Raw genomic sequence first — 144,179 nt, 5'->3', positions numbered from 1 at the left:
CAGTCTGGTACGGAGGGGCTACTGCATTCTGACAGGCTGCATCACTGTCTGGTACGGAGGGGCTACTGCATTCTGACAGGCTGCATCACTGTCTGGTACGGAGGGGCTACTGCGTTCTGACAGGCTGTATCACTGTCTGGTACGGAGGGGCTACTGCATTCTGACAGGCTGAATCACTGTCTGGTACGGAGGGGCTACTGCATTCTGACCGGCTGTATCACTGTCTGGTACGGAGGGGCTACTGCATTCTGACAGGCTGCGTAACTGTCTGGTACGGAGGGGCTACTGCATTCTGACAGGCTACGTCACTGTCTGGTACGGAGGGGCTACTGCATTCTGACAGGCTGCATCACTGTCTGGTACGGAGGGGCTACTGCATTCTGACAGGCTGCGTCACTGTCTGGTACGGAGAGGCTACTGCATTCTGACAGGCTGTATCACTGTCTGGTACGGAGGGCCTGCTGCATTCTGACAGGCTGCATCACTGTCTGGAACGGAGGGGCTACTGCATTCTGACCGGCTGTATCACTGTCTGGTACGGAGGGGCTACTGCATTCTGACAGGCTGTATCACTGTCTGGTACGGAGGGGCTACTGCATTCTGACAGGCTGCGTCACTGTCTGGTACGGAGGGGCTACTGCATTCTGACAGGCTGTATCACTGTCTGGTACGGAGGGGCTACTGCATTCTGACAGGCTGCATCACTGTCTGGTACGGAGGGGCTACAGCATTCTGACAGGGTGTATCACTGTCTGGTACGGAGGGGCTACTGCATTCTGACCGGCTGCGTCACTGTCTGGTACGGAGGGGCTACTGCATTCCGACAGGCTGCGTCACTGTCTGGTACGGAGGGGCTACTGCATTCCGACAGGCTGCGTCTCAGTCTGGTACGGAGGTGCTACTGCATTCTGACAGGCTGCATCACTGTCTGGTACGGAGGGGCTACCGCATTCTGACAGGCTGAGTCACTGTCTGGTACGGAGGGGCTACTGCATTCTGACAGGCTGCGTCACTGTCTGGTACGGAGGGGCTATTGCATTCTGACAGGCTGCTTCACTGTCTGGCACGGAGGGGCTACTGCATTCTGACTGGCTGCGTCACTGTCTGGTACTGAGGGGCTACTGCATTCTGACAGGCTGCTTCACAGTCTGGTACGGAGGGGCTACTGCATTCTGACAGGTTGCGTCACTGTCTGGTACGGAGGGGCTACTGCGTTCTGACAGGCTGTATCACTGTCAGGTACGGAGGGGCTACTGCATTCTGACAGGCTGTATCACTGTCTGGTACGGAGGGGCTACTGCATTCTGACCAGCTGTATCACTGTCTGGTACGGAGGGGCTACTGCATTCTGAGAGGCTGCGTCACTGTCTGGTACGGAGGGGCTACCGCATTCTGACAGGCTGCGTCACTGTCTGGTACGGAGGGGCTACTTCATTCTGACAGGCTGCATCACTGTCTGGTACGGAGGGGCTACTGCATTCTGACAGGCTGCGTCACTGTCTGGTACGGAGGGGCTACCGCATTCTGACAGGCTGCGTCACTGTCTGATACGGAGGGGCTACTGCATTCTGACAGGCTGCGTCACTGTCTGGTACGGAGGTGCTACTGCATTCTGACAGGCTGCGTCACTGTCTGGTACGGAGGGGCTACTGCATTCTGACAGGCTGCGTCACTGTCTGGTACGGAGGGGCTACTACATTCTGACAGGCTGCGTCACTGTCTGGTACGGAGGGGCTACTGCATTCTGAGAGGCTGCGTCACTGTCTGGTACGGAGGGGCTACTGCATTCTGACAGGCTGCCTCACTGTCTGGTACGGAGGGGCTGCTGCATTCTGACAGGCTGCGTTACTGTCTGGTACGGAGGGGCTACTGCATTCTGACAGGCTGCGTCACTGTCTGGTACGGAGGGGCTACTGCATTCTGACAGGCTGCATCACTGTCTGGTACGGAGGGGCTACTGCATTCTGACAGGCTGAGTCACTGTCTGGTACGGAGGGGCTACTGCATTCTGACAGGCTGCATCACTGTCTGGTACGGAGGGGCTACTGCATTCTGACAGGCTGCGTCACTGTCTGGTATGGAGGTGCTACTGCATTCTGACAGGCTGCGTCACTGTCTGGTACGGAGGGCTACTGCGTTCTGACAGGCTGTATCACTGTCTGGTACGGAGGGGCTACTGCATTCTGACAGGCTGAATCACTGTCTGGTACGGAGGGGCTACTGCATACTCACCGGCTGTATCACTGTCGGGTACTGAGGGGCTACTGCATTCTGACAGGCTGCGTCACTGTCTGGTACGGAGGGGCTACTGCATTCGGACAGGCTACATCACTGACTGGTACGGAGGGGCTACTGCATTCTGACAGGTTCCGTCACTGTCTGGTACGGAGGTGCTACTGCATTCTGACAGGCTGCATCACTGTCTGGTACTGAGGGGCTACTGCATTCTGACAGGCTGCGTCACTGTCTGGTACGGAGGGGCTACTACATTCTGACAGGCTGCGTCACTGTCTGGTACGGAGGGGCTACTGCATTCTGAGAGGCTGCGTCACTGTCTGGTACGGAGGGGCTACTGCATTCTGACAGGCTGCATCACTGTCTGGTACTGAGGGGCTACTGCATTCTGACAGGCTGCTTCACAGTCTGGTACGGAGGGGCTACTGCATTCTGACAGGTTGCGTCACTGTCTGGTACGGAGGGGCTACTGCGTTCTGACAGGCTGTATCACTGTCAGGTACGGAGGGGCTACTGCATTCTGACAGGCTGTATCACTGTCTGGTACGGAGGGGCTACTGCATTCTGACCAGCTGTATCACTGTCTGGTACGGAGGGGCTACTGCATTCTGAGAGGCTGTGTCACTGTCTGGTACGGAGGGGCTACTGCATTCTGACAGGCTGTATCACTGTCTGGTACGGAGGGGCTACTGCATTCTGACAGGCTGTATCACTGTCTGGTACGGAGGGGCTACTGCATTCTGACCAGCTGTATCACTGTCTGGTACGGAGGGGCTACTACATTCTGACAGGCTGCATCACTGTCTGGTACGGAGGGGCTACTGCATTCTGACAGGCTGCGTCACTGTCTGGTACGGAGGGGCTACCGCATTCTGACAGGCTGCGTCACTGTCTGGTACGGAGGGGCTACTGCATTCTGACAGGCTGCGTCACTGTCTGGTACGGAGGGGCTACTGCATTCTGACAGGCTGCGTCACTGTCTGGTACGGAGGGGCTACCGCATTCTGACAGGCTGCGTCACTGTCTGGTACGGAGGGGCTACCGCATTCTGACAGGCTGCGTCACTGTCTGGTACGGAGGGGCTACTGCATTCTGACAGGCTGCGTCACTATCTGGTACGGAGGGGCTACTGCATTCTGACAGGCTGCGTCACTGTCTGGTACGGAGGGGCTACTGCATTCTGACAGGCTGCGTCACTGTCTGGTACGGAGGGGCTACTGCATTCTGACAGGCTGCGTCACTGTCTGGTACGGAGGGGCTACTGCATTCTGACAGGCTGCGTCACTGTCTGGTACGGAGGGGCTACCGCATTCTGACAGGCTGCGTCACTGTCTGGTACGGAGGGGATACTGCATTCTGACAGGCTGCGTCACTGTCTGGTACGGAGGGGCTACCGCATTCTGACAGGCTGCGTCACTGTCTGGTACGGAGGGGCTACCGCATTCTGACAGGCTGCGTCACTGTCTGGTACGGAGGGGATACTACATTCTGACAGGCTGCGTCACTGTCTGGTACGGAGGTGCTACTGCATTCTGACAGGCTGTATCAGTGTCTGGTACGGAGGTGCTACTGCATTCTGACAGGCTGTATCAGTGTCTGGTACGGAGGGGCTACTGCCTTCTGACAGGCTGCGTCACTGTCTGGTACGAGGGGCTACTGCATTCTGACAGGCTGCGTCACTGTCTGGTACGGAGGTGCTACTGCATTCTGACAGGCTGTATCACTGTCTGGTACGGAGGGGCTACTGCATTCTGACCGGCTGCGTCACTGTCTGGTACGAGGGGCTACTGCATTCTGACAGGCTGCGTCACTGTCTGGTACGGAGGGGCTACTGCATTCTGACCGGCTGCATCACTGTCTGGTACGGAGGGGCTACTGCATTCTGACAGGCTGCATCACTGTCTGGTACGGAGGGGCTACTGCATTCTGACAGGCTGCGTCACTGTCTGGTACGGAGGGGCTACTGCATTGTGACAGGCTGCGTCACTGTCTGGTACGGAGGGGCTACTGCATTGTGACAGGGTGTATCACTGTCTGGTACGGAGGGGCAACTGCATTCTGACAGGCTGCGTCACTGTCTGGTACGGAGGGGCTACTGCATTCTGACAGGCTGCGTCACTGTCTGGTACGGAGGGGCTACTGCATTCTGACAGGCTGCGTCACTGTCTGGTACGGAGGGGCTACTGCATTCTGACAGACTGCGTCACTGTCTGGTACGGAGGGGCTACTGCATTCTGACAGGCTGCGTCACTGTCTGGTACGGAGGGGCTACTGCATTCTGACAGGCTGCGTCACTGTCTGGTACGGAGGGGCTACTGCATTCTGACAGGCTGCGTTACTGTCTGGTACGGAGGGGCTACTGCATTCTGACAGGCTGCATCACTGTCTGGTACGGAGGGGCTACTGCATTCTGACAGGCTGCGTCACTGTCTGGTACGGAGGGGCTACTGCATTCTGACAGGCTGCGTCACTGTCTGGTACGGAGGGGCTACCGCATTCTGACAGGCTGCGTTACTGTCTGGTACGGAGGGGCTACCGCATTCTGACAGGCTGCGTTACTGTCTGGTACGGAGGGGCTACTGCATTCTGACAGGCTGCGTCACTGTCTGGTACGGAAGGGCTACTGCATTCTGACAGGCTGCATCACTGTCTGGTACTGAGGGGCTACTGCATTCTGACAGGCTGCGTCACTGTCTGGTACGGAGGGGCTACTGCGTTCTGACAGGCTGTATCACTGTCTGGTACGGAGGGGCTACTGCATTCTGACAGGCTGAATCACTGTCTGGAATGGAGGGGCTACTGCACACTGACCGGCTGTATCACTGTCTGGTACGGAGGGGCTACTGCATTCTGACAGGCTGCGTTACTGTCTGGTACGGAGGGGCTACTGTATTCTGACAGGCTGCGTCACTGTCTGGTACGGAGGGGCTACTGCATTCTGACAGGCTGCATCACTGTCTGGTACGGAGGGGCTACTGCATTCTGACAGGCTGCATCACAGTCTGGTACGGAGGGGCTACTGCATTCTGACAGGCTGCATCACTGTCTGGTGCGGAGGGGCAACTGCATTCAGCCAGGCTGCATCACTGTGTGGTACGGAGGGGCTACTGCATTCTTACTGGCTGCGTCACTGTCTAGTACGGAGGGGCTACTGCATTCTGACAGGCTGCGCCACTGTCTGGTGCGGAGGGGCTACTGCATTCTGACAGGCTGAATCACTGTCTGGTACTGAGGAGCTACTGCATTCGGACAGGCTGCGTCACCGTCTGGTACGGAGGGGCTACTGCATTCTGACAGACTGCGTCACTCTCTGGTACGGTGGGGCTACTGCATTCTGACAGGCTGCGTCACAGTCTGGTACGGAGGGGCTACTGCATTCTGACAGGCTGCATCACTGTCTGGTACGGAGGGGCTACTGCATTCTGACAGGCTGCATCACTGTCTGGTACGGAGGGGCTACTGCGTTCTGACAGGCTGTATCACTGTCTGGTACGGAGGGGCTACTGCATTCTGACAGGCTGAATCACCGTCTGGTACGGAGGGGCTACTGCATTCTGACAGACTGCGTCACTCTCTGGTACGGTGGGGCTACTGCATTCTGACAGGCTGCGTCACAGTCTGGTACGGAGGGGCTACTGCATTCTGACAGGCTGCATCACTGTCTGGTACGGAGGGGCTACTGCATTCTGACAGGCTGCATCACTGCTTGGTACGGAGGGGCTACTGCGTTCTGACAGGCTGTATCACTGTCTGGTACGGAGGGGCTACTGCATTCTGACAGGCTGAATCACTGTCTGGTACGGAGGGGCTACTGCATTCTGACCGGCTGTATCACTGTCTGGTACGGAGGGGCTACTGCATTCTGACAGGCTGCGTAACTGTCTGGTACGGAGGGGCTACTGCATTCTGACAGGCTACGTCACTGTCTGGTACGGAGGGGCTACTGCATTCTGACAGGCTGCATCACTGTCTGGTACGGAGGGGCTACTGCATTCTGACAGGCTGCGTCACTGTCTGGTACGGAGAGGCTACTGCATTCTGACAGGCTGTATCACTGTCTGGTACGGAGGGCCTACTGCATTCTGACAGGCTGCATCACTGTCTGGAACGGAGGGGCTACTGCATTCTGACCGGCTGTATCACTGTCTGGTACGGAGGGGCTACTGCATTCTGACAGGCTGTATCACTGTCTGGTACGGAGGGGCTACTGCATTCTGACAGGCTGCGTCACTGTCTGGTACGGAGGGGCTACTGCATTCTGACAGGCTGTATCACTGTCTGGTACGGAGGAGCTACTGCATTCTGACAGGCTGCATCACAGTCTGGTACGGAGGGGCTACAGCATTCTGACAGGGTGTATCACTGTCTGGTACGGAGGGGCTACTGCATTCTGACCGGCTGCGTCACTGTCTGGTACGGAGGGGCTACTGCATTCCGACAGGCTGCGTCACTGTCTGGTACGGAGGGGCTACTGCATTCCGACAGGCTGCGTCTCAGTCTGGTACGGAGGTGCTACTGCATTCTGACAGGCTGCATCACTGTCTGGTACGGAGGGGCTACCGCATTCCGACAGGCTGCGTCACTGTCTGGTACGGAGTGGCTACTGCATTCTGACAGGCTGCTTCACTGTCTGGTATGGAGGGGCTACTTCATTCTGACAGGCTGCGTCACTGTCTGTTACGGAGGGGCTACTGCATTCTGACAGGCTGCGTCACTCTCTGGTACGGAGGGGCTACTGCGTTCTGACAGGCTGCGTCACTGTCTGGTACGGAGGGGCTACTGCATACTCACCGGCTGTATCACTGTCGGGTACTGAGGGGCTACTGCATTCTGACAGGCTGCGTCACTGTCTGGTACGGAGGGGCTACTGCATTCTGACAGGCTGCGTCACTGTCTGGTACGGAGGGGCTACTGCATTCGGACAGGCTACATCACTGACTGGTACGGAGGGGCTACTGCATTCTGACAGGTTGCGTCACTGTCTGGTACGGAGGGGCTACTGCATTCTGACAGGCTGCATCACTGTCTGGTACTGAGGGGCTACTGCATTCTGACAGGCTGCGTCACTGTCTGGTACGGAGGGGCTACTACATTCTGACAGGCTGCGTCACTGTCTGGTACGGAGGGGCTACTGCATTCTGAGAGGCTGCGTCACTGTCTGGTACGGAGGGGCTACTGCATTCTGACAGGCTGCATCACTGTCTGGTACTGAGGGGCTACTGCATTCTGACAGGCTGCTTCACAGTCTGGTACGGAGGGGCTACTGCATTCTGACAGGTTGCGTCACTGTCTGGTACGGAGGGGCTACTGCATTCTGACAGGCTGCATCACTGTCTGGTACGGAGGGGCTACTGCATTCTGACAGGCTGAATCACTGTCTGGTACGGAGGGGCTACTGCATTCTGACCGGCTGTATCACTGTCTGGTACGGAGGGGCTACTGCATTCTGACAGGCTGCGTAACTGTCTGGTACGGAGGGGCTACTGCATTCTGACAGGCTACGTCACTGTCTGGTACGGAGGGGCTACTGCATTCTGACAGGCTGCATCACTGTCTGGTACGGAGGGGCTACTGCATTCTGACAGGCTGCGTCACTGTCTGGTACGGAGAGGCTACTGCATTCTGACAGGCTGTATCACTGTCTGGTACGGAGGGCCTACTGCATTCTGACAGGCTGCATCACTGTCTGGAACGGAGGGGCTACTGCATTCTGACCGGCTGTATCACTGTCTGGTACGGAGGGGCTACTGCATTCTGACAGGCTGTATCACTGTCTGGTACGGAGGGGCTACTGCATTCTGACAGGCTGCGTCACTGTCTGGTACGGAGGGGCTACTGCATTCTGACAGGCTGTATCACTGTCTGGTACGGAGGGGCTACTGCATTCTGACAGGCTGCATCACTGTCTGGTACGGAGGGGCTACAGCATTCTGACAGGGTGTATCACTGTCTGGTACAGAGGGGCTACTGCATTCTGACCGGCTGCGTCACTGTCTGGTACGGAGGGGCTACTGCATTCCGACAGGCTGCGTCACTGTCTGGTACGGAGGGGCTACTGCATTCCGACAGGCTGCGTCTCAGTCTGGTACGGAGGGGCTACTGCATTCTGACAGGCTGCATCACTGTCTGGTACTGAGGGGCTACTGCATTCTGACAGGCTGCTTCACAGTCTGGTACGGAGGGGCTACTGCATTCTGACAGGTTGCGTCACTGTCTGGTACGGAGGGGCTACTGCGTTCTGACAGGCTGTATCACTGTCAGGTACGGAGGGGCTACTGCATTCTGACAGGCTGTATCACTGTCTGGTACGGAGGGGCTACTGCATTCTGACCAGCTGTATCACTGTCTGGTACGGAGGGGCTACTGCATTCTGAGAGGCTGTGTCACTGTCTGGTACGGAGGGGCTACTGCATTCTGACCAGCTGTATCACTGTCTGATACGGAGGGGCTACTACATTCTGACAGGCTGCATCACTGTCTGGTACGGAGGGGCTACTGCATTCTGACAGGCTGCGTCACTGTCTGGTACGGAGGGGCTACCGCATTCTGACAGGCTGCGTCACTGTCTGGTACGGAGGGGCTACTGCATTCTGACAGGCTGCGTCACTGTCTGGTACGGAGGTGCTACTGCATTCTGACAGGCTGCGTCACTGTCTGGTACGGAGGGGCTACCGCATTCTGACAGGCTGCGTCACTGTCTGGTACGGAGGGGCTACTGCATTCTGACAGGCTGCGTCACTGTCTGGTACGGAGGGGCTACTGCATTCTGACAGGCTGCGTCACTGTCTGGTACGGAGGGGCTACTGCATTCTGACAGGCTGCGTCACTGTCTGGTACGGAGGGGCTACCGCATTCTGACAGGCTGCATCACTGTCTGGTACGGAGGGGCAACTGCATTCTGACAGGCTGAGTCACTGTCTGGTACTGAGGGACTACTGCATTCTGACAGGCTGCATCACTGTCCGGTACGGAGGGGCTACTGCATTCTGACAGGCTGAGTCACTGTCTGGTACGGAGGGGCTACTGCATTCTGACAGGCTGCCTCACTGTCTGGTACGGAGGGGCTACTGCATTCTGACAGGCTGCGTCACTGTCTGGTACGGAGGGGCTACTGCATTCTGACAGGCTGCTTCACAGTCTGGTACGGAGGGGCTACTGCATTCTGACAGGTTGCGTCACTGTCTGGTACGGAGGGGCTACTGCGTTCTGACAGGCTGTATCACTGTCAGGTACGGAGGGGCTACTGCATTCTGACAGGCTGTATCACTGTCTGGTACGGAGGGGCTACTGCATTCTGACCAGCTGTATCACTGTCTGGTACGGAGGGGCTACTGCATTCTGAGAGGCTGTGTCACTGTCTGGTACGGAGGGGCTACTGCATTCTGACAGGCTGTATCACTGTCTGGTACGGAGGGGCTACTGCATTCTGACCAGCTGTATCACTGTCTGGTACGGAGGGGCTACTACATTCTGACAGGCTGCATCACTGTCTGGTACGGAGGGGCTACTGCATTCTGACAGGCTGCGTCACTGTCTGGTACGGAGGGGCTACCGCATTCTGACAGGCTGCGTCACTGTCTGGTACGGAGGGGCTGCTGCATTCTGACAGGCTGCGTCACTGTCTGGTACGGAGGTGCTACTGCATTCTGACAGGCTGCGTCACTGTCTGGTACGGAGGGGCTACCGCATTCTGACAGGCTGCGTCACTGTCTGGTACGGAGGGGCTACCGCATTCTGACAGGCTGCGTCACTGTCTGGTACGGAGGGGCTACTGCATTCTGACAGGCTGCGTCACTGTCTGGTACGGAGGGGCTACTGCATTCTGACAGGCTGCGTCACTGTCTGGTACGGAGGGGCTACTGCATTCTGACAGGCTGCGTCACTGTCTGGTACGGAGGGGCTACCGCATTCTGACAGGCTGCGTCACTGTCTGGTACGGAGGGGCTACCGCATTCTGACAGGCTGCGTCACTGTCTGGTACGGAGGGGATACTGCATTCTGACAGGCTGCGTCACTGTCTGGTACGGAGGGGCTACCGCATTCTGACAGGCTGCGTCACTGTCTGGTACGGAGGGGCTACCGCATTCTGACAGGCTGCGTCACTGTCTGGTACGGAGGGGATACTACATTCTGACAGGCTGCGTCACTGTCTGGTACGGAGGTGCTACTGCATTCTGACAGGCTGTATCAGTGTCTGGTACGGAGGGGCTACTGCCTTCTGACAGGCTGCGTCACTGTCTGGTACGAGGGGCTACTGCATTGTGACAGGCTGCGTCACTGTCTGGTACGGAGGTGCTACTGCATTCTGACAGGCTGTATCACTGTCTGGTACGGAGGGGCTACTGCATTCTGACCGGCTGCGTCACTGTCTGGTACGAGGGGCTACTGCATTCTGACAGGCTGTGTCACTGTCTTGTACGGAGGGGCTACTGCATTCTGACCGGCTGCATCACTGTCTGGTACGGAGGGGCTACTGCATTCTGACAGGCTGCATCACTGTCTGGTACGGAGGGGCTACTGCATTCTGACAGGCTGCGTCACTGTCTGGTACGGAGGGGCTACTGCATTGTGACAGGCTGCGTCACTGTCTGGTACGGAAGGGCAACTGCATTCTGACAGGCTGAGTCACTGTCTGGTACTGAGGGACTACTGCATTCTGACAGGCTGCATCACTGTCCGGTACGGAGGGGCTACTGCATTCTGACAGGCTGAGTCACTGTCTGGTACGGAGGGGCTACTGCATTCTGACAGGCTGCATCACTGTCTGGTACGGAGGGGCTACTGCATTCTGACAGGCTGCCTCACTGTCTGGTACGGAGGGGCTACTGCATTCTGACAGGCTGCGTGACTGTCTGGTACGGAGGGGCTACTGCATTCTGACAGGCTGCGTCACTGTCTGGTACGGAGGGGCTACTGCATTCTGACAGGCTGCGTCACTGTCTGGTACGGAGGGGCTACTGCATTCTGACAGGCTGCGTCACTGTCTGGTACCGAGGGGCTACTGCATTCTGACAGGCTGCGTCACTGTCTGGTACGGAGGGGCTACTGCATTCTGACCGGTTATGTCACTGTCTGGTACAGAGGGGCTACTGCGTTCTGACAGGCTGTCTCACTGTCTGGTACGGAGACTCTACTGCATTCTGACAGGCTGTATCACTGTCCGGTACGGAGGGGCTACTGCATTCTGACCGGCTGTATCACTGTCTGGTACGGAGGGGCTACTGCATTCTGACAGGCTGCGTTACTGTCTGGTACGGAGGGGCTACTGCATTCTGACAGGCTGCGTCACTGTCTGGTACGGAGGGGCTACTGCATTCTGACATGCTGCATCACTGTCTGGTACGGAGGGGCTACTGCATTCTGACAGGCTGCGTCACTGTCTGGTACGGAGGGGCTACTGCATTCTGACAGGCTGCGTCACTGTCTGGTACGGAGAGGCTACTGCATTCTGACAGGCTGCGTCACAGTCTGGTACAGAGGGGCTACTGCATTCCAACAGGCTGCGTCACTGTCTGTTACGGAGGGGTACCTGCATTGTGACCGGCTGCGTCACTGTCTGGTACGGAGGGGCTACTGCATTCTGACAGACTGTGTCACTGTCTGGTACGAAGGGGCTACTGCATTCTGACAGGCTGCATCACTGTCTGGTACGGAGGGGCTACTGCATTCTGACAGGCTGCGTTACTGTCTGGCACGGAGGGGCTACCGCATTCTGACAGGCTGCGTCACTGTCTGGTACGGAGGGGCAACTGCATTCTGACAGGCTGTATCACTGTCTGGTACGGAGGGGCTACTGCATTCTGACAGGCTGCGTCACTGTCTGGTACGGAGGGGCTACTGCATTCTGACAGGCTGCGTCACTGTCTGGTACGGAGGGGCTACTGCATTGTGACAGGCTGCGTCACTGTCTGGTACGGAGGGGCTACTGCATTCTGACAGGCTGCATCACTGTCTGGTACGGAGGGGCAACTGCATTCCGACAGGCTGCGTCACTGTCTGGTACTGAGGGGCTACTGCATTCTGACAGGCTGCATCACTGTCTGGTACGGAGGGGCAACTGCATTCTGACAGGCTGAGTCACTGTCTGGTACTGAGGGACTACTGCATTCTGACAGGCTGCATCACTGTCCGGTACGGAGGGGCTACTGCATTCTGACAGGCTGAGTCACTGTCTGGTACGGAGGGGCTACTGCATTCTGACAGGCTGCATCACTGTCTGGTACGGAGGGGCTACTGCATTCTGACAGGCTGCCTCACTGTCTGGTACGGAGGGGCTACTGCATTCTGACAGGCTGCGTCACTGTCTGGTACGGAGGGGCTACTGCATTCTGACAGGCTGCTTCACAGTCTGGTACGGAGGGGCTACTGCATTCTGACAGGTTGCGTCACTGTCTGGTACGGAGGGGCTACTGCGTTCTGACAGGCTGTATCACTGTCAGGTACGGAGGGGCTACTGCATTCTGACAGGCTGTATCACTGTCTGGTACGGAGGGGCTACTGCATTCTGACCAGCTGTATCACTGTCTGGTACGGAGGGGCTACTGCATTCTGAGAGGCTGTGTCACTGTCTGGTACGGAGGGGCTACTGCATTCTGACAGGCTGTATCACTGTCTGGTACGGAGGGGCTACTGCATTCTGACCAGCTGTATCACTGTCTGGTACGGAGGGGCTACTACATTCTGACAGGCTGCATCACTGTCTGGTACGGAGGGGCTACTGCATTCTGACAGGCTGCGTCACTGTCTGGTACGGAGGGGCTACCGCATTCTGACAGGCTGCGTCACTGTCTGGTACGGAGGGGCTGCTGCATTCTGACAGGCTGCGTCACTGTCTGGTACGGAGGTGCTACTGCATTCTGACAGGCTGCGTCACTGTCTGGTACGGAGGGGCTACCGCATTCTGACAGGCTGCGTCACTGTCTGGTACGGAGGGGCTACCGCATTCTGACAGGCTGCGTCACTGTCTGGTACGGAGGGGCTACTGCATTCTGACAGGCTGCGTCACTGTCTGGTACGGAGGGGCTACTGCATTCTGACAGGCTGCGTCACTGTCTGGTACGGAGGGGCTACTGCATTCTGACAGGCTGCGTCACTGTCTGGTACGGAGGGGCTACCGCATTCTGACAGGCTGCGTCACTGTCTGGTACGGAGGGGCTACCGCATTCTGACAGGCTGCGTCACTGTCTGGTACGGAGGGGATACTGCATTCTGACAGGCTGCGTCACTGTCTGGTACGGAGGGGCTACCGCATTCTGACAGGCTGCGTCACTGTCTGGTACGGAGGGGCTACCGCATTCTGACAGGCTGCGTCACTGTCTGGTACGGAGGGGATACTACATTCTGACAGGCTGCGTCACTGTCTGGTACGGAGGTGCTACTGCATTCTGACAGGCTGTATCAGTGTCTGGTACGGAGGGGCTACTGCCTTCTGACAGGCTGCGTCACTGTCTGGTACGAGGGGCTACTGCATTCTGACAGGCTGCGTCACTGTCCGGTACGGAGGTGCTACTGCATTCTGACAGGCTGTATCACTGTCTGGTACGGAGGGGCTACTGCATTCTGACCGGCTGCGTCACTGTCTGGTACGAGGGGCTACTGCATTCTGACAGGCTGTGTCACTGTCTGGTACGGAGGGGCTACTGCATTCTGACCGGCTGCATCACTGTCTGGTACGGAGGGGCTACTGCATTCTGACAGGCTGCATCACTGTCTGGTACGGAGGGGCTACTGCATTCTGACAGGCTGCGTCACTGTCTGGTACGGAGGGGCTACTGCATTGTGACAGGCTGCGTCACTGTCTGGTACGGAAGGGCAACTGCATTCTGTCAGGCTGAGTCACTGTCTGGTACTGAGGGACTACTGCATTCTGACAGGCTGCATCACTGTCCGGTACGGAGGGGCTACTGCATTCTGACAGGCTGAGTCACTGTCTGGTACGGAGGGGCTACTGCATTCTGACAGGCTGCATCACTGTCTGGTACGGAGGGGCTACTGCATTCTGACAGGCTGCCTCACTGTCTGGTACGGAGGGGCTACTGCATTCTGACAGGCTGCGTGACTGTCTGGTACGGAGGGGCTACTGCATTCTGACAGGCTGCGTCACTGTCTGGTACGGAGGGGCTACTGCATTCTGACAGGCTGCGTCACTGTCTGGTACGGAGGGGCTACTGCATTCTGACAGGCTGCGTCACTGTCTGGTACCGAGGGGCTACTGCATTCTGACAGGCTGCGTCACTGTCTGGTACGGAGGGGCTACTGCATTCTGACCGGTTATGTCACTGTCTGGTACAGAGGGGCTACTGCGTTCTGACAGGCTGTCTCACTGTCTGGTACGGAGACTCTACTGCATTCTGACAGGCTGTATCACTGTCCGGTACGGAGGGGCTACTGCATTCTGACCGGCTGTATCACTGTCTGGTACGGAGGGGCTACTGCATTCTGACAGGCTGCGTTACTGTCTGGTACGGAGGGGCTACTGCATTCTGACAGGCTGCGTCACTGTCTGGTACGGAGGGGCTACTGCATTCTGACATGCTGCATCACTGTCTGGTACGGAGGGGCTACTGCATTCTGACAGGCTGCGTCACTGTCTGGTACGGAGGGGCTACTGCATTCTGACAGGCTGCGTCACTGTCTGGTACGGAGAGGCTACTGCATTCTGACAGGCTGCGTCACAGTCTGGTACAGAGGGGCTACTGCATTCCAACAGGCTGCGTCACTGTCTGTTACGGAGGGGTACCTGCATTGTGACCGGCTGCGTCTCTGTCTGGTACGGAGGGGCTACTGCATTCTGACAGACTGTGTCACTGTCTGGTACGAAGGGGCTACTGCATTCTGACAGGCTGCATCACTGTCTGGTACGGAGAGGCTACTGCATTCTGACAGGCTGCGTTACTGTCTGGCACGGAGGGGCTACCGCATTCTGACAGGCTGCGTCACTGTCTGGTACGGAGGGGCAACTGCATTCTGACAGGCTGTATCACTGTCTGGTACGGAGGGGCTACTGCATTCTGACAGGCTGCGTCACTGTCTGGTACGGAGGGGCTAATGCATTCTGACCTGCTGCATCACTGTCTGGTATGGAGGGGCAACTGCATTCTGACAGGCTGAGTCACTATCTGGTACGGAGGGGCTACTGCATTCTGACAGGCTGCATCACTGTCTGTTACGGAGGGGTACCTGCATTGTGACCGGCTGCGTCTCTGTCTGGTACGGAGGGGCTACTGCATTCTGACAGACTGTGTCACTGTCTGGTACGAAGGGGCTACTGCATTCTGACAGGCTGCATCACTGTCTGGTACGGAGGGGCTACTGCATTCTGACAGGCTGCGTTACTGTCTGGCACGGAGGGGCTACCGCATTCTGACAGGCTGCGTCACTGTCTGGTACGGAGGGGCAACTGCATTCTGACAGGCTGTATCACTGTCTGGTACGGAGGGGCTACTGCATTCTGACAGGCTGCGTCACTGTCTGGTACGGAGGGGCTAATGCATTCTGACCTGCTGCATCACTGTCTGGTATGGAGGGGCAACTGCATTCTGACAGGCTGAGTCACTATCTGGTACGGAGGGGCTACTGCATTCTGACAGGCTGCATCACTGTCTGGTACTGAGGGGCTACTGCATTCTGACAGGCTGCATCACTGTCTGGTACGGAGGGGCTACTGCATTCTGACAGGCTGCGTCACTGTCTGGTACGGAGGGGCTACTGCATTGTGACAGGCTGTGTCACTGTCTGGTACGGAGGGGCTACTGCATTCTGACAGGCTGCATCACTGTCTGGTACGGAGGGGCAACTGCATTCCGACAGGCTGCGTCACTGTCTGGTACTGAGGGGCTACTGCATTCTGACAGGCTGCATCACTGTCTGGTACGGAGGGGCAACTGCATTCTGACAGGCTGAGTCACTGTCTGGTACTGAGGGACTACTGCATTCTGACAGGCTGCATCACTGTCCGGTACGGAGGGGCTACTGCATTCTGACAGGCTGAGTCACTGTCTGGTACGGAGGGGCTACTGCATTCTGACAGGCTGCATCACTGTCTGGTACGGAGGGGCTACTGCATTCTGACAGGCTGCCTCACTGTCTGGTACGGAGGGGCTACTGCATTCTGACAGGCTGCGTCACTGTCTGGTACGGAGGGGCTACTGCATTCTGACAGGCTTCGTCACTGTCTGGTACGGAGGGGCTACTGCATTCTGACAGGCTGTATCACTGTCTGGTACGGAGGGGCTACTGCATTCTGACAGGCTGCGTCACTGTCTGGTACGGAGGGGCTACTGCGTTCTGACAGGCTGCGTAACTGTCTGGTACGGAGGGGCTACTGCATACTGACCGGCTGCGTCACTGTCTGGTACGGAGGGGCTACTGCATTCTGACAGGCTGCATCACTGTCTGGTACGGAGGGGCTACTGCATTCTGACAGGCTGCGTCACTGTCTGGTACGGAGGGGCTACTGCATTCTGACAGGCTGCGTCACTGTCTGGTACGGAAGGGCTACTGCATTCTGACCGGTTGCGTCACTGTCTGGTACAGAGGGGCTACTGCGTTCTGACAGGCTGTATCACTGTCTGGTACGGAGGGGCTACTGCATTCTGACAGTCTGTATCACTGTCCGGTACGGAGGGGCTACTGCATTCTGACCGGCTGTATCACTGTCTGGTACGGAGGGGCTACTGCATTCTGACCGGCTGTATCACTGTCTGGTACGGAGGGGCTACTACATTCTGACAGGCTGCGTTATTGTCTGGTACGGAGGGGCTACTGCATTCTGACAGGCTGCGTCACTGTCTGGTACGGAGGGGCTACTGCATTCTGACAGGCTGCATCACTGTCTGGTACGGAGGGGCTACTTCATTCTGACAGGCTGCGTCACTGTCTGGTACGGAGGGGCTACTGCATTCTGACAGGCTGCATCACTGTCTGGTACGGAGAGGCTACTGCATTCTGACAGGCTGCGTCACAGTCTGGTACGGAGTGGCTACTGCATTCCAACAGGCTGCGTCACTGTCTGTTACGGAGGGGTACCTGCATTGTGACCGGCTGCGTCACTGTCTGCTACGGAGGGGCTACTGCATTCTTACAGGCTGCATCACTGTCTGGTACGGAGGGGCTAATGCATTCTGACCTGCTGCATCACTGTCTGGTATGGAGGGGCAACTGCATTCTGACAGGCTGAGTCACTATCTGGTACGGAGGGGCTACTGCATTCTGACAGGCTGCATCACTGTCTGGTACTGAGGGGCTACTGCATTCTGACAGGCTGCATCACTGTCTGGTACGGAGGGGCTACTGCATTCTGACAGGCTGCGTCACTGTCTGGTACGGAGGGGCTACTGCATTGTGACAGGCTGTGTCACTGTCTGGTACGGAGGGGCTACTGCATTCTGACAGGCTGCATCACTGTCTGGTACGGAGGGGCAACTGCATTCCGACAGGCTGCGTCACTGTCTGGTACTGAGGGGCTACTGCATTCTGACAGGCTGCATCACTGTCTGGTACGGAGGGGCAACTGCATTCTGACAGGCTGAGTCACTGTCTGGTACTGAGGGACTACTGCATTCTGACAGGCTGCATCACTGTCCGGTACGGAGGGGCTACTGCATTCTGACAGGCTGAGTCACTGTCTGGTACGGAGGGGCTACTGCATTCTGACAGGCTGCATCACTGTCTGGTACGGAGGGGCTACTGCATTCTGACAGGCTGCCTCACTGTCTGGTACGGAGGGGCTACTGCATTCTGACAGGCTGCGTCACTGTCTGGTACGGAGGGGCTACTGCATTCTGACAGGCTTCGTCACTCTCTGGTACGGAGGGGCTACTGCATTCTGACAGGCTGTATCACTGTCTGGTACGGAGGGGCTACTGCATTCTGACAGGCTGCGTCACTGTCTGGTACGGAGGGGCTACTGCGTTCTGACAGGCTGCGTAACTGTCTGGTACGGAGGGGCTACTGCATACTGACCGGCTGCGTCACTGTCTGGTACGGAGGGGCTACTGCATTCTGACAGGCTGCATCACTGTCTGGTACGGAGGGGCTACTGCATTCTGACAGTCTGCATCACTGTCCGGTACGGAGGGGCTACTGCATTCTGACAGGCTGCGTCACTGTCAGGTACCTGCATTGTGACCGGCTGCGTCACTGTCTGCTACGGAGGGGCTACTGCATTCTTACAGGCTGCATCACTGTCTGGTACTGAGGGGCTACTGCATTCTGACAGGCTGCATCCCTGTCTGGTACTGAGGGGCTACTGCATTCTGACAGGCTGCATCACTGTCTGGTACGGAGGTGCTACTGCATACTGACAGGCTGCATCACTGTCTGGTACGGAGGTGCTACCTCATTCTGACAGGCTGAGTCACTGTCTGGTACGGAGGGGCTACTGCATTCTGACAGGCTGCGTCACTGTCTGGTACGGAGGGGCTACTGCATTCTGACAGGCTGCGTCACTGTCTGGTACGGAGGGGCTACTGCGTTCTGACAGGTTGCGTCACTGTCTGGTACGGAGGGGCTACTGCATTCTGACAGGCTGAATCACTGTCTGGTACGGAGGGGCTACTGCATTCTGACCGGCTGTATCACTGTCTGGTACGGAGGGGCTACTGCATTCTGACAGGCTGCGTGACTGTCTGGTACGGAGGGGCTACTGCATTCTGACAGGCTGCGTCACTGTCTGGTACGGAGGGGCTACTGCATTCTGACAGGCTGCATCACTGTCTGGTACGGAGGGGCTACTGCATTCTGACAGGCTGCATCACTGTCTGGTACGGAGGTGCTACTGCATTCTGACAGGCTGCGTCACTGTCTGGTACGGAGCGGCTACTGCATTCTGACAGGCTGCATCACTGTCTGGTACGGAGGGGCTACTGCATTCTGACAGGCTAAGTCACTGTCTGGTACGGAGGGGCTACTGCATTCTGACAGGCTGCGTCACTGTCTGGTACGGAGGGGCTACTGCATTCTGACAGGCTGCGTCACTGTCTGGTACTGAGGGACTACTGCATTCTGACAGGCTGCGTCACTGTCTGGTACGGAGGGGCTACTGCATTCTGACAGGCTGCGTCACTGTCTGGTACGGAGGGGCTACTGCATTCTGACAGGCTGCATCACTGTCTGGTACGGAGGGGCTACTGCGTTCTGACAGGTTGCGTCACTGTCTGGTACGGAGGGGCTACTGCGTTCTGACAGGCTGTATCACTGTCTGGTACGGAGGGGCTACTGCATTCTGAGAGGCTGAATCACTGTCTGGTACGGAGGGGCTACTGCATTCTGACCGGCTGTATCACTGTCTGGTACGGAGGGGCTACTGCATTCTGACAGGCTGCGTTACTGTCTGGTACGGAGGGGCTACTGCATTCTGACAGGCTGCGTCACTGTCTGGTACGGAGGGGCTACTGCATTCTGACAGTCTGCGTCACTGTCTGGTACGGAGGGGCTACTGCATTCTGACAGGCTGCATCACTGTCTGGTACGGAGGGGCTACTGCATTCTGACAGGCTGCGTCACTGTCTGGTACGGAGGGGCTACTGCATTCTGACAGGCTGCGTCACTGTCTGGTACGGAGAGGCTACTGCATTCTGACAGGCTGCGTCACTGTCTGTTACGGAGGGGTACCTGCATTGTGACCGGCTGCGTCACTGTCTGGTACGGAGGGGCTACTGCATTCTGACAGACTGCGTCACTGTCTGGTACGGAGGGGCTACTGCATTCTGACAGGCTGAGTCACTATCTGCTACGGAGGAGCTACTGCATTCTGACAGGCTGCATCACTGTCTGGTACTGAGGGGCTACTGCATTCTGACAGGCTGCATCACTGTCTGGTACGGAGGGGCTACTGCATTCTGACAGGCTGCGTCACTGTCTGGTACGGAGGGGCTACTGCATTCTGACAGTCTGCGTCACTGTCTGGAACGGAGGGGCTAATGCATTCTGACAGGCTGCGTCACTGTCTGGTACGGAGGGGCTACAGCATTCTGACAGGCTGCGTCACTATCTGGTACTGAGGGGCTACTGCATTCTGACAGGATGCGTCACTGTCTGGTACGGAGGGGATACTGCATTCTGACAGGCTGCGTCACTGTCTGGTACGGAGGGGCTACTGCGTTCTGACAGGTTGCGTCACTGTCTGGTACGGAGGGGCTACTGCATTCTGACAGGCTGAATCACTGTCTGGTACGGAGGGGCTACTGCATTCTAACCGGCTGTATCACTGTCTGGTACGGAGGGGCTACTGCATTCTGACAGGCTGCGTTACTGTCTGGTACGGAGGGGCTACTGCATTCTGACAGGCTGCGTCACTGTCTGGTACGGAGGGGCTACTGCATTCTGACAGGCTGCATCACTGTCTGGTACGGAGGGGCTACTGCATTCTGACAGGCTGCATCACTGTCTGGTACGGAGGTGCTACTGCATTCTGACAGGCTGCGTCACTGTCTGGTACGGAGGGGCTACTGCATTCTGACAGGCTGCGTCACTGTCTGGTATGGAGGGGCTACTGCATTCTGACAGGCTGAGTCACTGTCTGGTACGGAGGGGCTACTGCATTCTGACAGGCTGCGTCACTGTCTGGTACGGAGGGGCTAATGCATTCTGACAGGCTGCGTCACTGTCTGGTACGGAGGGGCTACTGCATTCTGACAGGCTGCGTCACTGTCTGGTACTGAGGGACTACTGCATTCTGACAGGCTGCGTCACTGTCTGGTACGGAGGGGCTAATGCATTCTGACAGGCTGCGTCACTGTCTGGTACGGAGGGGCTACTGCATTCTGACAGGCTGCGTCACTGTCTGGTACTGAGGGACTACTGCATTCTGACAGGCTGCGTCACTGTCTGGTACGGAGGGGCTACTGCATTCTGACAGGCTGCGTCACTGTCTGGTACGGAGGGGCTACTGCATTCTGACAGGCTGCGTCACTGTCTGGTACGGAGGGGCTAATGCGTTCTGACAGGTTGCGTCACTGTCTGGGACGGAGGGGCTACTGCGTTCTGACCGGCTGTATCACTGTCTGGTACGGAGGGGCTACTGCATTCTGACAGGCTGCGTTACTGTCTGGTACGGAGGGGCTACTGCATTCTGACAGGCTGCGTCACTGTCTGGTACGGAGGGGCTACTGCATTCTGACAGTCTGCATCACTGTCTGGTACTGAGGCGCTACTGCATTCTGACAGGCTGCATCACTGTCTGGTACGGAGGGGCTACTGCATTCTGACAGGCTGCGCCACTGTCTGGTACGGAGGGGCTACTGCATTCTGACAGGCTGCGTCACTGTCTAGTACGGAGGGGCTACTGCATTCTGACAGGCTGCGTCACTGTCTGGTACGGAGGGGCTACTGCATTCTGACAGGCTGCTTCACTGTCTGGTACGGAGGGGCTACTGCATTCTGACAGGCTGCGTCACTGTCTGGTACGGAGGGGCTACTGCATTCTGACAGGCTGCGTTACTGTCTGGTACCGAGCGGCTACTGCATTCTGACCGGCTGCATCACTGTCTGGTACGGAGGGGCTACTGCATTCTGACAGACTGCGTCACTGTCTGGTACGGAGGGGCTACTGCATTCTGACAGGCTGCTTCACTGTCTGCTACGGAGGGGCTACTGCATTCTTACAGGCTGCATCACTGTCTGGTACTGAGGGGCTACTGCATTCTGACAGGCTGCATCCCTGTCTGGTACTGAGGGGCTACTGCATTCTGACAGGCTGCATCACTGTCTGGTACGGAGGTGCTACTGCATACTGACAGGCTGCATCACTGTCTGGTACGGAGGTGCTACTGCATTCTGACAGGCTGAGTCACTGTCTGGTACGGAGGGGCTACTGCATTCTGACAGGCTGCGTCACTGTCTGGTACGGAGGGGCTACTGCATTCTGACAGGCTGCGTCACTGTCTGGTACGGAGGGGCTACTGCATTCTGACAGGCTGCTTCACTGTCTGGTACGGAGGGGCTACTGCATTCTGACAGGCTGCATCACTGTCTGGTACGGAGGTGCTACTGCATTCTGACAGGCTGCGTCACTGTCTGGTACGGAGCGGCTACTGCATTCTGACAGGCTGCATCACTGTCTGGTACGGAGGGGCTACTGCATTCTGACAGGCTGCATCACTGTCTGGTACGGAGGTGCTACTGCATTCTGACAGGCTGCGTCACTGTCTGGTACGGAGCGGCTACTGCATTCTGACAGGCTGCATCACTGTCTGGTACGGAGGGGCTACTGCATTCTGACAGGCTAAGTCACTGTCTGGTACGGAGGGGCTACTGCATTCTGACAGGCTGCGTCACTGTCTGGTACGGAGGGGCTACTGCATTCTGACAGGCTGCGTCACTGTCTGGTACTGAGGGACTACTGCATTCTGACAGGCTGCGTCACTGTCTGGTACGGAGGGGCTACTGCATTCTGACAGGCTGCGTCACTGTCTGGTACGGAGGGGCTACTGCATTCTGACAGGCTGCATCACTGTCTGGTACGGAGGGGCTACTGCGTTCTGACAGGTTGCGTCACTGTCTGGTACGGAGGGGCTACTGCGTTCTGACAGGCTGTATCACTGTCTGGTACGGAGGGGCTACTGCATTCTGAGAGGCTGAATCACTGTCTGGTACGGAGGGGCTACTGCATTCTGACCGGCTGTATCACTGTCTGGTACGGAGGGGCTACTGCATTCTGACAGGCTGCGTTACTGTCTGGTACGGAGGGGCTACTGCATTCTGACAGGCTGCGTCACTGTCTGGTACGGAGGGGCTACTGCATTCTGACAGTCTGCGTCACTGTCTGGTACGGAGGGGCTACTGCATTCTGACAGGCTGCATCACTGTCTGGTACGGAGGGGCTACTGCATTCTGACAGGCTGCGTCACTGTCTGGTACGGAGGGGCTACTGCATTCTGACAGGCTGCGTCACTGTCTGGTACGGAGAGGCTACTGCATTCTGACAGGCTGCGTCACTGTCTGTTACGGAGGGGTACCTGCATTGTGACCGGCTGCGTCACTGTCTGGTACGGAGGGGCTACTGCATTCTGACAGACTGCGTCACTGTCTGGTACGGAGGGGCTACTGCATTCTGACAGGCTGAGTCACTATCTGCTACGGAGGAGCTACTGCATTCTGACAGGCTGCATCACTGTCTGGTACTGAGGGGCTACTGCATTCTGACAGGCTGCATCACTGTCTGGTACGGAGGGGCTACTGCATTCTGACAGGCTGCGTCACTGTCTGGTACGGAGGGGCTACTGCATTCTGACAGTCTGCGTCACTGTCTGGAACGGAGGGGCTAATGCATTCTGACAGGCTGCGTCACTGTCTGGTACGGAGGGGCTACAGCATTCTGACAGGCTGCGTCACTATCTGGTACTGAGGGGCTACTGCATTCTGACAGGATGCGTCACTGTCTGGTACGGAGGGGATACTGCATTCTGACAGGCTGCGTCACTGTCTGGTACGGAGGGGCTACTGCGTTCTGACAGGTTGCGTCACTGTCTGGTACGGAGGGGCTACTGCATTCTGACAGGCTGAATCACTGTCTGGTACGGAGGGGCTACTGCATTCTAACCGGCTGTATCACTGTCTGGTACGGAGGGGCTACTGCATTCTGACAGGCTGCGTTACTGTCTGGTACGGAGGGGCTACTGCATTCTGACAGGCTGCGTCACTGTCTGGTACGGAGGGGCTACTGCATTCTGACAGGCTGCATCACTGTCTGGTACGGAGGGGCTACTGCATTCTGACAGGCTGCATCACTGTCTGGTACGGAGGTGGTACTGCATTCTGACAGGCTGCGTCACTGTCTGGTACGGAGGGGCTACTGCATTCTGACAGGCTGCGTCACTGTCTGGTATGGAGGGGCTACTGCATTCTGACAGGCTGAGTCACTGTCTGGTACGGAGGGGCTACTGCATTCTGACAGGCTGCGTCACTGTCTGGTACGGAGGGGCTAATGCATTCTGACAGGCTGCGTCACTGTCTGGTACGGAGGGGCTACTGCATTCTGACAGGCTGCGTCACTGTCTGGTACTGAGGGACTACTGCATTCTGAGAGGCTGCGTCACTGTCTGGTACGGAGGGGCTACTGCATTCTGACAGGCTGCGTCACTGTCTGGTACGGAGGGGCTACTGCATTCTGACAGGCTGCGACACTGTCTGGTACGGAGGGGCTAATGCGTTCTGACAGGTTGCGTCACTGTCTGGGACGGAGGGGCTACTGCGTTCTGACCGGCTGTATCACTGTCTGGTACGGAGGGGCTACTGCATTCTGACAGGCTGCGTTACTGTCTGGTACGGAGGGGCTACTGCATTCTGACAGGCTGCGTCACTGTCTGGTACGGAGGGGCTACTGCATTCTGACAGTCTGCATCATTGTCTGGTACTGAGGCGCTACTGCATTCTGACAGGCTGCATCACTGTCTGGTACGGAGGGGCTACTGCATTCTGACAGGCTGCGCCACTGTCTGGTACGGAGGGGCTACTGCATTCTGACAGGCTGCGTCACTGTCTAGTACGGAGGGGCTACTGCATTCTGACAGGCTGCGTCACTGTCTGGTACGGAGGGGCTACTGCATTCTGACAGGCTGCTTCACTGTCTGGTACGGAGGGGCTACTGCATTCTGACAGGCTGCGTCACTGTCTGGTACGGAGGGGCTACTGCATTCTGACAGGCTGCGTTACTGTCTGGTACCGAGCGGCTACTGCATTCTGACCGGCTGCGTCACTGTCTGGTACGGAGGGGCTACTGCATTCTGACAGACTGCGTCACTGTCTGGTACGGAGGGGCTACTGCATTCTGACAGGCTGCTTCACTGTCTGCTACGGAGGGGCTACTGCATTCTTACAGGCTGCATCACTGTCTGGTACTGAGGGGCTACTGCATTCTGACAGGCTGCATCCCTGTCTGGTACTGAGGGGCTACTGCATTCTGACAGGCTGCATCACTGTCTGGTACGGAGGTGCTACTGCATACTGACAGGCTGCATCACTGTCTGGTACGGAGGTGCTACTGCATTCTGACAGGCTGAGTCACTGTCTGGTACGGAGGGGCTACTGCATTCTGACAGGCTGCGTCACTGTCTGGTACGGAGGGGCTACTGCATTCTGACAGGCTGCGTCACTGTCTGGTACGGAGGGGCTACTGCATTCTGACAGGTTGCGTCACTGTCTGGTACGGAGGGGCTACTGCATTCTGACAGGCTGAATCACTGTCTGGTACGGAGGGGCTACTGCATTCTGACCGGCTGTATCACTGTCTGGTACGGAGGGGCTACTGCATTCTGACAGGCTGCGTGACTGTCTGGTACGGAGGGGCTACTGCATTCTGACAGGCTGCGTCACTGTCTGGTACGGAGGGGCTACTGCATTCTGACAGGCTGCGTCACTGTCTGGTACGGAGGGGCTACTGCATTCTGACAGTCTGCGTCACTGTCTGGAACGGAGGGGCTAATGCATTCTGACAGGCTGCGTCACTGTCTGGTACGGAGGGGCTACAGCATTCTGACAGGCTGCGTCACTATCTGGTACTGAGGGGCTACTGCATTCTGACAGGATGCGTCACTGTCTGGTACGGAGGGGCTACTGCATTCTAACCGGCTGTATCACTGTCTGGTACGGAGGGGCTACTGCATTCTTACAGGCTGCATCACTGTCTGGTACTGAGGGGCTACTGCATTCTGACAGGCTGCATCCCTGTCTGGTACTGAGGGGCTACTGCATTCTGACAGGCTGCATCACTGTCTGGTACGGAGGTGCTACTGCATACTGACAGGCTGCATCACTGTCTGGTACGGAGGTGCTACTGCATTCTGACAGGCTGAGTCACTGTCTGGTACGGAGGGGCTACTGCATTCTGACAGGCTGCGTCACTGTCTGGTACGGAGGGGCTACTGCATTCTGACAGGCTGCGTCACTGTCTGGTACGGAGGGGCTACTGCATTCTGACAGGTTGCGTCACTGTCTGGTACGGAGGGGCTACTGCATTCTGACAGGCTGAATCACTGTCTGGTACGGAGGGGCTACTGCATTCTGACCGGCTGTATCACTGTCTGGTACGGAGGGGCTACTGCATTCTGACAGGCTGCGTGACTGTCTGGTACGGAGGGGCTACTGCATTCTGACAGGCTGCGTCACTGTCTGGTACGGAGGGGCTACTGCATTGTGACAGGCTGCATCACTGTCTGGTACGGAGGGGCTACTGCATTCTGACAGGCTGCATCACTGTCTGGTACGGAGGTGCTACTGCATTCTGACAGGCTGCGTCACTGTCTGGTACGGAGGGGCTACTGCATTCTGACAGGCTGCATCACTGTCTGGTACGGAGGGGCTACTGCATTCTGAGAGGCTGAATCACTGTCTGGTACGGAGGGGCTACTGCATTCTGACCGGCTGTATCACTGTCTGGTACGGAGGGGCTACTGCATTCTGACAGGCTGCGTTACTGTCTGGTACGGAGGGGCTACTGCATTCTGACAGGCTGCGTCACTGTCTGGTACGGAGGGGCTACTGCATTCTGACAGTCTGCGTCACTGTCTGGTACGGAGGGGCTACTGCATTCTGACAGGCTGCATCACTGTCTGGTACGGAGGGGCTACTGCATTCTGACAGGCTGCGTCACTGTCTGGTACGGAGGGGCTACTGCATTCTGACAGGCTGCGTCACTGTCTGGTACGGAGAGGCTACTGCATTCTGACAGGCTGCGTCACTGTCTGTTACGGAGGGGTACCTGCATTGTGACCGGCTGCGTCACTGTCTGGTACGGAGGGGCTACTGCATTCTGACAGACTGCGTCACTGTCTGGTACGGAGGGGCTACTGCATTCTGACAGGCTGAGTCACTATCTGCTACGGAGGAGCTACTGCATTCTGACAGGCTGCATCACTGTCTGGTACTGAGGGGCTACTGCATTCTGACAGGCTGCATCACTGTCTGGTACGGAGGGGCTACTGCATTCTGACAGGCTGCGTCACTGTCTGGTACGGAGGGGCTACTGCATTCTGACAGTCTGCGTCACTGTCTGGAACGGAGGGGCTAATGCATTCTGACAGGCTGCGTCACTGTCTGGTACGGAGGGGCTACAGCATTCTGACAGGCTGCGTCACTATCTGGTACTGAGGGGCTACTGCATTCTGACAGGATGCGTCACTGTCTGGTACGGAGGGGATACTGCATTCTGACAGGCTGCGTCACTGTCTGGTACGGAGGGGCTACTGCGTTCTGACAGGTTGCGTCACTGTCTGGTACGGAGGGGCTACTGCATTCTGACAGGCTGAATCACTGTCTGGTACGGAGGGGCTACTGCATTCTAACCGGCTGTATCACTGTCTGGTACGGAGGGGCTACTGCATTCTGACAGGCTGCGTTACTGTCTGGTACGGAGGGGCTACTGCATTCTGACAGGCTGCGTCACTGTCTGGTACGGAGGGGCTACTGCATTCTGACAGGCTGCATCACTGTCTGGTACGGAGGGGCTACTGCATTCTGACAGGCTGCATCACTGTCTGGTACGGAGGTGCTACTGCATTCTGACAGGCTGCGTCACTGTCTGGTACGGAGGGGCTACTGCATTCTGACAGGCTGCGTCACTGTCTGGTATGGAGGGGCTACTGCATTCTGACAGGCTGAGTCACTGTCTGGTACGGAGGGGCTACTGCATTCTGACAGGCTGCGTCACTGTCTGGTACGGAGGGGCTAATGCATTCTGACAGGCTGCGTCACTGTCTGGTACGGAGGGGCTACTGCATTCTGACAGGCTGCGTCACTGTCTGGTACTGAGGGACTACTGCATTCTGACAGGCTGCGTCACTGTCTGGTACGGAGGGGCTACTGCATTCTGACAGGCTGCGTCACTGTCTGGTACGGAGGGGCTACTGCATTCTGACAGGCTGCGTCACTGTCTGGTACGGAGGGGCTAATGCGTTCTGACAGGTTGCGTCACTGTCTGGGACGGAGGGGCTACTGCGTTCTGACCGGCTGTATCACTGTCTGGTACGGAGGGGCTACTGCATTCTGACAGGCTGCGTTACTGTCTGGTACGGAGGGGCTACTGCATTCTGACAGGCTGCGTCACTGTCTGGTACGGCGGGGCTACTGCATTCTGACAGTCTGCATCACTGTCTGGTACTGAGGCGCTACTGCATTCTGACAGGCTGCATCACTGTCTGGTACGGAGGGGCTACTGCATTCTGACAGGCTGCGCCACTGTCTGGTACGGAGGGGCTACTGCATTCTGACAGGCTGCGTCACTGTCTAGTACGGAGGGGCTACTGCATTCTGACAGGCTGCGTCACTGTCTGGTACGGAGGGGCTACTGCATTCTGACAGGCTGCTTCACTGTCTGGTACGGAGGGGCTACTGCATTCTGACAGGCTGCGTCACTGTCTGGTACGGAGGGGCTACTGCATTCTGACAGGCTGCGTTACTGTCTGGTACCGAGCGGCTACTGCATTCTGACCGGCTGCATCACTGTCTGGTACGGAGGGGCTACTGCATTCTGACAGACTGCGTCACTGTCTGGTACGGAGGGGCTACTGCATTCTGACAGGCTGCTTCACTGTCTGCTACGGAGGGGCTACTGCATTCTTACAGGCTGCATCACTGTCTGGTACTGAGGGGCTACTGCATTCTGACAGGCTGCATCCCTGTCTGGTACTGAGGGGCTACTGCATTCTGACAGGCTGCATCACTGTCTGGTACGGAGGTGCTACTGCATACTGACAGGCTGCATCACTGTCTGGTACGGAGGTGCTACTGCATTCTGACAGGCTGAGTCACTGTCTGGTACGGAGGGGCTACTGCATTCTGACAGGCTGCGTCACTGTCTGGTACGGAGGGGCTACTGCATTCTGACAGGCTGCGTCACTGTCTGGTACGGAGGGGCTACTGCATTCTGACAGGCTGCTTCACTGTCTGGTACGGAGGGGCTACTGCATTCTGACAGGCTGCATCACTGTCTGGTACGGAGGTGCTACTGCATTCTGACAGGCTGCGTCACTGTCTGGTACGGAGCGGCTACTGCATTCTGACAGGCTGCATCACTGTCTGGTACGGAGGGGCTACTGCATTCTGACAGGCTGCATCACTGTCTGGTACGGAGGTGCTACTGCATTCTGACAGGCTGCGTCACTGTCTGGTACGGAGCGGCTACTGCATTCTGACAGGCTGCATCACTGTCTGGTACGGAGGGGCTACTGCATTCTGACAGGCTAAGTCACTGTCTGGTACGGAGGGGCTACTGCATTCTGACAGGCTGCGTCACTGTCTGGTACGGAGGGGCTACTGCATTCTGACAGGCTGCGTCACTGTCTGGTACTGAGGGACTACTGCATTCTGACAGGCTGCGTCACTGTCTGGTACGGAGGGGCTACTGCATTCTGACAGGCTGCGTCACTGTCTGGTACGGAGGGGCTACTGCATTCTGACAGGCTGCATCACTGTCTGGTACGGAGGGGCTACTGCGTTCTGACAGGTTGCGTCACTGTCTGGTACGGAGGGGCTACTGCGTTCTGACAGGCTGTATCACTGTCTGGTACGGAGGGGCTACTGCATTCTGAGAGGCTGAATCACTGTCTGGTACGGAGGGGCTACTGCATTCTGACCGGCTGTATCACTGTCTGGTACGGAGGGGCTACTGCATTCTGACAGGCTGCGTTACTGTCTGGTACGGAGGGGCTACTGCATTCTGACAGGCTGCGTCACTGTCTGGTACGGAGGGGCTACTGCATTCTGACAGTCTGCGTCACTGTCTGGTACGGAGGGGCTACTGCATTCTGACAGGCTGCATCACTGTCTGGTACGGAGGGGCTACTGCATTCTGACAGGCTGCGTCACTGTCTGGTACGGAGGGGCTACTGCATTCTGACAGGCTGCGTCACTGTCTGGTACGGAGAGGCTACTGCATTCTGACAGGCTGCGTCACTGTCTGTTACGGAGGGGTACCTGCATTGTGACCGGCTGCGTCACTGTCTGGTACGGAGGGGCTACTGCATTCTGACAGACTGCGTCACTGTCTGGTACGGAGGGGCTACTGCATTCTGACAGGCTGAGTCACTATCTGCTACGGAGGAGCTACTGCATTCTGACAGGCTGCATCACTGTCTGGTACTGAGGGGCTACTGCATTCTGACAGGCTGCATCACTGTCTGGTACGGAGGGGCTACTGCATTCTGACAGGCTGCGTCACTGTCTGGTACGGAGGGGCTACTGCATTCTGACAGTCTGCGTCACTGTCTGGAACGGAGGGGCTAATGCATTCTGACAGGCTGCGTCACTGTCTGGTACGGAGGGGCTACAGCATTCTGACAGGCTGCGTCACTATCTGGTACTGAGGGGCTACTGCATTCTGACAGGATGCGTCACTGTCTGGTACGGAGGGGATACTGCATTCTGACAGGCTGCGTCACTGTCTGGTACGGAGGGGCTACTGCGTTCTGACAGGTTGCGTCACTGTCTGGTACGGAGGGGCTACTGCATTCTGACAGGCTGAATCACTGTCTGGTACGGAGGGGCTACTGCATTCTAACCGGCTGTATCACTGTCTGGTACGGAGGGGCTACTGCATTCTGACAGGCTGCGTTACTGTCTGGTACGGAGGGGCTACTGCATTCTGACAGGCTGCGTCACTGTCTGGTACGGAGGGGCTACTGCATTCTGACAGGCTGCATCACTGTCTGGTACGGAGGGGCTACTGCATTCTGACAGGCTGCATCACTGTCTGGTACGGAGGTGGTACTGCATTCTGACAGGCTGCGTCACTGTCTGGTACGGAGGGGCTACTGCATTCTGACAGGCTGCGTCACTGTCTGGTATGGAGGGGCTACTGCATTCTGACAGGCTGAGTCACTGTCTGGTACGGAGGGGCTACTGCATTCTGACAGGCTGCGTCACTGTCTGGTACGGAGGGGCTAATGCATTCTGACAGGCTGCGTCACTGTCTGGTACGGAGGGGCTACTGCATTCTGACAGGCTGCGTCACTGTCTGGTACTGAGGGACTACTGCATTCTGAGAGGCTGCGTCACTGTCTGGTACGGAGGGGCTACTGCATTCTGACAGGCTGCGTCACTGTCTGGTACGGAGGGGCTACTGCATTCTGACAGGCTGCGTCACTGTCTGGTACGGAGGGGCTAATGCGTTCTGACAGGTTGCGTCACTGTCTGGGACGGAGGGGCTACTGCGTTCTGACCGGCTGTATCACTGTCTGGTACGGAGGGGCTACTGCATTCTGACAGGCTGCGTTACTGTCTGGTACGGAGGGGCTACTGCATTCTGACAGGCTGCGTCACTGTCTGGTACGGAGGGGCTACTGCATTCTGACAGTCTGCATCATTGTCTGGTACTGAGGCGCTACTGCATTCTGACAGGCTGCATCACTGTCTGGTACGGAGGGGCTACTGCATTCTGACAGGCTGCGCCACTGTCTGGTACGGAGGGGCTACTGCATTCTGACAGGCTGCGTCACTGTCTAGTACGGAGGGGCTACTGCATTCTGACAGGCTGCGTCACTGTCTGGTACGGAGGGGCTACTGCATTCTGACAGGCTGCTTCACTGTCTGGTACGGAGGGGCTACTGCATTCTGACAGGCTGCGTCACTGTCTGGTACGGAGGGGCTACTGCATTCTGACAGGCTGCGTTACTGTCTGGTACCGAGCGGCTACTGCATTCTGACCGGCTGCGTCACTGTCTGGTACGGAGGGGCTACTGCATTCTGACAGACTGCGTCACTGTCTGGTACGGAGGGGCTACTGCATTCTGACAGGCTGCTTCACTGTCTGCTACGGAGGGGCTACTGCATTCTTACAGGCTGCATCACTGTCTGGTACTGAGGGGCTACTGCATTCTGACAGGCTGCATCCCTGTCTGGTACTGAGGGGCTACTGCATTCTGACAGGCTGCATCACTGTCTGGTACGGAGGTGCTACTGCATACTGACAGGCTGCATCACTGTCTGGTACGGAGGTGCTACTGCATTCTGACAGGCTGAGTCACTGTCTGGTACGGAGGGGCTACTGCATTCTGACAGGCTGCGTCACTGTCTGGTACGGAGGGGCTACTGCATTCTGACAGGCTGCGTCACTGTCTGGTACGGAGGGGCTACTGCATTCTGACAGGTTGCGTCACTGTCTGGTACGGAGGGGCTACTGCATTCTGACAGGCTGAATCACTGTCTGGTACGGAGGGGCTACTGCATTCTGACCGGCTGTATCACTGTCTGGTACGGAGGGGCTACTGCATTCTGACAGGCTGCGTGACTGTCTGGTACGGAGGGGCTACTGCATTCTGACAGGCTGCGTCACTGTCTGGTACGGAGGGGCTACTGCATTGTGACAGGCTGCATCACTGTCTGGTACGGAGGGGCTACTGCATTCTGACAGGCTGCATCACTGTCTGGTACGGAGGTGCTACTGCATTCTGACAGGCTGCGTCACTGTCTGGTACGGAGGGGCTACTGCATTCTGACAGGCTGCATCACTGTCTGGTACGGAGGGGCTACTGCATTCTGACAGGCTAAGTCACTGTCTGGTACGGAGGGGCTACTGCATTCTGACAGGCTGCGTCACTGTCTGGTACGGAGGGGCTACTGCATTCTGACAGGCTGCGTCACTGTCTGGTACGGAGGGGCTACTGCATTCTGAAAGGCTGCGTCACTGTCTGGTACGGAGGGGCTACTGCATTCTGACAGGCTGCATCACTGTCTGGTACGGAGGGGCTACTGCGTTCTGACAGGTTGCGTCACTGTCTGGTACGGAGGGGCTACTGCGTTCTGACAGGCTGTATCACTGTCTGGTACGGAGGGGCTACTGCATTCTGACAGGCTGAGTCACTATCTGCTACGGAGGAGCTACTGCATTCTGACAGGCTGCATCACTGTCTGGTACTGAGGGGCTACTGCATTCTGACAGGCTGCGTCACTGTCTGGTACGGAGGGGCTACTGCGTTCTGACAGGTTGCGTCACTGTCTGGGACGGAGGGGCTACTGCGTTCTGACCGGCTGTATCACTGTCTGGTACGGAGGGGCTACTGCATTCTGACAGGCTGCGTTACTGTCTGGTACGGAGGGGCTACTGCATTCTGACAGGCTGCGTCACTGTCTGGTACGGAGGGGCTACTGCATTCTGACAGTCTGCATCACTGTCTGGTACTGAGGCGCTACTGCATTCTGACAGGCTGCATCACTGTCTGGTACGGAGGGGCTACTGCATTCTGACAGGCTGCGCCACTGTCTGGTACGGAGGGGCTACTGCATTCTGACAGGCTGCGTCACTGTCTAGTACGGAGGGGCTACTGCATTCTGACAGGCTGCGTCACTGTCTGGTACGGAGGGGCTACTGCATTCTGACAGGCTGCTTCACTGTCTGGTACGGAGGGGCTACTGCATTCTGACAGGCTGCGTCACTGTCTGGTACGGAGGGGCTACTGCATTCTGACAGGCTGCGTTACTGTCTGGTACCGAGCGGCTACTGCATTCTGACCGGCTGCGTCACTGTCTGGTACGGAGGGGCTACTGCATTCTGACAGACTGCGTCACTGTCTGGTACGGAGGGGCTACTGCATTCTGACAGGCTGCTTCACTGTCTGCTACGGAGGGGCTACTGCATTCTTACAGGCTGCATCACTGTCTGGTACTGAGGGGCTACTGCATTCTGACAGGCTGCATCCCTGTCTGGTACTGTGGGGCTACTGCATTCTGACAGGCTGCATCACTGTCTGGTACGGAGGTGCTACTGCATACTGACAGGCTGCATCACTGTCTGGTACGGAGGTGCTACTGCATTCTGACAGGCTGAGTCACTGTCTGCTACGGAGGGGCTACTGCATTCTGACAGGCTGCGTCACTGTCTGGTACGGAGGGGCTACTGCATTCTGACAGGCTGCGTCACTGTCTGGTACGGAGGGGCTACTGCATTCTGACAGGTTGCGTCACTGTCTGGTACGGAGGGGCTACTGCATTCTGACAGGCTGAATCACTGTCTGGTACGGAGGGGCTACTGCATTCTGACCGGCTGTATCACTGTCTGGTACGGAGGGGCTACTGCATTCTGACAGGCTGCGTGACTGTCTGGTACGGAGGGGCTACTGCATTCTGACAGGCTGCGTCACTGTCTGGTACGGAGGGGCTACTGCATTGTGACAGGCTGCATCACTGTCTGGTACGGAGGGGCTACTGCATTCTGACAGGCTGCATCACTGTCTGGTACGGAGGTGCTACTGCATTCTGACAGGCTGCGTCACTGTCTGGTACGGAGGGGCTACTGCATTCTGACAGGCTGCATCACTGTCTGGTACGGAGGGGCTACTGCATTCTGACAGGCTAAGTCACTGTCTGGTACGGAGGGGCTACTGCATTCTGACAGGCTGCGTCACTGTCTGGTACGGAGGGGCTACTGCATTCTGACAGGCTGCGTCACTGTCTGGTACTGAGGGACTACTGCATTCTGACAGGCTGCGTCACTGTCTGGTACGGAGGGGCTACTGCATTCTGAAAGGCTGCGTCACTGTCTGGTACGGAGGGGCTACTGCATTCTGACAGGCTGCATCACTGTCTGGTACGGAGGGGCTACTGCGTTCTGACAGGTTGCGTCACTGTCTGGTACGGAGGGGCTACTGCGTTCTGACAGGCTGTATCACTGTCTGGTACGGAGGGGCTACTGCATTCTGACAGGCTGAGTCACTATCTGCTACGGAGGAGCTACTGCATTCTGACAGGCTGCATCACTGTCTGGTACTGAGGGGCTACTGCATTCTGACAGGCTGCATCACTGTCTGGTACGGAGGGGCTACTGCATTCTGACAGTCTGCGTCACTGTCTGGAACGGATGGGCTAATGCATTCTGACAGGCTGCGTCACTGTCTGGTACGGAGGGGCTACAGCATTCTGACAGGCTGCGTCACTGTCTGGTACTGAGGGGCTACTGCATTCTGACAGGATGCGTCACTGTCTGGTACGGAGGGGATACTGCATTCTGACAGGCTGCGTCACTGTCTGGTACGGAGGGGCTACTGCATTCTGACAGGTTGCGTCACTGTCTGGTACGGAGGGGCTACTGCATTCTGACAGGCTGAATCACTGTCTGGTACGGAGGGGCTACTGCATTCTGACCGGCTGTATCACTGTCTGGTACGGAGGGGCTACTGCATTCTGACAGGCTGCGTTACTGTCTGGTACGGAGGGGCTACTGCATTCTGACAGGCTGCGTCACTGTCTGGTACGGAGGGGCTACTGCATTCTGACAGGCTGCATCACTGTCTGGTACGGAGGGGCTACTGCATTCTGACAGGCTGCATCACTGTCTGGTACGGAGGTGCTACTGCATTCTGACAGGCTGCGTCACTGTCTGGTACGGAGGGGCTACTGCATTCTGACAGGCTGCGTCACTGTCTGGTACGGAGGGGCTACTGCATTCTGACAGGCTGAGTCACTGTCTGGTACGGAGGGGCTACTGCATTCTGACAGGCTGCGTTACTGTCTGGTACGGAGGGGCTACTGCATTCTGACAGGCTGCGTCACTGTCTGGTACGGAGGGGCTACTGCATTCTGACAGTCTGCGTCACTGTCTGGTACGGAGGGGCTACTGCATTCTGACAGGCTGCATCACTGTCTGGTACGGAGGGGCTACTGCATTCTGACAGGCTGCGTCACTGTCTGGTACGGAGGGGCTACTGCATTCTGACAGGCTGCGTCACTGTCTGGTACGGAGAGGCTACTGCATTCTGACAGGCTGCGTCACTGTCTGTTACGGAGGGGTACCTGCATTGTGACCGGCTGCGTCACTGTCTGGTACGGAGGGGCTACTGCATTCTGACAGACTGCGTCACTGTCTGGTACGGAGGGGCTACTGCATTCTGACAGGCTGAGTCACTATCTGCTACGGAGGAGCTACTGCATTCTGACAGGCTGCATCACTGTCTGGTACTGAGGGGCTACTGCATTCTGACAGGCTGCATCACTGTCTGGTACGGAGGGGCTACTGCATTCTGACAGGCTGCGTCACTGTCTGGTACGGAGGGGCTACTGCATTCTGACAGTCTGCGTCACTGTCTGGAACGGAGGGGCTAATGCATTCTGACAGGCTGCGTCACTGTCTGGTACGGAGGGGCTACAGCATTCTGACAGGCTGCGTCACTATCTGGTACTGAGGGGCTACTGCATTCTGACAGGATGCGTCACTGTCTGGTACGGAGGGGATACTGCATTCTGACAGGCTACGTCACTGTCTGGTACGGAGGGGCTACTGCGTTCTGACAGGTTGCGTCACTGTCTGGTACGGAGGGGCTACTGCATTCTGACAGGCTGAATCACTGTCTGGTACGGAGGGGCTACTGCATTCTGACCGGCTGTATCACTGTCTGGTACGGAGGGGCTACTGCATTCTGACAGGCTGCGTTACTGTCTGGTACGGAGGGGCTACTGCATTCTGACAGGCTGCGTCACTGTCTGGTACGGAGGGGCTACTGCATTCTGACAGGCTGCATCACTGTCTGGTACGGAGGGGCTACTGCATTCTGACAGGCTGCATCACTGTCTGGTACGGAGGTGCTACTGCATTCTGACAGGCTGCGTCACTGTCTGGTACGGAGGGGCTACTGCATTCTGAAAGGCTGCGTCACTGTCTGGTACGGAGGGGCTACTGCATTCTGACAGGCTGCATCACTGTCTGGTACTGAGGGGCTACTGCGTTCTGACAGGTTGCGTCACTGTCTGGTACGGAGGGGCTACTGCGTTCTGACAGGCTGTATCACTGTCTGGTACGGAGGGGCTACTGCATTCTGACAGGCTGAGTCACTATCTGCTACGGAGGAGCTACTGCATTCTGACAGGATGCATCACTGTCTGGTACTGAGGGGCTACTGCATTCTGACAGGCTGCGTCACTGTCTGGTACGGAGGGGCTACTGCGTTCTGACAGGTTGCGTCACTGTCTGGGACGGAGGGGCTACTGCGTTCTGACCGGCTGTATCACTGTCTGGTACGGAGGGGCTACTGCATTCTGACAGGCTGCGTTACTGTCTGGTACGGAGGGGCTACTGCATTCTGACAGGCTGCGTCACTGTCTGGTACGGAGGGGCTACTGCATTCTGACAGTCTGCATCACTGTCTGGTACTGAGGCGCTACTGCATTCTGACAGGCTGCATCACTGTCTGGTACGGAGGGGCTACTGCATTCTGACAGGCTGCGCCACTGTCTGGTACGGAGGGGCTACTGCATTCTGACAGGCTGCGTCACTGTCTAGTACGGAGGGGCTACTGCATTCTGACAGGCTGCGTCACTGTCTGGTACGGAGGGGCTACTGCATTCTGACAGGCTGCTTCACTGTCTGGTACGGAGGGGCTACTGCATTCTGACAGGCTGCGTCACTGTCTGGTACGGAGGGGCTACTGCATTCTGACAGGCTGCGTTACTGTCTGGTACCGAGCGGCTACTGCATTCTGACCGGCTGCGTCACTGTCTGGTACGGAGGGGCTACTGCATTCTGACAGACTGCGTCACTGTCTGGTACGGAGGGGCTACTGCATTCTGACAGGCTGCTTCACTGTCTGCTACGGAGGGGCTACTGCATTCTTACAGGCTGCATCACTGTCTGGTACTGAGGGGCTACTGCATTCTGACAGGCTGCATCCCTGTCTGGTACTGAGGGGCTACTGCATTCTGACAGGCTGCATCACTGTCTGGTACGGAGGTGCTACTGCATACTGACAGGCTGCATCACTGTCTGGTACGGAGGTGCTACTGCATTCTGACAGGCTGAGTCACTGTCTGGTACGGAGGGGCTACTGCATTCTGACAGGCTGCGTCACTGTCTGGTACGGAGGGGCTACTGCATTCTGACAGGCTGCGTCACTGTCTGGTACGGAGGGGCTACTGCATTCTGACAGGTTGCGTCACTGTCTGGTACGGAGGGGCTACTGCATTCTGACAGGCTGAATCACTGTCTGGTACGGAGGGGCTACTGCATTCTGACCGGCTGTATCACTGTCTGGTACGGAGGGGCTACTGCATTCTGACAGGCTGCGTGACTGTCTGGTACGGAGGGGCTACTGCATTCTGACAGGCTGCGTCACTGTCTGGTACGGAGGGGCTACTGCATTGTGACAGGCTGCATCACTGTCTGGTACGGAGGGGCTACTGCATTCTGACAGGCTGCATCACTGTCTGGTACGGAGGTGCTACTGCATTCTGACAGGCTGCGTCACTGTCTGGTACGGAGGGGCTACTGCATTCTGACAGGCTGCATCACTGTCTGGTACGGAGGGGCTACTGCATTCTGACAGGCTAAGTCACTGTCTGGTACGGAGGGGCTACTGCATTCTGACAGGCTGCGTCACTGTCTGGTACGGAGGGGCTACTGCATTCTGACAGGCTGCGTCACTGTCTGGTACTGAGGGACTACTGCATTCTGACAGGCTGCGTCACTGTCTGGTACGGAGGGGCTACTGCATTCTGAAAGGCTGCGTCACTGTCTGATACGGAGGGGCTACTGCATTCTGACAGGCTGCATCACTGTCTGGTACGGAGGGGCTACTGCGTTCTGACAGGTTGCGTCACTGTCTGGTACGGAGGGGCTACTGCGTTCTGACAGGCTGTATCACTGTCTGGTACGGAGGGGCTACTGCATTCTGACAGGCTGAGTCACTATCTGCTACGGAGGAGCTACTGCATTCTGACAGGCTGCATCACTGTCTGGTACTGAGGGGCTACTGCATTCTGACAGGCTGCATCACTGTCTGGTACGGAGGGGCTACTGCATTCTGACAGGCTGCGTCACTGTCTGGTACGGAGGGGCTACTGCATTCTGACAGTCTGCGTCACTGTCTGGAACGGAGGGGCTAATGCATTCTGACAGGCTGCGTCACTGTCTGGTACGGAGGGGCTACAGCATTCTGACAGGCTGCGTCACTGTCTGGTACTGAGGGGCTACTGCATTCTGACAGGATGCGTCACTGTCTGGTACGGAGGGGATACTGCATTCTGACTGGCTGCGTCACTGTCTGGTACGGAGGGGCTACTGCGTTCTGACAGGTTGCGTCACTGTCTGGTACGGAGGGGCTACTGCATTCTGACAGGCTGAATCACTGTCTGGTACGGAGGGGCTACTGCATTCTGACCGGCTGTATCACTGTCTGGTACGGAGGGGCTACTGCATTCTGACAGGCTGCGTTACTGTCTGGTACGGAGGGGCTACTGCATTCTGACAGGCTGCGTCACTGTCTGGTACGGAGGGGCTACTGCATTCTGACAGGCTGCTTCACTGTCTGGTACGGAGGGGCTACTGCATTCTGACAGGCTGCATCACTGTCTGGTACGGAGGTGCTACTGCATTCTGACAGGCTGCGTCACTGTCTGGTACGGAGGGGCTACTGCATTCTGACAGGCTGCGTCACTGTCTGGTACGGAGGGGCTACTGCATTCTGACAGGCTGAGTCACTGTCTGGTACGGAGGGGCTACTGCATTCTGACAGGCTGCGTTACTGTCTGGTACGGAGGGGCTACTGCATTCTGACAGGCTGCGTCACTGTCTGGTACGGAGGGGCTACTGCATTCTGACAGTCTGCGTCACTGTCTGGTACGGAGGGGCTACTGCATTCTGACAGGCTGCATCACTGTCAGGTACGGAGGGGCTACTGCATTCTGACAGGCTGCGTCACTATCTGGTACGGAGGGGCTACTGCATTCTGACAGGCTGCGTCACTGTCTGGTACGGAGAGGCTACTGCATTCTGACAGGCTGCGTCACTGTCTGTTACGGAGGGGTACCTGCATTGTGACCGGCTGCGTCACTGTCTGGTACGGAGGGGCTACTGCATTCTGACAGACTGCGTCACTGTCTGGTACGGAGGGGCTACTGCATTCTGACAGGCTGAGTCACTATCTGCTACGGAGGAGCTACTGCATTCTGACAGGCTGCATCACTGTCTGGTACTGAGGGGCTACTGCATTCTGACAGGCTGCATCACTGTCTGGTAGTGCAGGGGCTACTGCATTCTGACAGGCTGCGTCACTGTCTGGTACGGAGGGGCTACTGCATTCTGACAGTCTGCGTCACTGTCTGGAACGGAGGGGCTAATGCATTCTGACAGGCTGCGTCACTGTCTGGTACGGAGGGGCTACAGCATTCTGACAGGCTGCGTTACTATCTGGTACTGAGGGGCTACTGCATTCTGACAGGATGCGTCACTGTCTGGTACGGAGGGGATACTGCATTCTGACAGGCTGCGTCACTGTCTGGTACGGAGGGGCTACTGCGTTCTGACAGGTTGCGTCACTGTCTGGTACGGAGGGGCTACTGCATTCTGACAGGCTGAATCACTGTCTGGTACGGAGGGGCTACTGCATTCTGACCGGCTGTATCACTGTCTGGTACGGAGGGGCTACTGCATTCTGACAGGCTGCGTTACTGTCTGGTACGGAGGGGCTACTGCATTCTGACAGGCTGCGTCACTGTCTGGTACGGAGGGGCTACTGCATTCTGACAGGCTGCATCACTGTCTGGTACGGAGGGGCTACTGCATTCTGACAGGCTGCATCACTGTCTGGTACGGAGGTGCTACTGCATTCTGACAGGCTGCGTCACTGTCTGGTACGTTGGGGCTACTGCATTCTGACAGTCTGCGTCACTGTCTGGAACGGAGGGGCTACTGCATTCTGACAGGCTGCATCACTGTCAGGTACGGAGGGGCTACTGCATTCTGACAGGCTGCGTCACTGTCTGGTACGGAGGGGCTACTGCATTCTGACAGGCTGCGTCACTGTCTGGTACGGAGAGGCTACTGCATTCTGACAGGCTGCGTCACTGTCTGTTACGGAGGGGTACCTGCATTGTGACCGGCTGCGTCACTGTCTGGTACGGAGGGGCTACTGCATTCTGACAGACTGCGTCACTGTCTGGTACGGAGGGGCTACTGCATTCTGACAGGCTGAGTCACTATCTGCTACGGAGGAGCTACTGCATTCTGACAGGCTGCATCACTGTCTGGTACTGAGGGGCTACTGCATTCTGACAGGCTGCATCACTGTCTGGTACGGAGGGGCTACTGCATTCTGACAGGCTGCGTCACTGTCTGGTACGGAGGGGCTACTGCATTCTGACAGTCTGCGTCACTGTCTGGAACGGAGGGGCTAATGCATTCTGACAGGCTGCGTCACTGTCTGGTACGGAGGGGCTACAGCATTCTGACAGGCTGCGTCACTATCTGGTACTGAGGGGCTACTGCATTCTGACAGGATGCGTCACTGTCTGGTACGGAGGGGATACTGCATTCTGACAGGCTGCGTCACTGTCTGGTACGGAGGGGCTACTGCATTCTGACAGGCTGCGTCACTGTCTGGTACGGAGGGGCTACTGCATTCTGACAGGTTGCGTCACTGTCTGGTACGGAGGGGCTACTGCATTCTGACAGGCTGCGTCACTGTCTGGTACGGAGGGGCTACTGCATTCTGACAGGTTGCGTCACTGTCTGGTACGGAGGGGCTACTGCATTCTGACAGGCTGAATCACTGTCTGGTACGGAGGGGCTACTGCATTCTGACCGGCTGTATCACTGTCTGGTACGGAGGGGCTACTGCATTCTGACAGGCTGCGTTACTGTCTGGTACGGAGGGGCTACTGCATTCTGACAGGCTGCTTCACTGTCTGCTACGGAGGGGCTACTGCATTCTGACAGGCTGCATCACTGTCTGGTACGGAGGGGCTACTGCATTCTGACAGGCTGCATCACTGTCTGGTACGGAGGTGCTACTGCATTCTGACAGGCTGCGTCACTGTCTGGTACGGAGGGGCTACTGCATTCTGACAGGCTGCGTCACTGTCTGGTACGGAGGGGCTACTGCATTCTGACAGGCTGAGTCACTGTCTGGTACGGAGGGGCTACTGCATTCTGACAGGCTGCGTCACTGTCTGGTACGGAGGGGCTAATGCATTCTGACAGGCTGCGTCACTGTCTGGTACGGAGGGGCTACTGCATTCTGACAGGCTGCGTCACTGTCTGGTACTGAGGGACTACTGCATTCTGACAGGCTGCGTCACTGTCTGGTACGGAGGGGCTACTGCATTCTGACAGGCTGCGTCACTGTCTGGTACGGAGGGGCTACTGCATTCTGACAGGCTGCGTCACTGTCTGGTACGGAGAGGCTACTGCATTCTGACAGGCTGCGTCACTGTCTGTTACGGAGGGGTACCTGCATTGTGACCGGCTGCGTCACTGTCTGGTACGGAGGGGCTACTGCATTCTGACAGACTGCGTCACTGTCTGGTACGGAGGGGCTACTGCATTCTGACAGGCTGAGTCACTATCTGCTACGGAGGAGCTACTGCATTCTGACAGGCTGCATCACTGTCTGGTACTGAGGGGCTACTGCATTCTGACAGGCTGCATCACTGTCTGGTACGGAGGGGCTACTGCATTCTGACAGGCTGCGTCACTGTCTGGTACGGAGGGGCTACTGCATTCTGACAGTCTGCGTCACTGTCTGGAACGGAGGGGCTAATGCATTCTGACAGGCTGCGTCACTGTCTGGTACGGAGGGGCTACAGCATTCTGACAGGCTGCGTCACTATCTGGTACTGAGGGGCTACTGCATTCTGACAGGATGCGTCACTGTCTGGTACGGAGGGGATACTGCATTCTGACAGGCTGCGTCACTGTCTGGTACGGAGGGGCTACTGCATTCTGACAGGCTGCGTCACTGTCTGGTACGGAGGGGCTACTGCATTCTGACAGGTTGCGTCACTGTCTGGTACGGAGGGGCTACTGCATTCTGACAGGCTGCGTCACTGTCTGGTACGGAGGGGCTACTGCATTCTGACAGGTTGCGTCACTGTCTGGTACGGAGGGGCTACTGCATTCTGACAGGCTGAATCACTGTCTGGTACGGAGGGGCTACTGCATTCTGACCGGCTGTATCACTGTCTGGTACGGAGGGGCTACTGCATTCTGACAGGCTGCGTTACTGTCTGGTACGGAGGGGCTACTGCATTCTGACAGGCTGCTTCACTGTCTGCTACGGAGGGGCTACTGCATTCTGACAGGCTGCATCACTGTCTGGTACGGAGGGGCTACTGCATTCTGACAGGCTGCATCACTGTCTGGTACGGAGGTGCTACTGCATTCTGACAGGCTGCGTCACTGTCTGGTACGGAGGGGCTACTGCATTCTGACAGGCTGCGTCACTGTCTGGTACGGAGGGGCTACTGCATTCTGACAGGCTGAGTCACTGTCTGGTACGGAGGGGCTACTGCATTCTGACAGGCTGCGTCACTGTCTGGTACGGAGGGGCTAATGCATTCTGACAGGCTGCGTCACTGTCTGGTACGGAGGGGCTACTGCATTCTGACAGGCTGCGTCACTGTCTGGTACTGAGGGACTACTGCATTCTGACAGGCTGCGTCACTGTCTGGTACGGAGGGGCTACTGCATTCTGACAGGCTGCGTCACTGTCTGGTACGGAGGGGCTACTGCATTCTGACAGGCTGCGTCACTGTCTGGTACGGAGGGGCTACTGCATTCTTACAGGCTGCGTTACTGTCTGGTACCGAGCGGCTACTGCATTCTGACCGGCTGCGTCACTGTCTGGTACGGAGGGGCTACTGCATTCTGACAGACTGCGTCACTGTCTGGTACGGAGGGGCTACTGCGTTCTGACCGGCTGTATCACTGTCTGGTACGGAGGGGCTACTGCATTCTGACAGGCTGCGTAACTGTCTGGTACGGAGGGGCTACTGCATTCTGACAGGCTGCGTCACTGTCTGGTACGGAGGGGCTACTGCATTCTGACAGTCTGCATCACTGTCTGGTACTGAGGCGCTACTGCATTCTGACAGGCTGCATCACTGTCTGGTACGGAGGGGCTACTGCATTCTGACAGGCTGCGCCACTGTCTGGTACGGAGGGGCTACTGCATTCTGACAGGCTGCGTCACTGTCTAGTACGGAGGGGCTACTGCATTCTGACAGGCTGCGTCACTGTCTGGTACTGAGGGGCTACTGCATTCTGACAGGCTGATTCACTGTCTGGTACGGAGGGGCTACTGCATTCTGACAGGCTGCGTCACTGTCTGGTACGGAGGGGCTACTGCATTCTTACAGGCTGCGTTACTGTCTGGTACCGAGCGGCTACTGCATTCTGACCGGCTGCGTCACTGTCTGGTACGGAGGGGCTACTGCATTCTGACAGACTGCGTCACTGTCTGGTACGGAGGGGCTACTGCATTCTGACAGGCTGCGTCACTGTCTGGTACGGAGGGGCTACTACCTTCTGACAGGCTGCATCACTGTCTGGTACGGAGGTGCTACTGCATTCTGACAGACTGCGTCACTGTCTGGTACGGAGGGGCTACTGCATTCTGACAGGCTGCATCACTGTCTGGTACGGAGGGGCTACTGCATTCTGACAGGCTGAGTCACTGTCTGGTACGGAGGGGCTACTGCATTCTGACAGGCTGCATCACTGTCTGGTACGGAGGGGCTACTGCATTCTGACAGGCTGCATCACTGTCTGGTACGGAGGGGCTACTGCATTCTGACAGGCTGCGTCACTGTCTGGTACGGAGGGGCTACTGCATTCTGACAGGCTGCGTCACTGTCTGGTACGGAGGGGCTACTGCATTCTGACAGGCTGAATCACTGTCTGGTACGGAGGGGCTACTGCATTCTGACCGGCTGTATCACTGTCTGGTACGGAGGGGCTACTGCATTCTGACAGGCTGCGTCAGTGTCTGGTACAGAGGGGCTACTGCGTTCTGACAGGCTGCGTCACTGTCTGGTACGGAGGGGCTACTGCATTCTGACAGGCTGCGTCACTGTCTGGTACGAAGGGGCTACTGCATTCTGACAGGCTGCGTCACTGTCTGGTACGGAGAGGCTACTGCATTCTGACAGGCTGTGTCACTGTCTGGTACGGAGGGGCTACAGCATTCTGACAGGCTGCGTCACTGTCTGGTACTGAGGGGCTACTGCATTCTGACAGGTTGCGTCACTGTCTGGTACGGAGGGGCTACTGCATTCTGACAGGCTGTATCACTGTCTGGTACGGAGGGGCTACTGCATTCTGACAGGCTGCGTCAGTGTCTGGTACGGAGGGGCTACTGCATTCTGACAGGCTGCGTCACTGTCTGGTACGGAGGGGCTACTGCATTCTGACAGGCTGCGTCACTGTCTGGTACGGAGGGGCTACTGCATTCTGACAGGCTGTATCACTGTCTGGTACGGAGGGGCTACTGCATTCTGACAGGCTGCGTCAGTGTCTGGTACGGAGGGGCTACTGCATTCTGACAGGCTGCGTCACTGTCTGGTACGGAGGGGCTACTGCATTCTGACAGGCTGCGTCACTGTCTGGTACGGAGGGGCTACTGCATTCTGACAGGCTGCGTCACTGTCTGGTACTGAGGGACTACTGCATTCTGACAGGCTGCGTCACTGTCTGGTACGGAGGGGCTACTGCATTCTGACAGGCTGCGTCACTGTCTGGTACGGAGGGGCTACTGCATTCTGACAGGCTGCATCACTGTCTGGTACGGAGGTGCTACTGCATTCTGACAGACTGCGTCACTGTCTGGTACGGAGGGGCTACTGCATTCTGACAGGCTGCATCACTGTCTGGTACGGAGGGGCTACTGCATTCTGACAGGCTGAGTCACTGTCTGGTACGGAGGGGCTACTGCATTCTGACAGGCTGCGTCACTGTCTGGTACGGAGGGGCTACTGCATTCTGACAGGCTGCATCACTGTCTGGTACGGAGGGGCTACTGCATTCTGACAGGCTGCGTCACTGTCTGGTACGGAGGGGCTACTGCATTCTGACAGGCTGCGTCACTGTCTGGTACGGAGGGGCTACTGCATTCTGACAGGCTGAATCACTGTCTGGTACGGAGGGGCTACTGCATTCTGACCGGCTGTATCACTGTCTGGTACGGAGGGGCTACTGCATTCTGACAGGCTGCGTCACTGTCTGGTACAGAGGGGCTACTGCGTTCTGACAGGCTGTGTCACTGTCTGGTACGGAGGGGCTACTGCATTCTGACAGGCTGCGTCACTGTCTGGTACGGAGGGGCTACTGCATTCTGACAGGCTGCGTCACTGTCTGGTACGGAGAGGCTACTGCATTCTGACAGGCTGCGTCACAGTCTGGTACGGAGGGGCTACTGCATTCCAACAGGCTGCGTCACTGTCTGTTACGGAGGGGTACCTGAATTGTGACCGGCTGCGTCACTGTCTGGTACGGAGGGGCTACTGCATTCTGACAGACTGCGTCACTGTCTGCTACGGAGGGGCTACTGCATTCTGACAGGCTGCGTCACTGTCTGGTACTGAGGGGCTACTGCATTCTGACAGGCTGCATCACTGTCTGGTACTGAGGGGCTACTGCATTCTGACAGGCTGCATCCCTGTCTGGTACGGAGGGGCTACTGCATTCTGACAGGCTGCGTCACTGTCTGGTACGGAGGTGCTACTGCATTCTGACAGGCTGAGTCACTGTCTGGAACGGAGGGGCTACTGCATTCTGACAGGCTGAGTCACTGTCTGGTACGGAGGGGCTACTGCATTCTGACAGGCTGCGTCACTGTCTGGTACGGAGGGGCTACTGCATTCTGACCGGCTGCGTCACTGTCTGGTACGGAGGGGCAACTGCATTCTGACCGGCTGCGTCACTATCTGGTACGGAGGGGCTACTGCATTCTGACAGGCTGCATCACTGTCTGGTACGGAGGGGCTACTGCATTCTGACAGGCTGCGTCACTGTTTGGTACGGAGGTGCTACTGCATTCTGACAGGCTGAGTCACTGTCTGGAACGGAGGGGCTACTGCATTCTGACAGGCTGCGTCACTGTCTGGTACTGAGGGGCTACTGCATTCTGACAGGCTGCGTCACTGTCTGGTACGGAGGGGCTACTGCGTTCTGACAGGTTGCGTCACTGTCTGGTACGGAGGGGCTACTGCATTCTGACAGGCTGAATCACTGTCTGGTACGGAGGGGCTACTGCATTCTGACAGGCTGCGTCACTGTCTGGTACGGAGGGGCTACTGCGTTCTGACAGGTTGCGTCACTGTCTGGTACGGAGGGGCTACTGCATTCTGACAGGCTGCATCACTGTCTGGTACGGAGGGGCTACTGCGTTCTGACAGGCTGCATCACTGTCTGGTACGGAGGGGCTACTGCATTCTGACAGGCTGAATCACTGTCTGGTACGGAGGGGCTACTGCATTCTGACCGGCTGTATCACTGTCTGGTACGGAGGGGCTACTGCATTCTGACAGGCTGCGTTACTGTCTGGTACGGAGGGGCTACTGCATTCTGACAGGCTGCATCACTGTCTGGTACTGAGCTGCTACTGCATTCTGACAGGCTGCATCACTGTCTGGTACGGAGGGGCTACTGCATTCTGACAGGCTGCGCCACTGTCTGGTACGGAGGGGCTACTGCATTCTGACAGGCTGCATCACTGTCTGGTACGGAGGGGCTACTGCATTCTGACCGGCTGTATCACTGTCTGGTACGGAGGGGCTACTGCATTCTGACAGGCTGTATCACTGTCTGGTACGGAGGGGCTACTGCATTCTGACAGGCTGCGTCACTGTCTGGTACGGAGGGGCTACTGCATTCTGACAAGCTGCGTCACTGTCTGGTACGGAGGGGCTTCTGCATTCTGACAGGCTGCGTCACTGTCTGGTACGGAGGGGCTACTGCATTCTGACAGTCTGCGTCACTGTCTGGTCCGGAGGGGCCACTGCATTCTGACAGGCTGCGTCACTGTCTGGTATGGAGGGGCTACTGCATTCTGACAGGCTGCGTCACTGTCTGGTACGGAGGGTCTACTGCATTCTGACAGGCTGCGTCACTGTCTGGTACGGAGGGGCTACTGCATTCTGACAGGCTGCATCACTGTCTGGTACGGAGGGGCTACTGCATTCTGACAGGCTGCGTCACTGTCTGGTACGGAGGGGCTACTGCATTCTGACAGGCTGAGTCACTGTCTGGTACGGAGGGGCTACTGCATTCTGACAGGCTGCATCACTGTCTGGTACGGAGGGGCTACTGCATTCTGACAGGCTGCGTCACTGTCTGATACGGAGTGTCTACTGCATTCTGACAGGCTGCGTCACTGTCTGGTACGGAGGGGCTACTGCATTCTGACAGGCTGCGTCACTGTCTGGTACGGAGGGGCTACTGCATTCTGACAGGCTGCGTCACTGTCTGGTACTGAGGGACTACTGCATTCTGACAGGCTGCGTCACTGTCTGGTACGGAGGGGCTACTGCATTCTGACAGGCTGCGTCACTGTCTGGTACGGAGGGGCTACTGCATTCTGACAGGCTGCATCACTCTCTGGTACGGAGGGGCTACTGCATTCTGACAGGCTGCGTCACTGTCTGGTACGGAGGGGCTACTGCATTCTGACAGGCTGAGTCACTGTCTGGTACGGAGGGGCTACTGCATTCTGACAGGCTGCATCACTCTCTGGTACGGAGGGGCTACTGCATTCTGACAGGCTGCGTCACTGTCTAGTACGGAGTGTCTACTGCATTCTGACAGGCTGCGTCACTGTCTGGTACGGAGGGGCTACTGCATTCTGACAGGCTGAGTCACTGTCTGGTACGGAGGGGCTACTGCATTCTGACAGGCTGCATCACTCTCTGGTACGGAGGGGCTACTGCATTCTGACAGGCTGCGTCACTGTCTAGTACGGAGTGTCTACTGCATTCTGACAGGCTGCGTCACTGTCTGGTACGGAGTGTCTACTGCATTCTGACAGGCTGCGTCACTGTCTGGTATGGAGGGGCTACTGCATTCTGACAGGCTGCATCACTGTCTGGTACGTAGGGGCAACTGCATTCTGACAGGCTGAGTCACTATCTGGTACGGAGGGGCTACTGCATTCTGACAGGCTGCATCACTGTCTGGTACTGAGGGGCTACTGCATTCTGACAGGCTGCATCACTGTCTGGTACGGAGGGGCTACTGCATTCTGACAGGCTGCGTCACTGTCTGGTACAGAGGGGCTACTGCATTGTGACAGGCTGCGTCACTGTCTGGTACGGAGGGGCTACTGCATTCTGACAGGCTGCATCACTGTCTGGTACGGAGGGGCAACTGCATTCCGACAGGCTGCGTCACTGTCTGCTACTGAGGGGCTACTGCATTCTGACAGGCTGCATCACTGTCCGGTACGGAGGGGCTACTGCATTCTGACAGGCTGCGTCACTGTCTGGTACGGAGGGGCTACTGCATTCTGACAGGCTGAGTCACTGTCTGGTACGGAGGGGCTACTGCATTCTGACAGGCTGCATCACTCTCTGGTACGGAGGGGCTACTGCATTCTGACAGGCTGCGTCACTGTCTGGTACGGAGGGGCTACTGCATTCTGACAGGCTGAGTCACTGTCTGGTACGGAGGGGCTACTGCATTCTGACAGGCTGCATCACTCTCTGGTACGGAGGGGCTACTGCATTCTGACAGGCTGCGTCACTGTCTAGTACGGAGTGTCTACTGCATTCTGACAGGCTGCGTCACTGTCTGGTACGGAGGGGCTACTGCATTCTGACAGGCTGAGTCACTGTCTGGTACGGAGGGGCTACTGCATTCTGACAGGCTGCATCACTCTCTGGTACGGAGGGGCTACTGCATTCTGACAGGCTGCGTCACTGTCTAGTACGGAGTGTCTACTGCATTCTGACAGGCTGCGTCACTGTCTGGTACGGAGTGTCTACTGCATTCTGACAGGCTGCGTCACTGTCTGGTATGGAGGGGCTACTGCATTCTGACAGGCTGCATCACTGTCTGGTACGGAGGGGCTACTGCATTCTGACAGGCTGCGTCACTGTCTGGTACAGAGGGGCTACTGCATTGTGACAGGCTGCGTCACTGTCTGGTACGGAGGGGCTACTGCATTCTGACAGGCTGCATCACTGTCTGGTACGGAGGGGCAACTGCATTCCGACAGGCTGCGTCACTGTCTGCTACTGAGGGGCTACTGCATTCTGACAGGCTGCATCACTGTCCGGTACGGAGGGGCTACTGCATTCTGACAGGCTGAGTCACTGTCTGGTACGGAGGGGCTACTGCATTCTGACAGGCTGCATCACTGTCTGGTACGGAGGGGCTACTGCATTCTGACAGGCTGCCTCACTGTCTGGTACGGAGGGGCTACTGCATTCCGACAGGCTGCGTCACTGTCTGCTACTGAGGGGCTACTGCATTCTGACAGGCTGCATCACTGTCCGGTACGGAGGGGCTACTGCATTCTGACAGGCTGAGTCACTGTCTGGTACGGAGGGGCTACTGCATTCTGACAGGCTGCATCACTGTCTGGTACGGAGGGGCTACTGCATTCTGACAGGCTGCGTCACTGTCTGGTACAGAGGGGCTACTGCATTGTGACAGGCTGCGTCACTGTCTGGTACGGAGGGGCTACTGCATTCTGACAGGCTGCATCACTGTCTGGTACGGAGGGGCAACTGCATTCCGACAGGCTGCGTCACTGTCTGGTACGGAGGGGCTACTGCATTCTGACAGGCTGCATCACTGTCCGGTACGGAGGGGCTACTGCATTCTGACAGGCTGAGTCACTGTCTGGTACGGAGGGGCTACTGCATTCTGACAGGCTGCATCACTGTCTGGTACGGAGGGGCTACTGCATTCTGACAGGCTGCCTCACTGTCTGGTACGGAGGGGCTACTGCATTCTGACAGGCTGCGTCACTGTCTGGTACGGAGGGGCTACTGCATTCTGACAGGCTTCGTCACTGTCTGGTACGGAGGGGCTACTGCATTCTGACAGGCTGTGACACTGTCTGGTACGGAGGGGCTACTGCATTCTGACAGGCTGCGTCACTGTCTGGTACGGAGGGGCTACTGCATACTGACCGGCTGCGTCACTGTCTGGTACGGAGGGGCTACTGCATTCTGACAGGCTGCATCACTGTCTGGTACGGAGGGGCTACTGCATTATGACAGGCTGCGTCACTGTCTGGTACGGAGGGGCTACTGCATTCTGACAGGCTGCGTCACTGTCTGGTACGGAGGGGCTACTGCATTCTGACCGGTTGCGTCACTGTCTGGTACAGAGGGGCTACTGCGTTCTGACAGGCTGTATCACTGTCTGGTACGGAGGGGCTACTGCATTCTGACAGTCTGTATCACTGTCCGGTACGGAGGGGCTACTGCATTCTGACCGGCTGTATCACTGTCTGGTACGGAGGGGCTACTGCAATCTGACAGGCTGCGTTACTGTCTGGTACGGAGGGGCTACTGCATTCTGACAGGCTGCGTCACTGTCTGGTACGGAGGGGCTACTGCATTCTGACAGGCTGCATCACTGTCTGGTACGGAGGGGCTACTGCATTCTGACAGGCTGCGTCACTGTCTGGTACGGAGGGGCTACTGCATTCTGACAGGCTGCGTCACTGTCTGGTACGGAGAGGCTACTGCATTCTGACAGGCTGCGTCACAGTCTGGTACGGAGGGGCTACTGCATTCCAACAGGCTGCGTCACTGTCTGTTACGGAGGGGTACCTGCATTGTGACCGGCTGCGTCACTGTCTGGTACGGAGGGGCTACTGCATTCTGACAGACTGCGTCACTGTCTGGTACGGAGGGGCTGCTGCATTCTGACAGGCTGAGTCACTATCTGCTACGGAGGGGCTACTGCATTCTTACAGGCTGCATCACTGTCTGGTACTGAGGGGCTACTGCATTCTGACAGGCTGCATCCCTGTCTGGTACTGAGGTGCTACTGCATTCTGACAGGCTGCATCACTGTCTGGTACGGAGGTGCTACTGCATACTGACAGGCTGCATCACTGTCCGGTACGGAGGTGCTACTGCATTCTGACAGGCTGAGTCACTGTCTGGTACGGAGGGGCTACTGCATTCTGACAGGCTGCGTCACTGTCTGGTACGGAGGGGCTACTGCATTCTGACAGGCTGCGTCACTGTCTGGTACGGAGGGGCTACTGCGTTCTGACAGGTTGCGTCACTGTCTGGTACGGAGGGGCTACTGCATTCTGACAGGCTGAATCACTGTCTGGTACGGAGGGGCTACTGCATTCTGACCGGCTGCATCACTGTCTGGTACGGAGGGGCTACTGCATTCTGACAGGCTGCATCACTGTCTGGTACGGAGGGGCTACTGCATTCTGACAGGCTGCCTCACTGTCTGGTACGGAGGGGCTACTGCATTCTGACAGGCTGCGTCACTGTCTGGTACGGAGGGGCTACTGCATTCTGACAGGCTTCGTCACTGTCTGGTACGGAGGGGCTACTGCATTCTGACAGGCTGTGACACTGTCTGGTACGGAGGGGCTACTGCATTCTGACAGGCTGCGTCACTGTCTGGTACGGAGGGGCTACAGCATACTGACCGGCTGCGTCACTGTCTGGTACGGAGGGGCTACTGCATTCTGACAGGCTGCATCACTGTCTGGTACGGAGGGGCTACTGCATTATGACAGGCTGCGTCACTGTCTGGTACGGAGGGGCTACTGCATTCTGACAGGCTGCGTCACTGTCTGGTACGGAGGGGCTACTGCATTCTGACCGGTTGCGTCACTGTCTGGTACTGAGGGGCTACTGCGTTCTGACAGGCTGTATCACTGTCTGGTACGGAGGGGCTACTGCATTCTGACAGTCTGTATCACTGTCCGGTACGGAGGGGCTACTGCATTCTGACCGGCTGTATCACTGTCTGGTACGGAGGGGCTACTGCAATCTGACAGGCTGCGTTACTGTCTGGTACGGAGGGGCTACTGCATTCTGACAGGCTGCGTCACTGTCTGGTACGGAGGGGCTACTGCATTCTGACAGGCTGCATCACTGTCTGGTACGGAGGGGCTACTGCATTCTGACAGGCTGCGTCACTGTCTGGTACGGAGGGGCTACTGCATTCTGACAGGCTGCGTCACTGTCTGGTACGGAGAGGCTACTGCATTCTGACAGGCTGCGTCACAGTCTGGTACGGAGGGGCTACTGCATTCCAACAGGCTGCGTCACTGTCTGTTACGGAGGGGTACCTGCATTGTGACCGGCTGCGTCACTGTCTGGTACGGAGGGGCTACTGCATTCTGACAGACTGCGTCACTGTCTGGTACGGAGGGGCTGCTGCATTCTGACAGGCTGAGTCACTATCTGCTACGGAGGGGCTACTGCATTCTTACAGGCTGCATCACTGTCTGGTACTGAGGGGCTACTGCATTCTGACAGGCTGCATCCCTGTCTGGTACTGAGGGGCTACTGCATTCTGACAGGCTGCATCACTGTCTGGTACGGAGGTGCTACTGCATACTGACAGGCTGCATCACTGTCCGGTACGGAGGTGCTACTGCATTCTGACAGGCTGAGTCACTGTCTGGTACGGAGGGGCTACTGCATTCTGACAGGCTGCGTCACTGTCTGGTACGGAGGGGCTACTGCATTCTGACAGGCTGCGTCACTGTCTGGTACGGAGGGTTTACTGCGTTCTGACAGGTTGCGTCACTGTCTGGTACGGAGGGGCTACTGCATTCTGACAGGCTGAATCACTGTCTGGTACGGAGGGGCTACTGCATTCTGACCGGCTGTATCACTGTCTGGTACGGAGGGGCTACTGCATTCTGACAGGCTGCGTGACTGTCTGGTACGGAGGGGCTACTGCATTCTGACAGGCTGCGTCACTGTCTGGTACGGAGGGGCTACTGCATTCTGACAGGCTGCATCACTGTCTGGTACGGAGGGGCTACTGCATTCTGACAGGCTGCATCACTGTCTGGTACGGAGGTGCTACTGCGTTCTGACAGGCTGTATCACTGTCTGGTACGGAGGGGCTACTGCATTCTGACAGGCTGAATCACTGTCTGGTACGGAGGGGCTACTGCATTCTGACCGGCTGTATCACTGTCTGGTACGGAGGGGCTACTGCATTCTGACAGGCTGCGTTACTGTCTGGTACGGAGGGGCTACTGCATTCTGACAGGCTGCGTCACTGTCTGGTACGGAGGGGCTACTGCATTCTGACAGTCTGCGTCACTGTCTGGTACGGAGGGGCTACTGCATTCTGACAGGCTGCATCACTGTCTGGTACGGAGGGGCTACTGCATTCTGACAGGCTGCGTCACTGTCTGGTACGGAGGGGCTACTGCATTCTGACAGGCTGCGTCACTGTCTGGTACGGAGCGGCTACTGCATTCTGACAGGCTGCGTCACTGTCTGTTACGGAGGGGTACCTGCATTGTGACCGGCTGCGTCACTGTCTGTTACGGAGGGGCTACTGCATTCTGACAGACTGCGACACTGTCTGGTACGGAGGGGCTACTGCATTCTGACAGGCTGAGTCACTATCTGCTACGGAGGAGCTACTGCATTCTGACAGGCTGCATCACTGTCTGGTACTGAGGGGCTACTGCATTCTGACAGGCTGCATCACTGTCTGGTACGGAGGGGCTACTGCATTCTGACAGGCTGCGTCACTGTCTGGTACGGAGGGGCTACTGCATTCTGACAGTCTGCGTCACTGTCTGGAACGGAGGGGCTACTGCATTCTGACAGGCTGAGTCACTGTCTGGTACGGAGGGGCTACTGCATTCTGACAGGCTGCGTCACTGTCTGGTACTGAGGGGCTACTGCATTCTGACAGGATGCGTCACTGTCTGGTACGGAGGGGATACTGCATTCTGACAGGCTGCGTCACTGTCTGGTACGGAGGGGCTACTGCGTTCTGACAGGTTGCGTCACTGTCTGGTACGGAGGGGCTACTGCATTCTGACAGGCTGAATCACTGTCTGGTACGGAGGGGCTACTGCATTCTGACCGGCTGTATCACTGTCTGGTACGGAGGGGCTACTGCATTCTGACAGGCTGCGTTACTGTCTGGTACGGAGGGGCTACTGCATTCTGACAGGCTGCGTCACTGTCTGGTACGGAGGGGCTACTGCATTCTGACAGGCTGCATCACTGTCTGGTACGGAGGGGCTACTGCATTCTGACAGGCTGCATCACTGTCTGGTACGGAGGTGCTACTGCATTCTGACAGGCTGCGTCACTGTCTGGTACGGAGGGGCTACTGCATTCTGACAGGCTGCGTCACTGTCTGTTACGGAGGGGCTACTGCATTCTGACAGGCTGAATCACTGTCTGGTACTGAGGGGCTACTGCATTCTGACAGGCTGCGTCACTGTCTGGTACGGAGGGGCTACTGCATTCTGACAGGCTGCGTCACTGTCTGATACGGAGGGGCTACTGCATTCTGACAGGCTAAGTCACTGTCTGGTACGGAGGGGTTACTGCATTCTGACAGGCTGCGTCACTGTCTGGTACGGAGGTGCTACTGCATTCTGACAGGCTGCGTCACTGTCTGGTACGGAGGGGCTTCTGCATTCTGACAGGCTGCATCACTGTCTGGTTCGGAGGGGCTACTGCATTCTGACAGGCTGCATCACTGTCTGGTTCGGAGGGGCTTCTGCATTCTGACAGGCTGCGTCACTGTCTGGTACGGAGGGGCTACTGCATTCTGACAGGCTGCGTCACTGTCTGGTACGGAGGGGCTACTGCATTCTGACAGGCTAAGTCACTGTCTGGTACGGAGGGGCTACTGCATTCTGACAGGCTAAGTCACTGTCTGGTACGGAGGGGCTACTGCATTCTGACAGGCTAAGTCACTGTCTGGTACGGAGGGGCTACTGCATTCTGACAGGCTAAGTCACTGTCTGGTACGGAGGGGCTACTGCATTCTGACAGGCTAAGTCACTGTCTGGTACGGAGGGGCTACTGCATTCTGACAGGCTGCGTCACTGTCTGGTACGGAGGGGCTACTGCATTCTGACAGGCTGAGTTACTGTCTGGTACGGAGGGGCTACTGCATTCTGACAGGCTGCGTCACTGTCTGGTACGGAGGGGCTACTGCATTCTGACAGGCTGCGTCACTGTCTGGTACTGAGGGACTACTGCATTCTGACAGGCTGCGTCACTGTCTGGTACGGAGGGGCTACTGCATTCTGACAGGCTGCGTCACTGTCTGGTACGGAGGGGCTACTGCATTCTGACAGGCTGCGTCACTGTCTGGTACGGAGGGGCTACTGCGTTCTGACAGGTTGCGTCACTGTCTGGGACGGAGGGGCTACTGCGTTCTGACCGGCTGTATCACTGTCTGGTACGGAGGGGCTACTGCATTCTGACAGGCTGCGTTACTGTCTGGTACGGAGGGGCTACTGCATTCTGACAGGCTGCGTCACTGTCTGGTACGGAGGGGCTACTACATTCTGACAGTCTGCATCACTGTCTGGTACTGAGGCGCTACTGCATTCTGACAGGCTGCATCACTGTCTGGTACGGAGGGGCTACTGCATTCTGACAGGCTGCGCCACTGTCTGGTACGGAGGGGCTACTGCATTCTGACAGGCTGCGTCACTGTCTGGTACGGAGGGGCTACTGCATTCTGACAGGCTGCGTCACTGTCTAGTACGGAGGGGCTACTGCATTCTGACAGGCTGCGTCACTGTCTGGTACGGAGGGGCTACTGCATTCTGACAGGCTGCTTCACTGTCTGGTACGGAGGGGCTACTGCATTCTGACAGGCTGCGTCACTGTCTGATACGGAGGGGCTACTGCATTCTGACAGGCTGCGTTACTGTCTGGTACCGAGCGGCTACTGCATTCTGACCGGCTGCGTCACTGTCTGGTACGGAGGGGCTACTGCATTCTGACAGACTGCGTCACTGTCTGGTACGGAGGGGCTACTGCATTCTGACAGGCTGCGTCACTGTCTGGTACGGAGGGGCTACTACCTTCTGACAGGCTGCATCACTGTCTGGTACGGAGGTGCTACTGCATTCTGACAGACTGCGTCACTGTCTGGTACGGAGGGGCTACTGCATTCTGACAGGCTGAATCACTGTCTGGTACGGAGGGGCTACTGCATTCTGACAGGCTGCGTCACTGTCTGGTACGGAGGGGCTACTGCGTTCTGACAGGTTGCGTCACTGTCTGGTACGGAGGGGCTACTGCGTTCTGACAGGCTGCATCACTGTCTGGTACGGAGGGGCTACTGCATTCTGACAGGCTGAATCACTGTCTGGTACGGAGGGGCTACTGCATTCTGACCGGCTGTATCACTGTCTGGTACGGAGGGGCTACTGCATTCTGACAGGCTGCGTTACTGTCTGGTACGGAGGGGCTACTGCATTCTGACAGGCTGCATCACTGTCTGGTACGGAGGGGCTACTGCATTCTGACAGGCTGCATCACTGTCTGGTACGGAGGGGCTACTGCATTCTGACAGGCTGCGCCACTGTCTGGTACGGAGGGGCTACTGCATTCTGACAGGCTGCATCACTGTCTGGTACGGAGGGGCTACTGCATTCTGACAGGCTGCGTCACTGTCTGGTACGGAGGGGCTACTGCATTCTGACCGGCTGCATCACTGTCTGGTACGGAGGGGCTACTGCATTCTGACAGGCTGCGTCACTGTCTGGTACGGAGGGGCTACTGCATTCTGACAGGCTGAGTCACTGTCTGGTACGTAGGGGCTACTGCATTCTGACAGGCTGCATCACTCTCTGGTACGGAGGGGCTACTGCATTCTGACAGGCTGCGTCACTGTCTGATACGGAGTGTCTACTGCATTCTGACAGGCTGCGTCACTGTCTGGTACGGAGGGGCTACTGCATTCTGACAGGCTGCGTCACTGTCTGGTACGGAGGGGCTACTGCATTCTGACAGGCTGCGTCACTGTCTGGTACTGAGGGACTACTGCATTCTGACAGGCTGCGTCACTGTCTGGTACAGAGGGGCTACTGCATTCTGACAGGCTGCGTCACTGTCTGGTACGGAGGGGCTACTGCATTCTGACAGGCTGAGTCACTGTCTGGTACGGAGGGGCTACTGCATTCTGACAGGCTGCATCACTCTCTGGTACGGAGGGGCTACTGCATTCTGACAGGCTGCGTCACTGTCTAGTACGGAGTGTCTACTGCATTCTGACAGGCTGCGTCACTGTCTGGTACGGAGGGGCTACTGCATTCTGACAGGCTGAGTCACTGTCTGGTACGGAGGGGCTACTGCATTCTGACAGGCTGCATCACTCTCTGGTACGGAGGGGCTACTGCATTCTGACAGGCTGCGTCACTGTCTAGTACGGAGTGTCTACTGCATTCTGACAGGCTGCGTCACTGTCTGGTACGGAGTGTCTACTGCATTCTGACAGGCTGCGTCACTGTCTGGTACGGAGGGTCTACTGCATTCTGACAGGCTGCGTCACTGTCTGGTACGGAGGGGCTACTGCATTCTGACAGGCTGCGTCACTGTCTGGTACGGAGGGGCTACTGCATTCTGACCGGCTGTATCACTGTCTGGTACGGAGGGGCTACTGCATTCTGACCGGCTGTATCACTGTCTGGTACGGAGGGGCTACTGCATTCTGACAGGCTGCGTTACTGTCTGGTACGGAGGGGCTACTGCATTCTGACAGGCTGCGTCACTGTCTGGTACGGAGGGGCTACTGCATTCTGACATGCTGCATCACTGTCTGGTACGGAGGGGCTACTGCATTCTGACAGGCTGCGTCACTGTCTGGTACGGAGGGGCTACTGCATTCTGACAGGCTGCGTCACTGTCTGGTACGGAGAGGCTACTGCATTCTGACAGGCTGCGTCACAGTCTGGTACGGAGGGGCTACTGCATTCCAACAGGCTGCTTCACTGTCTGTTACGGAGGGGTACCTGCATTGTGACCGGTTGCGTCACTGTCTGGTACGGAGGGGCTACTGCATTCTGACAGACTGCGTCACTGTCTGGTACGGAGGGGCTACTGCATTCTGACAGGCTGCGTCACTGTCTGGTACGGAGGGGCTACTGCATTCTGACAGGCTGCGTTACTGTCAGGCACGGAGGGGCTACCGCATTCTGACAGGCTGCGTCACTATCTGGTACGGAGGGGATACTGCATTCTGACAGGCTGCATCACTGTCTGGTACGGAGGGGCTACTGCATTCTGACAGGCTGCATCACTCTCTGATACGGAGGGGCTACTGCATTCTGACCTGCTGCATCACTGTCTGGTACGGAGGGGCTACTGCATTCTGACAGGCTGCATCACTGTCTGGTACGGAGGGGCAACTGCATTCTGACAGGCTGCATCACTGTCTGGTACGGAGGGGCAACTGCATTCTGACAGGCTGAGTCACTATCTGGTACGGAGGGGATACTGCATTCTGACAGGCTGCATCACTGTCTGGTACTGAGGGGCTACTGCATTCTGACAGGCTGCATCACTGTCTGGTACGGAGGGGCTACTGCATTCTGACAGGCTGCGTCACTGTCTGGTACGGAGGGGCTACTGCATTCTGACAGGCTGCGTCACTGTCTGGTACGGAGGGGCTACTGCATTCTGACAGGCTGCATCACTGTCTGGTACGGAGGGGCTACTGCATTCCGACAGGCTGCGTCACTGTCTGGTACTGAGGGGCTACTGCATTCTGACAGGCTGCATCACTGTCTGGTACGGAGGGGCTACTGCATTCTGACAGGCTGAGTCACTGTCTGGTACGGAGGGGCTACTGCATTCTGACAGGCTGCATCACTGTCTGGTACGGAGGGGCTATTGCATTCTGACAGGCTGCATCACTGTCTGGTACGGAGGGGCTACTGCATTCTGACAGGCTGTATCACTGTCTGGTACGGAGGGGCTACTGCATTCTGACAGGCTGCATCACTGTCTGGTACGGAGGGGCTATTGCATTCTGACAGGCTGTATCACTGTCTGGTACGGAGGGGCTACTGCATTCTGACAGGCTGCATCACTGTCTGGTACGGAGGGGCTATTGCATTCTGACAGGCTGTATCACTGTCTGGTACGGAGGGGCTACTGCATTCTGACAGGCTGTATCACTGTCTGGTACGGAGGGGCTACTGCATTCTGACAGGCTGCATCACTGTCTGGTACGGAGGGGCTATTGCATTCTGACAGGCTGTATCACTGTCTGGTACGGAGGGGCTACTGCATTCTGACAGGCTGTATCACTGTCTGGTACCGAGGGGCTACTGCATTCTGACAGGCTGTATCACTGTCTGGTACGGAGGGGCTACTGCATTCTGACAGGCTGCATCACTGTCTGGTACGGAGGGGCTACTGAATTCTGACAGGCTGCATCACTGTCTGGTACGGAGGGGCTACTGCATTCTGACAGGCTGCGTCACTGTCTGGTACGGAGGGGCTACTGCATTCTGACAGGCTGTATCACTGTCTGGTACGGAGGGGCTACTGCATTCTGACAGGCTGCATCACTGTCTGGTACGGAGGGGCTACTGCATTCTGACAGGCTGTATCACTGTCTGGTACGGAGGGGCTATTGCATTCTTGCAGGCTGTATCACTGTCTGGTACGGAGGGGCTACTGCATTCTGAGAGGCTGCATCACTGTCTGGTACGGAGGGGCTACTGCATTCTGACAGGCTGCGTCACTGTCTGGTACGGAGGGGCTACTGCATTCTGACAGGCTGCGTCACTGTCTGTTACTGAGGAGCTACTGCGTTCTGACAGGCTGCGTCACTATCTGGTACGGAGGGGCTACTGCATTCTGACAGGCTGCATCACTGTCTGGTACGGAGGGGCTACTGCATTTTGACAGGCTGCGTCACTGTCTGGTACGGAGGGGCTACTGCATTCTGACAGGCTGCATCACTGTCTGGTACGGATGGGCTACTGCATTCTGACAGGCTGCGTCACTGTCTGGTACGGAGGGGCTACTGCATTCTGACAGGCTGCGTCACTGTCTGGTACGGAGGGGCTACTGCATTCTGACAGGCTGCGTCACTGTCTGGTACGGAGGGGCTACTGCATTCTGACAGGCTGCGTCACTGTCTGGTACGGAGGGGCTTCTGCATTCTGACAGGCTGCATCACTGTCTGGTACGGAGGGGCTACTGCATTCTGACAGTCTGCGTCACTGTCTGGTCCGGAGGGGCCACTGCATTCTGACAGGCTGCGTCACTGTCTGGTATGGAGGGGCTACTGCATTCTGACAGGCTGCGTCACTGTCTGGTACGGAGGGGCTACTGCATTCTGACAGGGTGCATCACTGTCTGGAACGGAGGGGCTACTGCATTATGACAGGCTGCATCACTGTCTGGTACGGAGGGGCTACTGCATTCTGACAGGCTGCGTCACTGTCTGGTACGGAGGGGCTACTGCATTCTGACCGGTTGCGTCACTGTCTGGTACAGAGGGGCTACTGCGTTCTGACAGGCTGTATCACTGTCTGGTACGGAGGGGCTACTGCATTCTGACAGTCTGTATCACTGTCCGGTACGGAGGGGCTACTGCATTCTGACCGGCTGTATCACTGTCTGGTACGGAGGGGCTACTGCAATCTGACAGGCTGCGTTACTGTCTGGTACGGAGGGGCTACTGCATTCTGACAGGCTGCGTCACTGTCTGGTACGGAGGGGCTACTGCATTCTGACAGGCTGCATCACTGTCTGGTACGGAGGGGCTACTGCATTCTGACAGGCTGCGTCACTGTCTGGTACGGAGGGGCTACTGCATTCTGACAGGCTGCGTCACTGTCTGGTACGGAGAGGCTACTGCATTCTGACAGGCTGCGTCACAGTCTGGTACGGAGGGGCTACTGCATTCCAACAGGCTGCGTCACTGTCTGTTACGGAGGGGTACCTGCATTGTGACCGGCTGCGTCACTGTCTGGTACGGAGGGGCTACTGCATTCTGACAGACTGCGTCACTGTCTGGTACGGAGGGGCTGCTGCATTCTGACAGGCTGAGTCACTATCTGCTACGGAGGGGCTACTGCATTCTTACAGGCTGCATCACTGTCTGGTACTGAGGGGCTACTGCATTCTGACAGGCTGCATCCCTGTCTGGTACTGAGGGGCTACTGCATTCTGACAGGCTGCATCACTGTCTGGTACGGAGGTGCTACTGCATACTGACAGGCTGCATCACTGTCCGGTACGGAGGTGCTACTGCATTCTGACAGGCTGAGTCACTGTCTGGTACGGAGGGGCTACTGCATTCTGACAGGCTGCGTCACTGTCTGGTACGGAGGGGCTACTGCATTCTGACAGGCTGCGTCACTGTCTGGTACGGAGGGGCTACTGCGTTCTGACAGGTTGCGTCACTGTCTGGTACGGAGGGGCTACTGCATTCTGACAGGCTGAATCACTGTCTGGTACGGAGGGGCTACTGCATTCTGACCGGCTGTATCACTGTCTGGTACGGAGGGGCTACTGCATTCTGACAGGCTGCATCACTGTCTGGTACGGAGGGGCTACTGCATTCTGACAGGCTGCCTCACTGTCTGGTACGGAGGGGCTACTGCATTCTGACAGGCTGCGTCACTGTCTGGTACGGAGGGGCTACTGCATTCTGACAGGCTTCGTCACTGTCTGGTACGGAGGGGCTACTGCATTCTGACAGGCTGTGACACTGTCTGGTACGGAGGGGCTACTGCATTCTGACAGGCTGCGTCACTGTCTGGTACGGAGGGGCTACAGCATACTGACCGGCTGCGTCACTGTCTGGTACGGAGGGGCTACTGCATTCTGACAGGCTGCATCACTGTCTGGTACGGAGGGGCTACTGCATTATGACAGGCTGCGTCACTGTCTGGTACGGAGGGGCTACTGCATTCTGACAGGCTGCGTCACTGTCTGGTACGGAGGGGCTACTGCATTCTGACCGGTTGCGTCACTGTCTGGTACAGAGGGGCTACTGCGTTCTGACAGGCTGTATCACTGTCTGGTACGGAGGGGCTACTGCATTCTGACAGTCTGTATCACTGTCCGGTACGGAGGGGCTACTGCATTCTGACCGGCAGTATCACTGTCTGGTACGGAGGGGCTACTGCAATCTGACAGGCTGCGTTACTGTCTGGTACGGAGGGGCTACTGCATTCTGACAGGCTGCGTCACTGTCTGGTACGGAGGGGCTACTGCATTCTGACAGGCTGCATCACTGTCTGGTACGGAGGGGCTACTGCATTCTGACAGGCTGCGTCACTGTCTGGTACGGAGGGGCTACTGCATTCTGACAGGCTGCGTCACTGTCTGGTACGGAGAGGCTACTGCATTCTGACAGGCTGCGTCACAGTCTGGTACGGAGGGGCTACTGCATTCCAACAGGCTGCGTCACTGTCTGTTACGGAGGGGTACCTGCATTGTGACCGGCTGCGTCACTGTCTGGTACGGAGGGGCTACTGCATTCTGACAGACTGCGTCACTGTCTGGTACGGAGGGGCTGCTGCATTCTGACAGGCTGAGTCACTATCTGCTACGGAGGGGCTACTGCATTCTTACAGGCTGCATCACTGTCTGGTACTGAGGGGCTACTGCATTCTGACAGGCTGCATCCCTGTCTGGTACTGAGGGGCTACTGCATTCTGACAGGCTGCATCACTGTCTGGTACGGAGGTGCTACTGCATACTGACAGGCTGCATCACTGTCCGGTACGGAGGTGCTACTGCATTCTGACAGGCTGCGTCACTGTCTGGTACGGAGGGGCTACTGCATTCTGACAGGCTGCGTCACTGTCTGGTACGGAGGGGCTACTGCGTTCTGACAGGTTGCGTCACTGTCTGGTACGGAGGGGCTACTGCATTCTGACAGGCTGAATCACTGTCTGGTACGGAGGGGCTACTGCATTCTGACCGGCTGTATCACTGTCTGGTACGGAGGGGCTACTGCATTCTGACAGGCTGCATCACTGTCTGGTACGGAGGGGCTACTGCATTCTGACAGGCTGCCTCACTGTCTGGTACGGAGGGGCTACTGCATTCTGACAGGCTGCGTCACTGTCTGGTACGGAGGGGCTACTGCATTCTGACAGGCTTCGTCACTGTCTGGTACGGAGGGGCTACTGCATTCTGACAGGCTGTGACACTGTCTGGTACGGAGGGGCTACTGCATTCTGACAGGCTGCGTCACTGTCTGGTACGGAGGGGCTACAGCATACTGACCGGCTGCGTCACTGTCTGGTACGGAGGGGCTACTGCATTCTGACAGGCTGCATCACTGTCTGGTACGGAGGGGCTACTGCATTATGACAGGCTGCGTCACTGTCTGGTACGGAGGGGCTACTGCATTCTGACAGGCTGCGTCACTGTCTGGTACGGAGGGGCTACTGCATTCTGACCGGTTGCGTCACTGTCTGGTACAGAGGGGCTACTGCGTTCTGACAGGCTGTATCACTGTCTGGTACGGAGGGGCTACTGCATTCTGACAGTCTGTATCACTGTCCGGTACGGAGGGGCTACTGCATTCTGACCGGCAGTATCACTGTCTGGTACGGAGGGGCTACTGCAATCTGACAGGCTGCGTTACTGTCTGGTACGGAGGGGCTACTGCATTCTGACAGGCTGCGTCACTGTCTGGTACGGAGGGGCTACTGCATTCTGACAGGCTGCATCACTGTCTGGTACGGAGGGGCTACTGCATTCTGACAGGCTGCGTCACTGTCTGGTACGGAGGGGCTACTGCATTCTGACAGGCTGCGTCACTGTCTGGTACGGAGAGGCTACTGCATTCTGACAGGCTGCGTCACAGTCTGGTACGGAGGGGCTACTGCATTCCAACAGGCTGCGTCACTGTCTGTTACGGAGGGGTACCTGCATTGTGACCGGCTGCGTCACTGTCTGGTACGGAGGGGCTACTGCATTCTGACAGACTGCGTCACTGTCTGGTACGGAGGGGCTGCTGCATTCTGACAGGCTGAGTCACTATCTGCTACGGAGGGGCTACTGCATTCTTACAGGCTGCATCCCTGTCTGGTACTGAGGGGCTACTGCATTCTGACAGGCTGCATCCCTGTCTGGTACTGAGGGGCTACTGCATTCTGACAGGCTGCATCACTGTCTGGTACGGAGGTGCTACTGCATACTGACAGGCTGCATCACTGTCCGGTACGGAGGTGCTACTGCATTCTGACAGGCTGAATCACTGTCTGGTACGGAGGGGCTACTGCATTCTGACAGGCTGCGTCACTGTCTGGTACGGAGGGGCTACTGCATTCTGACAGGCTGCGTCACTGTCTGGTACGGAGGGTTTACTGCGTTCTGACAGGTTGCGTCACTGTCTGGTACGGAGGGGCTACTGCATTCTGACAGGCTGAATCACTGTCTGGTACGGAGGGGCTACTGCATTCTGACCGGCTGTATCACTGTCTGGTACGGAGGGGCTACTGCATTCTGACAGGCTGCGTGACTGTCTGGTACGGAGGGGCTACTGCATTCTGACAGGCTGCGTCACTGTCTGGTACGGAGGGGCTACTGCATTCTGACAGGCTGCATCACTGTCTGGTACGGAGGGGCTACTGCATTCTGACAGGCTGCATCACTGTCTGGTACGGAGGTGCTACTGCGTTCTGACAGGCTGTATCACTGTCTGGTACGGAGGGGCTACTGCATTCTGACAGGCTGAATCACTGTCTGGTACGGAGGGGCTACTGCATTCTGACCGGCTGTATCACTGTCTGGTACGGAGGGGCTACTGCATTCTGACAGGCTGCGTTACTGTCTGGTACGGAGGGGCTACTGCATTCTGACAGGCTGCGTCACTGTCTGGTACGGAGGGGCTACTGCATTCTGACAGTCTGCGTCACTGTCTGGTACGGAGGGGCTACTGCATTCTGACAGGCTGCATCACTGTCTGGTACGGAGGGGCTACTGCATTCTGACAGGCTGCGTCACTGTCTGGTACGGAGGGGCTACTGCATTCTGACAGGCTGCGTCACTGTCTGGTACGGAGCGGCTACTGCATTCTGACAGGCTGCGTCACTGTCTGTTACGGAGGGGTACCTGCATTGTGACCGGCTGCGTCACTGTCTGTTACGGAGGGGCTACTGCATTCTGACAGACTGCGACACTGTCTGGTACGGAGGGGCTACTGCATTCTGACAGGCTGAGTCACTATCTGCTACGGAGGAGCTACTGCATTCTGACAGGCTGCATCACTGTCTGGTACTGAGGGGCTACTGCATTCTGACAGGCTGCATCACTGTCTGGTACGGAGGGGCTACTGCATTCTGACAGGCTGCGTCACTGTCTGGTACGGAGGGGCTACTGCATTCTGACAGTCTGCGTCACTGTCTGGAACGGAGGGGCTACTGCATTCTGACAGGCTGAGTCACTGTCTGGTACGGAGGGGCTACAGCATTCTGACAGGCTGCGTCACTGTCTGGTACTGAGGGGCTACTGCATTCTGACAGGATGCGTCACTGTCTGGTACGGAGGGGATACTGCATTCTGACAGGCTGCGTCACTGTCTGGTACGGAGGGGCTACTGCGTTCTGACAGGTTGCGTCACTGTCTGGTACGGAGGGGCTACTGCATTCTGACAGGCTGAATCACTGTCTGGTACGGAGGGGCTACTGCATTCTGACCGGCTGTATCACTGTCTGGTACGGAGGGGCTACTGCATTCTGACAGGCTGCGTTACTGTCTGGTACGGAGGGGCTACTGCATTCTGACAGGCTGCGTCACTGTCTGGTACGGAGGGGCTACTGCATTCTGACAGGCTGCATCACTGTCTGGTACGGAGGGGCTACTGCATTCTGACAGGCTGCATCACTGTCTGGTACGGAGGTGCTACTGCATTCTGACAGGCTGCGTCACTGTCTGGTACGGAGGGGCTACTGCATTCTGACAGGCTGCGTCACTGTCTGTTACGGAGGGGCTACTGCATTCTGACAGGCTCAATCACTGTCTGGTACTGAGGGGCTACTGCATTCTGACAGGCTGCGTCACTGTCTGGTACGGAGGGGCTACTGCATTCTGACAGGCTGCGTCACTGTCTGATACGGAGGGGCTACTGCATTCTGACAGGCTAAGTCACTGTCTGGTACGGAGGGGTTACTGCATTCTGACAGGCTGCGTCACTGTCTGGTACGGAGGTGCTACTGCATTCTGACAGGCTGCGTCACTGTCTGGTACGGAGGGGCTTCTGCATTCTGACAGGCTGCATCACTGTCTGGTTCGGAGGGGCTACTGCATTCTGACAGGCTGCATCACTGTCTGGTTCGGAGGGGCTACTGCATTCTGACAGGCTGCGTCACTGTCTGGTACGGAGGGGCTACTGCATTCTGACAGGCTGCGTCACTGTCTGGTACGGAGGGGCTACTGCATTCTGACAGGCTAAGTCACTGTCTGGTACGGAGGGGCTACTGCATTCTGACAGGCTAAGTCACTGTCTGGTACGGAGGGGCTACTGCATTCTGACAGGCTAAGTCACTGTCTGGTACGGAGGGGCTACTGCATTCTGACAGGCTAAGTCACTGTCTGGTACGGAGGGGCTACTGCATTCTGACAGGCTAAGTCACTGTCTGGTACGGAGGGGCTACTGCATTCTGACAGGCTGCGTCACTGTCTGGTACGGAGGGGCTACTGCATTCTGACAGGCTGAGTTACTGTCTGGTACGGAGGGGCTACTGCATTCTGACAGGCTGCGTCACTGTCTGGTACGGAGGGGCTACTGCATTCTGACAGGCTGCGTCACTGTCTGGTACTGAGGGACTACTGCATTCTGACAGGCTGCGTCACTGTCTGGTACGGAGGGGCTACTGCATTCTGACAGGCTGCGTCACTGTCTGGTACGGAGGGGCTACTGCATTCTGACAGGCTGCGTCACTGTCTGGTACGGAGGGGCTACTGCGTTCTGACAGGTTGCGTCACTGTCTGGGACGGAGGGGCTACTGCGTTCTGACCGGCTGTATCACTGTCTGGTACGGAGGGGCTACTGCATTCTGACAGGCTGCGTTACTGTCTGGTACGGAGGGGCTACTGCATTCTGACAGGCTGCGTCACTGTCTGGTACGGAGGGGCTACTACATTCTGACAGTCTGCATCACTGTCTGGTACTGAGGCGCTACTGCATTCTGACAGGCTGCATCACTGTCTGGTACGGAGGGGCTACTGCATTCTGACAGGCTGCGCCACTGTCTGGTACGGAGGGGCTACTGCATTCTGACAGGCTGCGTCACTGTCTGGTACGGAGGGGCTACTGCATTCTGACAGGCTGCGTCACTGTCTAGTACGGAGGGGCTACTGCATTCTGACAGGCTGCGTCACTGTCTGGTACGGAGGGGCTACTGCATTCTGACAGGCTGCTTCACTGTCTGGTACGGAGGGGCTACTGCATTCTGACAGGCTGCGTCACTGTCTGATACGGAGGGGCTACTGCATTCTGACAGGCTGCGTTACTGTCTGGTACCGAGCGGCTACTGCATTCTGACCGGCTGCGTCACTGTCTGGTACGGAGGGGCTACTGCATTCTGACAGACTGCGTCACTGTCTGGTACGGAGGGGCTACTGCATTCTGACAGGCTGCGTCACTGTCTGGTACGGAGGGGCTACTACCTTCTGACAGGCTGCATCACTGTCTGGTACGGAGGTGCTACTGCATTCTGACAGACTGCGTCACTGTCTGGTACGGAGGGGCTACTGCATTCTGACAGGCTGAATCACTGTCTGGTACGGAGGGGCTACTGCATTCTGACAGGCTGCGTCACTGTCTGGTACGGAGGGGCTACTGCGTTCTGACAGGTTGCGTCACTGTCTGGTACGGAGGGGCTACTGCGTTCTGACAGGCTGCGTCACTGTCTGGTACGGAGGGGCTACTGCATTCTGACAGGCTGAATCACTGTCTGGTACGGAGGGGCTACTGCATTCTGACCGGCTGTATCACTGTCTGGTACGGAGGGGCTACTGCATTCTGACAGGCTGCGTTACTGTCTGGTACGGAGGGGCTACTGCATTCTGACAGGCTGCATCACTGTCTGGTACTGAGCTGCTACTGCATTCTGACAGGCTGCATCACTGTCTGGTACGGAGGGGCTACTGCATTCTGACAGGCTGCGCCACTGTCTGGTACGGAGGGGCTACTGCATTCTGACAGGCTGCATCACTGTCTGGTACGGAGGGGCTACTGCATTCTGACAGGCTGAGTCACTGTCTAGTACTTAGGGGCTACTGCATTCTGACAGGCTGCGTCACTGTCTGGTACGGAGGGGCTACTGCATTCTGACCGGCTGCATCACTGTCTGGTACGGAGGGGCTACTGCATTCTGACAGGCTGCGTCACTGTCTGGTACGGAGGGGCTACTGCATTCTGACAGGCTGAGTCACTGTCTGGTACGTAGGGGCTACTGCATTCTGACAGGCTGCATCACTCTCTGGTACGGAGGGGCTACTGCATTCTGACAGGCTGCGTCACTGTCTGATACGGAGTGTCTACTGCATTCTGACAGGCTGCGTCACTGTCTGGTACGGAGGGGCTACTGCATTCTGACAGGCTGCGTCACTGTCTGGTACGGAGGGGCTACTGCATTCTGACAGGCTGCGTCACTGTCTGGTACTGAGGGACTACTGCATTCTGACAGGCTGCGTCACTGTCTGGTACAGAGGGGCTACTGCATTCTGACAGGCTGCGTCACTGTCTGGTACGGAGGGGCTACTGCATTCTGACAGGCTGAGTCACTGTCTGGTACGGAGGGGCTACTGCATTCTGACAGGCTGCATCACTCTCTGCTACGGAGGGGCTACTGCATTCTGACAGGCTGCGTCACTGTCTAGTACGGAGTGTCTACTGCATTCTGACAGGCTGCGTCACTGTCTGGTACGGAGGGGCTACTGCATTCTGACAGGCTGAGTCACTGTCTGGTACGGAGGGGCTACTGCATTCTGACAGGCTGCATCACTCTCTGGTACGGAGGGGCTACTGCATTCTGACAGGCTGCGTCACTGTCTAGTACGGAGTGTCTACTGCATTCTGACAGGCTGCGTCACTGTCTGGTACGGAGTGTCTACTGCATTCTGACAGGCTGCGTCACTGTCTGGTACGGAGGGTCTACTGCATTCTGACAGGCTGCGTCACTGTCTGGTACGGAGGGGCTACTGCATTCTGACAGGCTGCGTCACTGTCTGGTACGGAGGGGCTACTGCATTCTGACCGGCTGTATCACTGTCTGGTACGGAGGGGCTACTGCATTCTGACCGGCTGTATCACTGTCTGGTACGGAGGGGCTACTGCATTCTGACAGGCTGCGTTACTGTCTGGTACGGAGGGGCTACTGCATTCTGACAGGCTGCGTCACTGTCTGGTACGGAGGGGCTACTGCATTCTGACATGCTGCATCACTGTCTGGTACGGAGGGGCTACTGCATTCTGACAGGCTGCGTCACTGTCTGGTACGGAGGGGCTACTGCATTCTGACAGGCTGCGTCACTGTCTGGTACGGAGAGGCTACTGCATTCTGACAGGCTGCGTCACAGTCTGGTACGGAGGGGCTACTGCATTCCAACAGGCTGCTTCACTGTCTGTTACGGAGGGGTACCTGCATTGTGACCGGTTGCGTCACTGTCTGGTACGGAGGGGCTACTGCATTCTGACAGACTGCGTCACTGTCTGGTACGGAGGGGCTACTGCATTCTGACAGGCTGCGTCACTGTCTGGTACGGAGGGGCTACTGCATTCTGACAGGCTGCGTTACTGTCAGGCACGGAGGGGCTACCGCATTCTGACAGGCTGCGTCACTATCTGGTACGGAGGGGATACTGCATTCTGACAGGCTGCATCACTGTCTGGTACGGAGGGGCTACTGCATTCTGACAGGCTGCATCACTCTCTGATACGGAGGGGCTACTGCATTCTGACCTGCTGCATCACTGTCTGGTACGGAGGGGCTACTGCATTCTGACAGGCTGCATCACTGTCTGGTACGGAGGGGCAACTGCATTCTGACAGGCTGCATCACTGTCTGGTACGGAGGGGCAACTGCATTCTGACAGGCTGAGTCACTATCTGGTACGGAGGGGATACTGCATTCTGACAGGCTGCATCACTGTCTGGTACTGAGGGGCTACTGCATTCTGACAGGCTGCATCACTGTCTGGTACGGAGGGGCTACTGCATTCTGACAGGCTGCGTCACTGTCTGGTACGGAGGGGCTACTGCATTCTGACAGGCTGCGTCACTGTCTGGTACGGAGGGGCTACTGCATTCTGACAGGCTGCATCACTGTCTGGTACGGAGGGGCTACTGCATTCCGACAGGCTGCGTCACTGTCTGGTACTGAGGGGCTACTGCATTCTGACAGGCTGCATCACTGTCTGGTACGGAGGGGCTACTGCATTCTGACAGGCTGAGTCACTGTCTGGTACGGAGGGGCTACTGCATTCTGACAGGCTGCATCACTGTCTGGTACGGAGGGGCTATTGCATTCTGACAGGCTGCATCACTGTCTGGTACGGAGGGGCTACTGCATTCTGACAGGCTGTATCACTGTCTGGTACGGAGGGGCTACTGCATTCTGACAGGCTGCATCACTGTCTGGTACGGAGGGGCTATTGCATTCTGACAGGCTGTATCACTGTCTGGTACGGAGGGGCTACTGCATTCTGACAGGCTGCATCACTGTCTGGTACGGAGGGGCTATTGCATTCTGACAGGCTGTATCACTGTCTGGTACGGAGGGGCTACTGCATTCTGACAGGCTGTATCACTGTCTGGTACGGAGGGGCTACTGCATTCTGACAGGCTGCATCACTGTCTGGTACGGAGGGGCTATTGCATTCTGACAGGCTGTATCACTGTCTGGTACGGAGGGGCTACTGCATTCTGACAGGCTGTATCACTGTCTGGTACGGAGGGGCTACTGCATTCTGACAGGCTGTATCACTGTCTGGTACGGAGGGGCTACTGCATTCTGACAGGCTGCATCACTGTCTGGTACGGAGGGGCTACTGAATTCTGACAGGCTGCATCACTGTCTGGTACGGAGGGGCTACTGCATTCTGACAGGCTGCGTCACTGTCTGGTACGGAGGGGCTACTGCATTCTGACAGGCTGTATCACTGTCTGGTACGGAGGGGCAACTGCATTCTGACAGGCTGCATCACTGTCTGGTACGGAGGGGCTACTGCATTCTGACAGGCTGTATCACTGTCTGGTACGGAGGGGCTATTGCATTCTTGCAGGCTGTATCACTGTCTGGTACGGAGGGGCTACTGCATTCTGAGAGGCTGCATCACTGTCTGGTACGGAGGGGCTACTGCATTCTGACAGGCTGCGTCACTGTCTGGTACGGAGGGGCTACTGCATTCTGACAGGCTGCGTCACTGTCTGTTACTGAGGAGCTACTGCGTTCTGACAGGCTGCGTCACTATCTGGTACGGAGGGGCTACTGCATTCTGACAGGCTGCATCACTGTCTGGTACGGAGGGGCTACTGCATTTTGACAGGCTGCGTCACTGTCTGGTACGGAGGGGCTACTGCATTCTGACAGGCTGCATCACTGTCTGGTACGGATGGGCTACTGCATTCTGACAGGCTGCGTCACTGTCTGGTACGGAGGGGCTACTGCATTCTGACAGGCTGCGTCACTGTCTGGTACGGAGGGGCTACTGCATTCTGACAGGCTGCGTCACTGTCTGGTACGGAGGGGCTACTGCATTCTGACAGGCTGCGTCACTGTCTGGTACGGAGGGGCTTCTGCATTCTGACAGGCTGCGTCACTGTCTGGTACGGAGGGGCTACTGCATTCTGACAGTCTGCGTCACTGTCTGGTCCGGAGGGGCCACTGCATTCTGACAGGCTGCGTCACTGTCTGGTATGGAGGGGCTACTGCATTCTGACAGGCTGCGTCACTGTCTGGTACGGAGGGGCTACTGCATTCTGACAGGGTGCATCACTGTCTGGAACGGAGGGGCTACTGCATTATGACAGGCTGCATCACTGTCTGGTACGGAGGGGCTACTGCATTCTGACAGGCTGCGTCACTGTCTGGTACGGAGGGGCTACTGCATTCTGACAGGCTGCGTCACTGTCTGGTACGGAGCGGCTACTGCATTCTGACAGGCTGCGTCACAGTCTGGTACGGAGGGGCTACTGCATTCTGACAGGCTGCGCCACAGTCTGGTACGGAGGGGCTACTGCATTCTGACAGGCTGCCTCACTGTCTGGTACGGAGGGGCTACTACATTCTGACAGGCTGCGTCACTGTCTGGTACGGAGGGGCTACTGCATTCTGACAGGCTGCGACACAGTCTGGTACGGAGGGGCTACTGCATTCTGACAGTTTGCGTCACTGTCTGGTACGGAGGGGCTACTGCGTTCTGACAGGCTGTATCACTGTCTGGTACGGAGGGGCTACTGCATTCTGACCGGCTGTATCACTGTCTGGTACGGAGGGGCTACTGCATTCTGACAGTCTGCGTCACTGTCTGGTCCGGAGGGGCTACTGCATTCTGACAGGCTGCGTCACTGTCTGGTACGGAGGGGCTACCGCATTCTGACAGGCTGCGTCACTGTCTGGTACGGAGGGGCTACTGCATTTTGACAGGCTGCATCACAGTCTGGTTCGGAGGGGCTACTGCATTCTGACAGGTTGCGTCACTGTCTGGTACGGAGGGGCTACTGCATTCTGACTGGCTGCGTCACTGTCTGGTACGGAGGGGCTACTGCATTCTGACAGGCTGCGTCACTGTCTGGTACGGAGGGGCTACCGCTTTCTGACAGGCTGCGTCACTGTCTGGTACGGAGGGGCTACTGCATTCTGACAGGCTGCATCACTGTCTGGTACGGAGGGGCTACTGCATTCTGTCAGGTTGCGTCACTGTCTGGTCCGGAGGGGCTACTGCATTCTGACAGGCTGCGTCACTGTCTGGTACGGAGGGGCTACTGCATTCTGACAGGCTGCGTCACTGTCTGGTACGGAGGGGCTACTGCATTCTGACAGGCTGCGTCACTGTCTGGTACGGAGGGGCTACTGCATTCTGACAGGCTGCGTCACTGTCTGGTACGGAGGGGCTACCGCATTCTGACAGGCTGCGTCACTGTCTGGTACGGAGGGGCTACTGCGTTCTGACAGGCTGTATCACTGTCTGGTACGGAGGGGCTACTGCATTCTGACAGGCTGAATCACTGTCTGGTACGGAGGGGCTACTACATTCTGACCGGCTGTATCACTGTCTGGTACGGAGGGGCTACTGCATTCTGACAGGCTGCGTCACTGTCTGGTACGGAGGGGCTACTGCATTCTGACAGGCTGCGTCACTGTCTGGTACGGAGGGGCTACTGCATTCTGACAGGCTGTATCACTGTCTGGTACGGAGGGGCTACTGCATTCTGACAGGCTGCATCACTGTCTGCTACGGAGGGGCTATTGCATTCTGACAGGCTGTATCACTGTCTGGTACGGAGGGGCTACTGCATTCTGACAGGCTGTATCACTGTCTGGTACGGAGGGGCTACTGCATTCTGACAGGCTGCATCACTGTCTGGTACGGAGGGGCTACTGCATTCTGACAGGCTGTATCACTGTCTGGTACGGAGGGGCTACTGCATTCTGACAGGCTGCATCACTGTCTGGTACGGAGGGGCTATTGCATTCTTGCAGGCTGTGTCACTGTCTGGTACGGAGGGGCTACTGCATTCTGACAGGCTGCATCACTGTCTGGTACGGAGGGGCTACTGCATTCTGACAGGCTGCGTCACTCTCTGGTACGGAGGGGCTACTGCATTCTGACAGGCTGCGTCACTATCTGGTACGGAGGGGCTACTGCATTCTGACAGGCTGCATCACCGTCTGGTACGGAGGGGCTACTGCATTTTGACAGGCTGCGTCACTGTCTGGTACGGAGGGGCTACTGCATTCTGACAGGCTGCATCACTGTCTGGTACGGAGGGGCTACTGCATTCTGACAGGCTGCGTCACTGTCTGGTACGGAGGGGCTACTGCATTCTGACAGGCTGCATCACTGTCTGGTACGGAGGGGCTACTGCATTCTGACAGGCTGCGTCACTGTCTGGTACGGAGGGGCTACTGCATTCTGACAGGCTGCGTCACTGTCTGGTACGGAGGGGCTACTGCATTCTGACAGGCTGCGTCACTGTCTGGTACGGAGGGGCTTCTGCATTCTGACAGGCTGCGTCACTGTCTGGTACGGAGTGGCTACTGCATTCTGACAGGCTGCATCACTGTCTGGTACGGAGGGGCTATTGCATTCTGACCGGCTGCGTCACTGTCTGGTACTGAGGGGCTACTGCATTCTGACAGGCTGCGTCACTGTCTGGTACGGAGGGGCTACTGCATTCTGACAGGCTGCATCACTGTCTGGTACGGAGGGGCTACTGCATTCTGACAGGCTGCGTCACTGTCTGGTACGGAGTGGCTACTGCATTCTGACAGGCTGCATCACTGTCTGGTACGGAGGGGCTACTGCATTCTGACCGGCTGCGTCACTCTCTGGTACTGAGGGGCTACTGCATTCTGACAGGCTGCGTCACTGTCTGGTACGGAGGGGCTACTACATTCTGACAGGCTGCGTCACTGTCTGGTACGGAGGGGCTACTGCATTCTGACAGAGTGTATCACTGTCTGGTACGGAGGGGCTACTGCATTCTGACAGGCTGCGTCACAGTCTGGTACGGAGGGGCTACTGCATACTGACAGGTTGCGTCACTGTCTGGTACGGAGGGGCTACTGCGTTCTGACAGGCTGCGTCACTGTCTGGTACGGAGGGGCTACTGCATTCTGACAGGCTGAGTTACTGTCTGGTACGGAGGGGCTACTGCATTCTGACAGGCTGCGTCACTGTTTGGTACAGAGGGGCTACTGCATTCTGACAGGCTGCATCACTGTCTGGTACGGAGGGGCTACTGCATTCTGACAGGCTGCGTCACTGTCTGGTACGGAGGGGCTACTGCAATCTGAAAGGCTGCGTCACTATCTGGTACGGAGCGTCTACTGCATTTTGACAGGCTGCGTCACAGACTGATACGGAGGGGCTACTGCATTCCGACAGGCTGCGTCACTGTCTGGTACGGAGGGGCTACCGCTTTCTGACAGGCTGCGTCACTGTCTGGTACGGAGGGGCTACTGCATTCTGACAGGCTGCGTCACTGTCTGGTACGGAGGGGCTACTGCATTCTGACAGGCTGCGTCACTGTCTGGTACGGAGGGGCTACTGCATTCTGACAGGCTGCGTCACTGTCTGGTACGGAGGGGCTACTGCATTCTGACAGACTGCGTCACTGTCTGGTACGGAGGGGCTACTGCATTCTGACAGGCTGTATCACTGTCTGGTACGGAGGGGCTACTGCATTCTGACAGGCTGCATCACTGTCTGGTACGGAGGGGCTATTGCATTCTGACAGGCTGTATCACTGTCTGGTACGGAGGGGCTACTGCATTCTGACAGGCTGTATCACTGTCTGGTACGGAGGGGCTACTGCATTCTGACAGACTGCGTCACTGTCTGGTACGGAGGGGCTACTGCATTCTGACAGGCTGTATCACTGTCTGGTACGGAGGGGCTACTGCATTCTGACAGGCTGTATCACTGTCTGGTACGGAGGGGCTACTGCATTCTCACAGGCTGCGTCACTGTCTGGTATGGAGGGGCTACTGCATTCTGACAGGCTGCGTCACTGTCTGGTACGGAGGGGCTACTGCATTCTGACAGGCTGTATCACTGTCTGGTACGGAGGGGCTACTGCATTCTGACAGGCTGCATCGCTGTCTGGTACGGAGGGGCTATTGCATTCTGACAGGCTGCATCACTGTCTGGTACGGAGGGGCTACTGCACTCTGACAGGCTGTATCACTGTCTGGTACGGAGGGGCTACTGCATTCTGACAGGCTGCATCACTGTCTGGTACGGAGGGGCTATTGCATTCTGACAGGCTGTATCACTGTCTGGTACGGAGGGGCTACTGCATTCTGACAGGCTGCATCACTGTCTGGTACGGAGGGGCTACTGCATTCTGACAGGCTGCGTCACTGTCTGGTACGGAGGGGCTACTGCATTCTGACAGGCTGCGTCACTGTCTGGTACGGAGGGGCTACTGCATTCTGACAGGCTGCGTCACTGTCTGGTACGGAGGGGCTACTGCATTCTGACAGACTGCGTCACTGTCTGGTACGGAGGGGCTACTGCATTCTGACAGGCTGTATCACTGTCTGGTACGGAGGGGCTACTGCATTCTGACAGGCTGCATCACTGTCTGGTACGGAGGGGCTATTGCATTCTGACAGGCTGTATCACTGTCTGGTACGGAGGGGCTACTGCATTCTGACAGGCTGTATCACTGTCTGGTACGGAGGGGCTACTGCATTCTGACAGACTGCGTCACTGTCTGGTACGGAGGGGCTACTGCATTCTGACAGGCTGTATCACTGTCTGGTACGGAGGGGCTACTGCATTCTGACAGGCTGTATCACTGTCTGGTACGGAGGGGCTACTGCATTCTCACAGGCTGCGTCACTGTCTGGTATGGAGGGGCTACTGCATTCTGACAGGCTGCGTCACTGTCTGGTACGGAGGGGCTACTGCATTCTGACAGGCTGTATCACTGTCTGGTACGGAGGGGCTACTGCATTCTGACAGGCTGCATCGCTGTCTGGTACGGAGGGGCTATTGCATTCTGACAGGCTGCATTACTGTCTGGTACGGAGGGGCTACTGCACTCTGACAGGCTGTATCACTGTCTGGTACGGAGGGGCTACTGCATTCTGACAGGCTGCATCACTGTCTGGTACGGAGGGGCTATTGCATTCTGACAGGCTGTATCACTGTCTGGTACGGAGGGGCTACTGCATTCTGACAGGCTGCATCACTGTCTGGTACGGAGGGGCTACTGCATTCTGACAGGCTGCATCACTGTCTGGTACGGAGGGGCTATTGCATTCTGACAGGCTGCATCACTGTCTGGTACGGAGGGGCTACTGCATTCTGACAGGCTGTATCACTGTCTGGTACGGAGGGGCTACTGCATTCTGACAGGCTGCATCACTGTCTGGTACGGAGGGGCTATTGCATTCTGACAGGCTGTATCACTGTCTGGTACGGAGGGGCTACTGCATTCTGACAGGCTGCATCACTGTCTGGTACGGAGGGGCTACTGCATTCTGACAGGCTGTATCACTGTCTGGTACGGAGGGGCTACTGCATTCTGACAGGCTGTATCACTGTCTGGTACGGAGGGGCTACTGCATTCTGACAGGCTGTATCACTGTCTGGTACTGGAGGGGCTACTGCATTCTGACAGGCTGTATCACTGTCTGGTACGGAGGGGCTACTGCATTCTGACAGGCTGCATCACTGTCTGGTACGGAGGGGCTACTGCATTCTGACAGGCTGCATCACTGTCTGGTACGGAGGGGCTACTGCATTCTGACAGGCTGCGTCACTGTCTGGTACGGAGGGGCTACTGCATTCTGACAGGCTGTATCACTGTCTGGTACGGAGGGGCTACTGCATTCTGACAGGCTGCGTCACTGTCTGGTACGGAGGGGCTACTGCATTCTGACAGGTTGCGTCACTGTCTGGTACGGAGGGGCTACTGCGTTCTGACAGGCTGTATCACTGTCTGGTACGGAGGGGCTACTGCATTCTGACAGGCTGCGTCACTGTCTGGTACGGAGGGGCTACTGCATTCTGACAGGTTGCGTCACTGTCTGGTACGGTGGGGCTACTGCGTTCTGACAGGCTGTATCACTGTCTGGTACGGAGGGGCTACTGCATTCTCACCGGCTGTATCACTGTCTGGTACGGAGGGGCTACTGCATTCTGACAGGGTGCGTCACTGTCTGGTACGGAGGGGCTACTGCATTCTGACAGGCTGTATCACTGTCTGGTACGGAGGGGCTACTGCATTCTGACCGGCTGTATCACTGTCTGGTACGGAGGGGCTACTGCATTCTGACAGGCTGCGTCACTGTCTGGTACGGTGGGGCTACTGCGTTCTGACAGGCTGTATCACTGTCTGGTACGGAGGGGCTACTGCATTCTGACCGGCTGTATCACTGTCTGGTACGGAGGGGCTACTGCATTCTGACAGGGTGCGTCACTGTCTGGTACGGAGGGGCTACTGCATTCTGACAGGCTGTATCACTGTCTGGTACGGAGGGGCTACTGCATTCTGACCGGCTGTATCACTGTCTGGTACGGAGGGGCTACTGCATTCTGACAGGCTGTATCACTGTCTGGTACGGAGGGGCTACTGCATTCTGACAGGCTGCGTCACTGTCTGGTACGGAGGGGCTACTGCATTCTGACAGGCTGCGTCACTGTCTGGTACGGAGGGGCTACTGCATTCTGACAGGCTGCGTCACTGTCTGGTACGGAGGGGCTACTGCATTCTGACAGGCTGCGTCACTGTCTGGTACGGAGGGGCTACCGCATTCTGACAGGCTGCGTCACTGTCTGGTACGGAGGGGCTACTGCGTTCTGACAGGCTGTATCACTGTCTGGTACGGAGGGGCTACTGCATTCTGACAGGCTGAATCACTGTCTGGTACGGAGGGGCTACTACATTCTGACCGGCTGTATCACTGTCTGGTACGGAGGGGCTACTGCATTCTGACAGGCTGCGTCACTGTCTGGTACGGAGGGGCTACTGCATTCTGACAGGCTGCGTCACTGTCTGGTACGGAGGGGCTACTGCATTCTGACAGGCTGTATCACTGTCTGGTACGGAGGGGCTACTGCATTCTGACAGGCTGCATCACTGTCTGCTACGGAGGGGCTATTGCATTCTGACAGGCTGTATCACTGTCTGGTACGGAGGGGCTACTGCATTCTGACAGGCTGTATCACTGTCTGGTACGGAGGGGCTACTGCATTCTGACAGGCTGCATCACTGTCTGGTACGGAGGGGCTACTGCATTCTGACAGGCTGTATCACTGTCTGGTACGGACGGGCTACTGCATTCTGACAGGCTGCATCACTGTCTGGTACGGAGGGGCTATTGCATTCTTGCAGGCTGTATCACTGTCTGGTACGGAGGGGCTACTGCATTCTGACAGGCTGCATCACTGTCTGGTACGGAGGGGCTACTGCATTCTGACAGGCTGCGTCACTGTCTGGTACGGAGGGGCTACGGCATTCTGACAGGCTGCGTCACTGTCTGGTACTGAGGAGCTACTGCATTCTGACAGGCTGCGTCACTATCTGGTACGGAGGGGCTACTGCATTCTGACAGGCTGCATCACTGTCTGGTACGGAGGGGCTACTGCATTTTGACAGGCTGCGTCACTGTCTGGTACGGAGGGGCTACTGCATTCTGACAGGCTGCATCACTGTCTGGTACGGAGGGGCTACTGCATTCTGACAGGCTGCGTCACTGTCTGGTACGGAGGGGCTACTGCATTCTGACAGGCTGCATCACTGTCTGGTACGGATGGGCTACTGCATTCTGACAGGCTGCGTCACTGTCTGGTACGGAGGGGCTACTGCATTCTGACAGGCTGCGTCACTGTCTGGTACGGAGGGGCTACTGCATTCTGACAGGCTGCGTCACTGTCTGGTACGGAGGGGCTTCTGCATTCTGACAGGCTGCGTCACTGTCTGGTACGGAGTGGCTACTGCATTCTGACAGGCTGCATCACTGTCTGGTACGGAGGGGCTATTGCATTCTGACCGGCTGCGTCACTGTCTGGTACTGAGGGGCTACTGCATTCTGACAGGCTGCGTCACTGTCTGGTACGGAGGGGCTACTGCATTCTGACAGGCTGCATCACTGTCTGGTACGGAGGGGCTACTGCATTCTGACAGGCTGCGTCACTGTCTGGTACGGAGTGGCTACTGCATTCTGACAGGCTGCATCACTGTCTGGTACGGAGGGGCTACTGCATTCTGACCGGCTGCGTCACTCTCTGGTACTGAGGGGCTACTGCATTCTGACAGGCTGCGTCACTGTCTGGTACGGAGGGGCTACTACATTCTGACAGGCTGCGTCACTGTCTGGTACGGAGGGGCTACTGCATTCTGACAGAGTGTATCACTGTCTGGTACGGAGGGGCTACTGCATTCTGACAGGCTGCGTCACAGTCTGGTACGGAGGGGCTACTGCATACTGACAGGTTGTGTCACTGTCTGGTACGGAGGGGCTACTGCGTTCTGACAGGCTGCGTCACTGTCTGGTACGGAGGGGCTACTGCATTCTGACAGGCTGAGTTACTGTCTGGTACGGAGGGGCTACTGCATTCTGACAGGCTGCGTCACTGTTTGGTACAGAGGGGCTACTGCATTCTGACAGGCTGCATCACTGTCTGGTACGGAGGGGCTACTGCATTCTGACAGGCTGCGTCACTGTCTGGTACGGAGGGGCTACTGCAATCTGAAAGGCTGCGTCACTGTCTGGTACGGAGCGTCTACTGCATTTTGACAGGCTGCGTCACAGACTGATACGGAGGGGCTACTGCATTCCGACAGGCTGCGTCACTGTCTGGTACGGAGGGGCTACCGCTTTCTGACAGGCTGCGTCACTGTCTGGTACGGAGGGGCTACCGCATTCTGACAGGCTGCGTCACTGTCTGGTACGGAGGGGCTACTGCATTCTGTCAGGTTGCGTCACTGTCTGGTCCGGAGGGGCTACTGCATTCTGACAGGCTGCGTCACTGTCTGGTACGGAGGGGCTACTGCATTCTGACAGGCTGCGTCACTGTCTGGTACGGAGGGGCTACTGCATTCTGACAGGCTGCGTCACTGTCTGGTACGGAGGGGCTACTGCATTCTGACAGGCTGCGTCACTGTCTGGTACGGAGGGGCTATTGCATTCTGACAGGCTGTATCACTGTCTGGTACGGAGGGGCTACTGCATTCTGACAGGCTGTATCACTGTCTGGTACGGAGGGGCTACTGCATTCTGACAGACTGCGTCACTGTCTGGTACGGAGGGGCTACTGCATTCTGACAGGCTGTATCACTGTCTGGTACGGAGGGGCTACTGCATTCTGACAGGCTGTGTCACTGTCTGGTACGGAGGGGCTACTGCATTCTCACAGGCTGCGTCACTGTCTGGTATGGAGGGGCTACTGCATTCTGACAGGCTGCGTCACTGTCCGGTACGGAGGGGCTACTGCATTCTGACAGGCTGTATCACTGTCTGGTACGGAGGGGCTACTGCATTCTGACAGGCTGCATCGCTGTCTGGTACGGAGGGGCTATTGCATTCTGACAGGCTGCATCACTGTCTGGTACGGAGGGGCTACTGCACTCTGACAGGCTGTATCACTGTCTGGTACGGAGGGGCTACTGCATTCTGACAGGCTGCATCACTGTCTGGTACGGAGGGGCTACTGCACTCTGACAGGCTGTATCACTGTCTGGTACGGAGGGGCTACTGCATTCTGACAGGCTGCATCACTGTCTGGTACGGAGGGGCTATTGCATTCTGACAGGCTGTATCACTGTCTGGTACGGAGGGGCTACTGCATTCTGACAGGCTGCATCACTGTCTGGTACGGAGGGGCTACTGCATTCTGACAGGCTGCATCACTGTCTGGTACGGAGGGGCTATTGCATTCTGACAGGCTGCATCACTGTCTGGTACGGAGGGGCTACTGCATTCTGACAGGCTGTATCACTGTCTGGTACGGAGGGGCTACTGCATTCTGACAGGCTGCATCACTGTCTGGTACGGAGGGGCTATTGCATTCTGACAGGCTGTATCACTGTCTGGTACGGAGGGGCTACTGCATTCTGACAGGCTGCATCACTGTCTGGTACGGAGGGGCTACTGCATTCTGACAGGCTGTATCACTGTCTGGTACGGAGGGGCTACTGCATTCTGACAGGCTGTATCACTGTCTGGTACGGAGGGGCTACTGCATTCTGACAGGCTGCATCACTGTCTGGTACGGAGGGGCTATTGCATTCTGACAGGCTGTATCACTGTCTGGTACGGAGGGGCTACTGCATTCTGACAGGCTGCATCACTGTCTGGTACGGAGGGGCTACTGCATTCTGACAGGCTGCATCACTGTCTGGTACGGAGGGGCTACTGCATTCTGACAGGCTGCGTCACTGTCTGGTACGGAGGGGCTACTGCATTCTGACAGGCTGCGTCACTGTCTGGTACGGAGGGGCTACTGCATTCTGACAGGCTGTATCACTGTCTGGTACGGAGGGGCTACTGCATTCTGACAGGCTGCATCACTGTCTGGTACGGAGGGGCTATTGCATTCTTGCAGGCTGTATCACTGTCTGGTACGGAGGGGCTACTGCATTCTGACAGGCTGCATCACTGTCTGGTACGGAGGGGCTACTGCATTCTGACAGGCTGCGTCACTGTCTGGTACGGAGGGGCTACTGCATTCTGACAGGCTGCGTCACAGTCTGGTACGGAGGGGCTACTGCATTCTGACAGGCTGCGTCACTGTCTGGTACGGAGGGGCTACTGCATTCTGACAGGCTGCGTCACTGTCTGGTACGGAGGGGCTACTGCATTCTGACCGGCTGCGTCACTGTCTGGTACTGAGGAGCTACTGCATTCTGACAGGCTGCGTCACTATCTGGTACGGAGGGGCTACTGCATTCTGACAGGCTGCATCACTGTCTGGTACGGAGGGGCTACTGCATTTTGACAGGCTGCGTCACTGTCTGGTACGGAGGGGCTACTGCATTCTGACAGGCTGCGTCACTGTCTGGTACGGAGGGGCTACTGCGTTCTGACAGGCTGTATCACTGTCTGGTACGGAGGGGCTACTGCATTCTGACAGGCTGCATCACTGTCTGGTACGGAGGGGCTATTGCATTCTTGCAGGCTGTATCACTGTCTGGTACGGAGGGGCTACTGCATTCTGACAGGCTGCATCACTGTCTGGTACGGAGAGGCTACTGCATTCTGACAGGCTGCGTCACTGTCTGGTACGGAGGGGCTACTGCATTCTGACAGGCTGCGTCACAGTCTGGTACGGAGGGGCTACTGCATTCTGACAGGCTGCGTCACTGTCTGGTACGGAGGGGCTACTGCATTCTGACAGACTGCGTCACTGTCTGGTACGGAGGGGCTACTGCATTCTGACAGGCTGCGTCACTGTCTGGTACGGAGGGGCTACTGCATTCTGACAGGCTGCGTCACTGTCTGGTACGGAGGGGCTACTGCATTCTGACAGGCTGCATCACTGTCTGGTACGGACGGGCTACTGCATTCTGACAGGCTGCGTCACTGTCTGGTACGGAGGGGCTACTGCATTCTGACAGGCTGCGTCACTGTCTGGTACGGAGGGGCTACTGCATTCTGACAGGCTGCGTCACTGTCTGGTACGGAGGGGCTACTGCATTCTGACAGACTGCGTCACTGTCTGGTACGGAGGGGCTACCGCATTCTGACAGGCTGCGTCACTGTCTGGTACGGAGGGGCTACTGCGTTCTGACAGGCTGTATCACTGTCTGGTACGGACGGGCTACTGCGTTCTGACAGGCTGCGTCACTGTCTGGTACGGAGGGGCTACTGCGTTCTGACAGGCTGTATCACTGTCTGGTACGGACGGGCTACTGCGTTCTGACAGGCTGCGTCACTGTCTGGTACGGAGGGGCTACTGCATTCTGACAGGCTGCGTCACTGTCTGGTACGGAGGGGCTACTGCATTCTGTCAGGTTGCGTCACTGTCTGGTCCGGAGGGGCTACTGCATTCTGACAGGCTGCGTCACTGTCTGCTACGGAGGGGCTACTGCATTCTGACAGGCTGCGTCACTGTCTGGTACGGAGGGGCTACTGCATTCTGACAGACTGCGTCACTGTCTGGTACGGAGGGGCTACCGCATTCTGACAGGCTGCGTCACTGTCTGGTACGGAGGGGCTACTGCGTTCTGACAGGCTGTATCACTGTCTGGTACGGAGGGGCTACTGCATTCTGACAGGCTGTATCACTGTCTGGTACGGAGGGGCTACTGCATTATGACCGGCTGTATCACTGTCTGGTACGGAGGGGCTACTGCATTCTGACAGGCTGTATCACTGTCTGGTACGGAGGGGCTACTGCATTATGACCGGCTGTATCACTGTCTGGTACGGAGGGGCTACTGCATTATGACCGGCTGTATCACTGTCTGGTACGGAGGGGCTACTGCATTCTGACAGGCTGCGTCACTGTCTGGTACGGAGGGGCTACTGCATTCTGACAGGCTGCGTCACTGTCTGGTACGGAGGGGCTACCGCTTTCTGACAGGCTGCGTCACTGTCTGGTACGGAGGGGCTACTGCATTCTGTCAGGCTGCGTCACTGTCTGGTACGGAGGGGCTACAGCTTTCTGACAGGCTGCGTCACTGTCTGGTACGGAGGGGCTACTGCATTCTGACAGGCTGCGTCACTGTCTGGTACGGAGGGGCTACTGCATTCTGACTGGCTGCGTCACTGTCTGGTACGGAGGGGCTACTGCATTCTGCCAGGCTGCGTCACTGTCTGGTACGGAGGGGCTACTGCATTCTGACAGGCTGGGTCACTGTCTGGTACGGAGGGGCGACTGCATTCTGACAGGCTGAGTCACTGTCTGGTACGGAGGGGCTACTGCATTCTGACAGACTGCGTCACTGTCTGGTACGGAGGGGCTACTGCATTCTGTCAGGTTGCGTCACTGTCTGGTACGGAGGGGCTACTGCGTTCTGACAGGCTGCATCACTGTCTGGTACGGAGGGACTACTGCATTATGACCGGCTGTATCACTGTCTGGTACGGAGGGGCTACTGCATTCTGACAGGCTGCGTCACTGTCTGGTACGGAGGGGCTACTGCATTATGACCGGCTGCGTCACTCTCTGGTACGGAGGGGCTACTGCATTATGACCGGCTGTATCACTGTCTGGTACGGAGGGGCTACTGCATTCTGACAGGCTGTATCACTGTCTGGTACGGAGGGGCTACTGCATTATGACCGGCTGTATCACTGTCTGGTACGGAGGGGCTACTGCATTCTGACAGGCTGCGTCACTGTCTGGTACGGAGGGGCTACTGCATTATGACCGGCTGTATCACTGTCTGGTCCGGAGGGGCTACTGCATTCTGACAGGCTGCGTCACTGTCTGGTACGGAGGGGCTACTGCATTCTGACTGGCTGCGTCACTGTCTGGTACGGAGGGGCTACTGCATTCTGACAGGCTGCGTCACTGTCTGGTACGGAGGGGCTACTGCATTCTGACAGGCTGCGTCACTGTCTGGTACGGAGGGGCTACTGCATTCTGACAGGCTGCGTCACTGTCTGGTACGGAGGGGCTACTGCATTCTGACAGGCTGTATCACTGTCTGGTACGGAGGGGCTACTGCATTCTGACAGGCTGCGTCACTGTCTGGTACGGAGGGGCTACTGCATTCTGACAGGCTGCGTCACTGTCTGGTACGAAGGGGCTACTGCATTCTGTCAGGTTGCGTCACTGTCTGGTACGGAGGGGCTACTGCATTCTGACAGGCTGCGTCACAGTCTGGTACGGAGGGGCTACTGCATTCTGACAGGCTGCGTCACTGTCTGGTACGGAGGGGCTACTGCTTTCTGACAGGCTGCGTCACTGTCTGGTACGGAGGGGCTACTGCATTCTGACAGGCTGCGTCACTGTCTGGTACGGAGGGGCTACTGCATTCTGACAGGCTGCATCACTGTCTGGTACGGAGGGGCTACTGCATTCTGACAGACTGCGTCACTGTCTGGTACGGAGGGGCTACTGCATTCTGACCGGCTGCGTCACTGTCTGGTACTGAGGGGCTACTGCATTCTGACAGGCTGCGTCACTGTCTGGTACGGAGGGGCTACTGCATTCTGACAGGCTGCATCACTGTCTGGTACGGAGGGGCTACTGCATTCTGACAGGCTGCGTCACTGTCTGGTACGGAGTGGCTACTGCATTCTGACAGGCTGCATCACTGTCTGGTACGGAGGGGCTACTGCATTCTGACCGGCTGCGTCACTCTCTGGTACTGAGGGGCTACTGCATTCTGACAGGCTGCGTCACTGTCTGGTACGGAGGGGCTACTACATTCTGACAGGCTGCGTCACTGTCTGGTACGGAGGGGCTACTGCATTCTGACAGAGTGTATCACTGTCTGGTACGGAGGGGCTACTGCATTCTGACAGGCTGCGTCACAGTCTGGTACGGAGGGGCTACTGCATACTGACAGGTTGCGTCACTGTCTGGTACGGAGGGGCTACTGCGTTCTGACAGGCTGCGTCACTGTCTGGTACGGAGGGGCTACTGCATTCTGACAGGCTGAGTTACTGTCTGGTACGGAGGGGCTACTGCATTCTGACAGGCTGCGTCACTGTTTGGTACAGAGGGGCTACTGCATTCTGACAGGCTGCATCACTGTCTGGTACGGAGGGGCTACTGCATTCTGACAGGCTGCGTCACTGTCTGGTACGGAGGGGCTACTGCAATCTGAAAGGCTGCGTCACTGTCTGGTACGGAGCGTCTACTGCATTTTGACAGGCTGCGTCACAGACTGATACGGAGGGGCTACTGCATTCCGACAGGCTGCGTCACTGTCTGGTACGGAGGGGCTACCGCTTTCTGACAGGCTGCGTCACTGTCTGGTACGGAGGGGCTACCGCATTCTGACAGGCTGCGTCACTGTCTGGTCCGGAGGGGCTACTGCATTCTGACAGGCTGCGTCACTGTCTGGTCCGGAGGGGCTACTGCATTCTGACAGGCTGCGTCACTGTCTGGTACGGAGGGGCTACTGCATTCTGACAGGCTGCGTCACTGTCTGGTACGGAGGGGCTATTGCATTCTGACAGGCTGCGTCACTGTCTGGTACGGAGGGGCTACTGCATTCTGACAGACTGCGTCACTGTCTGGTACGGAGGGGCTACTGCATTCTGACAGGCTGTATCACTGTCTGGTACGGAGGGGCTACTGCATTCTGACAGGCTGCATCACTGTCTGGTACGGAGGGGCTATTGCATTCTGACAGGCTGTATCACTGTCTGGTACGGAGGGGCTACTGCATTCTGACAGGCTGTATCACTGTCTGGTACGGAGGGGCTACTGCATTCTGACAGACTGCGTCACTGTCTGGTACGGAGGGGCTACTGCATTCTGACAGGCTGTATCACTGTCTGGTACGGAGGGGCTACTGCATTCTGACAGGCTGTATCACTGTCTGGTACGGAGGGGCTACTGCATTCTCACAGGCTGCGTCACTGTCTGGTATGGAGGGGCTACTGCATTCTGACAGGCTGCGTCACTGTCTGGTACGGAGGGGCTACTGCATTCTGACAGGCTGTATCACTGTCTGGTACGGAGGGGCTACTGCATTCTGACAGGCTGCATCGCTGTCTGGTACGGAGGGGCTATTGCATTCTGACAGGCTGCATCACTGTCTGGTACGGAGGGGCTACTGCACTCTGACAGGCTGTATCACTGTCTGGTACGGAGGGGCTACTGCATTCTGACAGGCTGCATCACTGTCTGGTACGGAGGGGCTATTGCATTCTGACAGGCTGTATCACTGTCTGGTACGGAGGGGCTACTGCATTCTGACAGGCTGCATCACTGTCTGGTACGGAGGGGCTACTGCATTCTGACAGGCTGCATCACTGTCTGGTACGGAGGGGCTATTGCATTCTGACAGGCTGCATCACTGTCTGGTACGGAGGGGCTACTGCATTCTGACAGGCTGTATCACTGTCTGGTACGGAGGGGCTACTGCATTCTGACAGGCTGCATCACTGTCTGGTACGGAGGGGCTATTGCATTCTGACAGGCTGTATCACTGTCTGGTACGGAGGGGCTACTGCATTCTGACAGGCTGCATCACTGTCTGGTACGGAGGGGCTACTGCATTCTGACAGGCTGTATCACTGTCTGGTACGGAGGGGCTACTGCATTCTGACAGGCTGTATCACTGTCTGGTACGGAGGGGCTACTGCATTCTGACAGGCTGCATCACTGTCTGGTACGGAGGGGCTATTGCATTCTGACAGGCTGTATCACTGTCTGGTACTGGAGGGGCTACTGCATTCTGACAGGCTGTATCACTGTCTGGTACGGAGGGGCTACTGCATTCTGACAGGCTGCATCACTGTCTGGTACGGAGGGGCTACTGCATTCTGACAGGCTGCATCACTGTCTGGTACGGAGGGGCTACTGCATTCTGACAGGCTGCGTCACTGTCTGGTACGGAGGGGCTACTGCATTCTGACAGGCTGTATCACTGTCTGGTACGGAGGGGCTACTGCATTCTGACAGGCTGCGTCACTGTCTGGTACGGAGGGGCTACTGCATTCTGACAGGTTGCGTCACTGTCTGGTACGGAGGGGCTACTGCGTTCTGACAGGCTGTATCACTGTCTGGTACGGAGGGGCTACTGCATTCTGACAGGCTGCGTCACTGTCTGGTACGGAGGGGCTACTGCATTCTGACAGGTTGCGTCACTGTCTGGTACGGTGGGGCTACTGCGTTCTGACAGGCTGTATCACTGTCTGGTACGGAGGGGCTACTGCATTCTCACCGGCTGTATCACTGTCTGGTACGGAGGGGCTACTGCATTCTGACAGGGTGCGTCACTGTCTGGTACGGAGGGGCTACTGCATTCTGACAGGCTGTATCACTGTCTGGTACGGAGGGGCTACTGCATTCTGACCGGCTGTATCACTGTCTGGTACGGAGGGGCTACTGCATTCTGACAGGCTGCGTCACTGTCTGGTACGGTGGGGCTACTGCGTTCTGACAGGCTGTATCACTGTCTGGTACGGAGGGGCTACTGCATTCTGACCGGCTGTATCACTGTCTGGTACGGAGGGGCTACTGCATTCTGACAGGGTGCGTCACTGTCTGGTACGGAGGGGCTACTGCATTCTGACAGGCTGCATCACTGTCTGGTACGGAGGGGCTACTGCATTCTGACCGGCTGTATCACTGTCTGGTACGGAGGGGCTACTGCATTCTGACCGGCTGTATCACTGTCTGGTACGGAGGGGCTACTGCATTCTGTCAGGTTGCGTCACTGTCTGGTCCGGAGGGGCTACTGCATTCTGACAGGCTGCGTCACTGTCTGGTACGGAGGGGCTACTGCATTCTGACAGGCTGCGTCACTGTCTGGTACGGAGGGGCTACTGCATTCTGACAGGCTGCGTCACTGTCTGGTACGGAGGGGCTACTGCATTCTGACAGGCTGCGTCACTGTCTGGTACGGAGGGGCTACCGCATTCTGACAGGCTGCGTCACTGTCTGGTACGGAGGGGCTACTGCGTTCTGACAGGCTGTATCACTGTCTGGTACGGAGGGGCTACTGCATTCTGACAGGCTGAATCACTGTCTGGTACGGAGGGGCTACTACATTCTGACCGGCTGTATCACTGTCTGGTACGGAGGGGCTACTGCATTCTGACAGGCTGCGTCACTGTCTGGTACGGAGGGGCTACTGCATTCTGACAGGCTGCGTCACTGTCTGGTACGGAGGGGCTACTGCATTCTGACAGGCTGTATCACTGTCTGGTACGGAGGGGCTACTGCATTCTGACAGGCTGCATCACTGTCTGCTACGGAGGGGCTATTGCATTCTGACAGGCTGTATCACTGTCTGGTACGGAGGGGCTACTGCATTCTGACAGGCTGTATCACTGTCTGGTACGGAGGGGCTACTGCATTCTGACAGGCTGCATCACTGTCTGGTACGGAGGGGCTACTGCATTCTGACAGGCTGTATCACTGTCTGGTACGGACGGGCTACTGCATTCTGACAGGCTGCATCACTGTCTGGTACGGAGGGGCTATTGCATTCTTGCAGGCTGTATCACTGTCTGGTACGGAGGGGCTACTGCATTCTGACAAGCTGCATCACTGTCTGGTACGGAGGGGCTACTGCATTCTGACAGGCTGCGTCACTGTCTGGTACGGAGGGGCTACTGCATTCTGACAGGCTGCGTCACTGTCTGGTACTGAGGAGCTACTGCATTCTGACAGGCTGCGTCACTATCTGGTACGGAGGGGCTACTGCATTCTGACAGGCTGCATCACTGTCTGGTACGGAGGGGCTACTGCATTTTGACAGGCTGCGTCACTGTCTGGTACGGAGGGGCTACTGCATTCTGACAGGCTGCATCACTGTCTGGTACGGAGGGGCTACTGCATTCTGACAGGCTGCGTCACTGTCTGGTACGGAGGGGCTACTGCATTCTGACAGGCTGCATCACTGTCTGGTACGGATGGGCTACTGCATTCTGACAGGCTGCGTCACTGTCTGGTACGGAGGGGCTACTGCATTCTGACAGGCTGCGTCACTGTCTGGTACGGAGGGGCTACTGCATTCTGACAGGCTGCGTCACTGTCTGGTACGGAGGGGCTTCTGCATTCTGACAGGCTGCGTCACTGTCTGGTACGGAGTGGCTACTGCATTCTGACAGGCTGCATCACTGTCTGGTACGGAGGGGCTATTGCATTCTGACCGGCTGCGTCACTGTCTGGTACTGAGGGGCTACTGCATTCTGACAGGCTGCGTCACTGTCTGGTACGGAGGGGCTACTGCATTCTGACAGGCTGCATCACTGTCTGGTACGGAGGGGCTACTGCATTCTGACAGGCTGCGTCACTGTCTGGTACGGAGTGGCTACTGCATTCTGACAGGCTGCATCACTGTCTGGTACGGAGGGGCTACTGCATTCTGACCGGCTGCGTCACTCTCTGGTACTGAGGGGCTACTGCATTCTGACAGGCTGCGTCACTGTCTGGTACGGAGGGGCTACTACATTCTGACAGGCTGCGTCACTGTCTGGTACGGAGGGGCTACTGCATTCTGACAGAGTGTATCACTGTCTGGTACGGAGGGGCTACTGCATTCTGACAGGCTGCGTCACAGTCTGGTACGGAGGGGCTACTGCATACTGACAGGTTGCGTCACTGTCTGGTACGGAGGGGCTACTGCGTTCTGACAGGCTGCGTCACTGTCTGGTACGGAGGGGCTACTGCATTCTGACAGGCTGAGTTACTGTCTGGTACGGAGGGGCTACTGCATTCTGACAGGCTGCGTCACTGTTTGGTACAGAGGGGCTACTGCATTCTGACAGGCTGCATCACTGTCTGGTACGGAGGGGCTACTGCATTCTGACAGGCTGCGTCACTGTCTGGTACGGAGGGGCTACTGCAATCTGAAAGGCTGCGTCACTGTCTGGTACGGAGCGTCTACTGCATTTTGACAGGCTGCGTCACAGACTGATACGGAGGGGCTACTGCATTCCGACAGGCTGCGTCACTGTCTGGTACGGATGGGCTACCGCTTTCTGACAGGCTGCGTCACTGTCTGGTACGGAGGGGCTACCGCATTCTGACAGGCTGCGTCACTGTCTGGTACGGAGGGGCTACTGCATTCTGTCAGGTTGCGTCACTGTCTGGTCCGGAGGGGCTACTGCATTCTGACAGGCTGCGTCACTGTCTGGTACGGAGGGGCTACTGCATTCTGACAGGCTGCGTCACTGTCTGGTACGGAGGGGCTACTGCATTCTGACAGGCTGCGTCACTGTCTGGTACGGAGGGGCTACTGCATTCTGACAGACTGCGTCACTGTCTGGTACGGAGGGGCTACTGCATTCTGACAGGCTGTATCACTGTCTGGTACGGAGGGGCTACTGCATTCTGACAGGCTGCATCACTGTCTGGTACGGAGGGGCTATTGCATTCTGACAGGCTGTATCACTGTCTGGTACGGAGGGGCTACTGCATTCTGACAGGCTGTATCACTGTCTGGTACGGAGGGGCTACTGCATTCTGACAGACTGCGTCACTGTCTGGTACGGAGTGGCTACTGCATTCTGACAGGCTGTATCACTGTCTGGTACGGAGGGGCTACTGCATTCTGACAGGCTGTATCACTGTCTGGTACGGAGGGGCTACTGCATTCTCACAGGCTGCGTCACTGTCTGGTATGGAGGGGCTACTGCATTCTGACAGGCTGCGTCACTGTCTGGTACGGAGGGGCTACTGCATTCTGACAGGCTGTATCACTGTCTGGTACGGAGGGGCTACTGCATTCTGACAGGCTGCATCGCTGTCTGGTACGGAGGGGCTATTGCATTCTGACAGGCTGCATCACTGTCTGGTACGGAGGGGCTACTGCACTCTGACAGGCTGTATCACTGTCTGGTACGGAGGGGCTACTGCATTCTGACAGGCTGCATCACTGTCTGGTACGGAGGGGCTACTGCACTCTGACAGGCTGTATCACTGTCTGGTACGGAGGGGCTACTGCATTCTGACAGGCTGCATCACTGTCTGGTACGGAGGGGCTATTGCATTCTGACAGGCTGTATCACTGTCTGGTACGGAGGGGCTACTGCATTCTGACAGGCTGCATCACTGTCTGGTACGGAGGGGCTACTGCATTCTGACAGGCTGCATCACTGTCTGGTACGGAGGGGCTATTGCATTCTGACAGGCTGCATCACTGTCTGGTACGGAGGGGCTACTGCATTCTGACAGGCTGTATCACTGTCTGGTACGGAGGGGCTACTGCATTCTGACAGGCTGCATCACTGTCTGGTACGGAGGGGCTTCTGCATTCTGACAGGCTGCGTCACTGTCTGGTACGGAGTGGCTACTGCATTCTGACAGGCTGCATCACTGTCTGGTACGGAGGGGCTATTGCATTCTGACCGGCTGCGTCACTGTCTGGTACTGAGGGGCTACTGCATTCTGACAGGCTGCGTCACTGTCTGGTACGGAGAGGCTACTGCATTCTGACAGGCTGCATCACTGTCTGGTACGGAGGGGCTACTGCATTCTGACAGGCTGCGTCACTGTCTGGTACGGAGTGGCTACTGCATTCTGACAGGCTGCATCACTGTCTGGTACGGAGGGGCTACTGCATTCTGACCGGCTGCGTCACTCTCTGGTACTGAGGGGCTACTGCATTCTGACAGGCTGCGTCACTGTCTGGTACGGAGGGGCTACTACATTCTGACAGGCTGCGTCACTGTCTGGTACGGAGGGGCTACTGCATTCTGACAGAGTGTATCACTGTCTGGTACGGAGGGGCTACTGCATTCTGACAGGCTGCGTCACAGTCTGGTACGGAGGGGCTACTGCATACTGACAGGTTGCGTCACTGTCTGGTACGGAGGGGCTACTGCGTTCTGACAGGCTGCGTCACTGTCTGGTACGGAGGGGCTACTGCATTCTGACAGGCTGAGTTACTGTCTGGTACGGAGGGGCTACTGCATTCTGACAGGCTGCGTCACTGTTTGGTACAGAGGGGCTACTGCATTCTGACAGGCTGCATCACTGTCTGGTACGGAGGGGCTACTGCATTCTGACAGGCTGCGTCACTGTCTGGTACGGAGGGGCTACTGCAATCTGAAAGGCTGCGTCACTGTCTGGTACGGAGCGTCTACTGCATTTTGACAGGCTGCGTCACAGACTGATACGGAGGGGCTACTGCATTCCGACAGGCTGCGTCACTGTCTGGTACGGAGGGGCTACCGCTTTCTGACAGGCTGCGTCACTGTCTGGTACGGAGGGGCTACTGCATTCTGACAGGCTGCGTCACTGTCTGGTACGGAGGGGCTACTGCATTCTGACAGGCTGCGTCACTGTCTGGTACGGAGGGGCTACTGCATTCTGACAGGCTGCGTCACTGTCTGGTACGGAGGGGCTACTGCATTCTGACAGACTGCGTCACTGTCTGGTACGGAGGGGCTACTGCATTCTGACAGGCTGTATCACTGTCTGGTACGGAGGGGCTACTGCATTCTGACAGGCTGCATCACTGTCTGGTACGGAGGGGCTATTGCATTCTGACAGGCTGTATCACTGTCTGGTACGGAGGGGCTACTGCATTCTGACAGGCTGTATCACTGTCTGGTACGGAGGGGCTACTGCATTCTGACAGACTGCGTCACTGTCTGGTACGGAGGGGCTACTGCATTCTGACAGGCTGTATCACTGTCTGGTACGGAGGGGCTACTGCATTCTGACAGGCTGTATCACTGTCTGGTACGGAGGGGCTACTGCATTCTCACAGGCTGCGTCACTGTCTGGTATGGAGGGGCTACTGCATTCTGACAGGCTGCGTCACTGTCTGGTACGGAGGGGCTACTGCATTCTGACAGGCTGTATCACTGTCTGGTACGGAGGGGCTACTGCATTCTGACAGGCTGCATCGCTGTCTGGTACGGAGGGGCTATTGCATTCTGACAGGCTGCATCACTGTCTGGTACGGAGGGGCTACTGCACTCTGACAGGCTGTATCACTGTCTGGTACGGAGGGGCTACTGCATTCTGACAGGCTGCATCACTGTCTGGTACGGAGGGGCTACTGCACTCTGACAGGCTGTATCACTGTCTGGTACGGAGGGGCTACTGCATTCTGACAGGCTGCATCACTGTCTGGTACGGAGGGGCTATTGCATTCTGACAGGCTGTATCACTGTCTGGTACGGAGGGGCTACTGCATTCTGACAGGCTGCATCACTGTCTGGTACGGAGGGGCTACTGCATTCTGACAGGCTGCATCACTGTCTGGTACGGAGGGGCTATTGCATTCTGACAGGCTGCATCACTGTCTGGTACGGAGGGGCTACTGCATTCTGACAGGCTGTATCACTGTCTGGTACGGAGGGGCTACTGCATTCTGACAGGCTGCATCACTGTCTGGTACGGAGGGGCTATTGCATTCTGACAGGCTGTATCACTGTCTGGTACGGAGGGGCTACTGCATTCTGACAGGCTGCATCACTGTCTGGTACGGAGGGGCTACTGCATTCTGACAGGCTGTATCACTGTCTGGTACGGAGGGGCTACTGCATTCTGACAGGCTGTATCACTGTCTGGTACGGAGGGGCTACTGCATTCTGACAGGCTGCATCACTGTCTGGTACGGAGGGGCTATTGCATTCTGACAGGCTGTATCACTGTCTGGTACGGAGGGGCTACTGCATTCTGACAGGCTGCATCACTGTCTGGTACGGAGGGGCTACTGCATTCTGACAGGCTGCATCACTGTCTGGTACGGAGGGGCTACTGCATTCTGACAGGCTGCGTCACTGTCTGGTACGGAGGGGCTACTGCATTCTGACAGGCTGCGTCACTGTCTGGTACGGAGGGGCTACTGCATTCTGACAGGCTGTATCACTGTCTGGTACGGAGGGGCTACTGCATTCTGACAGGCTGCATCACTGTCTGGTACGGAGGGGCTATTGCATTCTTGCAGGCTGTATCACTGTCTGGTACGGAGGGGCTACTGCATTCTGACAGGCTGCATCACTGTCTGGTACGGAGGGGCTACTGCATTCTGACAGGCTGCGTCACTGTCTGGTACGGAGGGGCTACTGCATTCTGACAGGCTGCGTCACAGTCTGGTACGGAGGGGCTACTGCATTCTGACAGGCTGCGTCACTGTCTGGTACGGAGGGGCTACTGCATTCTGACAGGCTGCGTCACTGTCTGGTACGGAGGGGCTACTGCATTCTGACCGGCTGCGTCACTGTCTGGTACTGAGGAGCTACTGCATTCTGACAGGCTGCGTCACTATCTGGTACGGAGGGGCTACTGCATTCTGACAGGCTGCATCACTGTCTGGTACGGAGGGGCTACTGCATTTTGACAGGCTGCGTCACTGTCTGGTACGGAGGGGCTACTGCATTCTGACAGGCTGCGTCACTGTCTGGTACGGAGGGGCTACTGCGTTCTGACAGGCTGTATCACTGTCTGGTACGGAGGGGCTACTGCATTCTGACAGGCTGCATCACTGTCTGGTACGGAGGGGCTATTGCATTCTTGCAGGCTGTATCACTGTCTGGTACGGAGGGGCTACTGCATTCTGACAGGCTGCATCACTGTCTGGTACGGAGGGGCTACTGCATTCTGACAGGCTGCGTCACTGTCTGGTACGGAGGGGCTACTGCATTCTGACAGGCTGCGTCACAGTCTGGTACGGAGGGGCTACTGCATTCTGACAGGCTGCGTCACTGTCTGGTACGGAGGGGCTACTGCATTCTGACAGGCTGCGTCACTGTCTGGTACGGAGGGGCTACTGCATTCTGACAGGCTGCGTCACTGTCTGGTACGGAGGGGCTACTGCATTCTGACAGGCTGCATCACTGTCTGGTACGGACGGGCTACTGCGTTCTGACAGGCTGCGTCACTGTCTGGTACGGAGGGACTACTGCATTCTGACAGGCTGCGTCACTGTCTGGTACGGAGGGGCTACTGCATTCTGTCAGGTTGCGTCACTGTCTGGTCCGGAGGGGCTACTGCATTCTGACAGGCTGCGTCACTGTCTGGTACGGAGGGGCTACTGCATTCTGACAGGCTGCGTCACTGTCTGGTACGGAGGGGCTACTGCATTCTGACAGGCTGCGTCACTGTCTGGTACGGAGGGGCTACTGCATTCTGACAGACTGCGTCACTGTCTGGTACGGAGGGGCTACCGCATTCTGACAGGCTGAGTCACTGTCTGGTACGGAGGGGCTACCGCATTCTGACAGGCTGCGTCACTGTCTGGTACGGAGGGGCTACTGCGTTCTGACAGGCTGTATCACTGTCTGGTACGGACGGGCTACTGCGTTCTGACAGGCTGCGTCACTGTCTGGTACGGAGGGGCTACTGCGTTCTGACAGGCTGTATCACTGTCTGGTACGGACGGGCTACTGCGTTCTGACAGGCTGCGTCACTGTCTGGTACGGAGGGGCTACTGCATTCTGACAGGCTGTATCACTGTCTGGTATGGAGGGGCTACTGCATTCTGACAGGCTGTATCACTGTCTGGTACGGAGGGGCTACTGCATTCTGACAGACTGCGTCACTGTCTGGTACGGAGGGGCTACTGCATTCTGACAGACTGCATCACTGTCTGGTACGGACGGGCTACTGCGTTCTGACAGGCTGCGTCACTGTCTGGTACGGAGGGGCTACTGCATTCTGACAGGCTGCGTCACTGTCTGGTACGGAGGGGCTACTGCGTTCTGACAGGCTGTATCACTGTCTGGTACGGACGGGCTACTGCGTTCTGACAGGCTGCGTCACTGTCTGGTACGGAGGGGCTACTGCGTTCTGACAGGCTGTATCACTGTCTGGTACGGACGGGCTACTGCGTTCTGACAGGCTGCGTCACTGACTGGTACGGAGGGGCTACTGCATTCTGACAGGCTGCGTCACTGTCTGGTACGGAGGGGCTACTGCATTCTGTCAGGTTGCGTCACTGTCTGGTCCGGAGGGGCTACTGCATTCTGACAGGCTGCGTCACTGTCTGCTACGGAGGGGCTACTGCATTCTGACAGGCTGCGTCACTGTCTGGTACGGAGGGGCTACTGCATTCTGACAGACTGCGTCACTGTCTGGTACGGAGGGGCTACCGCATTCTGACAGGCTGCGTCACTGTCTGGTACGGAGGGGCTACTGCGTTCTGACAGGCTGTATCACTGTCTGGTACGGAGGGGCTACTGCATTCTGACAGGCTGCTTCACTGTCTGGTACGGAGGGGCTACTGCATTATGACCGGCTGTATCACTGTCTGGTACGGAGGGGCTACTGCATTCTGACAGGCTGCGTCACTGTCTGGTACGGAGGGGCTACTGCATTCTGACCGGCTGCATCACTGTCTGGTACGGAGGGGCTACTGCATTCTGACAGGCTGCGTCACTGTCTGGTACGGAGGGGCTACTGCATTCTGTCAGGTTGCGTCACTGTCTGGTACGGAGGGGCTACTGCATTCTGACAGGCTGCGTCACTGTCTGGTACGGAGGGGCTACTGCATTCTGACAGGCTGCGTCACTGGTACGGAGGGGCTACTGCATTCTGACAGGCTGCATCACTGTCTGGTACCGAGCGGCTACTGCATTCTGACAGGCTGCGTCACTGTCTGGTACGGAGGGGCTACCGCTTTCTGACAGGCTGCGTCACTGTCTGGTACGGAGGGGCTACTGCATTCTGACAGGCTGCGTCACTGTCTGGTACGGAGGGGCTACCGCTTTCTGACAGGCTGCGTCACTGTCTGGTACGGAGGGGCTACTGCATTCTGACAGGCTGCGTCACTGTCTGGTACGGAGGGGCTACTGCATTCTGACAGGCTGCGTCACTGTCTGGTACGGAGGGGCTACTGCATTCTGACCGGCTGTATCACTGTCTGGTACGGAGGGGCTACTGCATTCTGACAGGCTGCGTCACTGTCTGGTACGGAGGGGCTACTGCATTCTGACAGACTGCGTCACTGTCTGGTACGGAGGGGCTACCGCATTCTGACAGGCTGCGTCACTGTCTGGTACGGAGGGGCTACTGCGTTCTGACAGGCTGTATCACTGTCTGGTACGGAGGGGCTACTGCATTCTGACAGGCTGAATCACTGTCTGGTACGGAGGGGCTACTGCATTCTGACCGGCTGTATCACTGTCTGGTACGGAGGGGCTACTGCATTCTGACAGGCTGCGTCACTGTCTGGTACGGAGGGGCTACTGCATTCTGACAGGCTGCGTCACTGTCTGGTACGGAGGGGCTACTGCATTCTGACAGGCTGTATCACTGTCTGGTACGGAGGGGCTACTGCATTCTGACAGGCTGCATCACTGTCTGCTACGGAGGGGCTATTGCATTCTGACAGGCTGTATCACTGTCTGGTACGGAGGGGCTACTGCATTCTGACAGGCTGTATCACTGTCTGGTACGGAGGGGCTACTGCATTCTGACAGGCTGCATCACTGTCTGGTACGGAGGGGCTACTGCATTCTGACAGGCTGTATCACTGTCTGGTACGGAGGGGCTACTGCATTCTGACAGGCTGCATCACTGTCTGGTACGGAGGGGCTATTGCATTCTTGCAGGCTGTATCACTGTCTGGTACGGAGGGGCTACTGCATTCTGACAGGCTGCATCACTGTCTGGTACGGAGGGGCTACTGCATTCTGACAGGCTGCGTCACTGTCTGGTACGGAGGGGCTACTGCATTCTGACAGGCTGCGTCACTGTCTGGTACTGAGGAGCTACTGCATTCTGACAGGCTGCGTCACTATCTGGTACGGAGGGGCTACTGCATTCTGACAGGCTGCATCACTGTCTGGTACGGAGGGGCTACTGCATTTTGACAGGCTGCGTCACTGTCTGGTACGGAGGGGCTACTGCATTCTGACAGGCTGCATCACTGTCTGGTACGGAGGGGCTACTGCATTCTGACAGGCTGCGTCACTGTCTGGTACGGAGGGGCTACTGCATTCTGACAGGCTGCATCACTGTCTTGTACGGATGGGCTACTGCATTCTGACAGGCTGTGTCACTGTCTGGTACGGATGGGCTACTGCATTCTGACAGGCTGCGTCACTGTCTGGTACGGAGGGGCTACTGCATTCTGACAGGCTGTATCACTGTCTGGTACGGAGGGGCTACTGCATTCTGACAGGCTGCGTCACTGTCTGGTACGGAGGGGCTACTGCATTCTGACAGGCTGCGTCACTGTCTGGTACGGAGGGGCTACTGCATTCTGACAGGCTGCGTCACTGTCTGGTACGGAGGGGCTTCTGCATTCTGACAGGCTGCGTCACTGTCAGGTACGGAGGGGCTACTGCATTCTGACAGGCTGCGTCACTGTCTGGTACGGAGGGGCTACTGCATTCTGACAGGCTGCGTCACTGTCTGGTACGGAGGGGCTACTGCATTCTGACAGGCTGCGTCACTGTCTGGTACGGAGGGGCTTCTGCATTCTGACAGGCTGCGTCACTGTCTGGTACGGAGTGGCTACTGCATTCTGACAGGCTGCATCACTGTCTGGTACGGAGGGGCTATTGCATTCTGACCGGCTGCGTCACTGTCTGGTACTGAGGGGCTACTGCATTCTGACAGGCTGCGTCACTGTCTGGTACGGAGGGGCTACTGCATTCTGACAGGCTGCATCACTGTCTGGTACGGAGGGGCTACTGCATTCTGACAGGCTGCGTCACTGTCTGGTACGGAGTGGCTACTGCATTCTGACAGGCTGCATCACTGTCTGGTACGGAGGGGCTACTGCATTCTGACCGGCTGCGTCACTCTCTGGTACTGAGGGGCTACTGCATTCTGACAGGCTGCGTCACTGTCTGGTACGGAGGGGCTACTACATTCTGACAGGCTGCGTCACTGTCTGGTACGGAGGGGCTACTGCATTCTGACAGAGTGTATCACTGTCTGGTACGGAGGGGCTACTGCATTCTGACAGGCTGCGTCACAGTCTGGTACGGAGGGGCTACTGCATACTGACAGGTTGCGTCACTGTCTGGTACGGAGGGGCTACTGCATACTGACAGGCTGCGTCACTGTCTGGTACGGAGGGGCTACTGCGTTCTGACAGGCTGCGTCACTGTCTGGTACGGAGGGGCTACTGCATTCTGACAGGCTGTATCACTGTCTGGTACGGAGGGGCTACTGCGTTCTGACAGGCTGTATCACTGTCTGGTACGGAGGGGCTACTGCATTCTGACCGGCTGTATCACTGTCTGGTACGGAGGGGCTACTGCATTCTGACAGGGTGCGTCACTGTCTGGTACGGAGGGGCTACTGCATTCTGACAGGCTGTATCACTGTCTGGTACGGAGGGGCTACTGCATTATGACCGGCTGTATCACTGTCTGGTACGGAGGGGCTACTGCATTCTGACAGGCTGCGTCACTGTCTGGTACGGAGGGGCTACTGCATTCTGACTGGCTGCGTCACTGTCTGGTACGGAGGGGCTACTGCATTCTGACAGGCTACGTCACTGTCTGGTACGGAGGGGCTACCGCTTTCTGACAGGCTGCGTCACTGTCTGGTACGGAGGGGCTACTGCATTCTGACAGGCTGCATCACTGTCTGGTACGGACGGGCTACTGCATTCTGTCAGGTTGCGTCACTGTCTGGTCCGGAGGGGCTACTGCATTCTGACAGGCTGCGCCACTGTCTGGTACGGAGGGGCTACTGCATTCTGACAGGCTGCGTCACTGTCTGGTACGGAGGGGCTACTACATTCTGACAGGCTGCGTCACTGTCTGGTACGGAGGGGCTACTACATTCTGACAGGCTGCGTCACTGTCTGGTACGGAGGGGCTACTGCATTCTGACAGGCTGCGTCACTGTCTGGTACGGAGGGGCTACTGCATTCTGACAGGCTGCGTCACTGTCTGGTACGGAGGGGCTACTGCATTCTGACAGGCTGCGTCACTGTCTGGTACGGAGGGGCTACTGCATTCTGACAGGCTGCGTCACTGTCTGGTACGGAGGGGCTACTGCATTCTGACAGGCTGCGTCACTGTCTGGTACGGAGGGGCTACTGCATTCTGACAGGCTGCATCACTGTCTGGTACGGAGGGGCTACTGCATTCTGACAGGCTGAGTCACTGTCTGGTACGGAGGGGCTACTGCATTCTGTCAGGTTGCGTCACTGTCTGGTCCGGAGGGGCTACTGCATTCTGACAGGCTGCGTCACTGTCTGGTACGGAGGGGCTACTGCATTCTGACAGGCTGCGTCACTGTCTGGTACGGAGGGGCTACTGCATTCTGACAGGCTGCGTCACTGTCTGGTACGGAGGGGCTACTGCATTCTGACAGACTGCGTCACTGTCTGGTACGGAGGGGCTACCGCATTCTGACAGGCTGCGTCACTGTCTGGTACGGAGGGGCTACTGCGTTCTGACAGGCTGTATCACTGTCTGGTACGGAGGGGCTACTGCATTCTGACAGGCTGAATCACTGTCTGGTACGGAGGGGCTACTGCATTCTGACCGGCTGTATCACTGTCTGGTACGGAGGGGCTACTGCATTCTGACAGGCTGCGTCACTGTCTGGTACGGAGGGGCTACTGCATTCTGACAGGCTGCGTCACTGTCTGGTACGGAGGGGCTACTGCATTCTGACAGGCTGTATCACTGTCTGGTACGGAGGGGCTACTGCATTCTGACAGGCTGCATCACTGTCTGGTACGGAGGGGCTATTGCATTCTTGCAGGCTGTATCACTGTCTGGTACGGAGGGGCTACTGCATTCTGACAGGCTGCATCACTGTCTGGTACGGAGGGGCTACTGCATTCTGACAGGCTGCGTCACTGTCTGGTACGGAGGGGCTACTGCATTCTGACAGGCTGCGTCACAGTCTGGTACGGAGGGGCTACTGCATTCTGACAGGCTGCGTCACTGTCTGGTACGGAGGGGCTACTGCATTCTGACAGGCTGCGTCACTGTCTGGTACGGAGGGGCTACTGCATTCTGACCGGCTGCGTCACTGTCTGGTACTGAGGAGCTACTGCATTCTGACAGGCTGCGTCACTATCTGGTACGGAGGGGCTACTGCATTCTGACAGGCTGCATCACTGTCTGGTACGGAGGGGCTACTGCATTTTGACAGGCTGCGTCACTGTCTGGTACGGAGGGGCTACTGCATTCTGACAGGCTGCATCACTGTCTGGTACGGACGGGCTACTGCGTTCTGACAGGCTGCGTCACTGTCTGGTACGGAGGGGCTACTGCATTCTGACAGGCTGCGTCACTGTCTGGTACGGAGGGGCTACTGCATTCTGTCAGGTTGCGTCACTGTCTGGTCCGGAGGGGCTACTGCATTCTGACAGGCTGCGTCACTGTCTGGTACGGAGGGGCTACTGCATTCTGACAGGCTGCGTCACTGTCTGGTACGGAGGGGCTACTGCATTCTGACAGGCTGCGTCACTGTCTGGTACGGAGGGGCTACTGCATTCTGACAGGCTGCGTCACTGTCTGGTACGGAGGGGCTACCGCATTCTGACAGGCTGCGTCACTGTCTGGTACGGAGGGGCTACTGCATTCTGACAGACTGCGTCACTGTCTGGTACGGAGGGGCTACCGCATTCTGACAGGCTGCGTCACTGTCTGGTACGGAGGGGCTACCGCATTCTGACAGACTGCGTCACTGTCTGGTACGGAGGGGCTACCGCATTCTGACAGGCTGCATCACTGTCTGGTACGGACGGGCTACTGCGTTCTGACAGGCTGCGTCACTGTCTGGTACAGAGGGGCTACTGCGTTCTGACAGGCTGTATCACTGTCTGGTACGGACGGGCTACTGCGTTCTGACAGGCTGCGTCACTGTCTGGTACGGAGGGGCTACTGCATTCTGACAGGCTGCGTCACTGTCTGGTACGGAGGGGCTACTGCATTCTGTCAGGTTGCGTCACTGTCTGGTCCGGAGGGGCTACTGCATTCTGACAGGCTGCGTCACTGTCTGCTACGGAGGGGCTACTGCATTCTGACAGGCTGCGTCACTGTCTGGTACGGAGGGGCTACTGCATTCTGACAGACTGCGTCACTGTCTGGTACGGAGGGGCTACCGCATTCTGACAGGCTGCGTCACTGTCTGGTACGGAGGGGCTACAGCGTTCTGACAGGCTGTATCACTGTCTGGTACGGAGGGGCTACTGCATTCTGACAGGCTGTATCACTGTCTGGTACGGAGGGGCTACTGCATTATGACCGGCTGTATCACTGTCTGGTACGGAGGGGCTACTGCATTCTGACAGGCTGCGTCACTGTCTGGTACGGAGGGGCTACTGCATTCTGTCAGGCTGCGTCACTGTCTGGTACGGAGGGGCTACCGCTTTCTGACAGGCTGCGTCACTGTCTGGTACGGAGGGGCTACTGCATTCTGTCAGGCTGCGTCACTGTCTGGTACGGAGGGGCTACCGCTTTCTGACAGGTTGCGTCACTGTCTGGTACGGAGGGGCTACTGCGTTCTGACAGGCTGTATCACTGTCTGGTACGGAGGGGCTACTGCATTATGACCGGCTGTATCACTGTCTGGTACGGAGGGGCTACTGCATTCTGACAGGCTGCGTCACTGTCTGGTACGGAGGGGCTACTGCATTCTGACTGGCTGCGTCACTGTCTGGTACGGAGGGGCTACTGCATTCTGACAGGCTGCGTCACTGTCTGGTACGGAGGGGCTACCGCTTTCTGACAGGCTGCGTCACTGTCTGGTACGGAGGGGCTACTGCATTCTGACAGGCTGCGTCACTGTCTGGTACGGAGGGGCTACTGCATTCTGTCAGGTTGCGTCACTGTCTGGTACGGAGGGGCTACTGCATTCTGACAGGCTGCGTCACTGTCTGGTACGGAGGGGCTACTGCGTTCTGACAGGCTGTATCACTGTCTGGTACGGAGGGGCTACTGCATTCTGACAGGCTGCGTCACTGTCTGGTACGGAGGGGCTACTGCATTCTGACAGACTGCGTCACTGTCTGGTACGGAGGGGCTACCGCATTCTGACAGGCTGCGTCACTGTCTGGTACGGAGGGGCTACTGCGTTCTGACAGGCTGTATCACTGTCTGGTACGGAGGGGCTACTGCATTCTGACAGGCTGAATCACTGTCTGGTACGGAGGGGCTACTGCATTCTGACCGGCTGTATCACTGTCTGGTACGGAGGGGCTACTGCATTCTGACAGGCTGCGTCACTGTCTGGTACGGAGGGGCTACTGCATTCTGACAGGCTGCGTCACTGTCTGGTACGGAGGGGCTACTGCATTCTGACAGGCTGTATCACTGTCTGGTACGGAGGGGCTACTGCATTCTGACAGGCTGCATCACTGTCTGCTACGGAGGGGCTATTGCATTCTGACAGGCTGTATCACTGTCTGGTACGGAGGGGCTACTGCATTCTGACAGGCTGTATCACTGTCTGGTACGGAGGGGCTACTGCATTCTGACAGGCTGCATCACTGTCTGGTACGGAGGGGCTACTGCATTCTGACAGGCTGTATCACTGTCTGGTACGGAGGGGCTACTGCATTCTGACAGGCTGCATCACTGTCTGGTACGGAGGGGCTATTGCATTCTTGCAGGCTGTATCACTGTCTGGTACGGAGGGGCTACTGCATTCTGACAGGCTGCATCACTGTCTGGTACGGAGGGGCTACTGCATTCTGACAGGCTGCGTCACTGTCTGGTACGGAGGGGCTACTGCATTCTGACAGGCTGCGTCACTGTCTGGTACTGAGGAGCTACTGCATTCTGACAGGCTGCGTCACTCTCTGGTACGGAGGGGCTACTGCATTCTGACAGGCTGCATCACTGTCTGGTACGGAGGGGCTACTGCATTTTGACAGGCTGCGTCACTGTCTGGTACGGAGGGGCTACTGCATTCTGACAGGCTGCATCACTGTCTGGTACGGAGGGGCTACTGCATTCTGACAGGCTGCGTCACTGTCTGGTACGGAGGGGCTACTGCATTCTGACAGGCTGCATCACTGTCTTGTACGGATGGGCTACTGCATTCTGACAGGCTGTGTCACTGTCTGGTACGGATGGGCTACTGCATTCTGACAGGCTGCGTCACTGTCTGGTACGGAGGGGCTACTGCATTCTGACAGGCTGTATCACTGTCTGGTACGGAGGGGCTACTGCATTCTGACAGGCTGCGTCACTGTCTGGTACGGAGGGGCTACTGCATTCTGACAGGCTGCGTCACTGTCTGGTACGGAGGGGCTACTGCATTCTGACAGGCTGCGTCACTGTCTGGTACGGAGGGGCTTCTGCATTCTGACAGGCTGCGTCACTGTCAGGTACGGAGGGGCTACTGCATTCTGACAGGCTGCGTCACTGTCTGGTACGGAGGGGCTACTGCATTCTGACAGGCTGCGTCACTGTCTGGTACGGAGGGGCTACTGCATTCTGACAGGCTGCGTCACTGTCTGGTACGGAGGGGCTTCTGCATTCTGACAGGCTGCGTCACTGTCTGGTACGGAGTGGCTACTGCATTCTGACAGGCTGCATCACTGTCTGGTACGGAGGGGCTATTGCATTCTGACCGGCTGCGTCACTGTCTGGTACTGAGGGGCTACTGCATTCTGACAGGCTGCGTCACTGTCTGGTACGGAGGGGCTACTGCATTCTGACAGGCTGCATCACTGTCTGGTACGGAGGGGCTACTGCATTCTGACAGGCTGCGTCACTGTCTGGTACGGAGTGGCTACTGCATTCTGACAGGCTGCATCACTGTCTGGTACGGAGGGGCTACTGCATTCTGACCGGCTGCGTCACTCTCTGGTACTGAGGGGCTACTGCATTCTGACAGGCTGCGTCACTGTCTGGTACGGAGGGGCTACCGCATTCTGACAGGCTGCGTCACTGGCTGGTACGGAGGGGCTACTGCGTTCTGACAGGCTGTATCACTGTCTGGTACGGAGGGGCTACTGCATTCTGACAGGCTGAATCACTGTCTGGTACGGAGGGGCTACTGCATTCTGACCGGCTGTATCACTGTCTGGTACGGAGGGGCTACTGCATTCTGACAGGCTGCGTCACTGTCTGGTACGGAGGGGCTACTGCATTCTGACAGGCTGCGTCACTGTCTGGTACGGAGGGGCTACTGCATTCTGACAGGCTGTATCACTGTCTGGTACGGAGGGGCTACTGCATTCTGACAGGCTGCATCACTGTCTGGTACGGAGGGGCTATTGCATTCTTGCAGGCTGTATCACTGTCTGGTACGGAGGGGCTACTGCATTCTGACAGGCTGCATCACTGTCTGGTACGGAGGGGCTACTGCATTCTGACAGGCTGCGTCACTGTCTGGTACGGAGGGGCTACTGCATTCTGACAGGCTGCGTCACTGTCTGGTACGGAGGGGCTACTGCATTCTGACCGGCTGCGTCACTGTCTGGTACTGAGGAGCTACTGCATTCTGACAGGCTGCGTCACTATCTGGTACGGAGGGGCTACTGCATTCTGACAGGCTGCATCACTGTCTGGTACGGAGGGGCTACTGCATTGTGACAGGCTGCGTCACTGTCTGGTACGGAGGGGCTACTGCATTCTGACAGGCTGCATCACTGTCTGGTACGGACGGGCTACTGCGTTCTGACAGGCTGCGTCACTGTCTGGTACGGAGGGGCTACTGCATTCTGACAGGCTGCGTCACTGTCTGGTACGGAGGGGCTACTGCATTCTGTCAGGTTGCGTCACTGTCTGGTACGGAGAGGCTACTGCATTCTGACAGGCTGCATCACTGTCTGGTACGGACGGGCTACTGCGTTCTGACAGGCTGCGTCACTGTCTGGTACGGAGGGGCTACTGCATTCTGACCGGCTGCGTCACTGTCTGGTACTGAGGAGCTACTGCATTCTGACAGGCTGCGTCACTATCTGGTACGGAGGGGCTACTGCATTCTGACAGGCTGCATCACTGTCTGGTACGGAGGGGCTACTGCATTTTGACAGGCTGCGTCACTGTCTGGTACGGAGGGGCTACTGCATTCTGACAGGCTGCATCACTGTCTGGTACGGACGGGCTACTGCGTTCTGACAGGCTGCGTCACTGTCTGGTACGGAGGGGCTACTGCATTCTGACAGGCTGCGTCACTGTCTGGTACGGAGGGGCTACTGCATTCTGTCAGGTTGCGTCACTGTCTGGTCCGGAGGGGCTACTGCATTCTGACAGGCTGCGTCACTGTCTGGTACGGAGGGGCTACTGCATTCTGACAGGCTGCGTCACTGTCTGGTACGGAGGGGCTACTGCATTCTGACAGGCTGCGTCACTGTCTGGTACGGAGGGGCTACTGCATTCTGACAGACTGCGTCACTGTCTGGTACGGAGGGGCTACCGCATTCTGACAGGCTGCGTCACTGTCTGGTACGGAGGGGCTACTGCATTCTGACAGACTGCGTCACTGTCTGGTACGGAGGGGCTACCGCATTCTGACAGACTGCGTCACTGTCTGGTACGGAGGGGCTACCGCATTCTGACAGGCTGCGTCACTGTCTGGTACGGAGGGGCTACCGCATTCTGACAGACTGCGTCACTGTCTGGTACGGAGGGGCTACCGCATTCTGACAGGCTGCATCACTGTCTGGTACGGACGGGCTACTGCGTTCTGACAGGCTGCGTCACTGTCTGGTACAGAGGGGCTACTGCGTTCTGACAGGCTGTATCACTGTCTGGTACGGACGGGCTACTGCGTTCTGACAGGCTGCGTCACTGTCTGGTACGGAGGGGCTACTGCATTCTGACAGGCTGCGTCACTGTCTGGTCCGGAGGGGCTACTGCATTCTGACAGGCTGCGTCACTGTCTGCTACGGAGGGGCTACTGCATTCTGACAGGCTGCGTCACTGTCTGGTACGGAGGGGCTACTGCATTCTGACAGACTGCGTCACTGTCTGGTACGGAGGGGCTACCGCATTCTGACAGGCTGCGTCACTGTCTGGTACGGAGGGGCTACAGCGTTCTGACAGGCTGTATCACTGTCTGGTACGGAGGGGCTACTGCATTCTGACAGGCTGTATCACTGTCTGGTACGGAGGGGCTACTGCATTATGACCGGCTGTATCACTGTCTGGTACGGAGGGGCTACTGCATTCTGACAGGCTGCGTCACTGTCTGGTACGGAGGGGCTACTGCATTCTGTCAGGCTGCGTCACTGTCTGGTACGGAGGGTCTACCGCTTTCTGACAGGCTGCGTCACTGTCTGGTACGGAGGGGCTACCGCTTTCTGACAGGTTGCGTCACTGTCTGGTACGGAGGGGCTACTGCGTTCTGACAGGCTGTATCACTGTCTGGTACGGAGGGGCTACTGCATTATGACCGGCTGTATCACTGTCTGGTACGGAGGGGCTGCTGCATTCTGACAGGCTGCATCACTGTCTGGTACGGAGGGGCTACTGCATTCTGACAGGCTGCGTCACTGTCTGGTACGGAGGGGCTACTGCATTCTGACTGGCTGCGTCACTGTCTGGTACGGAGGGGCTACTGCATTCTGACAGGCTGCGTCACTGTCTGGTACGGAGGGGCTACCGCTTTCTGACAGGCTGCGTCACTGTCTGGTACGGAGGGGCTACTGCATTCTGACAGGCTGCGTCACTGTCTGGTACGGAGGGGCTACTGCATTCTGTCAGGTTGCGTCACTGTCTGGTACGGAGGGGCTAACGCTTTCTGACAGGCTGCGTCACTGTCTGGTACGGAGGGGCTACTGCATTCTGACAGGCTGCGTCACTGTCTGGTACGGAGGGGCTACTGCGTTCTGACAGGCTGTATCACTGTCTGGTACGGAGGGGCTACTGCATTCTGACAGGCTGCGTCACTGTCTGGTACGGAGGGGCTACTGCATTCTGACAGACTGCGTCACTGTCTGGTACGGAGGGGCTACCGCATTCTGACAGGCTGCGTCACTGTCTGGTACGGAGGGGCTACTGCGTTCTGACAGGCTGTATCACTGTCTGGTACGGAGGGGCTACTGCATTCTGACAGGCTGAATCACTGTCTGGTACGGAGGGGCTACTGCATTCTGACCGGCTGTATCACTGTCTGGTACGGAGGGGCTACTGCATTCTGACAGGCTGCGTCACTGTCTGGTACGGAGGGGCTACTGCATTCTGACAGGCTGCGTCACTGTCTGGTACGGAGGGGCTACTGCATTCTGACAGGCTGTATCACTGTCTGGTACGGAGGGGCTACTGCATTCTGACAGGCTGCATCACTGTCTGCTACGGAGGGGCTATTGCATTCTGACAGGCTGTATCACTGTCTGGTACGGAGGGGCTACTGCATTCTGACAGGCTGTATCACTGTCTGGTACGGAGGGGCTACTGCATTCTGACAGGCTGCATCACTGTCTGGTACGGAGGGGCTACTGCATTCTGACAGGCTGTATCACTGTCTGGTACGGAGGGGCTACTGCATTCTGACAGGCTGCATCACTGTCTGGTACGGAGGGGCTATTGCATTCTTGCAGGCTGTATCACTGTCTGGTACGGAGGGGCTACTGCATTCTGACAGGCTGATCACTGTCTGGTACGGAGGGGCTACTGCATTCTGACAGGCTGCGTCACTGTCTGGTACGGAGGGGCTACTGCATTCTGACAGGCTGCGTCACTGTCTGGTACTGAGGAGCTACTGCATTCTGACAGGCTGCGTCACTATCTGGTACGGAGGGGCTACTGCATTCTGACAGGCTGCATCACTGTCTGGTACGGAGGGGCTACTGCATTTTGACAGGCTGCGTCACTGTCTGGTACGGAGGGGCTACTGCATTCTGACAGGCTGCATCACTGTCTGGTACGGAGGGGCTACTGCATTCTGACAGGCTGCGTCACTGTCTGGTACGGAGGGGCTACTGCATTCTGACAGGCTGCATCACTGTCTTGTACGGATGGGCTACTGCATTCTGACAGGCTGTGTCACTGTCTGGTACGGATGGGCTACTGCATTCTGACAGGCTGCGTCACTGTCTGGTACGGAGGGGCTACTGCATTCTGACAGGCTGTATCACTGTCTGGTACGGAGGGGCTACTGCATTCTGACAGGCTGCGTCACTGTCTGGTACGGAGGGGCTACTGCATTCTGACAGGCTGCGTCACTGTCTGGTACGGAGGGGCTACTGCATTCTGACAGGCTGCGTCACTGTCTGGTACGGAGGGGCTTCTGCATTCTGACAGGCTGCGTCACTGTCAGGTACGGAGGGGCTACTGCATTCTGACAGGCTGCGTCACTGTCTGGTACGGAGGGGCTACTGCATTCTGACAGGCTGCGTCACTGTCTGGTACGGAGGGGCTACTGCATTCTGACAGGCTGCGTCACTGTCTGGTACGGAGGGGCTTCTGCATTCTGACAGGCTGCGTCACTGTCTGGTACGGAGTGGCTACTGCATTCTGACAGGCTGCGTCACTGTCTGGTACGGAGGGGCTATTGCATTCTGACCGGCTGCGTCACTGTCTGGTACTGAGGGGCTACTGCATTCTGACAGGCTGCGTCACTGTCTGGTACGGAGGGGCTACTGCATTCTGACAGGCTGCATCACTGTCTGGTACGGAGGGGCTACTGCATTCTGACAGGCTGCGTCACTGTCTGGTACGGAGTGGCTACTGCATTCTGACAGGCTGCATCACTGTCTGGTACGGAGGGGCTACTGCATTCTGACCGGCTGCGTCACTCTCTGGTACTGAGGGGCTACTGCATTCTGACAGGCTGCGTCACTGTCTGGTACGGAGGGGCTACTACATTCTGACAGGCTGCGTCACTGTCTGGTACGGAGGGGCTACTGCATTCTGACAGAGTGTATCACTGTCTGGTACGGAGGGGCTACTGCATTCTGACAGGCTGCGTCACAGTCTGGTACGGAGGGGCTACTGCATACTGACAGGTTTCGTCACTGTCTGGTACGGAGGGGCTACTGCATACTGACAGGCTGCGTCACTGTCTGGTTCGGAGGGGCTACTGCGTTCTGACAGGCTGCGTCACTGTCTGGTACGGAGGGGCTACTGCATTCTGACAGGCTGTATCACTGTCTGGTACGGAGGGGCTACTGCGTTCTGACAGGCTGTATCACTGTCTGGTACGGAGGGGCTACTGCATTCTGACCGGCTGTATCACTGTCTGGTACGGAGGGGCTACTGCATTCTGACAGGGTGCGTCACTGTCTGGTACGGAGGGGCTACTGCATTCTGACAGGCTGTATCACTGTCTGGTACGGAGGGGCTACTGCATTATGACCGGCTGTATCACTGTCTGGTACGGAGGGGCTACTGCATTCTGACAGGCTGCGTCACTGTCTGGTACGGAGGGGCTACTGCATTCTGACAGGCTGCGTCACTGTCTGGTACGGAGGGGCTACTGCATTCTGACAGGCTGCGTCACTGTCTGGTACGGAGGGGCTACTACTTTCTGACAGGCTGCGTCACTGTCTGGTACGGAGGGGCTACTACATTCTGACAGGCTGCGTCACTGTCTGGTACGGAGGGGCTACTGCATTCTGACTGGCTGCGTCACTGTCTGGTACGGAGGGGCTACTGCATTCTTACAGGCTGCGTCACTGTCTGGTACGGAGGGGCTACCGCTTTCTGACAGGCTGCGTCACTGTCTGGTACGGAGGGGCTACTGCATTCTGACAGGCTGCATCACTGTCTGGTACGGACGGGCTACTGCATTCTGTCAGGTTGCGTCACTGTCTGGTCCGGAGGGGCTACTGCATTCTGACAGGCTGCGTCACTGTCTGGTACGGAGGGGCTACTGCATTCTGACAGGCTGCGTCACTGTCTGGTACGGAGGGGCTACTATATTCTGACAGGCTGCGTCACTGTCTGGTACGGAGGGGCTACTACATTCTGACAGGCTGCGTCACTGTCTGGTACGGAGGGGCTACTGCATTCTGACCGGCTGTATCACTGTCTGGTACGGAGGGGCTACTGCATTCTGACAGGCTGCGTCACTGTCTGGTACGGAGGGGCTACTGCATTCTGACAGGCTGCGTCACTGTCTGGTACGGAGGGGCTACTGCATTCTGACAGGCTGTATCACTGTCTGGTACGGAGGGGCTACTGCATTCTGACAGGCTGCATCACTGTCTGCTACGGAGGGGCTATTGCATTCTGACAGGCTGTATCACTGTCTGGTACGGAGGGGCTACTGCATTCTGACAGGCTGTATCACTGTCTGGTACGGAGGGGCTACTGCATTCTGACAGGCTGCATCACTGTCTGGTACGGAGGGGCTACTGCATTCTGACAGGCTGTATCACTGTCTGGTACGGAGGGGCTACTGCATTCTGACAGGCTGCATCACTGTCTGGTACGGAGGGGCTATTGCATTCTTGCAGGCTGTATCACTGTCTGGTACGGAGGGGCTACTGCATTCTGACAGGCTGCATCACTGTCTGGTACGGAGGGGCTACTGCATTCTGACAGGCTGCGTCACTGTCTGGTACGGAGGGGCTACTGCATTCTGACAGGCTGCGTCACTGTCTGGTACTGAGGAGCTACTGCATTCTGACAGGCTGCGTCACTATCTGGTACGGAGGGGCTACTGCATTCTGACAGGCTGCATCACTGTCTGGTACGGAGGGGCTACTGCATTTTGACAGGCTGCGTCACTGTCTGGTACGGAGGGGCTACTGCATTCTGACAGGCTGCGTCACTGTCTGGTACTGAGGAGCTACTGCATTCTGACAGGCTGCGTCACTATCTGGTACGGAGGGGCTACTGCATTCTGACAGGCTGCATCACTGTCTGGTACGGAGGGGCTACTGCATTTTGACAGGCTGCATCACTGTCTGGTACGGAGGGGCTACTGCATTTTGACAGGCTGTGTCACTGTCTGGTACGGATGGGCTACTGCATTCTGACAGGCTGCGTCACTGTCTGGTACGGAGGGGCTACTGCATTCTGACAGGCTGCATCACTGTCTGGTACTGAGGGGCTACTGCATTCTGACAGGCTGAGTCACTGTCTGGTACGGATGGGCTACTGCATTCTGACAGGCTGCGTCACTGTCTGGTACGGAGGGGCTACTGCATTCTGACAGGCTGCGTCACTGTCTGGTACTGAGGGGCTACTGCATTCTGACAGGCTGTGTCACTGTCTGGTACGGAGGGGCTACTGCATTCTGACAGGCTGCGTCACTGTCTGGTACGGAGGGGCTACTGCATTCTGACAGGCTGCGTCACTGTCTGGTACGGAGGGGCTACTGCATTCTGACAGGCTGCGTCACTGTCTGGTACGGAGGGGCTTCTGCATTCTGACAGGCTGCGTCACTGTCTGGTACGGAGTGGCTACTGCATTCTGACAGGCTGCATCACTGTCTGGTACGGAGGGGCTATTGCATTCTGACCGGCTGCGTCACTGTCTGGTACTGAGGGGCTACTGCATTCTGACAGGCTGCGTCACTGTCTGGTACGGAGGGGCTACGGCATTCTGACAGGCTGCATCACTGTCTGGTACGGAGGGGCTACTGCATTCTGACAGGCTGCGTCACTGTCTGGTACGGAGTGGCTACTGCATTCTGACAGGCTGCATCACTGTCTGGTACGGAGGGGCTACTGCATTCTGACCGGCTGCGTCACTCTCTGGTACTGAGGGGCTACTGCATTCTGACAGGCTGCGTCACTGTCTGGTACGGAGGGGCTACTACATTCTGACAGGCTGCGTCACTGTCTGGTACGGAGGGGCTACTGCATTCTGACAGGCTGCATCACTGTCTGGTACGGAGGGGCTACTGCATTCTGACAGGCTGCGTCACTGTCTGGTACGGAGGGGCTACTGCATTCTGACAGGCTGCATCACTATCTGGTACTGAGGGGCTACTGCATTCTGACAGAGTGTGTCACTGTCTGGTTCGGAGGGGCTACTGCATTCTGACAGGCTGCGTCACAGTCTGGTACGGAGGGGCTACTGCATACTGACAGGTTGCGTCACTGTCTGGTACGGAGGGGCTACTGCGTTCTGACAGGCTGCGTCACTGTCTGGTACGGAGGAGCTACTGCATTCTGACAGGCTGAGTTACTGTCTGGTACGGAGGGGCTACTGCATTCTGACAGGCTGCGTCACTGTTTGGTACAGAGGGGCTACTGCATTCTGACAGGCTGCATCACTGTCTGGTACGGAGGGGCTACTGCATTCTGACAGGCTGCGTCACTGTCTGGTACGGAGGGGCTACTGCAATCTGAAAGGCTGCGTCACTGTCTGGTACGGAGCGTCTACTGCATTCTGACAGGCTGCGTCACAGACTGATACGGAGGGGCTACTGCATTCCGACAGGCTGCGTCACTGTCTGGTACGGAGGGGCTACCGCTTTCTGACAGGCTGCGTCACTGTCTGGTACGGAGGGGCTACTGCATTCTGACAGGCTGCGTCACTGTCTGGTACGGAGGGGCTACTGCATTCTGACAGGCTGCGTCACTGTCTGGTACGGAGGGGCTACTGCATTCCGACAGGCTGCGTCACTGTCTGGTACGGAGGGGCTACCGCTTTCTGACAGGCTGCGTCACTGTCTGGTACGGAGGGGCTACTGCATTCTGACAGGCTGCATCACTGTCTGGTACGGACGGGCTACTGCATTCTGTCAGGCTGCATCACTGTCTGGTACGGAGGGGCTACTGCATTCTGACAGGCTGCATCACTGTCTGGTACGGAGGGGCTACTGCATTCTGTCAGGTTGCGTCACTGTCTGGTCCGGAGGGGCTACTGCATTCTGACAGGCTGCGTCACTGTCTGGTACAGAGGGGCTACTGCATTCTGACAGGCTGCATCACTGTCTGGTACGGAGGGGCTACTGCATTCTGTCAGGTTGCGTCACTGTCTGGTCCGGAGGGGCTACTGCATTCTGACAGGCTGCGTCACTGTCTGGTACGGAGGGGCTACTGCATTCTGACAGGCTGCGTCACTGTCTGGTACGGAGGGGCTACTGCATTCTGTCAGGTTGCGTCACTGTCTGGTCCGGAGGGGCTACTGCATTCTGACAGGCTGCGTCACTGTCTGGTACGGAGGGGCTACTGCATTCTGACAGGCTGCGTCACTGTCTGGTACGGAGGGGCTACTGCATACTGACAGGTTGCGTCACTGTCTGGTACGGAGGGGCTACTGCATTCTGACAGACTGCGTCACTGTCTGGTACGGAGGGGCTACTGCATTCTGACAGGCTGTATCACTGTCTGGTACGGAGGGGCTACTGCATTCTGACAGGCTGTATCACTGTCTGGTACGGAGGGGCTACTGCATTCTGACAGGCTGCATCACTGTCTGGTACGGAGGGGCTATTGCATTCTGACAGGCTGCATCACTGTCTGGTACGGAGGGGCTACTGCATTCTGACAGGCTGTATCACTGTCTGGTACGGAGGGGCTACTGCATTCTGACAGGCTGCATCACTGTCTGGTACGGAGGGGCTATTGCATTCTGACAGGCTGTATCACTGTCTGGTACGGAGGGGCTACTGCATTCTGACAGGCTGCATCACTGTCTGGTACGGAGGGGCTACTGCATTCTGACAGGCTGCATCACTGTCTGGTACGGAGGGGCTATTGCATTCTGACAGGCTGCATCACTGTCTGGTACGGAGGGGCTACTGCATTCTGACAGGCTGTATCACTGTCTGGTACGGAGGGGCTACTGCATTCTGACAGGCTGCATCACTGTCTGGTACGGAGGGGCTATTGCATTCTGACAGGCTGTATCACTGTCTGGTACGGAGGGGCTACTGCATTCTGACAGGCTGCATCACTGTCTGGTACGGAGGGGCTACTGCATTCTGACAGGCTGTATCACTGTCTGGTACGGAGGGGCTACTGCATTCTGACAGGCTGTATCACTGTCTGGTACGGAGGGGCTACTGCATTCTGACAGGCTGCATCACTGTCTGGTACGGAGGGGCTATTGCATTCTGACAGGCTGTATCACTGTCTGGTACGGAGGGGATACTGCATTCTGACAGGCTGTATCACTGTCTGGTACGGAGGGGCTACTGCATTCTGACAGGCTGCATCACTGTCTGGTACGGAGGGGCTACTGCATTCTGACAGGCTGCATCACTGTCTGGTACGGAGGGGCTACTGCATTCTGACAGGCTGCGTCACTGTCTGGTACGGAGGGGCTACTGCATTCTGATAGGCTGTATCACTGTCTGGTACGGAGGGGCTACTGCATTCTGACAGGCTGCATCACTGTCTGGTACGGAGGGGCTATTGCATTCTTGCAGGCTGTATCACTGTCTGGTACGGAGGGGCTACTGCATTCTGACAGGCTGCATCACTGTCTGGTACGGAGGGGCTACTGCATTCTGACAGGCTGCGTCACTGTCTGGTACGGAGGGGCTACTGCATTCTGACAGGCTGCGTCACTGTCTGGTACTGAGGAGCTACTGCATTCTGACAGGCTGCGTCACTATCTGGTACGGAGGGGCTACTGCATTCTGACAGGCTGCATCACTGTCTGGTACGGAGGGGCTACTGCATTTTGACAGGCTGCGTCACTGTCTGGTACGGAGGGGCTACTGCATTCTGACCGGCTGCATCACTGTCTGGTACGGATGGGCTACTGCATTCTGACAGGCTGCGTCACTGTCTGGTACGGAGGGGCTACTGCATTCTGACAGGCTGCATCACTGTCTGGTACGGAGGGGCTACTGCATTCTGACAGGCTGCGTCACTGTCTGGTACGGAGAGGCTACTGCATTCTGACAGGCTGCGTCACAGTCTGGTACGGATGGGCTACTGCATTCTGACAGGCAGAGTCACTGTCTGGTACGGAGGGGCTACTGCATTCTGACAGGCTGCGTCACTGTCTGGTACGGAGGGGCTACTGCATTCTGACAGGCTGCGTCACTGTCTGGTACGGAGGGGCTTCTGCATTCTGACAGGCTGCGTCACTGTCTGGTACGGAGGGGCTACTGCATTCTGACAGTCTGCGTCACTGTCTGGTCCGGAGGGGCCACTGCATTCTGACAGGCTGCGTCACTGTCTGGTACGGAGGGGCTACTGCATTCTGACAGGCTGCGTCACTGTCTGGTACGGAGGGGCTACTGCATTCTGACAGGGTGCATCACTGTCTGGAACAGAGGGGCTACTGCATTCTGACAGGCTGCATCACTGTCTGGTACGGAGGGGCTACTGCATTCTGACAGGCTGCGTCACTGTCTGGTACGGAGGGGCTACTGCATTCTGACAGGCTGCTTCACTGTCTGGTACTGAGGGGCTACTGCATTCCAACAGGCTGCGTCACTGTCTGGTACGGAGGGGCTACTGCATTCTGACAGGCTGCGTCACAGTCTGGTACGGAGGGGCTACTGCATTCTGACAGGCTGCGCCACAGTCTGGTACGGAGGGGCTACTGCATTCTGACAGGCTGCCTCACTGTCTGGTACGGAGGGGCTACTACATTCTGACAGGCTGCGTCACCGTCTGGTACGGAGGGGCTACTGCATTCTGAGGGGCTGCGTCACTGTCTGGTACGGAGGGGCTACTGCATTCTGACAGGCTGCGTCACAGTCTGGTACGGAGGGGCTACTGCATTCTGACAGGTTGCGTCACTGTCTGGTACGGAGGGGCTACTGCGTTCTGACAGGCTGTATCACTGTCTGGTACGGAGGGGCTACTGCATTCTGACAGGCTGCGTCACTGTCTGGTACGGAGGGGCTACTGCATTCTGACAGGTTGCGTCACTGTCTGGGACGGTGGGGCTACTGCGTTCTGACAGGCTGCATCACTGTCTGGTACTGAGGGGCTACTGCATTCTGACAGGCTGCGTCACTGTCTGGTACGGAGGGGCTACTGCATTCTGACAGGCTGCGTCACTGTCTGGTACGGAGGGGCTACTGCGTTCTGACAGGCTGTATCACTGTCTGGTACGGAGGGGCTACTGCATTCTGACCGGCTGTATCACTGTCTGGTACGGAGGGGCTACTGCATTCTGACAGGGTGCGTCACTGTCTGGTACGGAGGGGCTACTGCATTCTGACAGTCTGCGTCACTGTCTGGTCCGGAGGGGCTACTGCATTCTGACAGGCTGCGTCACTGTCTGGTACGGAGGGGCTACCGCATTCTGACAGGCTGCGTCACTGTCTGGTACGGAGGGGCTACTGCATTCTGACAGGCTGCATCACAGTCTGGTTCGGAGGGGCTAATGCATTCTGACAGGTTGCGTCACTGTCTGGTACGGAGGGGCTACTGCGTTCTGACAGGCTGTATCACTGTCTGGTACGGAGGGGCTACTGCATTCTGACAGGCTGCATCACTGTCTGGTACGGAGGGGCTATTGCATTCTGACAGGCTGCATCACTGTCTGGTACGGAGGGGCTACTGCATTCTGACAGGCTGTATCACTGTCTGGTACGGAGGGGCTACTGCATTCTGACAGGCTGCATCACTGTCTGGTACGGAGGGGCTATTGCATTCTGACAGGCTGTATCACTGTCTGGTACGGAGGGGCTACTGCATTCTGACAGGCTGCATCACTGTCTGGTACGGAGGGGCTACTGCATTCTGACAGGCTGCATCACTGTCTGGTACGGAGGGGCTATTGCATTCTGACAGGCTGCATCACTGTCTGGTACGGAGGGGCTACTGCATTCTGACAGGCTGTATCACTGTCTGGTACGGAGGGGCTACTGCATTCTGACAGGCTGCATCACTGTCTGGTACGGAGGGGCTATTGCATTCTGACAGGCTGTATCACTGTCTGGTACGGAGGGGCTACTGCATTCTGACAGGCTGCATCACTGTCTGGTACGGAGGGGCTACTGCATTCTGACAGGCAGAGTCACTGTCTGGTACGGAGGGGCTACTGCATTCTGACAGGCTGCATCACTGTCTGGTACGGAGGGGCTACTGCATTCTGACAGGCTGCGTCACTGTCTGGTACGGAGAGGCTACTGCATTCTGACAGGCTGCGTCACAGTCTGGTACGGATGGGCTACTGCATTCTGACAGGCAGAGTCACTGTCTGGTACGGAGGGGCTACTGCATTCTGACAGGCTGCGTCACTGTCTGGTACGGAGGGGCTACTGCATTCTGACAGGCTGCGTCACTGTCTGGTACGGAGGGGCTTCTGCATTCTGACAGGCTGCGTCACTGTCTGGTACGGAGGGGCTACTGCATTCTGACAGTCTGCGTCACTGTCTGGTCCGGAGGGGCCACTGCATTCTGACAGGCTGCGTCACTGTCTGGTACGGAGGGGCTACTGCATTCTGACAGGCTGCGTCACTGTCTGGTACGGAGGGGCTACTGCATTCTGACAGGGTGCATCACTGTCTGGAACAGAGGGGCTACTGCATTCTGACAGGCTGCATCACTGTCTGGTACGGAGGGGCTACTGCATTCTGACAGGCTGCGTCACTGTCTGGTACGGAGGGGCTACTGCATTCTGACAGGCTGCTTCACTGTCTGGTACTGAGGGGCTACTGCATTCCAACAGGCTGCGTCACTGTCTGGTACGGAGGGGCTACTGCATTCTGACAGGCTGCGTCACAGTCTGGTACGGAGGGGCTACTGCATTCTGACAGGCTGCGCCACAGTCTGGTACGGAGGGGCTACTGCATTCTGACAGGCTGCCTCACTGTCTGGTACGGAGGGGCTACTACATTCTGACAGGCTGCGTCACCGTCTGGTACGGAGGGGCTACTGCATTCTGAGGGGCTGCGTCACTGTCTGGTACGGAGGGGCTACTGCATTCTGACAGGCTGCGTCACAGTCTGGTACGGAGGGGCTACTGCATTCTGACAGGTTGCGTCACTGTCTGGTACGGAGGGGCTACTGCGTTCTGACAGGCTGTATCACTGTCTGGTACGGAGGGGCTACTGCATTCTGACAGGCTGCGTCACTGTCTGGTACGGAGGGGCTACTGCATTCTGACAGGTTGCGTCACTGTCTGGGACGGTGGGGCTACTGCGTTCTGACAGGCTGCATCACTGTCTGGTACTGAGGGGCTACTGCATTCTGACAGGCTGCGTCACTGTCTGGTACGGAGGGGCTACTGCATTCTGACAGGCTGCGTCACTGTCTGGTACGGAGGGGCTACTGCGTTCTGACAGGCTGTATCACTGTCTGGTACGGAGGGGCTACTGCATTCTGACCGGCTGTATCACTGTCTGGTACGGAGGGGCTACTGCATTCTGACAGGGTGCGTCACTGTCTGGTACGGAGGGGCTACTGCATTCTGACAGTCTGCGTCACTGTCTGGTCCGGAGGGGCTACTGCATTCTGACAGGCTGCGTCACTGTCTGGTACGGAGGGGCTACCGCATTCTGACAGGCTGCGTCACTGTCTGGTACGGAGGGGCTACTGCATTCTGACAGGCTGCATCACAGTCTGGTTCGGAGGGGCTAATGCATTCTGACAGGTTGCGTCACTGTCTGGTACGGAGGGGCTACTGCGTTCTGACAGGCTGTATCACTGTCTGGTACGGAGGGGCTACTGCATTCTGACAGGCTGCATCACTGTCTGGTACGGAGGGGCTATTGCATTCTGACAGGCTGCATCACTGTCTGGTACGGAGGGGCTACTGCATTCTGACAGGCTGTATCACTGTCTGGTACGGAGGGGCTACTGCATTCTGACAGGCTGCATCACTGTCTGGTACGGAGGGGCTATTGCATTCTGACAGGCTGTATCACTGTCTGGTACGGAGGGGCTACTGCATTCTGACAGGCTGCATCACTGTCTGGTACGGAGGGGCTACTGCATTCTGACAGGCTGCATCACTGTCTGGTACGGAGGGGCTATTGCATTCTGACAGGCTGCATCACTGTCTGGTACGGAGGGGCTACTGCATTCTGACAGGCTGTATCACTGTCTGGTACGGAGGGGCTACTGCATTCTGACAGGCTGCATCACTGTCTGGTACGGAGGGGCTATTGCATTCTGACAGGCTGTATCACTGTCTGGTACGGAGGGGCTACTGCATTCTGACAGGCTGCATCACTGTCTGGTACGGAGGGGCTACTGCATTCTGACAGGCTGTATCACTGTCTGGTACGGAGGGGCTACTGCATTCTGACAGGCTGTATCACTGTCTGGTACGGAGGGGCTACTGCATTCTGACAGGCTGCATCACTGTCTGGTACGGAGGGGCTATTGCATTCTGACAGGCTGTATCACTGTCTGGTACGGAGGGGATACTGCATTCTGACAGGCTGTATCACTGTCTGGTACGGAGGGGCTACTGCATTCTGACAGGCTGCGTCACTGTCTGGTACGGAGGGGCTACTGCATTCTGACAGGCTGCATCACTGTCTGGTACGGAGGGGCTACTGCATTCTGACAGGCTGCGTCACTGTCTGGTACGGAGGGGCTACTGCATTCTGATAGGCTGTATCACTGTCTGGTACGGAGGGGCTACTGCATTCTGACAGGCTGCATCACTGTCTGGTACGGAGGGGCTATTGCATTCTTGCAGGCTGTATCACTGTCTGGTACGGAGGGGCTACTGCATTCTGACAGGCTGCATCACTGTCTGGTACGGAGGGGCTACTGCATTCTGACAGGCTGCGTCACTGTCTGGTACGGAGGGGCTACTGCATTCTGACAGGCTGCGTCACTGTCTGGTACTGAGGAGCTACTGCATTCTGACAGGCTGCGTCACTATCTGGTACGGAGGGGCTACTGCATTCTGACAGGCTGCATCACTGTCTGGTACGGAGGGGCTACTGCATTTTGACAGGCTGCGTCACTGTCTGGTACGGAGGGGCTACTGCATTCTGACCGGCTGCATCACTGTCTGGTACGGATGGGCTACTGCATTCTGACAGGCTGCGTCACTGTCTGGTACGGAGGGGCTACTGCATTCTGACAGGCTGCATCACTGTCTGGTACGGAGGGGCTACTGCATTCTGACAGGCTGCGTCACTGTCTGGTACGGAGAGGCTACTGCATTCTGACAGGCTGCGTCACAGTCTGGTACGGATGGGCTACTGCATTCTGACAGGCAGAGTCACTGTCTGGTACGGAGGGGCTACTGCATTCTGACAGGCTGCGTCACTGTCTGGTACGGAGGGGCTACTGCATTCTGACAGGCTGCGTCACTGTCTGGTACGGAGGGGCTTCTGCATTCTGACAGGCTGCGTCACTGTCTGGTACGGAGGGGCTACTGCATTCTGACAGTCTGCGTCACTGTCTGGTCCGGAGGGGCCACTGCATTCTGACAGGCTGCGTCACTGTCTGGTACGGAGGGGCTACTGCATTCTGACAGGCTGCGTCACTGTCTGGTACGGAGGGGCTACTGCATTCTGACAGGGTGCATCACTGTCTGGAACAGAGGGGCTACTGCATTCTGACAGGCTGCATCACTGTCTGGTACGGAGGGGCTACTGCATTCTGACAGGCTGCGTCACTGTCTGGTACGGAGGGGCTACTGCATTCTGACAGGCTGCTTCACTGTCTGGTACTGAGGGGCTACTGCATTCCAACAGGCTGCGTCACTGTCTGGTACGGAGGGGCTACTGCATTCTGACAGGCTGCGTCACAGTCTGGTACGGAGGGGCTACTGCATTCTGACAGGCTGCGCCACAGTCTGGTACGGAGGGGCTACTGCATTCTGACAGGCTGCCTCACTGTCTGGTACGGAGGGGCTACTACATTCTGACAGGCTGCGTCACCGTCTGGTACGGAGGGGCTACTGCATTCTGAGGGGCTGCGTCACTGTCTGGTACGGAGGGGCTACTGCATTCTGACAGGCTGCGTCACAGTCTGGTACGGAGGGGCTACTGCATTCTGACAGGTTGCGTCACTGTCTGGTACGGAGGGGCTACTGCGTTCTGACAGGCTGTATCACTGTCTGGTACGGAGGGGCTACTGCATTCTGACAGGCTGCGTCACTGTCTGGTACGGAGGGGCTACTGCATTCTGACAGGTTGCGTCACTGTCTGGGACGGTGGGGCTACTGCGTTCTGACAGGCTGCATCACTGTCTGGTACTGAGGGGCTACTGCATTCTGACAGGCTGCGTCACTGTCTGGTACGGAGGGGCTACTGCATTCTGACAGGCTGCGTCACTGTCTGGTACGGAGGGGCTACTGCGTTCTGACAGGCTGTATCACTGTCTGGTACGGAGGGGCTACTGCATTCTGACCGGCTGTATCACTGTCTGGTACGGAGGGGCTACTGCATTCTGACAGGGTGCGTCACTGTCTGGTACGGAGGGGCTACTGCATTCTGACAGTCTGCGTCACTGTCTGGTCCGGAGGGGCTACTGCATTCTGACAGGCTGCGTCACTGTCTGGTACGGAGGGGCTACCGCATTCTGACAGGCTGCGTCACTGTCTGGTACGGAGGGGCTACTGCATTCTGACAGGCTGCATCACAGTCTGGTTCGGAGGGGCTAATGCATTCTGACAGGTTGCGTCACTGTCTGGTACGGAGGGGCTACTGCGTTCTGACAGGCTGTATAACTGTCTGGTACGGAGGGGCTACTGCATTCTGACAGGCTGTATCACTGTCTGGTACGGAGGGGCTACTGCATTCTGACCGGCTGTATCACTGTCTGGTACGGAGGGGCTACTGCATTCTGACAGGCTGCGTCACAGTCTGGTACGGAGGGGCTACTGCATTCTGACAGGCTGCGCCACAGTCTGGTACGGAGGGGCTACTGCATTCTGACAGGCTGCCTCACTGTCTGGTACGGAGGGGCTACTACATTCTGACAGGCTGCGTCACCGTCTGGTACGGAGGGGCTACTGCATTCTGAGGGGCTGCGTCACTGTCTGGTACGGAGGGGCTACTGCATTCTGACAGGCTGCGTCACAGTCTGGTACGGAGGGGCTACTGCATTCTGACAGGTTGCGTCACTGTCTGGTACGGAGGGGCTACTGCGTTCTGACAGGCTGTATCACTGTCTGGTACGGAGGGGCTACTGCATTCTGACAGGCTGCGTCACTGTCTGGTACGGAGGGGCTACTGCATTCTGACAGGTTGCGTCACTGTCTGGGACGGTGGGGCTACTGCGTTCTGACAGGCTGCATCACTGTCTGGTACTGAGGGGCTACTGCATTCTGACAGGCTGCGTCACTGTCTGGTACGGAGGGGCTACTGCATTCTGACAGGCTGCATCACTGTCTGGTACGGAGGGGCTACTGCATTCTGACAGGCTGCGTCACTGTCTGGTACGGAGGGGCTACTGCATTCTGATAGGCTGTATCACTGTCTGGTACGGAGGGGCTACTGCATTCTGACAGGCTGCATCACTGTCTGGTACGGAGGGGCTATTGCATTCTTGCAGGCTGTATCACTGTCTGGTACGGAGGGGCTACTGCATTCTGACAGGCTGCATCACTGTCTGGTACGGAGGGGCTACTGCATTCTGACAGGCTGCGTCACTGTCTGGTACGGAGGGGCTACTGCATTCTGACAGGCTGCGTCACTGTCTGGTACTGAGGAGCTACTGCATTCTGACAGGCTGCGTCACTATCTGGTACGGAGGGGCTACTGCATTCTGACAGGCTGCATCACTGTCTGGTACGGAGGGGCTACTGCATTTTGACAGGCTGCGTCACTGTCTGGTACGGAGGGGCTACTGCATTCTGACCGGCTGCATCACTGTCTGGTACGGATGGGCTACTGCATTCTGACAGGCTGCGTCACTGTCTGGTACGGAGGGGCTACTGCATTCTGACAGGCTGCATCACTGTCTGGTACGGAGGGGCTACTGCATTCTGACAGGCTGCGTCACTGTCTGGTACGGAGAGGCTACTGCATTCTGACAGGCTGCGTCACAGTCTGGTACGGATGGGCTACTGCATTCTGACAGGCAGAGTCACTGTCTGGTACGGAGGGGCTACTGCATTCTGACAGGCTGCGTCACTGTCTGGTACGGAGGGGCTACTGCATTCTGACAGGCTGCGTCACTGTCTGGTACGGAGGGGCTTCTGCATTCTGACAGGCTGCGTCACTGTCTGGTACGGAGGGGCTACTGCATTCTGACAGTCTGCGTCACTGTCTGGTCCGGAGGGGCCACTGCATTCTGACAGGCTGCGTCACTGTCTGGTACGGAGGGGCTACTGCATTCTGACAGGCTGCGTCACTGTCTGGTACGGAGGGGCTACTGCATTCTGACAGGGTGCATCACTGTCTGGAACAGAGGGGCTACTGCATTCTGACAGGCTGCATCACTGTCTGGTACGGAGGGGCTACTGCATTCTGACAGGCTGCGTCACTGTCTGGTACGGAGGGGCTACTGCATTCTGACAGGCTGCTTCACTGTCTGGTACTGAGGGGCTACTGCATTCCAACAGGCTGCGTCACTGTCTGGTACGGAGGGGCTACTGCATTCTGACAGGCTGCGTCACAGTCTGGTACGGAGGGGCTACTGCATTCTGACAGGCTGCGCCACAGTCTGGTACGGAGGGGCTACTGCATTCTGACAGGCTGCCTCACTGTCTGGTACGGAGGGGCTACTACATTCTGACAGGCTGCGTCACCGTCTGGTACGGAGGGGCTACTGCATTCTGAGGGGCTGCGTCACTGTCTGGTACGGAGGGGCTACTGCATTCTGACAGGCTGCGTCACAGTCTGGTACGGAGGGGCTACTGCATTCTGACAGGTTGCGTCACTGTCTGGTACGGAGGGGCTACTGCGTTCTGACAGGCTGTATCACTGTCTGGTACGGAGGGGCTACTGCATTCTGACAGGCTGCGTCACTGTCTGGTACGGAGGGGCTACTGCATTCTGACAGGTTGCGTCACTGTCTGGGACGGTGGGGCTACTGCGTTCTGACAGGCTGCATCACTGTCTGGTACTGAGGGGCTACTGCATTCTGACAGGCTGCGTCACTGTCTGGTACGGAGGGGCTACTGCATTCTGACAGGCTGCGTCACTGTCTGGTACGGAGGGGCTACTGCGTTCTGACAGGCTGTATCACTGTCTGGTACGGAGGGGCTACTGCATTCTGACCGGCTGTATCACTGTCTGGTACGGAGGGGCTACTGCATTCTGACAGGGTGCGTCACTGTCTGGTACGGAGGGGCTACTGCATTCTGACAGTCTGCGTCACTGTCTGGTCCGGAGGGGCTACTGCATTCTGACAGGCTGCGTCACTGTCTGGTACGGAGGGGCTACCGCATTCTGACAGGCTGCGTCACTGTCTGGTACGGAGGGGCTACTGCATTCTGACAGGCTGCATCACAGTCTGGTTCGGAGGGGCTAATGCATTCTGACAGGTTGCGTCACTGTCTGGTACGGAGGGGCTACTGCGTTCTGACAGGCTGTATAACTGTCTGGTACGGAGGGGCTACTGCATTCTGACAGGCTGTATCACTGTCTGGTACGGAGGGGCTACTGCATTCTGACCGGCTGTATCACTGTCTGGTACGGAGGGGCTACTGCATTCTGACAGGCTGCGTCACAGTCTGGTACGGAGGGGCTACTGCATTCTGACAGGCTGCGCCACAGTCTGGTACGGAGGGGCTACTGCATTCTGACAGGCTGCCTCACTGTCTGGTACGGAGGGGCTACTACATTCTGACAGGCTGCGTCACCGTCTGGTACGGAGGGGCTACTGCATTCTGAGGGGCTGCGTCACTGTCTGGTACGGAGGGGCTACTGCATTCTGACAGGCTGCGTCACAGTCTGGTACGGAGGGGCTACTGCATTCTGACAGGTTGCGTCACTGTCTGGTACGGAGGGGCTACTGCGTTCTGACAGGCTGTATCACTGTCTGGTACGGAGGGGCTACTGCATTCTGACAGGCTGCGTCACTGTCTGGTACGGAGGGGCTACTGCATTCTGACAGGTTGCGTCACTGTCTGGGACGGTGGGGCTACTGCGTTCTGACAGGCTGCATCACTGTCTGGTACTGAGGGGCTACTGCATTCTGACAGGCTGCGTCACTGTCTGGTACGGAGGGGCTACTGCATTCTGACAGGCTGCGTCACTGTCTGGTACGGAGGGGCTACTGCGTTCTGACAGGCTGTATCACTGTCTGGTACGGAGGGGCTACTGCATTCTGACCGGCTGTATCACTGTCTGGTACGGAGGGGCTACTGCATTCTGACAGGGTGCGTCACTGTCTGGTACGGAGGGGCTACTGCATTCTGACAGTCTGCGTCACTGTCTGGTCCGGAGGGGCTACTGCATTCTGACAGGCTGCGTCACTGTCTGGTACGGAGGGGCTACCGCATTCTGACAGGCTGCGTCACTGTCTGGTACGGAGGGGCTACTGCATTCTGACAGGCTGCATCACAGTCTGGTTCGGAGGGGCTAATGCATTCTGACAGGTTGCGTCACTGTCTGGTACGGAGGGGCTACTGCGTTCTGACAGGCTGTATCACTGTCTGGTACGGAGGGGCTACTGCATTCTGACAGGCTGCATCACTGTCTGGTACGGAGGGGCTATTGCATTCTGACAGGCTGCATCACTGTCTGGTACGGAGGGGCTACTGCATTCTGACAGGCTGTATCACTGTCTGGTACGGAGGGGCTACTGCATTCTGACAGGCTGCATCACTGTCTGGTACGGAGGGGCTATTGCATTCTGACAGGCTGTATCACTGTCTGGTACGGAGGGGCTACTGCATTCTGACAGGCTGCATCACTGTCTGGTACGGAGGGGCTACTGCATTCTGACAGGCTGCATCACTGTCTGGTACGGAGGGGCTATTGCATTCTGACAGGCTGCATCACTGTCTGGTACGGAGGGGCTACTGCATTCTGACAGGCTGTATCACTGTCTGGTACGGAGGGGCTACTGCATTCTGACAGGCTGCATCACTGTCTGGTACGGAGGGGCTATTGCATTCTGACAGGCTGTATCACTGTCTGGTACGGAGGGGCTACTGCATTCTGACAGGCTGCATCACTGTCTGGTACGGAGGGGCTACTGCATTCTGACAGGCAGAGTCACTGTCTGGTACGGAGGGGCTACTGCATTCTGACAGGCTGCATCACTGTCTGGTACGGAGGGGCTACTGCATTCTGACAGGCTGCGTCACTGTCTGGTACGGAGAGGCTACTGCATTCTGACAGGCTGCGTCACAGTCTGGTACGGATGGGCTACTGCATTCTGACAGGCAGAGTCACTGTCTGGTACGGAGGGGCTACTGCATTCTGACAGGCTGCGTCACTGTCTGGTACGGAGGGGCTACTGCATTCTGACAGGCTGCGTCACTGTCTGGTACGGAGGGGCTTCTGCATTCTGACAGGCTGCGTCACTGTCTGGTACGGAGGGGCTACTGCATTCTGACAGTCTGCGTCACTGTCTGGTCCGGAGGGGCCACTGCATTCTGACAGGCTGCGTCACTGTCTGGTACGGAGGGGCTACTGCATTCTGACAGGCTGCGTCACTGTCTGGTACGGAGGGGCTACTGCATTCTGACAGGGTGCATCACTGTCTGGAACAGAGGGGCTACTGCATTCTGACAGGCTGCATCACTGTCTGGTACGGAGGGGCTACTGCATTCTGACAGGCTGCGTCACTGTCTGGTACGGAGGGGCTACTGCATTCTGACAGGCTGCTTCACTGTCTGGTACTGAGGGGCTACTGCATTCCAACAGGCTGCGTCACTGTCTGGTACGGAGGGGCTACTGCATTCTGACAGGCTGCGTCACAGTCTGGTACGGAGGGGCTACTGCATTCTGACAGGCTGCGCCACAGTCTGGTACGGAGGGGCTACTGCATTCTGACAGGCTGCCTCACTGTCTGGTACGGAGGGGCTACTACATTCTGACAGGCTGCGTCACCGTCTGGTACGGAGGGGCTACTGCATTCTGAGGGGCTGCGTCACTGTCTGGTACGGAGGGGCTACTGCATTCTGACAGGCTGCGTCACAGTCTGGTACGGAGGGGCTACTGCATTCTGACAGGTTGCGTCACTGTCTGGTACGGAGGGGCTACTGCGTTCTGACAGGCTGTATCACTGTCTGGTACGGAGGGGCTACTGCATTCTGACAGGCTGCGTCACTGTCTGGTACGGAGGGGCTACTGCATTCTGACAGGTTGCGTCACTGTCTGGGACGGTGGGGCTACTGCGTTCTGACAGGCTGCATCACTGTCTGGTACTGAGGGGCTACTGCATTCTGACAGGCTGCGTCACTGTCTGGTACGGAGGGGCTACTGCATTCTGACAGGCTGCGTCACTGTCTGGTACGGAGGGGCTACTGCGTTCTGACAGGCTGTATCACTGTCTGGTACGGAGGGGCTACTGCATTCTGACCGGCTGTATCACTGTCTGGTACGGAGGGGCTACTGCATTCTGACAGGGTGCGTCACTGTCTGGTACGGAGGGGCTACTGCATTCTGACAGTCTGCGTCACTGTCTGGTCCGGAGGGGCTACTGCATTCTGACAGGCTGCGTCACTGTCTGGTACGGAGGGGCTACCGCATTCTGACAGGCTGCGTCACTGTCTGGTACGGAGGGGCTACTGCATTCTGACAGGCTGCATCACAGTCTGGTTCGGAGGGGCTAATGCATTCTGACAGGTTGCGTCACTGTCTGGTACGGAGGGGCTACTGCGTTCTGACAGGCTGTATCACTGTCTGGTACGGAGGGGCTACTGCATTCTGACAGGCTGCATCACTGTCTGGTACGGAGGGGCTATTGCATTCTGACAGGCTGCATCACTGTCTGGTACGGAGGGGCTACTGCATTCTGACAGGCTGTATCACTGTCTGGTACGGAGGGGCTACTGCATTCTGACAGGCTGCATCACTGTCTGGTACGGAGGGGCTATTGCATTCTGACAGGCTGTATCACTGTCTGGTACGGAGGGGCTACTGCATTCTGACAGGCTGCATCACTGTCTGGTACGGAGGGGCTACTGCATTCTGACAGGCTGCATCACTGTCTGGTACGGAGGGGCTATTGCATTCTGACAGGCTGCATCACTGTCTGGTACGGAGGGGCTACTGCATTCTGACAGGCTGTATCACTGTCTGGTACGGAGGGGCTACTGCATTCTGACAGGCTGCATCACTGTCTGGTACGGAGGGGCTATTGCATTCTGACAGGCTGTATCACTGTCTGGTACGGAGGGGCTACTGCATTCTGACAGGCTGCATCACTGTCTGGTACGGAGGGGCTACTGCATTCTGACAGGCTGTATCACTGTCTGGTACGGAGGGGCTACTGCATTCTGACAGGCTGTATCACTGTCTGGTACGGAGGGGCTACTGCATTCTGACAGGCTGCATCACTGTCTGGTACGGAGGGGCTATTGCATTCTGACAGGCTGTATCACTGTCTGGTACGGAGGGGATACTGCATTCTGACAGGCTGTATCACTGTCTGGTACGGAGGGGCTACTGCATTCTGACAGGCTGCATCACTGTCTGGTACGGAGGGGCTACTGCATTCTGACAGGCTGCATCACTGTCTGGTACGGAGGGGCTACTGCATTCTGACAGGCTGCGTCACTGTCTGGTACGGAGGGGCTACTGCATTCTGATAGGCTGTATCACTGTCTGGTACGGAGGGGCTACTGCATTCTGACAGGCTGCATCACTGTCTGGTACGGAGGGGCTATTGCATTCTTGCAGGCTGTATCACTGTCTGGTACGGAGGGGCTACTGCATTCTGACAGGCTGCATCACTGTCTGGTACGGAGGGGCTACTGCATTCTGACAGGCTGCGTCACTGTCTGGTACGGAGGGGCTACTGCATTCTGACAGGCTGCGTCACTGTCTGGTACTGAGGAGCTACTGCATTCTGACAGGCTGCGTCACTATCTGGTACGGAGGGGCTACTGCATTCTGACAGGCTGCATCACTGTCTGGTACGGAGGGGCTACTGCATTTTGACAGGCTGCGTCACTGTCTGGTACGGAGGGGCTACTGCATTCTGACCGGCTGCATCACTGTCTGGTACGGATGGGCTACTGCATTCTGACAGGCTGCGTCACTGTCTGGTACGGAGGGGCTACTGCATTCTGACAGGCTGCATCACTGTCTGGTACGGAGGGGCTACTGCATTCTGACAGGCTGCGTCACTGTCTGGTACGGAGAGGCTACTGCATTCTGACAGGCTGCGTCACAGTCTGGTACGGATGGGCTACTGCATTCTGACAGGCAGAGTCACTGTCTGGTACGGAGGGGCTACTGCATTCTGACAGGCTGCGTCACTGTCTGGTACGGAGGGGCTACTGCATTCTGACAGGCTGCGTCACTGTCTGGTACGGAGGGGCTTCTGCATTCTGACAGGCTGCGTCACTGTCTGGTACGGAGGGGCTACTGCATTCTGACAGTCTGCGTCACTGTCTGGTCCGGAGGGGCCACTGCATTCTGACAGGCTGCGTCACTGTCTGGTACGGAGGGGCTACTGCATTCTGACAGGCTGCGTCACTGTCTGGTACGGAGGGGCTACTGCATTCTGACAGGGTGCATCACTGTCTGGAACAGAGGGGCTACTGCATTCTGACAGGCTGCATCACTGTCTGGTACGGAGGGGCTACTGCATTCTGACAGGCTGCGTCACTGTCTGGTACGGAGGGGCTACTGCATTCTGACAGGCTGCTTCACTGTCTGGTACTGAGGGGCTACTGCATTCCAACAGGCTGCGTCACTGTCTGGTACGGAGGGGCTACTGCATTCTGACAGGCTGCGTCACAGTCTGGTACGGAGGGGCTACTGCATTCTGACAGGCTGCGCCACAGTCTGGTACGGAGGGGCTACTGCATTCTGACAGGCTGCCTCACTGTCTGGTACGGAGGGGCTACTACATTCTGACAGGCTGCGTCACCGTCTGGTACGGAGGGGCTACTGCATTCTGAGGGGCTGCGTCACTGTCTGGTACGGAGGGGCTACTGCATTCTGACAGGCTGCGTCACAGTCTGGTACGGAGGGGCTACTGCATTCTGACAGGTTGCGTCACTGTCTGGTACGGAGGGGCTACTGCGTTCTGACAGGCTGTATCACTGTCTGGTACGGAGGGGCTACTGCATTCTGACAGGCTGCGTCACTGTCTGGTACGGAGGGGCTACTGCATTCTGACAGGTTGCGTCACTGTCTGGGACGGTGGGGCTACTGCGTTCTGACAGGCTGCATCACTGTCTGGTACTGAGGGGCTACTGCATTCTGACAGGCTGCGTCACTGTCTGGTACGGAGGGGCTACTGCATTCTGACAGGCTGCGTCACTGTCTGGTACGGAGGGGCTACTGCGTTCTGACAGGCTGTATCACTGTCTGGTACGGAGGGGCTACTGCATTCTGACCGGCTGTATCACTGTCTGGTACGGAGGGGCTACTGCATTCTGACAGGGTGCGTCACTGTCTGGTACGGAGGGGCTACTGCATTCTGACAGTCTGCGTCACTGTCTGGTCCGGAGGGGCTACTGCATTCTGACAGGCTGCGTCACTGTCTGGTACGGAGGGGCTACCGCATTCTGACAGGCTGCGTCACTGTCTGGTACGGAGGGGCTACTGCATTCTGACAGGCTGCATCACAGTCTGGTTCGGAGGGGCTAATGCATTCTGACAGGTTGCGTCACTGTCTGGTACGGAGGGGCTACTGCGTTCTGACAGGCTGTATAACTGTCTGGTACGGAGGGGCTACTGCATTCTGACAGGCTGTATCACTGTCTGGTACGGAGGGGCTACTGCATTCTGACCGGCTGTATCACTGTCTGGTACGGAGGGGCTACTGCATTCTGACAGGCTGCGTCACTGTCTGGTACGGAGGGGCTACTGCATTCTGACAGGCTGCGTCACTGTCTGGTACGGAGGGGCTACTGCATTCTGACAGGCTGCGTCACTGTCTGGTACGGAGGGGCTACTGCATTCTGACAGGCTGCGTCACTGTCTGGTACGGAGGGGCTACCGCTTTCTGACAGGCTGCGTCACTGTCTGGTACGGAGGGGCTACTGCATTCTGACAGGCTGCATCACTGTCTGGTACGGAGGGGCTACTGCATTCTGACAGGCTGCGTCACTGTCTGGTACGGAGGGGCTACTGCATTCTGACAGGCTGCATCACTGTCTGGTACGGAGGGGCTACTGCATTCTGACAGGCTGCGTCACTGTCTGGTACGGAGGGGCTACTGCATTCTGACAGGCTGCATCACTCTCTGGTACGGAGGGGCTACTGCGTTCCGACAGGCTGCATCACTGTCTGGTACTGAGGGGCTACTGCATTCTGACAGACTGCGTCACTGTCTGGTACGGAGGGGCTACTGCATTCTGTCAGGTTGCGTCACTGTCTGGTCCGGAGGGGCTACTGCATTCTGACAGACTGCGTCACTGTCTGGTACGGAGGGGCTACTGCATTCTGACAGGCTGCGTCACTGTCTGGTACGGAGGGGCTACTGCATTCTGACAGACTGCGTCACTGTCTGGTACGGAGGGGCTACTGCATTCTGACAGGCTGCGTCACTGTCTGGTACGGAGGGGCTACTGCGTTCTGACAGGCTGTATCACTGTCTGGTACGGAGGGGCTACTGCATTCTGACAGGCTGAATCACTGTCTGGTACGGAGGGGCTACTACATTCTGACCGGCTGTATCACTGTCTGGTACGGAGGGGCTACTGCATTCTGACAGGCTGCGTCACTGTCTGGTACGGAGGGGCTACTGCATTCTGACAGGCTGCGTCACTGTCTGGTACGGAGGGGCTACTGCATTCTGACAGGCTGTATCACTGTATGGTACGGAGGGGCTACTGCATTCTGACAGGCTGCATCACTGTCTGGTACGGAGGGGCTACTACATTCTGACAGGCTGCGTCACCGTCTGGTACGGAGGGGCTACTGCATTCTGAGAGGCTGCGTCACTGTCTGGTACGGAGGGGCTACTGCATTCTGACAGAGTGTATCACTGTCTGGTACGGAGGGGCTACTGCATTCTGACAGGCTGAATCACTGTCTGGTACGGAGGGGCTACTACATTCTGACCGGCTGTATCACTGTCTGGTACGGAGGGGCTACTGCATTCTGACAGGCTGCGTCACTGTCTGGTACGGAGGGGCTACTGCATTCTGACAGGCTGCGTCACTGTCTGGTACGGAGGGGCTACTGCATTCTGACAGGCTGTATCACTGTCTGGTACGGAGGGGCTACTGCATTCTGACAGGCTGCATCACTGTCTGGTACGGAGGGGCTATTGCATTCTGACAGGCTGTATCACTGTCTGGTACGGAGGGGCTACTGCATTCTGACAGGCTGTATCACTGTCTGGTACGGAGGGGCTACTGCATTCTGACAGGCTGCATCACTGTCTGGTACGGAGGGGCTACTGCATTCTGACAGGCTGTATCACTGTCTGGTACGGAGGGGCTACTGCATTCTGACAGGCTGCATCACTGTCTGGTACGGAGGGGCTATTGCATTCTTGCAGGCTGTATCACTGTCTGGTACGGAGGGGCTACTGCATTCTGACAGGCTGCATCACTGTCTGGTACGGAGGGGCTACTGCATTCTGACAGGCTGCGTCACTGTCTGGTACGGAGGGGCTACTGCATTCTGACAGGCTGCGTCACTCTCTGGTACTGAGGAGCTACTGCATTCTGACAGGCTGCGTCACTATCTGGTACGGAGGGGCTACTGCATTCTGACAGGCTGCATCACTGTCTGGTACGGAGGGGCTACTGCATTTTGACAGGCTGCGTCACTGTCTGGTACGGAGGGGCTACTGCATTCTGACAGGCTGAGTCACTGTCTGGTACGGAGGGGCTACTGCATTCTGACAGGCTGAATCACTGTCTGGTACGGAGGGGCTACTGCATTCTGACAGGCTGCGTCACTATCTGGTACGGAGGGGCTACCTCATTCTGACAGGCTGCGTCACTGTCTGGTACGGAGGGGCTACTGCATTCTGACAGGCTGCATCACTGTCTGGTACGGATGGGCTACTGCATTCTGACAGGCTGCGTCACTGTCTGGTACGGAGGGGCTACTGCATTCTGACAGGCTGCGTCACTGTCTGGTACGGAGGGGCTACTGCATTCTGACAGGCTGCTTCACTGTCTGGTACGGATGGGCTACTGCATTCTGACAGGCTGCGTCACTGTCTGGTACGGAGGGGCTACTGCATTCTGACAGGCTGCGTCACTGTCTGGTACGGAGGGGCTACTGCATTCTGACAGGCTGCGTCACTGTCTGGTACGGAGGGGCTTCTGCATTCTGACAGGCTGCGTCACTGTCTGGTACGGAGTGGCTACTGCATTCTGACAGGCTGCATCACTGTCTGGTACGGAGGGGCTACTGCATTCTGACAGGCTGCGTCACTGTCTGGTACGGAGGGGCTACTGCATTCTGACAGGCTGCGTCACTGTCTGGTACGGAGGGGCTACTGCATTCTGACAGGCTGCAACACTGTCTGGTACGGAGGGGCTACTGCATTCTGACAGGCTGCGTCACTGTCTGGTACGGAGTGGCTACTGCATTCTGACAGGCTGCATCACAGTCTGGTACGGAGGGGCTATTGCATTCTGACCGGCTGCGTCACTGTCTGGTACTGAGGGGCTACTGCATTCTGACAGGCTGCGTCACTGTCTGGTACGGCGGGGCTACTACATTCTGACAGGCTGCGTCACTGTCTGGTACGGAGGGGCTACTGCATTCTGACAGAGTGTATCACTGTCTGGTACGGAGGGGCTACTGCATTCTGACAGGCTGCGTCACAGTCTGGTACGGAGGGGCTACTGCATACTGACAGGTTGCGTCACTGTCTGGTACGGAGGGGCTACTGCGTTCTGACAGGCTGCGTCACTGTCTGGTACGGAGGGGCTACTGCATTCTGACAGGCTGAGTTACTGTCTGGTACGGAGGGGCTACTGCATTCTGACAGGCTGCGTCACTGTTTGGTACAGAGGGGCTACTGCATTCTGACAGGCTGCATCACTGTCTGGTACGGAGGGGCTACTGCATTCTGACAGGCTGCGTCACTGTCTGGTACGGAGGGGCTACTGCAATCTGAAAGGCTGCGTCACTGTCTGGTACGGAGCGTCTACTGCATTCTGACAGGCTGCGTCACAGACTGATACGGAGGGGCTACTGCATTCCGACAGGCTGCGTCACTGTCTGGTACGGAGGGGCTACTGCGTTCCGACAGGCTGCGTCACTGTCTGGTACGGAGGGGCTACTGCATTCCGACAGGCTGCGTCACTGTCTGGTACGGAGGGGCTACTGCATTCCGACCGGCTGCGTCACTGTCTGGTACGGAGGGGCTACTGCATTCTGACCGGCTGCGTCACTGTCTGGTACTGAGGGGCTACTGCATTCTGACAGGCTGCGTCACTGTCTGGTACGGAGGGGCTACTGCATTCTGACAGGCTGCCTCACTGTCTGGTACGGAGGGGCTACTACATTCTGACAGGCTGCGTCACTGTCTGGTACGGAGGGGCTACTGCATTCTGAGAGGCTGCGTCACTGTCTGGTACGGAGGGGCTACTGCATTCTGACAGGCTGCATCACTGTCTGGTACGGAGGGGCTACTGCATTCTGACAGGCTGCGTCACAGTCTGGTACGGAGGGGCTACTGCATTCTGACAGGTTGCGTCACTGTCTGGTACGGAGGGGCTACTGCGTTCTGACAGGCTGTATCACTGTCTGGTACGGAGGGGCTACTGCATTCTGACAGGCTGCGTCACTGTCTGGTACGGAGGGGCTACTGCATTCTGACAGGCTGAGTTACTGTCTGGTACGGAGGGGCTACTGTATTCTGACAGGCTGCGTCACTGTCTGGTACGGAGGGGCTACTGCATTCTGACAGGCTGCGTCACTGTCTGGTACGGAGGGGCTACTGCATTCTGACAGGCTGCGTCACAGTCTGGTTCGGAGGGGCTACTGCAATTTGACAGGTTGCGTCACTGTCTGGTACGGAGGGGCTACTGCATTCTGAGAGGCTGCGTCACTGTCTGGTACGGAGGGGCTACTGCATTCTGACAGGCTGCATCACTGTCTGGTACGGAGGGGCTACTGCATTCTGACAGGCTGCGTCACAGTCTGGTACGGATGGGCTACTGCATTCTGACAGGTTGCGTCACTGTCTGGTATGGAGGGGCTACTGCGTTCTGACAGGCTGTATCACTGTCTGGTACGGAGGGGCTACTGCATTCTGACAGGCTGCGTAACTGTCTGGTACGGAGGGGCTACTGCATTCTGACAGGCTGAGTTACTGTCTGGTACGGAGGGGCTACTGCATTCTGACAGGCTGCGTCACTGTCTGGTACTGAGGGGCTACTGCATTCTGACAGGCTGCATCACTGTCTGGTACGGAGGGGCTACTGCATTCTGACAGGCTGCGTCACTGTCTGGTACGGAGGGGCTACTGCAATCTGAAAGGCTGCGTCACTGTCTGGTACGGAGGGGCTACTGCATTCTGACAGGCTGCATCACTGTCTGGTACGGAGGGGCTACTGCATTCTGACAGGTTGCGTCACTGTCTGGTACGGAGGGGCTACTGCGTTCTGACAGGCTGCGTCTCTGTCTGGTACGGAGGGGCTACTGTATTCTGACAGGCTGCGCCACAGTCTGGTACGGAGGGGCAACTGCATTCTGACAGGCTGCGTCACTGTCTTGTACGGAGGGGCTACTGCATTCTGACAGGCTGCGTCACTATCTGGTACGGAGGGGCTACTGCATTCTGACAGGCTGCATCACTGTCTGGTACGGAAGGGCTACTGCATTTTGACAGGCTGCGTCACTGTCTGGTACTGAGGGGCTACTGCATTCTGACAGGCTGCATCACTGTCTGGTACGGATGGGCTACTGCATTCTGACAGGCTGCGTCACTGTCTGGTACGGAGGGGCTACTGCATTCTGACAGGCTGCGTCACTGTCTGGTACGGAGGGGCTACTGCATTCTGACAGGCTGCGTCACTGTCTGGTACGGAGGGGCTACTGCATTCTGACAGGCTGCGTCACTGTCTGGTACGGAGGGGCTTCTGCATTCTGACAGGCTGCGTCACTGTCTGGTACGGAGGGGCTATTGCATTCTGACCGGCTGCGTCACTGTATGGTACTGAGGGGCTACTGCATTCTGACAGGCTGCGTCACTGTCTGGTACGGAGGGGCTACTGCATTCTGACAGGCTGCGTCACTGTCTGGTACGGAGGGGCTACTACATTCTGACAGGCTGCGTCACTGTCTGGTACGGAGGGGCTACTGCATTCTGACAGAGTGTATCACTGTCTGGTATGGAGGGGCTACTGCATTCTGACAGGCTGCGTCACAGTCTGGTACGGAGGGGCTACTGCATACTGACAGGTTGCGTCACTGTCTGGTACGGAGGGGCTACTGCATTCTGACAGGCTGATTCACAGTCTGGTACGGAGGGGCTACTGCGTTCTGACAGGCTGCGTCACTGTCTGGTACGGAGGGGCTACTGCATTCTGACAGGCTGCGTCACTGTCTGGTACGGAGGGGCTACTGCGTTCTGACAGGCTGCGTCACTGTCTGGTACGGAGGGGCTACTGCATTCTGACAGGCTGAGTTACTGTCTGGTACGGAGGGGCTACTGCATTCTGACAGGCTGCGTCACTGTTTGGTACAGAGGGGCTACTGCATTCTGACAGTCTGCATCACTGTCTGGTACGGAGGGGCTACTGCATTCTGACAGGCTGCGTCACAGTCTGGTACGGAGGGGCTACTGCATTCTGAAAGGCTGCGTCACTGTCTGGTACGGAGCGTCTACTGCATTCTGACATGCTGCGTCACTGACTGATACGGAGGGGCTACTGCATTCCGACAGGCTGCGTCACTGTCTGGTACGGAGGGGCTACTGCGTTCCGACAGGCTGCGTCACTGTCTGGTACGGAGGGGCTACTGCATTCCGACAGGCTGCGTCACTGTCTGGTACGGAGGGGCTACTGCATTCTGACCGGCTGCGTCACTGTCTGATACGGAGGGGCTACTGCATTCTGACAGGGTGCGTCACTGTCTGGTACGGAGGGGCTACTGCATTCTGACAGGCTGCGTCACTGTCTGGTACGGAGGGGCTACTGCATTCTGACAGGCTGCGTCACTGTCTGGTACGGAGGGGCTACTGCATTCTGACAGGCTGCGTCACTGTCTGGTACGGAGGGGCTACTGCATTCTGACAGGCTGCGTCACTGTCTGGTACGGAGGGGCTACTGCATTCTTACAGGCTGCGTCACTGTCTGGTACGGAGGGGCTACTGCATTCTGACAGGCTGTATCACTGTCTGGTACGGAGGGGCTACTGCATTCTGACAGGCTGCGTCACAGTCTGGTACGGAGGGGCTACTGCATTCTGACAGGTTGCGTCACTGTCTGGTACGGAGGGGCTACTGCGTTCTGACAGGCTGTATCACTGTCTGGTACGGAGGGGCTACTGCATTCTGACAGGCTGCGTCACTGTCTGGTACGGAGGGGCTACTGCATTCTGACAGGCTGAGTTACTGTCTGGTACGGAGGGGCTACTGCATTCTGACAGGCTGCGTCACTGTCTGGTACGGAGGGGCTACTGCATTCTGACAGGCTGCGTCACTGTCTGGTACGGAGGGGCTACTGCATTCTGACAGGCTGCGTCACAGTCTGGTTCGGAGGGGCTACTGCATTCTGACAGGTTGCGTCACTGTCTGGTACGGAGGGGCTACTGCATTCTGAGAGGCTGCGTCACTGTCTGGTACGGAGGGGCTACTGCATTCTGACAGGCTGCATCACTGTCTGGTACGGAGGGGCTACTGCATTCTGACAGGCTGCGTCACAGTCTGGTACGGATGGGCTACTGCATTCTGACAGGTTGCGTCACTGTCTGGTACGGAGGGGCTACTGCATTCTGACAGGCTGCGTCACTGTCTGGTACGGAGGGGCTACTGCATTCTGACAGGCTGCGTCACTGTCTGGTACGGAGGGGCTACTGCATTCTGACAGGCTGCGTCACTGTCTGGTACGGAGGGGCTACTGCATTCTGACAGGCTGCGTCACTGTCTGGTACGGAGGGGCTACTGCATTCTGACAGGCTGAGTCACTGTCTGGTACGGAGGGGCTACTGCATTCTGACAGGCTGCGTCACTGTCTGGTACGGAGGGGCTACTGCATTCTGACAGGCTGCGTCACTGTCTGGTACGGAGGGGCTACTGCATTCTGACAGGCTGCGTCACAGTCTGGTTCGGAGGGGCTACTGCATTTTGACAAGTTGCGTCACTGTCTGGTACGGAGGGGCTACTGCATTCTGAGAGGCTGCGTCACTGTCTGGTACGGAGGGGCTACTGCATTCTGACAGGCTGCATCACTGTCTGGTACGGAGGGGCTACTGCATTCTGACAGGCTGCGTCACAGTCTGGTACGGATGGGCTACTGCATTCTGACAGGTTGCGTCACTGTCTGGTATGGAGGGGCTACTGCGTTCTGACAGGCTGTATCACTGTCAGGTACGGAGGGGCTACTGCATTCTGACAGGCTGCGTAACTGTCTGGTACGGAGGGGCTACTGCATTCTGACAGGCTGAGTTACTGTCTGGTACGGAGGGGCTACTGCATTCTGACAGGCTGCGTCACTGTCTGGTACGGAGGGGCTACTGCATTCTGACAGGCTGCATCACTGTCTGGTACGGAGGGGCTACTGCATTCTGACAGGTTGCGTCACTGTCTGTTACGGAGGGGCTACTGCGTTCTGACAGGCTGCGTCTCTGTCTGGTACGGAGGGGCTACTGTATTCTGACAGGCTGCGCCACAGTCTGGTACGGAGGGGCTACTGCATTCTGACAGGCTGCGTCACTGTCTTGTACGGAGGGGCTACTGCATTCTGACAGGCTGCGTCACTATCTGGTACGGAGGGGCTACTGCATTCTGACAGGCTGCATCACTGTCTGGTACGGAAGGGCTACTGCATTTTGACAGGCTGCGTCACTGTCTGGTACTGAGGGGCTACTGCATTCTGACAGGCTGCATCACTGTCTGGTACGGATGGGCTACTGCATTCTGACAGGCTGCGTCACTGTCTGGTACGGAGGGGCTACTGCATTCTGACAGGCTGCGTCACTGTCTGGTACGGAGGGGCTACTGCATTCTGACAGGCTGCGTCACTGTCTGGTACGGAGGGGCTTCTGCATTCTGACAGGCTGCGTCACTGTCTGGTACGGAGGGGCTATTGCATTCTGACCGGCTGCGTCACTGTCTGGTACTGAGGGGCTACTGCATTCTGACAGGCTGCGTCACTGTCTGGTACGGAGGGGCTACTGCATTCTGACAGGCTGCGTCACTGTCTGGTACGGAGGGGCTACTACATTCTGACAGGCTGCGTCACTGTCTGGTACGGAGGGGCTACTGCATTCTGACAGAGTGTATCACTGTCTGGTATGGAGGGGCTACTGCATTCTGACAGGCTGCGTCACAGTCTGGTACGGAGGGGCTACTGCATACTGACAGGTTGCGTCACTGTCTGGTACGGAGGGGCTACTGCGTTCTGACAGGCTGCGTCACTGTCTGGTACGGAGGGGCTACTGCATTCTGACAGGCTGAGTTACTGTCTGGTACGGAGGGGCTACTGCATTCTGACAGGCTGCGTCACTGTTTGGTACAGAGGGGCTACTGCATTCTGACAGTCTGCATCACTGTCTGGTACGGAGGGGCTACTGCATTCTGACAGGCTGCGTCACAGTCTGGTACGGAGGGGCTACTGCATTCTGAAAGGCTGCGTCACTGTCTGGTACGGAGCGTCTACTGCATTCTGACATGCTGCGTCACTGACTGATACGGAGGGGCTACTGCATTCCGACAGGCTGCGTCACTGTCTGGTACGGAGGGGCTACTGCGTTCCGACAGGCTGCGTCACTGTCTGGTACGGAGGGGCTACTGCATTCCGACAGGCTGCGTCACTGTCTGGTACGGAGGGGCAACTGCATTCTGACCGGCTGCGTCACTGTCTGATACGGAGGGGCTACTGCATTCTGACAGGGTGCGTCACTGTCTGGTACGGAGGGGCTACTGCATTCTGACAGGCTGCGTCACTGTCTGGTACGGAGGGGCTACTGCATTCTGACAGGCTGCGTCACTGTCTGGTACGGAGGGGCTACTGCATTCTGACAGGCTGCGTCACTGTCTGGTACGGAGGGGCTACTGCATTCTGACAGGCTGCGTCACTGTCTGGTACGGAGGGGCTACTGCATTCTGACAGGCTGCATCACTGTCTGGTACGGAGGGGCTATTGCATTCTGACAGGCTGTATCACTGTCTGGTACGGAGGGGCTACTGCATTCTGACAGGCTGTATCACTGTCTGGTACGGAGGGGCTACTGCATTCTGACAGGCTGCATCACTGTCTGGTACGGAGGGGCTACTGCATTCTGACAGGCTGTATCACTGTCTGGTACGGAGGGGCTACTGCATTCTGACAGGCTGCATCACTGTCTGGTACGGAGGGGCTATATGCATTCTTACAGGCTGTATCACTGTCTGGTACGGAGGGGCTACTGCATTCTGACAGGCTGCATCACTGTCAGGTACGGAGGGGCTACTGCATTCTGACAGGCTGCGTAACTGTCTGGTACGGAGGGGCTACTGCATTCTGACAGGCTGAGTTACTGTCTGGTACGGAGGGGCTACTGCATTCTGACAGGCTGCGTCACTGTCTGGTACGGAGGGGCTACTGCATTCTGACAGGCTGCATCACTGTCTGGTACGGAGGGGCTACTGCATTCTGACAGGTTGCGTCACTGTCTGTTACGGAGGGGCTACTGCGTTCTGACAGGCTGCGTCTCTGTCTGGTACGGAGGGGCTACTGTATTCTGACAGGCTGCGCCACAGTCTGGTACGGAGGGGCTACTGCATTCTGACAGGCTGCGTCACTGTCTTGTACGGAGGGGCTACTGCATTCTGACAGGCTGCGTCACTATCTGGTACGGAGGGGCTACTGCATTCTGACAGGCTGCATCACTGTCTGGTACGGAAGGGCTACTGCATTTTGACAGGCTGCGTCACTGTCTGGTACTGAGGGGCTACTGCATTCTGACAGGCTGCATCACTGTCTGGTACGGATGGGCTACTGCATTCTGACAGGCTGCGTCACTGTCTGGTACGGAGGGGCTACTGCATTCTGACAGGCTGCGTCACTGTCTGGTACGGAGGGGCTACTGCATTCTGACAGGCTGCGTCACTGTCTGGTACGGAGGGGCTTCTGCATTCTGACAGGCTGCGTCACTGTCTGGTACGGAGGGGCTATTGCATTCTGACCGGCTGCGTCACTGTCTGGTACTGAGGGGCTACTGCATTCTGACAGGCTGCGTCACTGTCTGGT

This window comes from Hemitrygon akajei, chromosome 28 (assembly GCF_048418815.1).
Source record: "Hemitrygon akajei chromosome 28, sHemAka1.3, whole genome shotgun sequence".
Classification (NCBI taxonomy): domain Eukaryota; kingdom Metazoa; phylum Chordata; class Chondrichthyes; order Myliobatiformes; family Dasyatidae; genus Hemitrygon; species Hemitrygon akajei.
This window is presented reverse-complemented; position numbering follows the sequence as displayed.